This window comes from Felis catus, chromosome C1 (assembly GCF_018350175.1).
Source record: "Felis catus isolate Fca126 chromosome C1, F.catus_Fca126_mat1.0, whole genome shotgun sequence".
NCBI classification, from domain to species: Eukaryota; Metazoa; Chordata; class Mammalia; order Carnivora; family Felidae; genus Felis; species Felis catus.
Window position 1 is genome coordinate 84,872,867 of NC_058375.1, and position 144,179 is coordinate 85,017,045.

At 37.9% G+C, this 144,179-nt stretch overlaps 1 long non-coding RNA gene and 3 other non-coding genes across 4 annotated transcripts in view; all 4 read left to right on the forward strand.

The window, feature by feature from the left end:
- The first annotated feature begins 1,448 nt into the window (after positions 1–1,448).
- Positions 1,449–1,521, forward strand: TRNAI-UAU. Its single transcript has one exon. It is a non-coding gene; the product is annotated as a tRNA-Ile (tRNA).
- A 13,129-nt stretch (positions 1,522–14,650) lies between these two features.
- On the forward strand, positions 14,651–62,304 carry LOC123379711. Its single transcript, XR_006584583.1, has 3 exons — positions 14,651–15,261; positions 23,316–23,442; positions 58,656–62,304. It is a non-coding gene; the product is annotated as an uncharacterized LOC123379711 (long non-coding RNA).
- Positions 62,305–62,610: 306 nt separating this feature from the next.
- On the forward strand, positions 62,611–62,717 carry LOC111562030. The gene has a single exon (XR_002745091.1). It is a non-coding gene; the product is annotated as a U6 spliceosomal RNA (small nuclear RNA).
- An 81,412-nt stretch (positions 62,718–144,129) lies between these two features.
- The window catches only part of LOC111562018, a 107-nt gene continuing 57 nt past the window's right edge, over positions 144,130–144,179 (forward strand). Inside the window, exon 1 of the small nuclear RNA XR_002745079.1 lies at positions 144,130–144,179. This exon is cut by the window's right edge and continues 57 nt beyond it. This is a non-coding gene — a small nuclear RNA (U6 spliceosomal RNA).

The window sequence follows — 144,179 nt, forward strand, 5'->3', positions numbered from 1 at the left end:
TCATCTGCTGAAAATAAGGAAATGACCAATGGAGAGGGAAAGAACATACAAAATAATGTGTATAGACAATTCATTAGGGCAACTCTTGCCCATAAAGCATGTTCAACACACATATTTATTGAAAGAATGGATGGATTTGAATTAACACATAACCCTATCATATGTTTCATATGTGTCCAAGTGTGTTGACAGACATGCCTACATGTACAGAGGGAGAGAAATGTGAGGTGATGCCTACATGTACAGAGGGAGAGAAATGTGAGGTGATTTTTATGGACAGTAAGGAGGCAGCCTTTCTGTTCCCTGTGTTACCCATCATAGCACCACATCCAGTGCCATGGCCAGCTATGCACTTGCAGACACAACCACAGTCATTGTGGGAAATAAAATAAGAGGAAAATTAATAGGTATCATAGGAGAGTTCTCCATAATACATGAAGCCTAGTATGTGTTTTCCATAGGCTAATAGCAGTCTGCCTTCCCCTACAAGGTAGACAAGGAGTGTGAATGATTGGAAGATAGAACTGGCTGTAAGACATCTTTACCATGTGTGAAGCCGAATTGAGTATTTGGGGTATAATCAGAGTTTAAATCAAGTAGGATCTAACAAATCATGTACTATGGTACTTAGATAACCTTCCTCTCAAATACACAGAATATTTCTACTTCCCTCTGCCATAATTGAGATAAGTTCAGAAAGATTTATTACCCTTCTTTATAAACACCAGACATGGGGGGCGAGGGAGAGATAGAAGCTGATTCTGACGTAGTTCCTCAACAGGATTTCTTATTTTTCCAGAAGACACCCAGCAATTGGGCTATGCTGGCAGAAATTTGTTTCAACTCTCTAAAGCACCACATTGTCTAATATGTGGTTGATGCTTAAGAATATCAAATAAAGAACAATCATTTTCTGGGAATTCAGCTCTCTCCCAGCTATGAACAGTTGGATTTTGCAAAATGTGTTTCTCTAGCACTAAAGCCGATCTGGACTTTGGCAAGGCACCTATCCTATAGGACTGGTTCTTTTAAGAACAAGCCCCAAGCTCCCAGAAGCACATTTGCTCAAATGTGAGTGGGCTGCAATTCAAGTAATTTGCTCCCTAGCGCCTTGTGACAATCTTGTTTCTGTTTCTGTGTTCTTTCTCCAGCTCCCCTCCTGCTTTGCCCCTAAAGACTGATGCACCATTTCATCTGCTTTTTCAGAAATCTAGTTTCCTTTTCATGTCCCACTTCTGGGCTCACATACTGTCTCCTAAGCCCACTATTTCCATGGACTGATAATCTTCTATAGAGTCCCCCATCTTGCAAAAGATTCATATTTGGACCTCCAAGATATCTATGCCCATTTATAGCCCCACTCGATGAGCCCCAGACCCAATCCTAAATTAGGATCCTAATTAGGTTAGGTTACATAATCCTGTCTCAGAATCAAAATCTTATCTTTAGGTTCCATGGTGTAGTGGTTAGCACATCTGCCTTATACCCAGAAAATCCTGGGTTCAATTGCCAGTGGAACCACAAAGTTGCTTTAGTTTCCATTCAAAAGAAATTTGGTGAACGCTGTCTCACAATCTGAACCTTTATCAAAGAATTTTAATACTGGATTTCTAGTTTTAAAAGAATCTCAGGATAACAAGGTACAGGGCTAGCCTGATATAGATACCCTGGCTATCAGTCATATCCAATTTATTTCAATCACTGGTAAAGCCAACTTCTTAAACCAAGATATTCAGCTTTCTTTAAGCAGACTCCATTATTTAATATTTAAGCTAGTGCAGAATCATTTTGTGTGTGTGTGGCACACACTCTGAACACCAGGCAGAAAAAATTACTGTTATCCTTTTATTCTGAGGATATAGGACACATTTTTCCACAGGATGATTTAGGTGTTAAGAAAAATATATGCATCCGGACACATTAGATTTAGTGACACAGTTGACAAGTAAAGGCACATCTCCATCCTCTGCACCATAAGCTCTTCCTCAACATAATTATGACAAGGAAATGCCCAACTCACACTTACCAGGTGAATAACACATTGCATAAGTCATATGATGAATGAGGATAAAATCAAGTCACAGAGCATTACTGGAGAGAAAAATAACATCAAAGTAGAATCCAACCATAAAATTACAGCCAAGGATGCTGTCACAAGTTAGCATGGCTAATGGAAATAGCAAGTCTAACAATTGTTGCTCATGGACCCAACCATCCTTTTTCCACCCCACCCAGACCATCTAATCCACCCTTACCTTCAGCCCTGTTACATCATCAGAAACCAATCCTAGCCTTAGGAATGGGTTTTAAGAAATTATAAACTAATATGTGGATGTGATACTCATACAAGCGCTGACCTTGCTTCCTAGAACACAATCCACAATCGCATCTGGGTAGTTTTTTTCTGCTCACTCAAATTTTACAAAAATATGGCTTTTGAAACAAAATGGGTATAAATTCTAATCTTATTTCCATTAAGGAAGCTTTACTTCTGATCCATTGCCTATGAAATAAAGATAAAATATTTATTTGCAGAGTTTTATAAGCATTCAGTAGGATAATGTGCCTAACAAAGAGTCAAGTACATGGTATATGCTTAACTTGTTGCTTTTTAAAATTCTCATAACTACCATTCTTTAGGTTTCCATTAGTTTAGTTTGATACCTTGTTTGTTACAATTTTTAATATCTCATCTCAAAAATTGCAACACTCTAATTAGGCATTTATTCCTCTAGGCCTTCACTGTGCAAATAAAGTATCACTAGTCATATGTGGTATTTAAATATAAATTTTAATTACTAGTTTGTTTTTTTTTTTAATTAAATTTTTTTTCCACGTTTATTTATTTTTGGGACAGAGAGAGACAGAGCATGAATGGGGGAGGGGCAGAGAGAGAGGGAGACACAGAATCGGAAACAGGCTCCAGGCTCTGAGCCATCAGCCCAGAGCCCGACGCGGGGCTCGAACTCCCGGACCGCGAGATCGTGACCTGGCTGAAGTCGGACGCTTAACAGACTGCGCCACCCAGGCGCCCCTTAATTACTAGTTTTAAATAAAATTAAATATTCAATTCCTCAGTTGCACTAACCACATTTCAAGTGCACAATGGCCACATATCGCTAGTGGCTACTGTACTGAACAATACAAATAGCATTGCCATTATGGCAAAAAGTTCTATGGGACAGCACTGACACAGATAATATCTAAGCACCTTACAATGTATTCCATTGATTAGCTCTGAAGCATTTCATAACCTTTTCCTCAACATGTCAACATATGACAAGTGCCCCAGAGACCATCTGCTTCTGTAACACAAGTTTTTAAACTTGAAACTTGTTCACACTGTGGTCACTCATTCTTTCTATGAGTTTCTCTTAAAAAGCCTGCTTTCCCAGGGGCACTGGGTGGCTCAGTCAGTTAAGCATCAGACTTCAACTCAGGTCATGATCTCATAGTTTGTGAGTTCAAGCCCCACATTGAACTCTGCGCTGACAGCTCAGAGCCTGGAACCTGGAGCCTGCTTTGGATTCATTCTCTCTCTCTATCTCTCTCTCTCTCTCTCTCTGCCTCTCCCCGGCTCATACTCTGTCTCTATCAAAAATAAACATTTTTTTTTTAAAAAGCCCTCTTTCTCCTCTAAACTTCCTCCTAACCAAGGCATCTGTTCACATACAAATTATCTTGTTTCCATTGTCATTAAACATCACATCCTTTTTTTTAAATGTTTATTATTTATTTTTGAGAAAGAGAGAGTGAGCAGGGGAGGGGCAGGGACAGAGGGGGACAGAAGATCTGAAGTAGGCTCTGTGCTGACAGCAGAGAACCCAATGCAGGGCTTGAACTCATTAACTGTGAGATCATGACCTGAGCCAAAGTCAGAGGCCTAACTGACTGAGCCACCCAGGGGCTTAATGTGCCCCATTAAACATCACATTCTTGGGTACCTAGGTGGCTGCGTTGGTTAAGCACCTAACTTCGGCTTGGATCATAATCTCACGGTTTGTGGGTTCAAGCCCTGGGATGGGTTCTGTGCTGACAGCTCAGAGCCTGAAACCTGCTTCAGATTCTATGTCTCCCTCTCTCTCTGCCCCTCCCCTGCTCGGGCTCTGTTTCTCAAAAATGAATAAATGTTCAAAAAAATTGTTTTTAATTTTAAAAATAATCACATTTTTAAATTCAACTCTGAGTTCAATGAACTCTTCATTTACAGGGATCTAAATTTCAGAATATTTAATAAAATAAAGTTAGTCATGAAATTAGATCACTAATGTAAGTTTCTACCCAAACTGTTTAGGAGAACTATGTCAAGCTAGCTACATAGAGCTCAGGTCATGTTTTTCTTTATCAAAGTGAAGAAGTATCTAGGATTTAGTGTATTTAGTATTTAGGGCATAAAAGATAGAAAAATAAAGCAAACTAAGCTGTAAAATCCTATTCCCAGAAAATCTTCAATATCTTACTTATGTGCAATAAATATCTAAATATTTCCTAAGTTATATTAAAAAAAAACCCACAAAATTTCCTTTTCCCCCTACCAGCCTCTATGTGTGTATGAGGGGCGGGGAGAGGGGAGCCAGGTGGCAGGGGGATTAGGAGGGGTGCTAAAGATAAAGCAGAAGAATAGAAACTAGCTATAAAATTAGCAATGAACAATTTATTGCAATGCTTGGAATATTATTCTTATAACTCTGTAATATGACTTAATGTACCGAAGGGACGTTATTTCATATCTACAATTTGTGTAGTGGAGGTCTGTTCATCTTTTAAAAGACATATACTCTGTTAAAAGGGTAATAGTATGTATAGATTTTAAACTGAATGTCAAATGAAAAAAGAAACTCATACAAAAAATAATGGCCCAAATTAACGCTGTCAAAGAAGAATATTCGGGTGATTCAGAACTTGGAGTCAAAAAACCCCGAATATTTGTCTACCCCTGCCCCCTTGTGGTGGTATGTGCCTCTTAGGTAAAACAAGCAAATTTTTTATAGATTTGAAACCCAACACGTCAGTTTTGAAAACAGAGAAGAGAGAATTAAAGTAGAAAGGAATTATTATATTTAATACATAATAAAATAATGTTATTTCCATTAGCATGCATGTTAGTGTAACATCTGTGGTTAATTTTTAAAAGCTGCTGTACAAGAATAGTTATAAATGCAAAATCTAAATTTGTCTGAGACAGAAAGAAATAGCAAAATTATGGTTAATTTTTATTTTAGGTGTTCAAAGTCCTGTAATGGTAATTATACAGAACTGTGTTTTAACCATAGACTACAAAGGATTATATGATATATGTCATTCACCCAAGATGATGGATGTTTACTGAAGATCTACCATATGCTAGGCATAGGCTTATATTTTGGGAAGCAAATAATTGTTTGGAAAAACAATAATAAACAGTCTTTTCCCTCATGGAGTTTATGCCTTGTGGAGAAAAAATACAAGCAACATATAATCATACTAAAAAATTACAATCTCCAAATGACGTTTGAAGAAGACAATATGATCCTATGAGAAGAAATATATCTAGCAGAGGGGAGCCTAAAAAATAGAAGAGCATTTTGGAGGCTGTGCATTTGGAGGCAGGGAGTATATGAGAACTCCCTGAGTTCTCTCTGCTTAGTTTTACTGTGAACCTTAAACTGCTCTAAAAAATAAAGTCTAGTTTAAAAAAAAAAAAAAGGAGAGAGAGAGGCATTTCATAACAAAGGACACTGGGGTAGGTATGAAGAGGCATGCACAGGAAAGCAAACAGGCAAAGGTTCTGGGCTGAACAGTGGCGTGGCATATTCTAGAGTCTGAAAAGGCCAGTCAATGCCTGGAGCCCAGAAAAAGAATGAGTCCTCCAAGAAACTCAAAAAGGTATCCAGGGGCCAAAAATTGCATGAGCATATGGGCCATCTTATGAATTTAAGAGTAATAGAAAGCTATTAAAAGTTTGTAAGAGTAATAGAAAGCTATTAAAAGGTTTTAAATAGGGTGGGGCACCTGGGTGGCTCAGTTGGTTAAGTGTCCAACTTCGGCTCAGGTCATGATCTTGTGGTTCAAGAGTTCAAGCCCCATATTGGGCTCTGTGCTGACAGCTCAGAGCATGGAGCCTGCTTCAGAGTCTGTGTCTCCCTCTCTCTGTGCTCCTCCCCCACTCATGCTCTGTCTCCCTAATTTTAAATTTAAAAAGTTTTAAATAGGAGTATGACATAATCTTATTTGTATTTTACAAATATATTAAAATGTTTTAAATAAATGTTAAGAAAAGAGGGGCTAAGAAAATTATATGCTGCCTTTATAGCAGCATATAGTACTGTCCTTAAGGAGGACAAGTATCTATCAGACAGACAAGAGACAATGAGTTTAAAAAAGAAGAGGAAAATAACCTCTGACCACAGAAGCTTAGAAACCTACAATCAGAGAAGTACCTAGGTTGTGAAAGAATTCATAGACATCACTTAAGAAGAATGCCAGAGGAAGAGAGACTTGAGTTAACACAAGTAAGTTGGGGAAATTGGAGACAAGACTTACAGCACAGGCAACTTTGGTGGCAAACAAGCAGACAAATTCACCAAAACTCAGTTCACCAAGTGGCCAAATCACTGACAACCAATCCATCAAATATATGGATTTGACAAAAGATAATCTTATAAGTTTTAAGAAGAGTATTTGATTTGATGACCGAATGTGAAATAGTTCACATGAACTAAGTAAAATTTTGCTTTTCATATGGGGATTCTCAGTTTACACTGGTTTTTACTTCTTTTTTAAAATGTCATTTTAAAAAATGGGGGCCCCAGGGTGGCTCAATCTCTCGAGCGTCCAACTTCAGCTCAGGTCAAGATCTCGGGGTTCGTGAGTTTGAGCCTCATGTTGGGCTCTGTGCTGACAGCTCAGAGCCTGGATCCTGCTTTGGATTCTGTGTCTCTGTCTCTCTCTGCCCCTCCCCTGCTCATGCTCTTTCTCTCTCTCTCTCAAAAATAAATAAACTTAAATAAATAAATAAAAACAAAAAATAAAATAAAATGTAATTTTGTATTGATCCAATCTTTCAGCTTTCACCTGTTATCGTTTATTATATTTTTAATCAATTTATTTTTTACCCTTCTTCAACATCTTTTTGATTTGATTTATTGTGTTCCTTGTTTTTTTTTTCCATTGTTTTTTGTGCTTTTCTGAATCATTTTGCTAATTGCTAACCAAGTCGTGATACCCTAACTGTTCTTTGACAGAAATGACATTTTTAGTTTCATGGGGAAGTAATGTTTTTAACTAATTCTGATTCTTTTGGATGACTTTAAACTGTAATTCTAAATTTAAGTTAATTTAAACATTTTATTTCATTAAATTTTGATCTAGTTTAAAATTCTGATTTATTTTAGTGCCTGTGAGTTAAATTTAAAGTTTAATCTTCATTAAAGTTTAATTTAATCTTAAACTTTAAATGCTAGATATATAAAAGGAAAGCTGGATGCCATTTGAGGAATTGGCAAAAGAATTAGAAAAATGCTTAAAATTCACCAAAAAAGAAAATGACATTCAAAGATAACTGAAAATATTTCAGAGGTAGACAAGTGATCCCATTACATATAAAATGGCGGGGTGGGGGGAGGTTGGAAAATAGCTTTTCCTTTGAAAAAAAATTTTTAAATAAATACTGACACTGTTTTTGCTATTCTTACCATTCTGCCAAGTTCCCAGGTGATACATCAACCTTAAAAAGTTAGTATCCATAAAATCTTATTTCATCATTGGGAAACACACTTAAACATCCACAGAGCTTTAACTCTTAAGACTGTTTGGAATAAATTGATAAATCTGATGAATCCAAGCATTTGGCAAATGGTCATTCAGTGAACTAGTCCTTCAGCAAAGTGTTTTCAAATTAGGAAGTGTCTGATTCACTGTAACAGAGATAAGCTCTCTTAATTCAAGTCTCTCACAATCTTCAGGAGAGATAAATACTCAAATAATTGCAGACTTTCTGATAAATGTTTAGAAAGGAGGTGGGTGCAAAGTTCTATGGTAGCACAGGAAGCAGGGGAGGGGAGCAGCCAACTCTGCCTCAAGGAAAACTTCACAAGGTTCACAACAGCAGTGACAATATAGCTTATTATTGAAATATTTTTCCAAGCATAAAAGGAAGAAAAAGATAAGTAAGCTTTTTCAAAGTATGAAAGGGCCTACTGTTTTCTGAGAATGGCAAATAATGTAGTTTCAGCATTCAATGTTCCGGAGACATGGATCATGATAAATGGTAGGAAATGGGGAGTGAAAAAATCATTTCAAGTTGAGTTACATTTTAGAAATAGAATGTCTTCTTAATTAACAAGACTAGAGTGTATTATGCTAAACAAAATAAGTCAGAGAAAGACAAATATCATACGGTTTCACTCACATGTGAAATTTAAGAAAAAATAAACAGATGAACATAGGGTAAGGGAAGGAAAAAGAAAATCAAAACAGAGAGGGAGGCAAATCATAAAAGACTCTTAACTACAGAGAACTGAGCGTTGCTGGAGGGGAAGAGGGGGTGGGGAGCTGGGCTAAATGGGTGATGAACATTAAGGAAGACACTTGTTGGGATAAGCACTGAGTATTCCAATGAATCACTGGGTCTGCTCCTGAAATGAATACTACACTGTTGTTAACTAACTTGAATTTAAATAAATAAAAATTTTTAAAAAGACTTAGAAATTGACTTAGAAAAAGACTTAGAAATTGATTGGGGTGTGAGGAATGATGAAGGAGTAGAGCCTCATTTGATGTGCAGTTTCCAACTTGGACTCATTTAGAAATGAGTTCGAGGTGCTTGTGCAGCATTTAAATTGAGAATGTCACATAGAAATTGCTTAAATGGTTATAGAATTGAAGACCAATGTTCATATTCATGTGGATAAAAGACATGGGCATGAGTGGCATATAGTTTATAATAGGAGTAAATGATATCAGCAGAATATTTAGAGTTAAAAAAATGGAATTGGGGACTAGAACCCCAAGGAGCACCAACATTTAAAGAGGTAAAAGAATACCCAAAATGAGACTGAGAAAGACAAGTAGGGTGGAATGAAAAGGACACTAAAACAGGGAGCTTGGAAAGAAGGAAAAAGAGAAAAGAGTAGTCAACAGAACTAAATATTTCAGAAAGGGTAAGTGATTTAAGAACTAGGCAGTTTCCACTGGATGTATTACTCGAAAAGAGGAGGCAATTTATTTGAGTAGTGAGGATACAAACCGGGTGCTTGGAGAGTGGAGGTGAGGAGGTAGAAATAGTAAATGAAGATGGTGAAGAATGGAGCAGTAAGCTTCAGGGAGTAGTTTTCCTTGAGATTGTAGACATTTGAGCATGTTTAAATACAAGTAGAAAGTGAAAATAGAATGAGGGACTTTAAAGGTACATGGTGGTTCAATCACACTTGCTTTGTGAGCAAACTGCTTGATTTTTCTGATCCCAATTCTTTCATCTGCAATATGGGGATATAAAATAGTGCTGACTTCATGAGCTCTAATGACATAACCCATACAGAGCTTCACATATTACCTGGAATATACTAATCACTTCATAAATACTGGTTAATATTAAATAGCTTAAGGAGTGGAGTTGGGATAGGAGGAAAGGATGAAATGGGGATTTGGATCCGTGACTATGTATAGATTTGGCAACAGGAAATTAACAGGTTGAGTCACATAACCACTATTCTTCACCAAGTACAGAGCAGAAAAAAAAATGGTAGAAGAATCAGAGGTTTAAGAAGTGAGAAAAAGGACTGCATTCCTTATATCTAAGGGAAGATGGAAGGAAGTATAGAAATTAAATTTATCAGGTATCTTTTATGAATCATGCATTAAAACAAATGCTTTGTTTATATTACCTCATTCAGTTCTCAAAATAGTTATTATTCCCATTTCCTAGATGAGCAAACTGAAGTTTCTATATTACAGTAGGCTAGGGTAATAATAACATCAACCAATGATTCAATATGGAATAAGTTTATTTCTTGCTGTCAGAATAGTCCAGGATAGTGACAGGGCTCTATTGCCATAGCCACTTAAGAATTGAGGTCTATACCGGGGCGCCTGGGTGGCGCAGTCGGTTAAGCGTCCGACTTCAGCCAGGTCACGATCTCGCGGTCCATGAGTTCGAGCCCCGCGTCAGGCTCTGGGCTGATGGCTCAGAGCCTGGAGCCTGTTTCCGATTCTGTGTCTCCCTCTCTCTCTGACCCTCCCCCGTTCATGCTCTGTCTCTCTCTGTCCCAAAATTAAATAAATGTTGAAAAAAAAAATTAAAAAAAAAAAAAGAATTGAGGTCTATAAAAGCTTTGCCATGTTCAACAGTATGATTTCCAAGTTTGGCATCTCCAGCCAAGTGGAAACTAGCAAGGAGGGGCTTCTACCTGTTTTGGTGGTAGTGGTTGTGGTGGTGGTGGTGGTGGTGACAGTGACATGGTGGTGGTGGTGATAACAGTGACAGTAGTGGTTGTGGTGGTGGTGGTGGTGATGGTGGTAGTGGTGGTGATGATGGTGACAGTGGTGGTTGTGGTGGTAGTGGTGGTGGTGGTAGTGGTGGTGGTGGTTGTGGTGGTGGTGATGACAGTGACAGTGGTGGTGGTGGTAATAACAGTGACAGTAGTGGTTGTGGTGGTGGTGGTGGTGATGGTGACAGTGGTGGTAGTGGTGGTGATGATGGTGACAGTGGTGGTTGTGGTGGTGGTGGTGGTGATGACGGTGACAGTGGTGGTGGTGGTGGTGGTGGTGACAGTGGTGGTGGTTGTGGTGGTGGTGATGACGGTGACAGTGGTGGTGGTGGTGACAGTGGTGGTGGTTGTGGTGGTGGTGATGACGGTGACAGTGGCGGTTGTGGTGGTGGTTGTGGTGGTGGTGGTTGTGGTGGTGGTGGTGACGGTGACAGTGGTGGTGGTGGTGGTAGTGGTGGTGGTGATGACAGTGACGGTGGTGGTGGTGGTGGTGGTGACAGTGACAGTGGTGGTTGTGGTGGTGGTGGTGGCGTGGTGGTTGTGGTGGTGGTGGTGATGACGGTGACAGCAGTGGTGGTGGTGGTGGTGGTGGTGATGGTGATGATGGTGACAGTGGTGGTGGTGGTGGTAGTGGTGGTGGTGATGACGGTGATGGTGGTGGTGGTAGTGGTGGTGGTGGTAGTGGTGACAGTGACAGTGGTGGTTGTGGTGGTTGTGGTGGTGGTGGTGATGATGGTGACAGTGGTGGTGGTGGTGGTGGTGATGACGGTGACAGTGGTGGTGGTGGTAGTGGTGGTGGTGATGACAGTGACGGTGGTGGTGGTGGTGGTGGTGGTGACAGTGACAGTGGTGGTTGTGGTGGTTGTGGTGGTGTGGTGGTTGTGGTGGTGGTGGTGATGACAGTGACAGTGGTGGTGGTGGTGATGACAGTGACGGTGGTGGTGGTGGTGGTGGTGGTGACAGTGACAGTGGGTTGTGGTGGTGGTGGTGATGACGGTGACAGCAGTGGTGGTGGTGGTGGTGATGGTGATGATGGTGACTGTGGTGGTGGTGGTGGTAGTAGTGGTGGTGATGACGGTGATGGTGTTGGTGGTAGTGGTGGTGGTGGTAGTGGTGACAGTGACAGTGGTGGTTGTGGTGGTGGTGGTGGTGGTGGTGATGATGGTGACAGTGGTGGTGGTGGTGATGGTTTGTTGGTTTGCTGTGGGCCTGGAAGATGGTATTGGCCAGACTGGGAAGGGGTGCCCATAACCTCTGTACATACCCCATTGACTAGAAATCAGCCACATGCCACAACCAGCAATCTCTATAAATGTTTATTTGTTTGAAGAGGCTTGGGAGAAAGGAAGAAGATCACAAGTTTATTTTAAAAACACTGAGTTTAAGATTAGTTTATATGTTTAAATGGAATTTCCCGTGTAGAAATAGAGTTTGAGAGAATCTCAATGGGGTTTGGAGAATCCTGAAGCTGTCAAGTAAATGAGAACACCAAGCTTTGAAACAAATAAGATTGCCCAAAAAAGATATTACAGTAGTCATAAAATGTAATATTTTCATAGATAAAATAGCACTGAGAGAATCCCTACCTATTAATTTAAAAGTTTGTAAACATAAAATGGGGGTTGAGTCCCCAAATTGCTAAGTAAACACTTAGAATTACTATTCCAGAAACTATAGTAAAGAAGTATACGTGATCACACGTATAGTATAGTAAAGAAGTAAAGTGACCACAGTTCACTTTTCAAATGTCTTTTTTCCTCTGTACCAATAAAAGTATTTGCTATACAATTAAAGACCAAGTAGCAAAGGAGACGTTGTCTACTTAGGAACTGGAAACAGTTATTGATATTGCCTGGCAACTAACCGATAATCTATTTAAGATTATTCTGTTGCATTTGATTCATTTTCCTGATATATTTCAGGCCATATACTAACTATGTAAACGAAGATTTAAAGCAAGAGACCATCACATGGGTAGCTCAGTAAGTTAAGCATCTGACTTGTGATTACAGCTTGGGTCATAATCTCACAGTTTCATGGGTTCTAACCACAGGTTGGGCTCTATGCTGATGGCGCGGAGCCTACCTGGGATTCTCTCTCTTTCTCCCCTCTCACTTTCTCTCTCCTTCTCTCTCTGCCTTTCCCCAATCTCACTGTCTCTGTCTCTCTCAAAATAAATAACTTAACTTTTGGCACAAAAACAGACACTCAGATCAATGGAACAGAACAGAGAACCCAGAAATGGACCCACAAATGTATGGCCAACTAATCTTGGACAAAGCAGGAAAGAACATCCAATGGAATAAAGACGGTCTCTTCAGCAAGTGGTGCTGGGAAAACTGAACAGCGGCATGCAGAAGAATGAACCTGGACCATTTTCTTACACCATACACAAAAATAAACTCAAAGTGGATGAAAGACCTCAATGTAAGACAGGAAGACATCAAAATCCTTGAGGAGAAAGCAGGCAAAAACCTCTTTGATCTTGGCCACAGCAACTTCTTACTCAATACATCTCTGGACACAAGGGAAACAAAAGCAAAAATGAACTACTTGGACTTCATCAAAATAAAAAGCTCTGCACAGCAAAGGAAACAATTAGCAAAACTGAAAGGCAACTGAAAGAATGGGAGAAGATATTTGCAAATGACATATCAGATAAAGGGTTAGTATCCAAAATCTAAAAAGAACTTATCAAACACAAACACCCAAAAAACAAACAATCCAGTGAAAAAATGGGCAAAAGACATGAATAGACACTTCTCCAAAGGAGATATCCAGATGGTCAACCGACATGAAAAAAATGCTCAACATCACTCATCATCAGGGAAATACAAATCAAAACCACCATGAGATACCACCTTACACCTGTCAGAATGGCTAACATGAACAACCCAGGGAACAACAGATGTTGGTGAGGATGCGGAGAAAGATCTCTTTTGCGCTGCTGGTGGGAATGCAAGCTGGTGCAGCCACTCTGGAAAACAGTAGGGAGGTTCATCAAAAAATTAAAAATAGAGCTACCCTATGACCCAGCAATTGCCCTACTAGGTATTTATCCAAGGGATACAGGTGTGCTGTTTCAAAGGGACACATGCACCCCAATGTTTATAGCAGCACTATCAACAATAGCCAAAGTATGGAAAGATCCCAAATGTCTATCAATGGATGAATGGATAAAGAAGATGTGGTACATATATACAATGGAGTATTACTCAACAATCAAAAAAGAATGAAATCTTGCCATTTGCAACAACGTGGATGAAACTAGAGGTTATTATGCTAAGAGAAATTAGTCAGTCAGAGAAAGACAAATATCATATGACTTCACTTATATGAGGACTTTAAGACCAAGAACAGATGAACATAAGGGAAGGGAAGCAAAAAGAATATAAAAACAGGGAGGGGACAAAACATAAGAGACTCTTAAATATGGAGAACAAATAGAGGGTTACTGGAGGGGTTGTGGGAGGGGGATGGGCTAAATGGGTAGGGGGCATTAGGGAATCTACTCCTGAAATCATTGTTGCACTATATGCTAACTAAGTTGGATGTAAATTAAAAAAAAAAATAGAATTAAAAAATTAAAAATTAAAAAATTAAAAAATAAATAAATAAACCTCAAAAGAAAATAAAGCAAGCAAGAAAACAAACAAAAACAAACCTCACAATCTTAATGGACATAATGCTCAACCCAGCAAAATCATGCAATTCCTCTAGAATAAATTCCTTCAGGAACAGCAAGTGTAGTAAAAGGAGCAATAAACTTAGATTCTTTTTCCTAGTACTGTAAATATCTCCTTGACTAATTTGGGGAAACCCTCTTTCCTTGGGGAGGGCCTCAGCTTTTCCATCTGTAAAGTGATGCAAGTTTAACTAGATTAGATTCAGTTTATGAGACATTATTGGTGTTTATTGTCAAATTCTGTGCCAACTATGGGGGGTAGAAAAATGATTATGACACAATCCATGTACCAAGCTGTTCACCAGTAGTTCTCCCGTCTTTCCTGGGCACATGGAAGACTAAACAGCCCAGTTCTGCTATCTAGAACCCTATGATTTGTGATGGCCAGTGAAATATGAACAGCACAGACCAGGATGAGTCAGGAGCCCCTACTAAATTTCTAATCTTTCTCTTCCGCCATGGAAGTCAGAGAAAAATCCCTTTTGCTGAGAAGGTAGAGCCTCAAATTTGAAATTGCCTGGATCTCTGAATCCCTGAATGGAATGGCAGACAGCCGTCCTTGAGAGCTGCCCTGATCTGCCTCAGACTCTTGCATGAGTGAGATGTAAACTTTTGTTCTGAAAATCGTCTGAGTTACCCACAACAGAGCCTACTGTTTCCTCACAAAGGAGACTAGTTATAAGGCAGGCAGGATACAACTATGTACCATGGCATAAATAAAGTGCCCTTGACAGGGAAAGGGAAGAGGAATTAGTTATTTCTAAAGAAGTCGGGGAATATTCAGAAAGTAAAGATGAGTGTGGCAGTCTGAATGAAGCAACTAGAAATTTAACATTGAGATGGCAGTCAAGGATAGGCCCTTAGGGAAAATTTAAGAATTAGATAAAGGCAAGGTAATAGAGAAAACTGAGAAGACAGAGGGGAAAAGAGAAAACCAAAAGGAAATGGTGAACTCAAACCCAGAAAGGAGAACATTCCAAGTCAGAAACGGTTTATAAAGTTGTTTCCTGGGAGATCATGAGATGTCATCTGAGAAGAGGCCATTTGATTTGAAATTATGGAAGTCTTGAAGACAATCTAGATCATAGTCATTTGAGAGATGAAAAGGAGGTAAGATATGCTTATGATAAAATATTAGAATAGCATTTATCACAGTTAGGAAATACTTGCTGCACAAAAATGCTCCCCCAAAATGCGGAGAGGTTTAAGGTCAAATACATTTTGGACATGCTGCATACTTTATACCTACAAGGACATTTCTTAAAGATCTATTCAGAATTTTCTCATCAGAAAATGGGGGGGGGGTGTGTGCGGGGGGTGGTATCATTTACTTACAAACTGATAATACCAAAGCAAGAAAGCAAAAATAGCATCCTAAAACAAGTCCACAAGTGTTTATCAATAATATTTAGCTTCTAATGTCACTAACTTTTGTGTCAGTAAGCAAAATAAAATACATGACTAAGGAACAATTTGGATAAAATTTTAATTGAGTATGTTCTGAAAATAAAAGAACCAGTAAAATATGTGTCACTTCTGATGTAACACATTTGTAGAGAAGTCAGATTGGCAGCCTGATCACAATGATGAGATGTCTGATTTTGGCCAATTTTCTGTTTTTTCTTAACATAATTTATTGTCAAATTGGCTAACATACAGTGTGTAAAGTGTGCTCTTGGTTTGGGGCATAGATTCCTGTGGTTCATCGCTTACATACAACACCCAGTACCCATCCCAACAAGTGCCCTCCTCAATGTGATTTTGGCCAATTTTCACAAGTTCCCTTCCTCTGATCTGTAAAACAGAAATAAGAATAATATCTACTCCAGGAGGTTTTGGGGGGAGTCAAAATAAAACATGGAAAGCACTTAGAATATTGCCTGGCACGTAGACAATGTTCAATAAATATTAACGATTATTATTACCATTACTATGAAACTTTTCATATCTCCAGCATTAAGCTGACATTTGGCAGAACTCAAAACCTGGGCTCCCTGATGAAGTGATGTTAGCGACTCTGGAAAGCATTAAGGCATAATTTACACACTAATAATCAAGAGTTGACAGAGAAACGATTATGTTTGGTTACTTCGATTTCATGTAGAGAAATCCGTACTTGAAAATGAACTGCCAATAGCCAGGATTCTTGCAGGAGAACAATACTTGTGGGATTTGCTTATTGTCCACGTTATTGCATGAAAATGGAATAATTTAATGCATATTCCTATCTGGGCTTCACACTTAAACACACACATGTTCCTAGCTGAGTGCATAACAAGTCTGTGCTTTTCTATCACCACCCTAATCATTGGATTAAATCATTCCTCAAGGAATCTGTTTTCTGAAAGGATACTAGATAAAAATGTTTAGCCATTTTTATAATTAAAGGCAATTCTTTAAACCTTAACATGAATTAAAAACTCGAACATAAAGCCTGCTCTGAGGAACATGCGATTATGTATGTTGCTACTGCCAAAGAATTCCCTCCCCGAGAACTTACACCCTGTGATTGTGTGGGCTGTGAACATCGTGAGAGCTTTCCTCTCAAATCTCCCAGACTGAGCATTGCCTCCCACACAGCTTTTTAAAAAAAAAAAAAAAACATAGGATTTTTAACTCATTTTTGCCTTTAATGCCAGACTTATTCTGAGGTGATTTATGGAATCCAGCATTAAGCACAGAAAAAGTTGTTGAAGTCACCTCTCCCCCATGTTGCAGTAAAAATAAATAGCTGAAGCTATCTGCAAAACAATGGTCCTAGGTTGTGTAGATTTAAAACTCATGCTCTGAGAGCAGCACTGAATTCCCCTTAGAATGCCTTTGGAGATGGGTTTTTTATATCAGCCATCTGGGCTTTTTATATCTGCCAACCTCAGAAGGCATTTTACACATTCCCTGTCTGTCCAGAGAGAGGTCCCTGAAAGCCCATAATAATTGCGCTATGGTGAGAAGAGCAACCCAATGGTTCCTGGTTGCTATCTTCCACCTCTACTGAGACCATACAGACTCTTCTTTCCCTCTTCCGGCACCATCAAAGCCAAAAGGAAGGCAACCTGTTCACCTACATTTCAATAATTCTACCACAGGTCTCTGCTTTCCAAGGTGGAGAGAAGTGTTTTAGGAGAAAGGGGTGTCACTCCAGTGTCCTGTTGTTATTATGTGAGCTTTCCAAATTTCATCACATTCCCTTCAATCAGCCCCACCAGAAATAGTCAACTGGCTGACTTTGAAGTTACAAAACCCTTTTAATACAAAGAATAGAGTAAGATCTGTCATGTGCACTTGACTCTTTCCACCACCAGCTTCACCTGGCCAATTCCTATTTATTCTTCAAGTCTTACGTGTAACGTATGCAGGGACACTTTCTGTCAACCCTCTCCCCCACACACACCAGTCTATAATAGGGCCCTCTGTACAGTGTTCTTAGAATTAGAATTTTCTTCATTGCATTTAACACAACTCTAAGTATGGGGTGATCTGTAATTGTGTTTTAGTGTTTTTCTCCCCCACTGGACTGTTTGCCCACCCATGGTTACTGTTGAATGAGTGTTGATCAAATGGATCATTGAGGGTAGTGTCTTTCATTAAAGAAGCAAGGCTGATGAGATTATGGCTGTGCTTAGATTTCAGTTGTCAAACAGAGGCATGATGAGGGAGAAATCGGGATGAGCCACTGCATCACTTTGGCATTTAGAAAAGCATTTAATCTAACTATAATTCATTTCTGGAGCCGGGCCCTTTAAATTTTAAATGCAGCAAATAAACACACAGATATCATCATATCCTTGGGAATACTATTTCTCCCCTGTTATTGTTTTCTATAACTGACCCAAAACATTAAAATGCAGTGCCTGCTTTTGTAGCCAAACACATAGGATCCAAAGTACCATTACAAAATAGCCCATTGAGGAGAATAAAAATTTACTACCACCTTCTATTTGTTTCCCTGATCAATTGCCTCTAATGGCTACTCTGTGCTATTCCCCTGCCTTCTCTGCTGTTGATGTCTTTCCGGCTGCCTCGTTTTCTACTTGGTGTCCTCTCTTACTTCACATACTTTATCGTAGGCACACTCTTCACTGGTGGATTTTCCACTGTGTGGAAGATTCAGAGCACATCATTAACCCCAGACTGACCTCCTGCTCCTGACATTTACAGAACTGCCCAGAAGTGCCCCTCTCCCCTTACAGCTGGTCTGTGCTCAGAAAATGCAAGCAATTATAATACTGTCCTGAGGTAAAAACATAATTAGGAAATCAAATCACTGGAGGCAAAAATATCCAGAATAATGCTTTCCAAAGCCAAACATAAGTGATTTATTAAAAATTATCTGTTCTCATTTGTTAGGCCGTTTTCCAGAATTCAAAATCTCATTTAACACTTCTATCCTTACCTATGATGGCACATAAAAGGTTATTTGAAATGTTGTTTATAATTATGAATTCTTGTGGTCTTACAGAAATCAAAATACCAAGAACAAATATATGCAAGGATAACAAAGCAGTTGCAAGCAAATGTTTTTTCCTCTAAATAGATTCTCAAAATTTCTTCTTACTGAATAAAATCAACGATGTAAGTGGGTTCTGCTAGAAAATATTAACAGGCCTACAAGCAAATTGATTCAATAAATTCTTACCAGGTGCCTGGCATGTATCTGACACTGATGAAATACAAAACTAAGCCAATCTGTAACTTCTTTATTCCTCAGTATCTTCATCTGCAAAAGGATAATAATAAATAATAAATAATAATAAATAATAAATAAATAATAAATAAATAAATAATAAAAGGATAATAAGCACCTAAATCAAATATTTGTTGTATTGCATGAGTTAATACATGTGAAGGACTCGGGGAGGGCCTGGCATCTAATAAAGGCTCAAGAATGACAGTTATAGTTATTTTTATATTATTGTTTTAATAGTAATTATAATTGTAATTAATTGTTGTAATTACTAATTTTTTTTAACGTTTATTTATTTTTGGGACAGAGAGAGACAGAGCATGAACGGGGGAGGGGCAGAGAGAGGGAGACACAGAATCGAAACAGGCTCCAGGTTCTGAGCCATCAGCCCAGAGCCTGATGCGAGGCTCGAACTCACGGGCCACGAGATCGTGACCTGAGCTGAAGTCGGACGCTTAACCGACTGAGCCACCCAGGCGCCCCAATGTAATTACTAATTATTGTAATAATGAAGAAGACTCAGCCTAATGGCAAGACTTAAATGTAAGCATATAAATATGGACTTCCTGTGGTTGTTTTGGAAGTTTCTAGTGTTTTTTCAAACCTCATTTGCCTCTATAATATCACTACATGAGTAACAAGTCTGGTACAGATCTGACCGAGCATTGGACATCTCAGAGACTTTAAACCAAACCAGTAAACTAAGATCTTGCCTGACCTCTTCTTCCCCTTCACTCATTTCCAGAGGAAGCTTGGAAATACTTCTTTCTGGAGAAGGCCCAAGTTTCCAGCTCTGTCTATCCTGGATCACTTTTTGACTACCTTAAAGTGAGCCTGATTATCAGGTTAAACTCTGAACATAATTTGTTTATCTGTTCCTTTTTTTTTTTTTTTTTTTTTTTTTTTTGGTGGGGAGAGAAGTGTAATCTATAAAATGGGGATAATTATAAAACTAACAAGCATTTCCATAATCCTTTGAACCAGACACTCTTGCAAGCACTTTCCATGTATTGTTGTTTAATTCTCACAATAACAGTTATTATCCCCAATTTACTGATGAGGAAGTTGAGGCACAGACACATTAAGCAATTCACCCAAAGTCACACAGTTAACCAGGATTTGAAACCAGTCAATGCTCTTAAGTACAACAATATACTGGTGCTTATACTACTCTATTCCCACCTACATAATAAATTTTGCATTAGCCAAAACTTCTAGTGTTTTAAGGCCAGAAGCCTTAGGAGCTCCTGAGTGGAAAAAAAAAAAAAAAAAAGCATTTGTTTTGTCCTATTCAACAAAGTTTAACTGTGCAGTTCCTACAACTAAGGTTACCATACATCTAACTTACCCAGGACAGTCCCAGTTTGTACCTGTTGTCCTGGTGACAATTATAAACAGCACTCCCTTTCACTTTCAATGGCATCTTTCTGAATAATTTAAATTATATGTCTGGTCTCTAACTTAATATGTCTGAAAATGGGAAATGAATCTGTGTGTATATGTGTGTCTATGTTTCCCTTCAGATTTTGAATTATTTTGCTTTTTTTTATTTTGCTTTTGTTTTGTTTTTTTGAGAGAGAAAGTGTGAGCATGAGAAGAAGAGAGGCAGAGGGAGAGGGGAAGAGAGAATCTCCATACCCAGTGGAGAACCCAACACGGGGCTAGATCTCACCACTGTGAGATCATGACCTGACCCAAAATCAAGAGTCGGATGTTTAACCAACCGAGCCACCCAGGAGCCCCTTGAATTCCTTACATTTAAAATGCTTTTTTAACATTTTTTTGAACTTTTTTTCATGAATTTGTCTCGCACAGGTTTCTTCATTTAAAACTAAAGCATCCATCTTCGTTGTCCCCTGGCAATAGGGGTAGGGGGTATGAAGAGTAATGGGCCTTTCCACCCATGACACAAAGTGTTGACAATATGTCTAATTAGAACTCAGTTACTTTCCTATTTTTCTGTTTAGTTCATGAATTGTTGTTGAAGTTACTTCTATAAAAATATTTGAATGCATCCTTTACCAAACACTATTAATCACTTTCAATTTGTCTCAATCTCCACATTGACGTATTCACTCATCTGATTATTAAGTAAGAGAAAAGCATCCTCTTCTGATGCATGAAATTTTCAGGGGTGGCTTCAAAGTTTTCATGCATTTTGGGGGTATATATAAAGTAACAAGTAATGGGTTTTATTTCCCCCAGTGAATTTTCATTGCTTCTTGTTCTGGTTTAGTTGTCCTTGATGCTGCTTTGTTTTATGACTTCCTCTCATCCTCTCTTAATCCAAAAATAAATAAATAATATTCACAATTATACCTCTTTTATATGCCTTCTGGGTATCTACCCGCCACTTCTCATTGTTTTAAAAACAGAGTGAGTCTCCTGTTACAGATTAGAAGGAGATATCTGACTAGAACGCCCTTCTTGTCTTCTCCCTCTGGTAAAATCTTACCTATCCTTCCAAGCCCAAATTAAGTATCTTCTCTTCTGTGAACGCTCTAGCCAGAATTAATTGCTACCCTCTCTGTGATACTGCAGTTTTGTTCATTCTGTATTATGATTTTATCCTCATCTGTCACCTCCATCAGTTGCAAGCTTACTCAGAGCAAGGACTATATCTTACTTGTTTTTATATCTCTCCCTTGGCCTTAACACAAGGTCCGGAATATATATATTAAAAAATGCTTGATAATGAATAATACTTTATAGCACACAAAATTATCTCACATATATTATCTCATCTTAGGTCTATAGCAATATTATGTAGTATAAGATTATGAATTTCTGCACTTCATAGATGAAGAAACTGAGATCGATAAAGGATATGGAGAGAGGCTGTAAACCAGTCTATATGTTTCTAACTAATTAGATTTATACAAATTATACATGACCTAGTTTTCCAGGGCTTCAAAATCAATAACTTCGATTTAAGAACTATTTGATTTGACAACTTTTTCTAGTGTCCAGAGAAGACTTCTGAATTTTTTTTTTTTCTGTTTTGAGTTTATAGTAACAGAGTTATCAGATTTGCTATAAAGTTCACCATGGCAGCTTCACTTGACACAAACTATAAGGACACACTATATACACAAGTCAAGAAAGACAGGTCTTGAAATTATATTTCCCAAGTAGATTTCCATGAATTTTAGAATGGCCTCCAGAATTGACTGGCTTCCACAGAGCAGACCTTGGCCAATGTTCATGATGCCAGCCTACCAAGAAAATTTCCATGCAACAACAGACCACAGACAGCTAAGGCAACATGGGTAAGACTGCTCTCAGACCACTGAAAAGTTGTCTAAGCTCCCTTTGCAGTGGTCCCATCCTTTTCCTCTTAAATCACTCACTTACTTTTCTCTCTAAGGAGGTGGGGATGCAAGAAAAGACATTGACATAAATTTACACTTGACTCCTGAACAAGAAATAATGTGACCTTACCAAATTTTCTGAATTTAATTACTAAATTTACTAAATATATATAACATTATACATATTAGATATGTATTAGGTACATATCATTAGATATAAAGATAGTATATATATATATTTCCTTCTCCATTCATTACTAAAATCATTTTTAGTCCAGAAACACAAAATAAATTAAGTATATAAGCAAAGGGAACAGAATCAGCAAGTTGAGCCTAAGCTACAGTGTACCATGGTCAGACTGAAATAAGACAAATCAGGAGTGTTTGTTCTTTTAGCCAGTATTTACTGAGCACCTGCTATGTACCAGGCATGGTGCTACATGTTAGAGAGTTAGTACGAGATGAAATTGACATGGTTCCTGACTTCAAGAGCTTCTACTCTCACAGGAAAGCAGACTTTGAACACTTACCTGCAGTAAAGTCTAAGTGCTACTATTCAAAATGTCCACAGAAGCCTGAGGAAGTGATATTTAAGCTCAGACTAGTGGATAGATATGTTACTTAGATAAGGGAGGGTCAGGAAGATAGGGAAATGAGAATGTGCTTTTCAGGTAGAGAAAGATAAGGACACTAATGAGAGCCTACTGCCACATATTCTCTCTGATTAAGAAACACTAAATCTGGCTGTTTGAGTAACCACAAGAAATTAAGAATATAGGGAGAGAGTCAAAGCTCGAAGGGGTAGATAGAATATAAATCCTGGAGTACCTTAAGTCATGTTAAGGAGTTAGGACTTTAGAACATTCAAAACAATGGTATACCAGTGAAGTGAGAGGAGTACTGACATGATAGATCATTCATTGAGTGCTGGATGAAAAAAGGATTGGAGGAGGCAAGATTGGTGGTAAGGAAACCATCAGGGAGCTATTACAAAGTCCCAGTGTAATAGATTGCAAAAATGGCTACGAAATATTCCTCTCCCTCTATCCACAATCTTTGGCAGTGTCTTGCCACAGTGAGTCAGGGGCTCTGGATGACATTAACAAATACAGCCCAAGGGCCTGAAAAATACTTGTACATCGGGCCTTCTTCTCTTTTACTGCACTTAGAATACTGAGACCACCATGTGGATGAGCTAGCCTGCTGAAGAATGAAAGGCCACATGTGGAAAAGAATCCAGCACCCTGGTCAAAAGCCATACAGCCATGAGCTGACAGCCTGTCCATCACCAGATATGTAAGTAAGGCCATGGTAGGTCATTAAGCCACCAGCGATCTCAGCAGATCACAGACACAAGAGTAAGCCCAGCAGAGCTTAGCCAAACTTGTCCAGACCTAAAAAACTACCCAGCTGGCACACATAATTGTGAGTAAAGTAAAATGATTTCTATTTTAAGTCACTATGTTATGGGAAATTTTTTATTGTGCAGCAAACACTAACTGATACACTTGGCAAGAGATGATTCTGGCCTGAACTAGAAGGTTAGTGGTGAGGACCAGCAGAAGATCATCGGATCAGGAGATATTTGGGTGTTTTGATCAAAAGAACTCCATTATGTATGGCTTGGACCAATAGGTAGATAGTGGGTCCTACTAGCTGAACTAGAGGACAGTAAAGGAGAAAAAAAATATAGGGAGGAAGATGGCAAGTACAGTTGAGAATGTGTAGAACTTCAGGTGATTCTAACAGGCCAACAGATAGATGGTTGGAGAACACTCAAGAGAGATCCAGGCTGCAGATACAGATTTAAGATTTGTTAGTATAGAGATTCTGGTATAGAAGTCACAATAAACTTTCCTGAGCAGAATGAGGAGAGTGAGAAGCCTAAGGGGCTCTGGTAATTACTATGTCATTTTGGACAAGTTACTCAACATTTCTGAGCATGTTTTACTACCTGTAAAATGATGTAATGTTAACCGACTTACTGAGCTATAATAAAGATTATATAAAATTTATTTGGTTTCAATCATCTGACACACAGTAAGGAATTAAAAACTGCTGATTACCATCCCCATCACTTACAACTAAACTGCACACAATGTATTCGAGTCAGTTTTGCTCCCTGCTTTTAGTTCTTGAATATTTGAGGATTAGTGGTGAGTTTCAATCATGGGCAATAAGAATACTAAATCCTCCACTCTTCTTTTGAAATCTTTAACAATGTTTCTTAAGTTACATGCATCAGAATTACCTGTGATTATTAAATATGCAAATTCCTTAGCTCCACCCTTGACCTTCTGAACCAGAAAGTCTAGAGGATGCAAACACGATCCTACATTTTTAATAAGCTCCCAAAGTGATTCTATACACACACTCCAAAGGTTCACAACCCAACCCTTCCCTGTGGCCCTTAATTAATAATTAAAAGACAAGCAGAACTGGCTGAAGTTTATTTGATATCCTATGAAATTTACACACAAATGGCTACTTGCTTTTTTTTTAATATGAAATTTATTGTCAAATTGGTTTCCATAAACACCCAGTGCTCATCCCAACAGGTGCCCTCCTCAATGCCCATCACCCACCTTCCCCTCCCTCCCAACCCCATCAATCCTCAGTTTATTCTCAGTTTTTAAGAGTCTCTTATGGTTTGCCTCCCTTTCTAATCGTCTCCCACAACTCTACCCCCACTACTACCACCATCACAGGTAAAACTGCAAATACTCCCCCTGCCTGTGAGTTTGACTGGTCTTTCTTGAAATGGAAATCCTTGGCTTCTTCCTGAACCATTTTGTTGTATTTCTGAAGTAGAGTCTGACCCATCCCACCATCCCAAAGCATCCCTTTCAGAGCAGCATACTTGATCTCCTATTGAAGTTCCAACTCATCACTCAGGCAGCTCTGCATGGTTTAATACACAGTTACATACATTACATGGTTTTAGACTCATGAAATTGGTTGCTGACTAAGAATAAATATTGTCTCACAGCTGTTAGAAAGGTTCAAATACTTTAAACTGAATGCAGGAAGAAAATAGGTCCAATCTGTTCTGTTCTGCAAAATGTCAATAGAGACTGTTAAGCAGGCACGTCTGATACTTTTCTTTTTGCACAAATTACAGGGTAGAATAGAAACCAGGATAGCATGAATAGAAAGTCATATTTCAGGAGAATAAAAGCAGTGGCAAATCAATGAGCTGAACCTGCACAGGTAGCTACTTGTCATGAGTGTCTGAAGCTAAGTCCATCTGAAGAGAGGAGGAAGCACTTCAAGACAGAGGTCTCTAATCACAGGGCACTGTTCTAGGCACATGTTTTTCTTTTTTTTTTTAATATGAAATTTATTGTCAAATTGGTTTCCATACAACATCCAGTGCTCATCCCAACAGTCTAGGCACATGTTTCTATGAACCTGCTCGTTCATAACACTTGGAATCAAAAATGCAGGGCCCAAAAATAAACTGTATTCGTCTTTCTGAGAGCAATTTGCCTATTTCTTAGCAGCTGCAGCAGAAGGGAGAAGATAAGCTAGGGAGCCACACACATGTTCTAAAATAGCATTAAAGGCCTATGATTAAAATACCTTTAAATCTGTTCAATAACACATTCCAGCTCAAAGCGTTTCTCCTTCCCAGCTCTCTCTCTGTCTCAACCCCCGCCTGCAGAGAGCCTGTGTAATTGCCGAATCACTGATGTTTGAAACAAAGAAAAGATAATCCTTCTCTGAATAAAATCATTAAGAGAGTGAAGAAAGCCCAATCTCCGTGCTCCTATCATGAGATTGGGTTTTAATATTTCTGCTGGTACATTGTGAAATACTTATTTTTAAATAATACGTTAGCAGCAGGCTGTTGATTTATTCCCGTTTGAATATTCAGCCCCCACACACCCATGTTAAAGCACATCCTGTGTCCTTAACATACTTCAGCCCAAATAATAATCACAGATGGAGTGTGGTGCTCACCCAAAGAGCACTGTGCACCACTCTGTTTCTACCTTCATGTGTAGAAAATCTTTGGTCTTAAATTTTTTTTTATTCTAGAAGAAATCAATGTATATGCATATTGTTCTCAATCAGAAGAGGGTGCTCCTCAAAATGAAAAGATAGCATGTGTCTCCCTAGGCCTGTGGTCTGCTTTGATTCCACAAGTGCTAAACGTCATGGTCACTGATGGTAAGTCCCGGTGTGCACAATTGCTGGTAGGAGTTGACACTAGGCAACTCAAGGAATCTATTGAGAGCCACAGTTTCAATCTCAAGAGAACTTTGAATAGGTCAGGTGAGGAAAGAGGGATTGCTTATGTCACTCCTTTTTTTTTTTATTTTTTTTAACGTTTATTTATTTTTGAGACAGAGAGAGACAGAGCATGAATGGGGGAGGCTCGGAGAGAGAGGGAGACATAGAATCCGAAACAGGCTCCAGGCTCTGAGCGGAAAGCACAGAGCCCGACGCAGGGCCCGAACTCACGGACCGCGAGATCATGACCTGACCTGAAGTCGGCCGCTTAACCAACTGAGCCACCCAGGCGCCCCGTATGTCACTTCTTCTTTTGATAATTTCCTTTTCCTTCATGCCTAACTAGATCTAATTGAAATGAAGTTTTCAGGAGTTTCTGATGGCTAGGGATCTCAAAATCTGAGGATTAAAGAGGAAAAATTATTCTCTAATCACTGTAAATTAAATTAAACTCATTCCAATATAATTCAATTAACCCTTTCTCTGATCAAGACACTACTCAATGAATGATTCAAATACAATATATTCTACAAGCTTTTTTCATTAAGGCTTACTAATAATTGCTTTACAATGAAGTAAAAAAAATATTAACCCCATTTTAAATACCATAGGAATTCTGAGGCTCAGAAACTTTAAGTAAACTTACATAAAATCAAGATGCTAGTAACACAAAATAATTCTGAAACCACTATTCTTATTACTGTAAAGGTGTGTTGGAGGAAAGACTAGTTCTAGGGCAATGTCTTAGTCCGTTTGGCAGCTATAACAAAATGCCATAGACTAGCTGGCTTACAAATGACAGAAATTTATTTCTCACAATTCTGGAAATTGGGAAATCAAAGATAAAGGTGTCAGCAGATTCGGTGTCTGGCGAGAACCCAGTTTCTGGTTCATTTCTGGTTGGTAGCCATGACCTCACATGGAGGGAAGATGAGGGATCTTGTCTATTTTTTTATACAGGCACTAATGTCATTCACTTGGGATCTGCTCTCATAACCTAATTATCTCCTAAAGTCTCCACCTCTTAATGCCTTAATACCTTGCGGGGTTGAGGTTTTAACATATGGATTTGGGGAGGACATAAACATTCAGTCCATTACAGGCAAGATGTATAGATTAAATGAGATACTTGATGCTATAGCTAGAGGTGAAGGTTCACTGGATTCTCAAGTAGCAGGTATACCTGGAAATAACCTAAGTAGAAAAAAAAAATTGCTAAGCCTTCAAATAACCTCTATCTCTATATTCAACTAGAAGTTGAAACTGTACCAATTCTTGAGGATCCTAATTGTAATGATATTAGTGTAAAATTGTATGTCATTTCTAGATTTTACAGATATTACAGTAAATGTAGCTGAACATACAGCTGGAGGTTTGTACTGCAAATTTGAGCAGTATTGTGGAGGTATCCAAGTACCTACCACGCCCTTCCCCCCCACCCTACCCTGTGAGGAAAGCAATAGCAGGTAATGTCTTCTATTAAAGTTGTCATGTTTTTACCATGTGACCTTGCTATACTGGTCATAACTCAACCAGGATGCCCACAGCTAGAATTCACAGATGCCCTTTTCTCAGTGGATGACAAAATACATCACAAGAATTGCTATTGGGTCCTGGAATAGTTGTTGAATCTTGGGAAATGTTCCAATTTTCCATAAAGCTAACTAAATTGTAAAAATTTGGAAAGCAGTTTTCTATGCTTCCTCATTTCTCCATGAATTCTCAAACTAAATCCCAACTACCTGAAGAAGATAATTCACCAGAGCCTAACTAGCAATATTCATCAATATTACCATAGTTTTTAGCCACAAATAGGGAGAACTATTTTACTTGCATTTAAAGTCATCGCAGACACATCCACTAACCATCAAAAAAATGCAAAATTAAAACCACAACAAAGTATCATCTTATACCTGTCAGAATGGCTATTATCAAAACGGCAAGTGTTGGTGAGAATGTGCAAAAAAGAGAACCCTCTTGACGGATTGGGAATGTAAATTGGGCAGCCACCATAGAAAACAACATAGAGGGTCCTCAAAAATTAAAAATAGAACTACCATACAATCTAGCAATTCCACTGAATGTTTATCCAAAAAAATGAACACCAATCAAAAAGATACATGTACCCATATGTTCATTGCAGCATTATTTACAATAGCCAGGATATAAAAGCAATCTAAATGGGGTGCCAGGGTGGCTCAGTTGGTTAAACTTCCAACTTAAGCTCAGGTAATGATCTCAAGGCTTGTGCGTTCAAGCCCCACGTCGGGCTCGGTGCTGAGAGCTCAGAGCCTGGAGACTGGTCAGATTCTCTCTCTCTCTCTCTCTCTCTCTCTCTCTCTCTCTGTCTCTCTGTCTCTCTCTCTCCCGCCTCCCTCCCTCCCCTGCTCACGCTCTGTCTCTCTCTCTCCTTCAAAAGTAAACATTAAAAAGAATTTTTTTTAAATAAGTAAATAAAAGCAACCTAAGTGTGCCTCAATAAATGGACATCCATCAGTAGATTAATGGATAAAGATGTGGTATATATATAATAGGACTATTACTCTGTCATCAAAAGAATGAAATCTTGCCATTCGTGACAACATGGATGAACCCAGAGAGTATTATACTAATTGAAATAAATCAAATAGAGAAAGACAAATATCATATGATTCTACTTACATGTGGAATCTAAAAAACAAAACAAATAAACAAAATAGAAACAGACTCATAAATACAGAGAACAAACTGGTGGTTACCAGAAGAAAAGGGAGTGGAATGATGAGCTAAAAAGATAAAGGGGATTAAGCAGGACGAACTTCTAGTTATAAAATACATAAGTCAAGGGGATATAAAGTGCAGTATAAGGAATATAGTAAATAGCATTGTAATAACTTTGTATGGTGACGGATGGTAACTAGACTTATCCAGGTGATCTTTTTGTAATGTGTGTAAATATTGAATCACTGTGTTGTACACCTGAAAGAAATATAATGTTGTATGTCAATTATACTTTAATAAAACAAAACAAAAAGAGTTTCTTGAATTCTCTAATAAAAAAATAACAAAGAAAGAAATCCAGCTAGCCTTGACCAAAACAAACAAACAAACAAAAAACCCTCCTTAAAAATAGCTTAGCAACTTTATATTCTCTATAAATCTATCATAAATGATCAATAAAATAAAATTTTCCATAACATAGTAAAGTCCTTAGAACAAGTGGGCTTTTAATTTGCTCGCTGTGTGACCTATAATAAATCAACTTATATTTAATTTTGTTTCTGTTTCCAGACATGTTACCATGGACAAGTTACTTTGCCTGACCTGTCTGATCCCAAATGTTCTCACCTTTTAAATGGGCATAAAATTAAAAATAAATAGTAAATAAATGGGCATAAAATTGGTTCTTATTTCATAGAATTATTGTGGAATAAAAAGAGACAATACCTGCCAAGCATTAAATACAATTCTTAGAACATAGTTAATTTTTTTTTTCCTTTTGTTCTTCTTAGTCTCCAGTCCTGGCTACTTAACAAGTATAACCACTGCAATGACAAATATATCTCACTGAAGTTTGCAGTCTAAGACATAATAAAAAGGTCCCCTTTCCCTGAATTCTTCAATACTCAGCCCCGCCTGAGGTCTCCACATTTCTAGAGTTGCAGGCCCTCACATGAGGAAAGGTGTGCATGTAAAGGCACAGTCTTAAAGAAAGTTCCTTCCCAATTTCCCCCACAGGGGCAGGGGCTTATCTACTCAAGAGTTGAGGCAAGAAGAAGCAAGGTTACGGTCTTCCCACAACGTGTACAAAATGTCCTAACAATAAATAAAAACCCAGATGCTCTTGGCTGCCATTTCCACCCAAGGGACATGGTCAGACATAGCTAATAAAACTCTGGCTGACAGGCTGTCAGAGGATCATTTATTTTCATTCTGTGCACATAAAAGAAAGCACTTTTGAACCTATGAAACATGCCAATATGCACATTAAAATACATTCTTCCCCATTAGAAGTTTGACTTTCAAAGCAACGTAAAGGTCGTGTATCAAAATTAAGCAGGTGCAAAGAATCTCAAGACATCAACAATTCAATGTTAGAAACTTGAAATGGTTCAATGAAATGAAATATCCATATTTTATTCACCAGGTGAAAAATATTTTTGACTCATCACAGAAAAGGGATGACTGACAAGCTAACAAGTTAAGCCTGAGACTTCAAGAAGCAACTCAAATTACATTGAATTATAAGTGATATGAAATAAAAAGCCACAAGTGCTAGAAAGCAGATGGAGGGGGGAAATTTAGCCAATTCCTCAATGCGATAGAAACATCTTCCTGGTGATGCTTAAATAAGGTGCAGAGTAAGAAAATCTGTACAGACTTCTGAGTTAGAAATTGGGCAAATTTTCTTTGGCCTGTTAAAATCTGATAGGGTGATTTAAAATTAGTAATCTAATACCAAAGGAAATGAAAGATACTTCTCCACACACTCTTCCTCCCTAAAAATAAAAGTCCATTAGACCTTTTTGTTTACTGCCAAGGAGATAATTAAACATTTTTTGTTCTGTTACAGGCCAAAAATGTTGATAGGCTATGGTGGAATATAGAACTACTTTGAAGAAATAGTTCAATAGTTGGAAGCCATTATGGCCTTTATGTTAAAAGATCTAGTCTACTGATCTCATTCAAATACCTATAAAAGCCAGGTCAGTAATAATATAACAATAAGTAATAAGCAATGATAAATAAAGTAATAACAACTACAAAGTACTTATTATGTACTAGTGATGGTTCTAAGTGCAACACATACACTTATGAGATAGGTGTCTTTTATTTATGTTCAATTTAAAGATGAAAACCTGAAATGTAGAAAGGTTACATGATTTGACCAAGCCACATAATTAGTGAGTGGTGGAGCTTAGATTCAAACTCGAACAATCTTGTTCTAAAGGTTGTGCACTTAAACCAAAAATATAAGAGAAGGAACAGGGAAAGAATGAGAACACAGATGTTCAGTTTTATTGTTGGGAACAAAAAGGCAGGATGGAGACTTTAGCTAATTGGAGAACAAACCTATCTGTGAGTCAAATTCAATCCTTGTCTCGCTGGTTTGCAGACTTAGGCCTGAAGAAGATAAGGACTACATTGCCCAGAGTAGGACACGGCGGAAGCTATAGCCTTGAGCATTGATCAGGGTAGTCTTTCAAAGCCTCATAGTAGCTTGATTCCTAGAGACTGGGCAGTTGGATGAAGGTGGGGTTCTGTGGAGTGTCATACACTGGCTTACTTGTTCATAACACCTTAAAAAGGACAGGATCTGAGTCATTGACAGCTACTTGAGTTCCGATGGAAATGGAGAGGCAAATAGAGCCATGGCCAAAGTTCCTGGAACACTTAGCTCTTGAGAAGAGATGCTACCTGCAGAGCCAGACACTTTCAAAAATATCTTATGGAATCAGAAAAAAAGCAATAGCAATCTGTGATAGATCAGAGAGCCAGGGATTGCTCTTATTTTTCCTGGACTGTGCAAATCACAAGGTTTGGAATAGCCCAAGAGATAGGGCAGGACCTGAAAAAAATGAGTGATATTAGAATTAATCCTTGGAAAATGAGAGCAAGAAAAAGTTCCAAGAGGGCAAGACCTGTCTGCCTTCTTTTCCAAGACTATCCCCAGAATTGAGCACATGTCTGGCATATGCAGAATAAATAAACCAGATTTTCATCTTATCCAGAAAAAAAAAGGCTCCATGGTATTTCTTCCATCTCAGGTTTTGGAGCAACTCTTACTCTATTCATTGTTGATTTATAGATTCTTTTTAAGCTGAAAGGGACTTCCACAATTATTCTTATATTTTATAGATGACGAAACTATGACCCAAGAACCCAGCCAATTAGTGGGAGAGCTAGGACTAAGGACTCATCCAATCCTTCCTCACTCTAACAATATATCTACTTACTTACCTTCCAAAAATTCTTATAGTCTCAAAATAAAACTTCTGTTAAGAATAAAACATTTCAGACAATTACTATCTTTTGCATTATAGGTTTTGCACTCAGTCATGCTATTGTGCTCATGCAAAAGTAATTTCTGCTTCATATAGATGGCCTTTGTGGCCTCACCACCAACTTTCACACACCCCATTTGCTTCTATCCAGAACACGTCCTACTTGGAGCTCAACCTCTCCTCTCCACGGAGACTTTCTTAACAATTCCTTTATTGAAATTTACCCATTTACAACTGGGAGCCACTATTTGGCAATGGGCCCTTCCCACATTCAAAGAGGCAATTAAGGTCATTCACACTAAATTGGGTCAAGTGAAACATCTTCTCTATAATAGATAATTCATCCAGTCACTTTTATTTGCCTCTGAATCATTAAAGCAGACATTTCGAAGCGCAAGTCTCTTACCGATAATTTCTAGTGAGTCAGTGTTTTGTTTATTTTTAACTTAAGTTGGAATAGCTAATCTTTCTTTTCTTTATTACCCTCTTAGGGTTTTGTCCTATTCTTACTCAGAGGTATGAGAAATAATCCTTCCCCAGTTAGTTTTGAAGAAAACCACTGGAGATGAGAAGGAAGCCACAGAATGCTAAACAGGCTAAAGCCACAGGATGCCAAACACAAGATTACAGTTAGAAGGGATGTCAACATCATTGAGACATAAGGTATCCTTCATTTTTTCTACACACTCCCAACAATAAATATCTGGCATCCATCCACAGACAGAAGTGCCTTTGAGGGAGCTGTGGGATCCAGCACCATACACCAAGGGACTCGGAAGGAATCTCACCCATCCATGCATGAGGCTATAGGCAGACAGACCTTGGTCCCATGTGTGGACCCTCAGTAGCAAGGAACTTGCTCTAGTCTCTCTTGGCCCACAGTCTGGAAGCCCCAGAGAAAAATGACTTTTAGACAATTACTCATGGATGAGAGAGCATTTCTGGAAGTCCAGATTTCCAGAGAAGTTCCAGCACTTTGTCAGAGCAAAAAAACACAAGTTTGGATGCATTGGAGTGGGTAAGAAAACAATTTTACTTTACTTGTGTCACCTATGTCCCAAGTTGGTATGGCTTAGGGCCAAGAAATATCTTCATCAGCCTGTCATTTATCTTGCAATGGAAAGGGAGAGTATGTGAGAACCCAACTTCCCCAGCAATGTGGGAAGCTATAAAAGGAGCTCATTTCTCTCTTGCCCCATCCTCAGAACTAAATCAGGTGCTCCATAACCAGGGAGCAGAAAGAGTCTGGTAGATGAGAATATCAAAGTAACTTCAGCTATCATTTAGAGTAAAAATGGGGAGCTACTGGCAGGTTCTGAGCACAGTAATGGCATAAATGCTAAGAAGAAACAAAGAGCAGGCAAGAGAACAAGAATAGAGGACAGTTAAGAAGCTACTGAAATAATCTCCAGGTAATAGCTATAAACAGCTGTTTATAATGACAGTGGTGGAGATGGTAAGAAATGGTAGATTCTGGGTATTCTTTGGAGGTAATTCCAAGAGGTAATGCTGAATGATTATATGTGGAATATAAGAGAAGACAATTTCAAAAAACCAACTCCAAGTCTTTGGGATGCAGCAACTGCAATGACGAATAAATCATTGATCAAGGTCAAGAAAACTAGGGAAGAAGCTTTGAGGCAAAGATCAGGTGCTCAGCTTTGGATATGTTACATTTAAAATGATCATTAGATTTTATAAATTGAAAACTCAAGTAGGTAGTTAGAAATATGAGCCTAGATTTAGAGCAAATGTCCAGGAGACAGTTCTATATCATTTATTCATCAGCACACAGATTGTGCTTAAAACCATGAGATTTGAGAAGACCACGAGTGCCTAGAGACAGGAACATTCACATGTAAGGTCTAGGGCACTTCTATGTGAAGGGTTTGGGAAGATGAGGAAAAACTAGCAAAAGAAACTGAGATCAGGGAAAAACCAAAAGAGTACAGCATCCTGTAGGTCAAGAGAAAAAGGAGCTTCCAGAAGGAGAGAGTAATCAATGGTATCAATGTTATAGATACATTAATAAGATGAATGCTATGAAGTTACCATTGATTATAGAAACCTAAAAATCATTGATAGAGTTTGAGTAGAATGATAGAGAAAAAAATCTAATTGAATTGGACTCAAGAGAGAGTGGGAGGAGAGTAATTGAGGATATAAAATACAGAGTACTATTTCAAAGAGTTTTTCCCTAAGGGAAAAAAGAGAAAATAGTCAGTAGTTTGAGACTGAAGGGGGTTAGGAGAAAGGTTTTTATAATCTAACAAACTAACTATGTGTATATTGGTAAAGGCATTGGACTGCACTTATATGGAAATTACAATTTTCCTTGAAAATTGCAGGCTAATTTTTATCTCATTCCTCTTGAATAGCTATGTTTAAAACTGGCATGTATTTTGTTAACAAGAAGACAAAGTTGTAGAATCAAACAATTCAACTTGGGGATACAGAGTAGTGTTAATAATTCTAATTGGATCCAATCCTCAATTAGATATTTCCTTCAATATTTTGAGTGTGAAAAATTCTTATCGATGCCCTTCATTATTACAGATTCCTGAGTATTTTTAACTTTTAGTACTAGAGTGGATGTAAACAGCATACCACATAAAACTGGGAAGACAAGCATAGGATGAAAGGTTAATACATCTAACAGCACGAACACATGTACTGAAACTGTTACAGATTTCACTGAGACATTAATGTATTGCTAGTCAGTAACTTCTATATTTTTCATGTTCACTTTTACAAGTAAATAATTTGGGACTTGTATCAAAAATGGCTATGAATTAATTTTAATTATATTGAGGTGTAAGAATAGAATTGAATTTAAAACCATTATGGTACACAGGTTTTCCCAGCACATGAATGGTATGCAACTGAATTTATGAATCATCTTGGTAAAAATAAATGGGATTCTCAGTTTCGAATTTGACTGGCTCCTGTGAAATGTTTCTTAGAAATGTGCATATAAATGTGGTATGTGGCATACACCAATGGTTGTTTGCCAAAATTATCTTCCCTTTGCCTTTACTGCCAGAAACCTCAATATTTAGCTACCAAAATACATACAGCATCTCAGAACATAGACATTCCTTAACTCTATTTGCACCTGAGTGTGGCTGTGTGACTGGGTACAAGCCTGTGTGAATGTGAAAGTAATAGAAGGCATCTTCCAGGAACTACTCTTAAGGAGAGGGTACTTGCCCTGATTTATCCCTTTCTACTATCTGACTGGAATGGAGTTTTATTGGAGCATCCAGTAAACACGGGAATAGTGACTGTACAGAAGAAAGGTAGGAAAGGAGACAGAAGCCTAGATTTTTTCCTGACCCTATGTAATACGACTTCAGCTTTATGCTGTCTGCTCCAAACTTCTCAAATGCAAGGGGGAAAAAAGTGTCTCGGGGCACCTGGGTGGCTCAGTTGGTTAAGCGTCCAACTCTTGATTGTGGTTCAGGTCATGATTTCATGGTCATGGGTTCGAGCCCCACATCAGACTCTGCACTGACAGCTCAGAGCCTGCTTTGGATTATTTCTCTCCCACTCCCTCCCTGACACTCCCTCAGTTGCTCTCTCTCTGTTAAAATAAATATTTTTTAAAATGACTCTACCGTTTAAGCCACTATTAGTTGATGCTTCTCTCTTGACCCTGATACATGGGATAATACAAAGAGGCCCAGAAAGTAAAAGCTTTGAATGATGTAAGATAAAAATAGGGGACAGAAGTCCCAGGAATAATGCTTGAAATATTTTTTAGAAAGGGAAATTATGAATGCACAGATCCATATGCAGAATAACTAATTGTCCAGGAAAATCTCTTTATCTCTAACTTCATCTAAGATATTTATTTATTTATTAAAGCAAGGATTAGAAAGGCATCTATGGTATCTTAAGGCCCATTCTTAACCACCCTTCTCAAAACAAGAAAAAATGCTTTATGACTATCTTTGTACTCTAGGTACAAAACATGAAACTCCTCCTTACTAATGGAGTTCAGATGCCCAAGCAAAAATGAAACCATGAATTTTGGTTAAACAAGGGGACAGTTGCCTCTACTGATAACTGCCTTGAATGAAATTTATTCAAAGGATATTAGAGATTGCTATCAGACTGCCTTAAGGAGAAAGAAGGAGATAATAGCCCTTACTAATAAAAATGCCTTGATAAAAGAGACAAAAGATAGGAAATATGATCAAAGAAGGAAATTGATGGTGAGGTTCAGAAAAGAAAAACTACTTGTCATACAATATACTTTGAACCACATGAATAAAAAAGTACACCAAATCGAGATTTTACTACAACTTCCAAAACCAATACTTTTCTTCTTTGATTGTGTTTATTCAAAAGTAAAGGTGTTTCTCTTTGGTAGTGAGCACTGTGGGTAGAATAGTGTTAATTCTGGCATCTCTCTGTGAACATGAGAACGTAATAGGAAACTGGACAATTGCTCACATTTGACTCTATTAGACATTGACACTGGAAATGGCCAACGCTTTGTTTCAGAACAAAGGACATCAGGATGCTTGCTTAATGTCTCAATATTGGAAGAGGGCATTTATATCTCTACCTACCTAACTAACTTCTATTTTCAGAAATACATGAAACTTTAAAATATTGCACTACTAGCTATTCTTATAGGGAAAATAGATTAAATAAATTCTTGAAAAGAGGCAGTATATTTGGTCTTTGGTAAATGGAAAGGGTGTACAAGTTCTGGAAAATAGAATGACTTTTTAAAAATGTGTCCACACTGGAGAGTGTTATGCTAAGTGAAATAAGCCATACAGAGAAAGACAGATACCATATGGTTTCACTCTTATGTGGATCCTAAGAAACTTACCAGAAACCCATGGGGGAGGGGAAGGAAAAAAAAAAGAGGTTAGAGTGGAAGACAGCCAAAGCATAAGAGACTGTTAAAAACTGAGAACAAACTGAGGGCTGATGGGGGGTGGGAGGGAGGGGAGGGTGGGTGATGGGTATTGAGGAGGGCACCTTTTGGGATGAGCACTGGGTGTTGTATGGAAACCAATTTGACAATAAACTTCATATATTAAAAAATAAAATAAAATAAAAATAAAAATAAAAATGTGTCCACAAGGAGGAGCAATCAGGCTACTAAATAGGAAGGAAACAAAGGTGTTCTGCTACCTAGGTTGAGATGAAGAAGCCAAGAAGAAACCAACATGACTATGAACCAAAAAGGAAAAGCATATGGTAAAAGTGCCTGTGGTTCTGCAGTAATGATAAAAGAGGAAGGAGGGGTTAGGGTATGTAAACAAATTTCTGCTTCTGCATTTCAGGCATAGCTCTCTAGAATTTAGTTTGTTTCCATCAGTTAGAAAAAAAAATGCACAAGTACATACTCAGTCTAGTACTACCACAGGTACAGACCTAATACAATTAAATAAGATCTATTATTAAATACAGTTGAGCACAGTAAAAGGAGTAGTGAGGCTACTGGAGGACATTTACTGGTAGGAAGACTCTATAACAGGAATATGCAAATGCCCTACGAAATATACACGCATGGTAACTGTAATAACAACAAAGGCCAAACCCAACTCAATCTCTAATTAGATTGACTCAACTCCCATGCAAAAGACTGAGCAATGTGAACGATGTAACAATTTCTAGGCACCTATCCCCAGATTCTGTTTACCACAGTCACTGCATTCCTACATAAGATTAAGATCATGCATGCAAAAATCTGTAAGACACATAAAGAAGCAATTTTTAAAAACTGTCCAGGGAAAACCAAATTCAGATATGACCCAGATGTCTAAGTATTAGACAGGGAATTTAAAATAAATATGCTTAAAATGTTAATGACTCTAATGAGAAAAGTGAACAACATGCATTAATACATGGGAATTTCAGCAGCCATAAAATCTGTAAGAAAAAATTAAAAGGAAATTATATAAATGAAAAATGTAGTAACAGATAAGAATTCCTTCTACTAATCATTGGTAAATTCAACATGGCTGAGAAAAGAAGCAGTGAAGTTTACAGGTCAATAGACAAAATAAATAAGTAAAGATCAGTATAAATCAGCCAAACTGAAACAGAAAGGGGAAAAATGAGTGGAAAAAAAAGGAATAGAACATCCAAAAGCAGTGAGACAAAATCAATCCAGCATACACATAATTGGAAACCCAGAAGGAAGAGAGAGAAGGAAGAGAGAATTATATGAAAGATTAATGTTTGTGAATTTTCCAAAGCTACTGACATACACAAAACCACACACATAGACACATACAGACATACACATACACACAAGGAAATATCATATTAAAACTATAGAAAACCAATTATAAAGAGAAAATTTTGAAGTAATGCAAAGCAAAAAGATGTATTACATACAGAAGAATAAAGGTAAGAATTACAGCAAACTTCATGTCAGAAACCATGTAAGCCAGAAAGCAATGGAATGCTATCTTTAAAGTATTAAAAGGAAACAAAAAAAACCTGTCAACCTGAGATCCTATATCCCATTAAATGCCTCTCAAAACTGAAGAAGAAATAGATTTTTTCAGAAAAGCAAAAACAGATAAATTATCACTAGCAGACTAGTGGTAGGTTATACTATGACGAAATGTTAAAGAAAATTCTTCAGGAAAAATGAACACAATGCCACACAAACACCTGCAATTATACAAAGAAATGAAGAATACTGAAAATGGTATAAATTAAGATGAACAAAAAAGAATTTTTATTTTTAATAGCTCTAAAATTGGCTGCCTAAGGGGGCACCTGGGTGACCCAGTAGGTTAGGCATCCGACACTTAATTTTGGCTCAAGTCATGAGCTCACAGTTTGTGAGTTTAAGCCCCACGTCGGGCTCTGCACTAACAGCACAGAGCTTGCTTTGGTTTCTCTCTCTCTCCCTTTCTCTCTCTCTCCCCCTCTCTGTCTCTAAAAATAAATAAACTTAAAAAAATAATCTAAAATAAAATAAAATTAGCTGCCTAAGGCAAAAATTATAGCAGTGAATTGTGTATTTATAGTATACGAAAAGTACTATGTGTGTCAACAATAGCACAAAGAATGGGAGAAAGGAATTGGGAATATATTGTTGCAGGGTCCTTACACTGTATTAAGCTGTGCAACATAATTTGAACATAGGGTAACTAATTAAATATATATAGTAAACTCCATACTAATCAAAATAGACAAAATTCAGGGCCATAATACAAATCCTAACAAAATAAAAAAATTAAAATCTTGTAAAATATATTCTCTGACCATAATTAAGTAAGCTGTAAATCAATGACAGATACCTGGAAAAATCCCAAAATACTAACAAAGAAACAATATGCTCCCAAGCCCATGGGAGAAAGAGGAAGTCATAAAGGAAATTAAAGATTTAAAATTAAATGAAAATTAAAACACAGCATATCAAAATGTGTGGGATGAGCCTAAAGTAGTACTTAAGAGAAAATCATAGTACTAAATACTCCTATTAGAAAAGAAGAAAAATTTCAAGTCAATGATCCAAGCTTCCAATTTAAGAACTAAAAAAAAGAAGAGTAAAATAATCCCAAACCAAGCATAAGGAAAGAAATAATAAAGGAACGAGCAGAAATCAAACAAGTTGAGAACAACTGGTAATCTACTATTCTTATATCCCTTATATACATTCTTATATTCCTTATATTCCTTAGAACTATCTTCCTTTTATATTAATTAATCTTTCGTTATGCTGATTTCCTGTTATAGTCAACAATCCTTTTTATTTAACTTTTCCAGTTCAAATTACTAATTATTATGTGGTTTTTCTTTCTTGATTAGACACATACTAATACAATTACACTTCATTCGTCCTCAAAACCAGTGGTTTGAATAACATATGGAAGGCTTTGTACTACCTCTCTCTGAGGACTTTCAAACCACCCCACTGCAGAGCCTATAAGCCCCACTCTAAAAAAGGAGGGGAGTCTATTTTTTTTTCTTGTCCTGCAAGAAAATGCCAATATGGCACCTGCATAAAATATGTGAGTCAAAAACCCAAAGAAGCTTGCAATTTTCTTTTACCCCTTGAATAGAAGGGGTATTAAAATCCCTCCCCCATTAAATCCCTCCCTTGGGACATGTAGGCTGGGGAAAAGAATTGTTCAATACATGATTAAAGCTTCCCATTGAGAGGAAAGCACAAGATTTTTCCTCTCATGTGCCACGTAATACTTCATTACAAGACTATATTTTTCTCTAAGCTTAAAAAAAAAGTGAAATTCTGTGCATAGTCTTCCAAAATCCCATATGATTTTTTATATGCTGAATATTTTAATACCATATACTTTTCTACTTGGAGGCTTATTCTTCCATATCCCTAACTGGTAGAAGTTAAAAGATAAGACCAAAGTCTACAATAATAATGAGAGTAGGAATGGGAAAAAGGAAAGGGAAAAAAATTCATTTTTTATGCTGATTGATTTGAATTTGACATGCTCGAAAAATTCTGACTGGCTAATCAATAGATTTGGGATTTATAGATGAATATATATCTATATTCATATAGATATGAATAAATATGAATATTTATTCATATTCATTGACCCTTGAACACCCTACAGAATTCCCACTATGTGAATATCTCACATCATGGGAAACACAGTATCAACACAACACTCCATTCCATATATGGACAACAGATTGTTAGAAAGTTTTATTTACTTTGAACTGAAGTCCATTATCATTGTTCTTCATTTTATTCCTTGGGTTTATACAGAATAAGTCTAAGTCATTTTTTATACAATAGCCTTTCAAACAGCTACAGATTTATGCCATGTTCTCCCTTACCACATTTTCTTTGTACCTTTGGTAATGACAAACTTTGGTTTGCTCCCAGAACGAGGCTCACAAAATGACTAAGATAGTGATCCTCATCAGTAATGAGATAAGACAGAGTTCTCACCTTACTACCTCAAGTGATGAAAAACTGAACATCCAGTTCTAACTTCACTAGAGTCTGAGAGAAGTGAAAACAAACCATCTGTCCATAATTGCTCCTGAGCAGAAGCCACTTCGGCTCAGAAATGCTTCTTTCTTCCCAGACCACCTGTTAAGAGTCCCAGAACTTTTAAGGTTCCTCTACTGGATACTGAGCCTGTGATCCCAGGATCTGTCATGAAGGACCTCATGAGAAAAGGCTAACATATTGAATACGAAGATGTGAAGAAAAGACATTTTACATTTTCTCTAATGATCTTCTCAATTTATTTTAAGTAGTTCATTTCCTGATGTGTCCTACTAAAAAAATTATTTGTCTCTTAGAATGTCAAGGTAAACATTGACAGTATACTGTTTGCAGGAGCTGGTTAGAATATAGATGCAAGGTTAAGTTTAAGTTCAAAGACCAGTATTTTTCATGTAATCCACAAGATATGCATTGCATGCTAAAACCTGAATTAGATTCCACACCTGCAAAGAAAGGATTAAATGATTCCAGCTCCCACAGAAAATGACCGAACAATTTCTTCAATGGAACCTGGGGCATTCCAGACTCATCTCAGTTCTGGGAGGTTCCAGTCACTTGTCTCCAAGTCTTATTTCTTAAATGTTGATTGATATTACATTATATACACTATTTAAGTTAATGTATACATCTCTCAGATTAAGTTCAAAATAGAAGATACCCACCAGTTGTGTTTATTTAGTGAAATAGAATAACTGGAACTCCAAGCACAAATGTACAGATGACAGCAAAATCTAAATCTGGTCTAGATCACGGAAATAAGTATCAGCTCCATGAAAGAGCTCCTCATTTACATAGGGAGGAGGGGCAATATATTACAATACAAGACAGCAGATGCTACGTGCCAAAATAGCTACACACACAAGAAGGGAGGAATCCTAGTGGGATCGAATAGATGGGGAAGGCTTTCTGAAAATGTAGGCTTATCCTGAGCCCATAAAGGAAAAGTAACATCTAGATAAAAGAAAAGAAGAGAACAAGTCATTCCAAGTGGTGGGAACTGTATAAATCAAAATGTGGAGGCAGGAATGTGCAGAGTACATTCTCCACCGGACAATTAGTCCAATTGGACTGGAAGGAATAAGTCAGTGAGAGATAAGTATAGAAGGCAGGCAGGTCAAGGCCAAAAGGTAAAGGGTCATTTAAAAAATTCAATTTATAGGAGTTTCTATAAGAAAGAGTATTTTAGACTCAAATCAACAACACGAGAAACAGGTGCTGGAGAGGGTGTGGAGAAAGGAAACCTTCTTACACTGTTGGTGGGAATGCAAACTGGTGCAGCTACTCTGGAAAACAGTATGGAGGTCCTCAAAAAGTTAAAAATAGAACTACCCTATGATCCAGCAATTGTACTACTAGGTATTTACCCAAAGAATACAAAAATTCTAAATCAAAGGGATATATGCACCTCGATGTTTATAGCAGCATTATCTACAATAGCCAAACTATGGAAATAGCCCAAGTATCCATCTACTGATGAATGGATAAAGAAGATGTGGTATTGATTTGGGACTTGCATGAAAGAAATATTCCAGGATTAAACCACCAATTATTTCAATGCAGATGTAATTTGTCATTTTATTGAAGTTAACTTTAGTCAAACTGTGTTGGCCTATGTGAGAATACATCCAGATAGATAAGAAATCAATGGAACTATATTGAAATTACAAATCTGGTAACTTTTAAATGTTGTATTATGTTCTCATTTCTTGTCCTAAAATAAGAAAAGTTGTATCTTTAAAAAAAAGAAGCAGCTGTGATAAATACACACACACACACACACACACACACACACACACAAGAATATTACTCAGCCATTAAAAAAAAGAATGAAATCTCGCCATTTGCAACAAGGATGGAGCTAGAGTATATTATGCTAAGTGAAATAAGTCAGAGAACAACAAATACAATATGATTTTCCTCATATATGGAATTTAAGAAACAAAACAAACGAGCAAAGGGGAAAAAAGAGAGAAAGAGAGGCAAACCAAGAAACAGATTCTTAACCATAGAAAGCAAACTGGTGGTTACCAGAGGGGAGGTAGGCAGGGGGATGAGTAAAGTAGGTGATGTGGATTAAGGAGGGCACTTGTGATGAGCATTAGGTGATGTATGGAAGTGTTGAACCCTATATTGTACACCTGCAACTAATATTACACTGAATGTTAACTGGAATTTAAGTAAAACCTAAAAAAAAAAAAAAACTAAGGCATTCCTTTTACAGCAAAAAAAAAAAAAGCATTTTATCACTGGCATGATTTAGAATCACTGGTGCATAGTGATTTTTAAAAAGTAGACCATTTTTCACTGGTGTTGTTATTCTCTTTAAACTCTCCACATGAGGAGCACAGAGTAATGTAGAGAATTATTGAATTACTATATTGTATACCTGAAACTAATACAACACTGTATAGCTACACTGGAATTAAAATTTAAAACTTAGACAGGAGGTGCCTGGGTGGCTTAGTCGGTTGAGAGACTTCAGCTCAGGTCATGATCTCACAGTCTGTGGGTTCAAGCCCCATGTTGGGCTCTGTGCTGACAGCTCAGAGCTTGGAGCCTGCCTCAGATTCTGTGTCCTCCTATCCCTCTGTTCCTCCCCCCACTCGTGCTCTGTCTCTTTTTGTCTCAAAAATGAATAAACATTTAAAAAATTAAGAAAAAATAAAATGTAGATAGATGATAGATAGATAGATAGATAGATAGATAGATAGATAGATAGATAGACAGATGATAGATAAATACTCTCTGCAGGCAATGCATCTCCTTTTTGCCTGTACCCAAGAGTTGACGGCTTTCATTTTCCCTATAGTACCACACTGATTTAGAATATGTTATAGAAACTTCATTATGAAATATCATGCTCATTTTTTACATAATTCTCCCGCCCCCTTCCCTCATGTCTCTTTCTCTCTTTTTCTAAGCACTTACAATTTTCTAGGAGAGGGCTAAACTTTTTATATACGTTATCTCTCTTAATCCCAAAGCAATCCTGTTAACTATTATTATCCCTACTTTACAAATGAGAAAACAAGACCTGGAAGAGTTAATTGGCTTGCCCAAATTTACAATGCCAATGAATCATACGCAGGCATCTCTGGTACTGAAGTACAGTTCCTTAGCCAGTTTCCCTATTTTAATTGCCAATCAATAATTAGTAGCTTTGCAACTATCTGCAACATATTCGAATCATACTTTTAAGCCATTATTGCTCCTGAGTTTTTCTCACATTCTCTGCTGCCACCATCTGGACTCTTGTAAAACTTTCAAGCTTTTCTTCTCAAGTCCTTTTCAGCCTTATCTGAGTTTTGCATTCCCTTAAAAAGGGCTGAAATTTGTGTAGACTGGTTCTATATTACTTAAAAATTTCTGTTCTTATCAATAGGCTCTCCTTTACTTCTCTGCAATGTGTTAGGGTCATAAAGAGATTAAAATGGAAATTAATTGGCTAATAAATTGTACTGGCAAAAGAGAAATCCATAACAAATCAGCCACTGTGCCAAATGCTGCAGACGGGATGTGTCAGTTCTAGATTCAGGGAGCAAAGTGAGCTTGATGCATTTTCCCTTGGTTGACTGTGGGAGACATGAATTAATAAGTAAGGGAAGGTCGGGAAATACCAGCAAATCAATACGGCCATTAAGAAAAGGTTCAAAGGGCAAGGGAGGGACCAGCAGAGATTTAGCACACAAGTCATCGACTTCCAAAAGGCTATGACCCTAATCCTATGAAACATAAAACATGTTCACATTTGTAAGAACAGGAAAAACAGTAACACCCTTGCCAAGCCTTACCATGATCTGGTTTCCCCTGAAACCAGACTATTTATTCCCCTGAAACCTGACTATTTATTAAAACCACTGATTGTGGGTGTGCTGTTTCAAAGGGACACATGCACCCCAATGTTTATAGAAGCACTATCAACAATAGCCAAAGTATGGAAAGAGCCCAAATGTCCATCGATGGATGAATGCATAAAGAAGATGTGGTATATATACACAATGGAGTATTACTCGGCAATCAAAAAGAATGAAATCTTGCCATTTGCAACTACATGGATGGAACTGGAGGGTATTATGCTGAGAGAAATTAGAGAAAGACAAAAATCCTATGACTTCACTCATATGAGGACTTTAAGAGACAAAACAGATGAACATAAGGGAAGGGAAACAAAAATAATATAAAAACAGGGAGGGGGACAAAACAGAAGAGACTCATAAATATGGAGAACAAACTGAGGGTTACTGGAGGGGTTGTGGGAGGAGGGATGGGCTAAATGGGTAAGGGGCACTAAGGAATCTACTCCTGAAATCATTGTTGCACTATATGCTAACTAATTTGGATGTAAATTTTAAAAAATAAAAAATCAAATAAAAAAACCCCACTGATTGTGCATTAAATGCTATTAGGTCTCATATGGGAAGGAGAGAGAGGCAGAAGCGTGTATGTTAGGAGGACAACTTACTGATGTGGAAGAGCGGGAGACAGAATTTTCAGTCCTCTCTTGGATCTGGCCCCACTGTCCTCCATGTGTTCGTGAGCGGTTCAGTTTCATCTCTAAGTGCCTTCCTACTTCTCACACCTTGATTCCCTTCTTACAGTGTATAACCTTAATATCATATTGAAATTTAGGGAATACGAAGAATGGAAAAGAAGGCAACAATTTAGCACCTCCTACTTTCCAGGACCATGTATGGTTCTTCGAATCCATTGCTTCATCTCATTAATCCTCACAATAATTCTGTAAAATAGAGATTTCTACCCTTATTTTATCGTTGAGATAAACAAATCTTATGAGCTCAGAGGTCAGGTAAACTGACCAAAATTATGCAAGCTGCTGGCTGAAGAAAGCAAGATTCAAATAAAGCTTTCTTTAAATGTATGAATGAATGAATGAATGATTGAAGTCAAGAAAGAAGTGCATTCCTATTTAACAAAATAGACATTTCAAGCTACTACGTATTTCATTTCTCACCAATCATTGGGACTAAAATTCTGTTCCACTTGAAGCCGCCTGCAAAAATGCATGCAATAATAGTTAACATGTACCCAGCACTTACTAGGTGTCAGGTACTATTCTAAATACTCAAACCAGTTAATGCTCACAATGACTCTATGAGGGAGGAACTATCCCTGGATCCATTTAACAGATAAGGAATGTAAAGACTTGAGAGGTTAAATAACTTGCCTAAGATCACAGTTAGTACATGTAGAGCAGAAAATTTGCCTCCCCCTGCTTCTAGAGTCTGTGCTCTTAACCAGTCCACTATAGCACCTCTTCAACACACATACCTACACACACATCCTTCATATACATGTACACACACACATGTGCACAGTCTCACTTATTCATTACACAAACACATGGAACTATAAAGACAATAGATTCAGTGCTCAGATGTTCTGGAACACATCAAATTCTCACCATCCATTGTAACACTCCCTGTCTATCCACCAAACTGGAAGTCAGAGGAAATAGAAAATTATAATTAAGGGCAGATGAATCATATCTCCTAAAACACCAAAAACTTCACCCTACCACCAACGTGTTGTGGTTGATAAAGTTTATAACCACCAGCACTGGAATTCATAAAACCTCTCAGAAAAGTGGAGACATTTTTCTGAGAATTTCCATAGTTATAGCTGTATTGTATTAGCTTGCTTGGCTGCCATAACAAAGTACAAAAGACTGAGTGGCTTAAACAACAGAAATTTATTTTCTCACAGATCTGGAAGCTGAAAGTTCAAAATCAAGGTGCTGGCAGGGTTGGTTTCTTTGGAAGCCTCTCTCTTTGGCCATTTCCTCCATGGGTCTCCACATAGCCTTTTCTCTGTGCTTGTTTATGTCTTAATTTCCTCTTACTACAAGGATACCAGTCATATTGGATTAGGGCCCACCCTAAAGACCCCATTTTAATTATTTCTTTAAAAACACTATCTCTGGGGCACCTGGGTGGCTCAGTCGGTTAAGTGTCTGACTCTTGATTTTGGCTCAGGTCATGATCTCACGGTTCATGGGTTTGAGCCCTGCATCGGGCTCCGTGCTGATAGTGCGGAGCCTGCTTGGAATTTTCTGTCTCCCTCTCACTCTCTCTGCACCTCCCACACTCTGTCTCTCTCTCTCTCTCTCTCTCTCTCTCTCTCTCTCTCTCTCTCTCTCAATAAACAAACAAACAAACATTTTAAAAAAAGATCCTATCTCCAAATACATTCACATTCTGAGGCACTATAAGGGTTAGGACTCCAATATATAAGTACAGGGGTTAGCAGGAAGAGACATAATTTAGCCCATAACAAGTACTAAATAAAGAAGAACATTCTAACAGTTTAGAAATTGATTATGTTCAGAAGTGGATGCTTAATGTTTAGTGATGTCAACATAAGTTGTCTAGGTCAAGTGAATATTGCCATCAATCACGTTTAAAATTTCCCTTTTATCTTTTATCTCTATAACAAAGTGAATGAGAAGCAATTTTAATACATGAACAAAATAAGACACAGAAATTCTTAAATATTAATTATGAGAAATTAATTTGTATTGAGAAACTTAATTTTGAGATATTTTACTCTGCTGTCTTTCAAAAAAAAAGGTACTATATCTGATATTTTCAGAAACAAGGTTCTACTTCTTTCTAAGATAATTCTCATAATATTTTAAAATCTGGAGTTTAAACTTTAAAATAAAAAACAAACTTGGACTTGATGACCTATAATTTTTTAATTCCTTTTTTATTGAAGTATAATTGACATACAATGTTATATTTGTTTTAGGTGTACAACATATTGTTTGACATTTCTATACATTACTCACTGCTTATCAGGATAAGTATAGTCTTGGTGACTTATAATTTAATATTAGTTGGAACAATAGAAGACTTAATTCAATACAAGATGATTCTAAATATTTTATTTCCTCTGGCAATTGTGTTTTATTGCTCTCATAGCAAGAACAAGATTTTTCAAGCAAGTAGCAAAATTATTTTGTCTGCAATATCCTAGCAACGGCCTGAGAAGATTCATGTTTCAACATATTTAAATACTTGGAATAAGTTTTTGTTTTCCAAAATAAATAGGAAAGCCTCAGTAATCACCTTTTTAATTAATTAAATAACCATGCATAGAATTATCATTTCATACATTTAATACAAATGAAACTGTCTCAGTGTGAGAGAAATTGCTATTAGGTAGTAATTCTAAGTCAACTATATTTATATGCTAAGTTTTTGTGACTAATCCTAAAAAGAACAATCAATAGATTCATAAAAAGTAAATCTGACCCTAAGAATTGAAATAAAGTAACAGAAATACTTTCTTATTCCAGGGATGTACATAGGACGGGCTGTAAGTTTTAGAGTTTGTTTAATTTCATTTCTTTACATGAAACCATAAGAATAACAAGCATCTTAATAAAATACTGGTTGATTTGCTCACTTCTACAGTCAATCCCAATGTCAACAAGCAAAGTAGGCAAGTACCTAAGTGCAACTAATAAGCAGCATAGAAATCTTGGTTGTCTATAAAATTGTGTCAAACCAGATTTAACTTGAAAAAAAAAAAGAAATTAAAGCCAAAAAAAGAAAAAAGGTTATTCAAAAGAATACAAATACAAAATCATTTACTAGGTACCTACTAGGTACTTACATACTAGGTACCTAGTAGGTACCTACTGCTAGAGTTAGCAGTAGAACTAGTTAAAGGTCTTTTGAATTCAAAACTGAATAATTATTGTAAAGATAAATAAAAGGAACAGAAACATGAATAATTATACTCCGATTAGTTCATAATGAACTAATTATGATTTCCTACAATATTGAAAAAGGGTTTCTTAATTCCTTTTTCTTTTTTTTGAAGTTTATTTATTTATTTTGAGAGAGAGAGAGAGTGCAAGCAAGGGAGAGGAAGAGAGAGGGAGACAGAGAATCCCAAGCAGGCTCCACACTGTCAGCACACAGCCCAATGCTGGGCTCAAACTCACAAACCATGAGATCATGACCTGAGCCAAATCAAGAGTCAGAGGCTTAACCCATTGAGCCACCCAGGTGTCCCCACTTTTTAAAGATTAATTAATAGAAAAGTAAGTACAAGAAAAATTATAATTAAGGGCAGGTGAAAAGAATCATATTTCCTAAAATACTCAAAACTGCACACTACCACCAATGTGTTCATTAAATAATTAAATTACATTACATGTCATTTAAGCCAAGGCTCAATTACACAACTTAGTGAAAAAATTATTCAGATCTTTTGCCCTATCTCCTTGCTTCTAATAACAATTCTTTAAGCAAGTCACAAATCACCATTGTCAAATTGAAGAAATACATTTTTCTTTTCTCTTTCTTTTTTTTTTTTTTTTGAGAGAGAGAGAGAGAGCTAGCAAGCATAAGCAAGGGAGGCAGCCGAGGCAAAGAGAGAAAGAAAGCGAGAGAGAGAGAGAGAGAGAGAGAGAGAGAGAGAGAGAGAGAGAGAGAATCTTAAGGAGGCTCCACGCTCATCATGGAGACTGACCCAGGGCTTGATCCCACAACCCTGGGATCATGACCTGAGCCGAACTCTTGACTTAAGAGTCAGATGCTTAACCGACTAAGCCACCCAGGTGCCCCCCCAAAATAAAATTTTAATACGTGTAATTATGTCAATTTGCAATTTATGAGCCACTCTGATAAAATATTTCCTTTTCTTGTAAACTAAACCCTGTATAATGGCTAATTAAGGTTTGAGATTGATTATTGGTTAATGCCCATTATTCATGATACCACTAAGGTTAATATGGATAATCCATAGTTTCCTCTGTTTTCAAAGTACTATTTTTAAACATCTCTAAATGTCATAGAAGAACTTTGACCTTCACTCAAATTTCCATATTGGATCACCGAAGATATTTATGTATTTAATCTTAAAGTATTCCACATGATGATTCTTTTAAAATTCAAATGAGTTGTTTTTAGTTTGGCATTATAGACAATATGTTTTGAAAGCAATTGTTCAGTTTAAAGGTTTTTGCAAAAGAGGCCAACTCTCTTCAAAGTTAGCACCAGGTCCCCAGAACCCACTTAGATGGCTATAGATAGAAATAACATAGCCTGGAACTTTCTAATTTAGGGATTGACATAAAAACACTATCTTATTTTTCTGGCCCTTAGAGTTATTTCTCCTCAGTGACAGAAAGAGAGCTTTGAACTCTGCCAGAACTGATCCATTTCTCCTATTTTATGAGAAAAGCAAAACCAAGAGAACTAAGCCTGTTACTCCACTACCACCTATATTTTCAGGAACAGCAGTCACTCCAACATTTCTTAGATCTGTACGGCATAGTGAACTAACTTCCCAACAAGCTGGCCTCTTAATTTCATCTTGCTCTGAAAGTAAAAGAATAATGAGCTCAGTGATGCTGACACAATACTCCCAACCACCAGGAAGGAAACCTTAGTGTCCGGCTGTCACTCACTGACTGGGTTCAAGACTGATGAATTCCCGCTGCACAAAGCAGTGTTCACTCCTCTGTAGTAGTAAGTCTTGATGTTTATCTCATGGCAACTCTGCCAAGCAACGTAAGGATCAACTTATGAAAGAATACATGTTTCTTAGCTGGTATTCTTAATTGCCCCCTGGAGAGAGAATGAAAAGATTGGGAGAGTTGGAAGCAGTATCCTATTTCTCTTCAATGTATTGCCAATTTTCTAAAAAGACATTTACTTTCCCATATTATTCCTCTTAAAACCTGGCCTCTGGCCCCAATCATTGAGGGTCTGAGAGTCATCAGATACTTTCTAATTTTCAAATCCAGTGGTTTCTTTTCAGTTCTCTGCCTCAGCTTTCATCATGTTTGATATTGTAGACCCACCTGTTAAAATCCTTCTTTTCCATGGCTTCCATCTCCTTGTTTTTTCCCCCTTTTTCCTCATTCTTGCTCTATGCTCGTTCCCCTGTAAGGGATTAGCACACATGCTAATAACTCTTTGGGATACAAAAATATTCTACCTCCATGTAAAGCAGTATAGAGCATGATGTTTACAAATCAGGTTCTAAAAGTAGACACACCTGAATTTGATTCCCAACTGTACCATTTACTATAGGTACATACAATTATTCCCCTATTATTTCTCTGGGCCTCAGTTTCCCACGTCTATAAATGAAAATCATAATAATAGCGCCATTTTTTTAGGTTTGACAGAATTCAATTACTATTTGAAAAATATTTATCAGACTCATGGCACAAGAGTTTTTCTTTTTTTTTCTTTTTTTTTAATATTTATTTATTTTTGAGACAGAGAGAGACAGAGCATGAACGGGGGAGGGTCAGGGAGAGAGAGGGAGACACAGAATCGGAAGCAGGCTCCAGGCTCTGAGCTGTCAGCACAGAGCCCGACGAGGGGCTCGAACTCACGGACCGTGAGATCATGACCTGAGCGGAAGTTGGACGCTTAACCGACTGAGCCACCCAGGCGCCCCTGCACAAGAGTTTTTAAATAAATATTGGTATTATTTCTAATACCAGTGCTCTTTGACAGACAAAATTAGAAATGGATAGCATTATAGATCTTAATCAGAGAGTAACCAAGTGACAGTTGGATTTTTTTTTGAGAGAGAGAGAGAGAGAGAGAGAGAGAGAGAGAGAAATCATCAGCAGGGGAAAAGCAGAGAGAGACAGAATCCCAAGCAGGCTCCGTGCTGTCAGCACAGAGCCCAATGGGCTCAAACTCCCAAACCATGAGATCAAGACCTAAGCCAAAACCAGGAGTTGGGCATTTAACTGACTGAGCCACCCAGGCACCCCTGACAGTTGGATTTTAATTTGCTTGAATTGAATTACGAATCTAAGGATCCAGGAAAGACCACTGAGTCCAGGAGTCAGCAAGCTATTGCTCACAGGAGAAACACGGTCCACCTCCTCTTCTTGTAAATGAGTTAATGGAACAAAGCCATGCCCATTCATTTATGTTTTGTCTATGACTGCTTTTGTGCTTCAACAGCAGCACTGAGTAACTATAAAAGAGACTATATGGCTTGCAAAGCCTAAAATATTTTACAGAGTAAGTTTGCTAACCCCTAATGCATTCTAACCCCCATAATTTTTCTAATGAGAAAATTAAATACAATCACATGATTCTGAAATTGCTAAGAAACTTCCCAACGTATCATCTTTGTTAGTTTACAGGAAACTTATATGTACGCAGACTGTTTACTGATGGAAAAAAAACCTTCTTCATTAGCATGTTTTGTTGTTTCTGTGACACAATTATAGTTTTTGGGAGTCCCACAGAACATGGGATTTATTCTGACACTATATATCTACATTTGCACTATGAAAAATAAAGCATTTTCCATTAGGGCCAGAAAAACTCGAGGTTAAAAAAAAAATAAAACAGCATAAGCTCATGCCAAAAGCTGAATTTTCCTTAATAAAAAGAAAGGTGGCAGCTTCCAACTTCAGCACAAAGTAGGAGTGTCAAATTGCTGCAGAAACTGCTGTCTTCTGGCGATTGATGACCAGAATGACCCCAGAAGCAATTGTGTATTCTCATGAGATGGCTTGCTTAGGCACTTCTGGGAAGGAGCATGGGTCTTCAGAAAGGTTAGCGTGTTGTCTTTTTCCTGGTAACTACTTGCGGAAGGTCGAAGGAGTTGATGGGACCAGACGTAAAGCAAGAATAGGGTCAGGCCATGGCATTTAATCAGTGGCTACAGGGGGCATAAGTGGATTGCCCAGAAAGAGGAACATTTCATGGCTGAAGCTCTGGTTTGCTTCTAGTATATTCATGTTCATTCCCTAATGCAGTATGAACATCACAAATACAAGCCACTCCTGGAGATCCCAAGGGTAAAGCTGAGCTTCAACCGAAAATTCTCAAGTCTCAGATGTAAACATCTTGCAGTGGCATCAGGAAGGGAGAGAAAAAGAAAACATCATTTTTCTTTTGGAGAAAACAGCTCTATTTTCTTCTATGCCACCAGAAATGGCATTACCCTGGACTGCAGATGATGCTTAAGGGATGCAGAGATAACCTGTAGCTTTTGCTACCAGAAGACCTCATTATGTGATCCCTCTGGTGGTGGTCTACAATCACCTATTTCAGGATTACCAAGCGTGGCTGTTAAAAAAGCAGACTTCTGGTTCCTGTACCAGACAGTGTGTATCAGCACGCCCGTGTCTCACACCCAGGCATGTGCATTTTCAACAAGCTTCCCACACAATCCTACTGCAAAGCTAGAGTCTGGAGACTGAGGGTCCATTGAAGGGGGAACTAACGCTAAATCTTTTAGTTCTGCCATTTAGTCTAGCCTTGTGACTTTGAGTAATTGACTTAAAATGAGTCAAATATAATCTACTCTGCTAGCCAACAAGATTTATTCATTTTGAGAATAAAAGGGAAGAGCCCAAAGTGTGATGTCAGTGCAAGGTATAATTCCCCGGAAGAGATTAGTGCACTCAGCTAAAATGGCTAAATTGCTCAAAGGCAGGGATGTGCAGAAGGCTCCATGTGGGATTACATGGCTTTATTTTTCTAACGTACTCAAGGAAAAGTACTGTGATTTCATAAAATGTTAGCTTAGTTTTTTATGTTATGTTTGCTTCTTCCTATCCCATAAATTTAATTGAGTAAGCTAATGTCTATATGAAGGAAGAAAATCTCAGAAATGAACAATTTACCAAAGCTTTGTGCAGTACTGCCTGCTCAGTATATTCTGTGCAATTAAAAGGTCTGGGGGCAGAGCTTGAGCCACCCCAAATGAGAAACCATCTAAACACGTGAATGTTGCTACAGACTAAACTAGTTTCCCCAGTTTATTTTACTCTCCCCAGCTGCTTCAGAATCCTTCTTCTGCCTAAAAGCCATGACCACCAAATCCAATTTCACCTTCTCCAGGGCTTGGTACCCCTGAATATACAACAGCCAAATCTCTCCGGTATTTTACTCACAAAACAAAAGGTGGCAAAAGCAGCTGTACTTGAAGTCACTGCTACTAAATAAATCCCAAACCTGTTCGTTTGCTTTTCTGCTACAATATACAGTTCAAAACTGGACCTGCACTGCTGTCCCCATGATGCCATAGTCACTCCTGGGACCGAGGAACTAAGTGGTCACTGACATTAATATAGGTATGCTGGGAAACAATATCCCCTCACACTCATTTTTTAAAATGGTTCATTAAGAAACACTTGAACATACTAATAACAATAGATAACATGTATTGATTATGTGACTGATCTTTTTTTAAGTTTACTTATTTATTTTGAGAGAGAGAACAAGTAGGGGAGAGGCAGAGAGAGAGTGGGAGAGAGAATCCCAAGGAGGCTCTGCACTGTCAGCACAGAGGCTACTTGGGGCTCAAACTCATGAACTGTGAGATCATGAACCGAGCCAAAATCAAGAGTTGGATGCTTAACAGACTAAGCCACCCAGGTGCCCCTGTGACTAGTCTTTTAATACATCATCATCCTACCTCATCTTCACAAGAAGTCTATGAAGTCGATACTATTATCTCCACTTTACAGATGAGGAAAGTGAGAAAGAGCTGAAAATTGCAATGAATGTCATAGTATGGGCACTGAAAAATCACATTAGGTGGTCAGCCCATGTTTACTTGGTTCCAAATACCACAATTTTAACCATTACAACAAAACAGACTTGATGACCTTGATGTATCTGTCTCTCTTAACAATCTAATCCTTGTTCAAATTGAATCAGATTTCTCTGTTAGCCATTATTATCAATTTTCCTTAAAATCTAGGAATCATCTCTAATAGAAGGGACTGTATCTTTAAGACACATAATAAGGTGCTCAGCAAATATTTGTTGAATGAATGAATCCTCAGTACTTAGAAGAACTGCCAGTTATTTTAAATCTCAAATCCTCTTCCCTATTGCAAGCAACTATCAGCATTATTTTCATGCCAATTTAAATGAGAAGTTCTTTTTGTCAAAACAGACAAATATAAGGGAAGGAAAAAAGAGAGAGAGAGGGAAGCAAACCACAAGAGACTCTACAGAATAGAGAACAAACAGGGTTGATGGAGGGAGATGGACAAGGGGTTTGGCCAGATGGGTGATGGGCATTAAGGAGTGCACTTGTGATGATCACTGGGTGTTGTATGGAAGTGATGAATCACTAAGTTCTACACTTAAGGGAAATTTTACCATCTATGTCAATTAACTAGAATTTAAATAAAAACTTGAAATACAAAATAAAATAAAATAGTTCTTCACAGGTGAATTGTCACTACTAGTAATTACAGAAACATTGTTTATAAATTATTTACTTTTGTGTGAAGTGAGAAACCCTTGTGTGAACTAGAAACCCTTACTTCTGACCAATAGTAAACTCAGGGGTTCTAAGACCACATTTAGTTTCAATAATTCACTAGAAAGACTCACAGAACTCACCAGAAACACTTATCTCATGATTATGGTTTTAGATACAGATTAGGTTAGGTTAAAAGATAGAGATTAAAATCAGCCAAGAGAAGAAGCACATAGGGCAGAATCTAGGAAAGTTCCAAACACAGAGCTTTGAGTTATCCTCTCCCATGGAGCCACGCACACACAGCATTACTCTTCCAGCAGTAATATATGATGATACAAATGGAGTATCAACCAGAGAGCCAACCAGGGAAACTCACCCAAGCCTTGGCATCCAGAGCCTTTATTTGGGCTCTATGGTTGATTGCCCACATGGCTGACCTCAGTTGCCAGGCATTCTGGGGTCAAACTGATACTGTGTGACTCAAAGTTCCTACTATATTTAATACCGTTAGACTATCCGGAAATTCTGTCAGACTATCTGGAAATGCAGAGGCTGTGAAAACTCTGAAATTCACAGCCTCCAGTCCTACAAAGACTCCTATCAGGCATGGCATTGCAAGGGTTTAGAGAATACCTCCCAGCAGCTGAGGGCAGAGGGCAGACCTCTTCTGGACAAGGATTATTCTTCACTACATAAAGAGTTTAAAGAAAATCTAAGTGTTTTTTTTTTTAAGATTACTAGTTTCACTTGCACGGATATATTTTCCAATGTAGAAGATCTAGAGACCAATTTATAACTATGGGGCCGGGATATGGATGTGACCATCATCTTCCAGGCATGTTTTTACTTTAGAAAATATGATTTAAAAAGGAAATAGAGCTGGGGTGCCTGGGTGTCTCAGTCAGTTGAGCGTCCGACTCTTGATTTCAGCTCAGGTCATAGTCTCACGGTTTGTAGGTTCAAGCCCCAGATGGGGCTCTGTGCTATCATCAGCTTGGGATTCTCTCTCTAACTATCTCTCTGCCCTCCCCTGCTTGCATGTGCATGTGTTTTCTCCCTCCCTCTCTCTCTCTCTCAACCTCTCTTTCTCTTCCTCTCCCTCTCTGTCAAAAATAAATAAATAAAATTTTAAAAAACAAAATAGAACTGACTTACGAGGCAGCCCAGAACTACACGTACAAGCATAGATAGCATCAAGCTACAATAGAAACTAACATGCAATAATAGCTATTTTACACGACCAAGTTAGAGAATCTAAATATGGAGGTAGATCTTACAGCATCTAGTTTAGAATCCAGTCCAGTAACTAGACTCTGAAATTAGGCCTCTCCTAGATGATTGCCCCAAAAATCAATCTTCCTCTTATTTCCACCATTCTTTTCCTTCAGTTCATTCCAGACTCCTTGCTCTTCCTCCTTCTGACTGCCAAGGAAGCAGGTGGTTTGTCCATCTGGAACTCCAAGTTTTGCTCCATCCTGATCATTTCCAAATACACTGAATCCTCAAAGGCTTACATCTTGTTCCAATTATTTCAATTATTAGGTTTTTGGGTTGAAAGCAATAGCAACTTAATTACAATTAATTTCAGCAAAAATTTTGGACCTAGACACACACATAGGAGAATGCCATGTGATTTCTGTTGGTTAAACCACCTAGTGTGTGTTACTCTGTCACAGCGCCCTAACAAACTAATACACAGACTAAATATGTATTTCTGGTCATTTGAACATCATGTTTTATAGTTGTCTCATCTCACTGGTCAAAATCAAGCACAGTTCACATAAGAACTTCCTCTTTTGCATATGCAATTCCACTCTCTTATATTTTATTTGTCATTAATCATCTTATACCTATTGGTTTGTCTATTCACATCACAGATTTTATTCCATACAAATACCATGAGAATCTAGGCTAAATAGTCATGTTAGGTATAAAGACGTTAATTTCAAATATTGAACTTTGCAGACCCAGATCTCCATCATATTCTTTTAATAGATTCCAATTGTCTATTGAAATAGTCCATCTTTTTATTCATTTTGCCTTTATTTTCCTTTATTTTTGAACATATAAACCATGGTTATTTTGAACTCCTTACTAACTACATTCCATACTTATATCACATCTAGGTCCATTTTTTCTGTTTTATCTCCTAATTATTTGTCACTTTACCCACTTATTTGCATGCCTAAAACTTTTTATTAAATGCTGGATATTATAAATGATATATCATAGGTGCTTTGCAGTATGTTATCTTCCAAAGGACATTAAGTTTTTATCTGGCAGATAATCGTATCACTAGAGGGTCACCCTCATCCTGCCACATTTAGTCTGAGTCAGGGGTGGGTCTATTTCACTTTGCCCTTTTTCCTAGAGTCCAGCCCTTACTTCTAGCATACTCCTAGCATTCCCCTAACTTCTAGGATGTGGTATTTCAATGACAACAACAAGCCTAGGGAGTTCACTTAGCTGGACCCAAACATTAATGTCTCCACAGAGTTGTGAAACCTCTAAAATTCCCAATTATATTTCAGGCTCCCTTTATTTTTTCTCTGTCCCATCTCTTGAAATCTCATTCTGTCATGCTCCACTTTATGAGTCAGCCAAAGACACAGTGTGAACTTTTGTGTAGATTTTTGAAGGTCCTCTGTAGCTTCTTCTGTCTGATATCCTACCCTTCAAATCGCAGTCACCATGGTAACTCCAAACACCAGTCTGTTTCCTCTGATAGCAAAAATACTGTTTTCTGCTTGGGCTCTATTCCCCCAAACAGTGGTCTGGAAATTCCACTCAGGGAGAAATCAGGGTGAATGCAGGATGTAGCTCATGTGTTTCCCTTTGCTCACAGACATTGCTTGCTGCCCATTTCCTGCAAGTAATTGTTTTATATTCTTCTCCATACTGGTACACACTTTAGTGGGAGGGGAAGTCTGATACAAGCTAATTAATCATGGCCGAAATTTAAAGTCAGGCATAAAGTTCTTAAATACAGGCATAAAGTTCTTAAATACAGTTCATGATTCATTTCTTTGTTCTATATGCCCTTCTCTCCTCTCTTTCCGTACCTGCAGAAGGAAGTTTGGAAGCTTGAGGAAATTGCTTCAGATTGAGCAGTTTGGGCTCCCACTGACAGATGTTGGCTGCTCATATTGACATATCCTATTGAAGGCTAATGAAATCTTAATGAAATATTAGTTCATTAGTACAAGTGGCTTGGAACAAAGTGGTTTTCAATTTGGGGGCTGCACAGAAGATCACCAGGGCAGGGAGTTGTTTTAAAACTCTAGGTGTTCTAGCCACACACCAAACCCATTACATTTAGAGACCCTGGAAACGGACCCAAGAAAGAAGTTGTTTTCAAATCTCTACAAATAATGCCAATAGCAGCCAAGGTTGAGAATCATGGACTTAAATTCTTGGCTGAAGCTCTCTTATGTAAAAATAAAACATCACTGAGATGATCCCTGAGCATCCTTGCCATGCAAGTCTGTCCTTCATCTCCATAATCCTGCATGAGAGCATTTCCTTCACCAGTGTTCTCCTTTCACTGCTCACGAAACAACAAGGAAAATCCAGTGAGGTCATTTTTGCCTTAGCTTTGTGACTTTGGTGAATACAAATGTTCTTCAAAGTTTACATGGCTTCATAAGATGTTTACCATGTCTGCTCACCTAGTCATTTGTCAGAGGAGAAGGAAAAACAGCTATAATCTGTCCAAAGAAAAGTGTGAGTCGAACATGAAAGATATTACAAAAATAAATGTTTTAGAGGTGGGATGAGCCTTTTTGTAAACACAAGAAAGCACCTGCTTATTGACACCATGCTACTGTGGAAATTATGTGCAAGTGTTTGCATAATTACAGATCTATATTCCATATATGTAAAGCAAAACTATTTGCATGAGTCATTTGCAGAAGACTTGGAAGCCTCTCTTGCCTGAGTCCTGACAGTGCTCAGTGCTCTCTCTCTTTCCCAGAGCAGATGTGTAATGAGAAATGCCATGATTGGCCAAATGGGCTTTTACAGGGAGGCTCTGGGAAGAAGAAAACTTGGAGCCAGGCCCATCCCCATAGCACAATCACCTGCTGTGGGCCATTCAGTTCATGCCAGCCATTTTTATCCACAGCTTTTTCTACCTCACAGGTGTGTCATAAAAGAACTACATAATGTGTAAGACACTCCATGGTGCTGTGAAACAAGTAACCAAATAAATATAGGATGTTTACCTTGCCAAAAAACAGCATCTCAGCATCCAACGGGAAGATGCCAAGCCACCTGCTAAGGTCAAATGGTTTGTGACCTGAAGCAAACTGCCTCTGCTCAATACAAATGGTGTAACATCCTTGCCCCCCCATCCAAAATCTTCAGTGTGATCCATTTATATTCTTCTTAAATGTATCTGTATATTTAGGCCTTTTCATCCTTATTCATACCTTTGCTCCACCAGCAAGATCTTTTGCCTTTTTCTGTCCTGTCTCTCCTCCTCCCTCAATCCTAGCTTCCACCATTGAAATATAACCTGTCATTCAAGCTCCAATTTAATTAATAACAGTTACCATTGTTTACCATTTACTGTGTACCTGGAACTAAGCTGAATGCTTTACATATTTCATTTTTCTGAATTCTTCCAACACATCTACAAAGTTACTTTCATTAAGCCAGTGTAACAAATGACAACCAAAGCCCAGAGGTAAAATAACTTGCTCAAGATCACAAAGCCAGAATTCAAACCCAGGCCTGTCTTAATCTAAAGCTGATATTATTACACACTATATTGCAGTCATCCTTACCAACTTCCCATACAAACTTTCTTGATGACTCCACAATACAGCAATTTCTCCCAACCTAAACCTAGCTCCCCTCCAGAACATATTTTGACATGCCTTGATTACTGTTTCGTTTACATTGCTATTTGAATTTAGATGAGTATATTTAGTTTCCTTTCCTAAGTATATTATAAGCCTATTAAAGCCCCAGAACTGTTCAAATGCTAAACTAATGCACCTACATTCTCCAGACACATACAGACACTGGTCTTACTCTACAGTCTTGAGTATATTTTTTGTTACCCTTTTATCACCTAGCATATTTTCATGTACAGTAATCTAACCCCACCAATAATTTGCTCTCATTTGTTAAAAGTCCAAATATGAGGGGTTAAATGAAAAGCATGAGGTTGAGAGGGCCAGTAAAGGTGTGACCAGAGATGAACATACCTACTTCCAAGGCATTATGTTATGATTTCTAAGTTGATAAGAACCATCAGAACTTAAAAAAAAAAAAGAACTTAACAAAGGCATTCCTTTTTTGTAATTTAAGGTATGTTTGCCAAAATATACTGACATTATACTGTATTCTAAATATGTATGAGTCATAATATTTCCCAATCAGCTATTAATAGTTACTAGTGTCTTCTTTGTTCAGAATGCTTTTCAATATGCCATAGCATAAAGGTAGAATCAAGCATAAAATAAATTAGCATAGTATTTTACATTTTAGGAATAATGAACACTAGGTCTATGCAAACCGATTTGATGGATCAAGAAAAATGCTTAGAAAATTCAGAAGGCAAAGCACTCTAGCCAAACAGAAAACTGAGGGTAAACTTTTAGAGCTTGAATGAAATAGATAATACTTTAAGAGGAAAGAGCAAATTATATAAATGAGTACTTATTGAGGAAATGAAATAAAACCTGTTATGAGTGATAAAAATAATTGGCACCCAGGAGATACCCCACAGGGACTTCCTGTACCAACCACAGTATAGTTGTTTTCTTCAAATGAAGGATGGGTAAAGGTTACATGTTGTGTCTTCCAGATGAGTATAAAGTTACTCCAATGCTCATTTTCCTAATTCCAAAATTCTTGAGTAAGAGTGCTTTTGTTTTTACTGGGAACACAAAATGGAATACAAAGGGAACTAAATTAAAGTAGAGAGGTATGCATCTCAGGAAGAAATGCATTTGCTCAGACTCACCTGTGAACAAGCCTTGAGGACCCCTCAGTAGCATACCCTGTTTGGGGTATAAGAATGTGAAACCACTTCATGATTCAGAAGTCAGGAATGTGAAATTTACCTTCCTTTTGGCCACAGTCTCAGTGTGGGAGTGTCAAGTGTATTCTTCTCTTATTTATGAGTTTGTCTCTTGTATAGACTGGGATAATACCCATTTGCTTTCCCTCAAAAATCTCAGGGGTGACTCATGGCTCTTCTATTCAGCCAGTATGCTAAGATACTGTGAGTAATAAATAATTTCTTTTAAGCCTGCAGAAATTTCCGTCTGCATTTACTTAGAATCTCATTCGACTTTTCCTATTTATCAACAGCTGTGAAACTTTCAAGAATTGTTACTGCAAGTTCTCACCATTTCCTGGAGTCCCTATAGCTATAGATTTTCTAGCCATATGATCTTAAAGAGTCAACTTATTTTTGTGAAAGCAGCTTCAGATACGGTGTCAAATGACCCGTGTTCATATTTCAGCTCTGCCTTTTGACCTTGATTAAACCAAGTACCTCCCTAAGCCTCAGCACCTTTCTCTATGCAAAGGGGAAATAATACCTGCCTGTACTTACCCACAGAATTGTGGTGAGGCTCAATTTGAGAAGTATGCAAAAATGCTGTATAAATCACATCTCTATAGCAGGATTGTTCATGCTATTTTAAGTGTCTTTTAGCCCCATCATTTCTATCAAACAGCAATTACATGCAGTTAAGGTTTTATTTCCTTCCAGTCTTTTTTCTACAGTTTATGTGTTTGTGTATCTGTGTAGATTTACTTTTTTAAATGTAGGCAATATTTTATTATGATGTAATTGTGTATTATCATATTTACATATATTATGATATATGTATGTATATATCCCTAAGTTAATAAAAGTTCTTCCAAAACATGGTTAATAACAGCTTGATATGTCTATCATATATAATATATATAATGAAGTATGATGGAGACATGCATTTTCATGTTATTAAAAATTATTTCTAAACATGGTTAATAATGGATGCATTAAAAATATGTTGGGTAGTGCTCGTTTCAGCAGCACATATACTAAAATTGGAATGATACAGAGAAGATTAGCATGGCTTCTGCACAAGAATGACACACAAACGCATGAAGCATTCCATATTTTTGCACAGGTAGAAAGACAAACACCATATGATTTCACTCACATGTGGAATTGAATAAACAAAGCAACAGAGCAAAGGAAAAAAAGAGAGAGAAAGGCAAACCAAGAAACACTCTTAACTATAGAGAACAAACTGATGGTTGTCAGAAGGGAGGTGTGGGGGGGGACGGGTTAATAAATAGGTGATGGGGATAAGGAGGGCACTTGTGATGAGCCTCAGATGTTGTATGGAAGTGTTAAATCACTAAATTGTACACCTGAAGTTAATATCACACTGTGAACTAACCAAATGGAATTTAAATAAAAGCTTTTTAAAAATATGGTGGGTAATAATACTACCATAGGAGTGAACCATAATTTGTGGGATCACTCTCCACCTTTAACTCATTAAAAATACACATTTACAGGTTTTGTTTTTGCTTGTTTTGCTATTTTGTTGTTGTTGATGTCACTGAGTTTAGTTGCTATTATAACCAAGATTGTAGTAAACATCTTTGTACGACAATCTTTTTATGGACCCCTAATTCAATAGAGGACATTTCTAGAACTGAAATCACTGAATCAAATGTTTGGATTCTTCTAAGGTCTTTGGCTAACCCTTGCTAACATATGGTCAGATTCTGTTCCTGAAGTATTGTACTGTTTAGACAACGTAAGAGAGAACTTTTATGGTAGCTTCATCATGATTACCTATTTTAATCATTACCAATTTCATAGGCAAAAAAAAAGTAACTTTCCATTATCTATGTTTATATGATCACTAGTGAAGTTGAAAATCTGTCATGTTTATTGATTTTAATTATTTCTGCCACAAATGTCTTGTATCAGTTCTAGCAGACTTTTGGTGGAGTCTATCGGATTTTCGATGTATAATATCATGGCATCTGCAAAATGCCACAAATGTCTTATGTTTGCTCCATTTTCAGTATTTTCTTTATTGACTTTTACACCTTATTGACACCTTAAGAAATAAATTACACAGTCATCCTAACTCATAAAATTTTCCAAATTTGTCAACTGCATTTTAATATTGCCTATGATTTTTGACATTGTAAGTTTTTTTTAAGTTTTTTTTCTTCCAGTCTTATTGAGACATAATTGACACATGGCATTGTGTAAGTTTCATATAAGGTGTCCGACATGTTGGTTTCATACATTTATATATTGCAAAATGATAACCAACATAGCATTAGCTAATACCTCCATTTCTTTTTTGTGGTAATTTTTCAAGTTTTTAAAAATCATATTTACCAGGCAGTTTATTCCATTGCTTCCTTTTTTGATATTTTTGTGAGTTAAGTAGAGGGAATCCCTACTGCATCCATACAGTAATTCATCATTTTAATAAAAACCAGCCCCTAAGTTCAAAGACTTAGCAATCTAGAGTAAAGTTAGGGTGTGATGGTAATGATTATTGCTGCTCTACCAGGAAGTCAATTTGAAAGCACCTGCAAGGAGATTATTAACTATTTCTGGTGCAGGAGGAATTAGCACCAACTCAGACACAGCCCTGTTTATAAGCCACTCAGATACATACTGTGCCAAGGAGTTTGGCTGATGGTGAGCACCCAGAAATTCTGACACTTGGAAAGCAGAAGGTCTGTGCTAGTACATCTGTTAAGTCAGAGGGGTCCAGGCTGAGGCTCAGGCTCAGGGAGACAATGGGGAACAGGGAATAGACAACACCAAAATCAGTTCTGCTAGGGAAGAGGGGTTTGGAAATGTCTGAGATGCGTAAGCTATAATTAACAAGGTGACTCTAAAAAGAACTGGACTTCCCTCCCAGTTCTAAGTTTCTGTCTCATCATTCTCTGACTCTGTTTGCCTCTTGTGCTGAGTTAAGGGCAAACTTCTTGCTTGCCTTACATTTAAATTTGATACTTCTGTGTTTAGAAAGGCCCATGAGGAGGCACACTTGCCTCCTTAGCAGCATGAATAGTAACCACAGTTAATACAGTTAATAAGAATTAACATTATTTAGGCTCTTCCGATGGTCCAGACCTTGTTCTGAGCCCTTTATATTCATGGAACCCTTCAAAACACTTTTAACTGGTAGGAACACAATTTCCTCCATTTTATAGAGGTACAGAGAAGTAGATGACTTATCCAGGGTCACACAGCCCACAAGAAGATGAGCCAGGATTTGAAACCAGACACCTGGTATCAGAGTTGGCAACTTTATTATATTCTATGATATTCTGTATTTACTAATACAAATTTTGGTAACAAGTATTTTGATTCCTATATGTGAAAAGATGTATGCAAATATATGTATACATTTGGAAAGATCTATGTATGTTATATCCCTGGATTTCTGCTTTTATTTATTAGGGTCAATGACAGGGGAGGATTAGGAATTAATTAAAGAATTATTGGCTTATCCAGGCCTCTGGCTTTCCCACCTTCTGATACTTCTACCAGAAAACAATAGAACAAAGGAATAACACATTTTAGAGAAAAATGACTATTTTCCCACAGTTTGATGTTTATTAGTTCTGCTGGGGATTGACTTCTAAGGGAAACCAGACTCAATATAATGACCAAAGTAAGATCAAGTTTACATACCCACCTATTATATTCCTAGTACCTCTGGTGCTTCCATGGGTACCAGCTTAGTGCAGGACAGTGGAGTGTAGAGTGTGTGGAGGCAAATCCCCAATAACAACACAATTTCGGCAGTCTCTGAATAAGCCTTGCCAACATAGCTGACAGACTCTTGTCCCTTTTGTCCCTTTCTTGCCACCTCGATATCCATGCAGACACAGGGGTCTCTCATGGCTGCAGTTTCAGAATTACTTATGGCCAAACACTGCTTGATGTCTCAGATGGCAACAAGGAGAGGCTATACTACTGTCACCAATTTTCTCTCTTGTCTCGTTCCCTCCACTCCATCTCCCCACAGCCTTGCTAGACTAATAGTTTCTGTACAAATTTAGTCACATTCCTCTCCTTAAAAATCCTTCCATGGATTCCCACCACCAACAGGTTAAAATCTCACCTCCCTAACATGGTGTCCAAGCCCTTTGACAATATAGCCCTTCTCCTATCTCCAACTTAGTCTATGAGCTCCTTACAGGAAAGTAACCCTGCTCTCCACCCTTGTGAATGGCACTTAATAAATATTTAATGGATGAATGGATGGGTGGCTCAATAAAAGAATGGATGAATAGTGTCTTTCACATGGTGATCATTTCTTTTATTTATATTGTTTATATTGTTAGCAAAGAACTCCAAAATATATTATCTCAATTAGACATGACAACAAATTCCTGAAATGGGTAATACTGACAATTTACCCATAAGGAACAGGTTCAGTAAGGCTAAGAGACTTGCCAGACATCACATTTGCGTCACACCAAACCTTATAGCCTTTCTAATATGCCACAGTTCTTTCCCATAATGCATGAAGTGATCTAAATGTAGTTATTTAATGATGCAGAGATTTATAGAAACATAAAAACTCTTTTTATTGGAAACATGAAAAACTCAGATCCAGAGATATGAATTGCTTAAATTTGTACCACTCATTAGCAAGAGACTAGAAAATAGCTTCCTGGATCCTATTTCTAACTTTCTACATCCTTAAATCCATCCTCTGCCAGTCTCTGTGCAACTATACAACTCTAACCTTTCTGTGCCTCAGTTTCTTATACTGATAAATCAGGATAATAGTAGCACCTGCTGCACAGAATCGTTGTGAGGATATAAAAGGGATAATACAAGGGAAATTCTTCAAAATTAAGTGCTTTAAAAATATTATCTATTAATCACCATCATTTCACGTGATGGGTTTTTCCCTTTCATAAATCAGTAACATTGAAGAAGTGCTACCGTTGTGATAGTGGTCACACTCAAATAATAAAAGCTGAAAGGCAGAGAAGCAATACGATGCATGTTCAAATGCAAATAGTAAGTTACAGGACTGGAAGATACTATGAGTGAATGATAGAAAACCCTAACTCAAGGTCACAGGCAAACAAACTGTCAGGCTTTTTTTTTTTCCTTGAAACTTCCCACTTTCTGAGGGGAGGTAAATTATTTTGAATTGCAATGCATGGTTGAAAAATAATAAAGTAAGAAGCAACCATTTTTCATTACTTATTTCCTCCCCATAAAATAGTTGTATTCTTCTGTCTGCTAACTGAAATAGATATATGCCCAAAGATACACATAAAACATAACTAGCAGTGAATACACTGCCTTACCTACTGAAGAACCATTCAACTATAATCATTGCCTCTCCTACTGAGTTCCAGCCAGCTGGTTTTCTCTGTAGGAAAGGATTTTCCATACTTCTCATTAATCAACCCCATGAATTGCATTTACTCATTGATACCTTGCCGTCCTAGCTTTCAGTAGTAGTGAGATTAGGTAGGGCTGTGCTGTAGTAACAAACAAAATTGCATTAGCTTACAAAATCAGAGGTCCATTTCTCACTCATGGCTCATGTCATAGTGGACTGACTGTAGCTCATTGTAGGACTCGCCTGACCTAGTCATCCCTGGAATATTGTGGGCATCACAGCAGAGAAAAGGAGTTTGGCAAAGTGTGAACCTGCTCTCAAAGCTTCTCCCTGGGTGTAACACATGTCACTTCCATTCATCTTCATTGGCCAAAGCAAGTCACATGGGCAAGTCAGTCTTCAGTAGGGTGATGAAGTAGATATTCATCAACAGCAATATAATCTATCACGCATTCCTACTGTAATCTTTATTCTTTTTTTTTCCCCTCCTGAGTTACAGCAGATTCTAGTTTTCCAAGGTTAATGTAAATTGTCTGTATCATTCTTCCTGCTTATTTCTGTGTGACTCCTGATTAGTTTTGTGAAACTGGATACTGAACATAGTGTTACTATCCTAAAAAAGATACACATCACAAAAAAAGCTAAAGGGTTTGTTTATTTATTTATTTATTGTTTATTTACCAAAGTTAGGTTATCAGATGACTACATGAACTCATTCTAACATAAATTCCCATGAGCTGCTATATTGTTTCTCCAACTCTCTATTACACCTGTAAATGTAACTTCTAATCTTCTAAGTCTTTTCCCCCACAGGGCCTGGAACTTACAATAATCACACATTTTGTGTTTTCATAAATACTTGCTAATAAAATGATTAAAATAAACTGACAGCACCTCCTAGAATAAAAATAATAACTTTCAATCTTAGATCTATCACCAAACTGTTCTGCAGTGTGAAAAAGGACAGGTCTACGTCTTTAGATTTAGAAAATGATGATGTCACTCTTAATGGTATTGGTGAGATTGAAGGATGTTCATTATTTAATGACTGTAATGGGCTCTGAAAGCATCCTGCAATTCATGTGCCTTATAATGCCAAGTCACCAGAATCCAAGAGAAGGGTAAAATTATTTTGGAAGTCATTCTCTCCATGAGTCAGGGAAAACCAACTTTTGCATAATTTACCTTACATGTAATTTCCAAAATTACATTAACCAATTTGAGTTTGTAGAGTACTTTTCCTCAAATTACCTACACTCACCTCAAATCACCAGAACCAGAAGTCAGGTAAAGCAAGTTACTCTCTTCTGGGCAGCTTCATAAAATTCATTGCTTTGCCGAAATCCATCAATATCAGTGTTCCTCAACTTAAGGAGTCTTCTTAGATATTTCTTTTTCTAATCACCCACACACAATTTCAATACCACAGATATACTGTATGCCTGATTATTTATTGTATGTATATCTGTGCTTTTTTCATTTAAAAAGTAAGAACTGGGGTGCCTGCGTGGCTCAGTCAGTTGAGCTTTGACTTCAGCTCAGGTCATGATCTCACAGTCCATGAGTTCAAGCCCCAAGTCAAGCTCTGTGAGGACAGCTCAGAGCCTGGAGTCTGCTTCAGATTCTGTGTTTCCCTCTCTCTCTGCCCCTCCCCCCCTTTGTACTCTGTGTCTCTCTCAAAAATAAAAAATAAAATAAAATAAAATAAAATAAAATAAAATAAAATAAAATAAAATAAAATAAAATAAAATAAAATAAATTTTTTAGGGGCACTGGGTGGCTCAGTCAGTTAAGTGTCCCAACTCTTGATTTCAGCTCAGGTCATGATCTCATGGTTCATGGGATCAAGCCCCGTGTCAGGCTCTGTGCTAGCAGCATGGAGCTTGCTTGGGATTCTCTCTCTCCTCTCTCTCTGCCCTCCCCCTGCCCAAATAAATCAATAAACATTTCCAAAAGCTTTTTTTAAGTAAGAACTATTTTTTTCCTCCCTTTGGAGTAACACTGCCTCTTTGAGAACACATGATATTTAGGAAAGATGCTTTCCTCTGCCATGTACTTCCACCTTTTTTACACTTACATCAGAATGTTCTGCTCTTCTTTCTCAACCATGCCCTTTTGCATTTTCTCACCTCCGGATCTTTGCTCATGAGATACCTTCTTTCTGGAATAATCTCATTTCTGTTGAGTCCAACCATTTTTCAAAAATCAGATCAAGCTCCACTCCCTCCAAGGAGAAGTTTTTCTAAATACTAAATTTCTAAATACTAAATACCTTTCCCCTAGAACATTTACCTTTAACAGAAGATATTTTCTCTACCATAGTATCTCAGTCTACTTTAAATTAATATTATTTAAATAAATGAACTTCTCACTAAATTGTAAGCCGACAGATGACAAGGACTACTAGTCTTTGGATCTCCCATTTTTTCAGAAAGAGTGCTCAATAAATATTTGTCATATTGAGTTTATTAATTTATGGCTCAATTATTTCCAGCTAGCACTTCACATTAAAAATAGACTTCAGCTGCGAGCTCACGTTGTTATTTAGATGGGTATATAGACATAGATGCATACACACACAGGTGCCACCTAGCTGGGAAAATGGGATATTCCTTCCACTCTTCATCCTCTGCACATCAAACTTTGGTTCCTCCCTGGAAAGTTTTCTGGATCTATCAACGGCACCATTATTCTTCATATTGTACAGGCTCAAAATTTCAGAGGCACTTTAATGCCTCCCTTTCCTTCATTCTCCATACCTAAGTGGTTGCTCAAACTTGTTGGTTCTTCATTTTTCATGAATCCTTGATTTTTTGCTTTTCTCCACTCCAGCACCTTATTTTAAATCTGTGACATCTCACTTACAGTAAACTCCTCCATCTACAGTTCTCCTCTTTCCACATTGCTAATCATAACTATTCTTCAGTCCATCTTACTCAGGATTATCTTCCTGAAACTTAGACCATGATCTTATTCTCTGTTGCTCAGCTGCTTAAGAAACTGCAGACAATTCAGAATAAATCCAATCAACTCAACACGAATGCTACGGACTGAGTTGTGTCCTGCCAAAATGCATTTGTTAAAGTCCTAACCCCTGTTGTAATGTTATTTGGAAACACAGCCTTTGTGAGGTAATTAGGTTCATATGAGGCCATAAGGATGGGTCCCTTGTGATGAGATTAGTGCCCTTGTAAGTAGAGTGCTCTTGCTGTCTCTCTTTCTCTGCTATGTGAGGATACTGTAAAAAGGCACCATTTGCCAGCCACAAAGAGAGCTCTTCCTGGACCCCAAGCAAGCCAGCATCCTGATCTTGGACTTCCAGCCTCCAAAACTGTGATAAAACACTTCTTCTGTTTAAGTCACCCATCTATGATATTTTCTTATGGCAGCTTGAATAGACTAATATAATAACCTCTGTGATCCTTCTTCAAATGGCCTTACTGAATCAACCCCAGCAGCCAAGCCTCCCCACAAGGAATGTTCAGATCTAGTTAGGCCTATGTCATTTCACACACACGCTAGAATGAATTCTCTACTTAAAAGGGTTAAAATGCTTTCCAAAATAATTGGTTACAATAAAGATTGTTATTGTTTAGATATCTTTTCCAAGGAACATTCTTGCTAAAGTAGTCTGTAAGGCTCAAAAACTGTAAAACATATACATTGCAGGGTCTGCCCTAAGCTAAGAGAACCGCACTTGCATTTAAATTCAAAATACTATAGCTTCTTATGCCAAAAGTAACATAAAGAGGGAGAAATTTGATCACTCACACTTTGCATTTAACAAATATTACTGTCCATCTATCATAAGCCAAGCCTTAAGCTAGGTGTTATCAATACAATAGTCAAAATGGACAGTTCCGACCTTTCTGGAAACTGCAGGTTAGTCTGATGAATGAGTCCAGCTCTTTTCTATAAGCAAATGTGGAAAATTACTTCATTTGCTTGAGAATAGGTCTGCATGTGGTTTCACATTTGGGCCACAGAGAAGCTGTTAAGTGGCTTGCTTGCTCGGAATGACTCCCTTTTATTTCCATCTCTGAGGCTGTCTGTCTCTTTCTCTCTGTCTGTTTCCCTCACTACCTTCTTATGTATAGATAAATGGAAAAGTTCTCCCTACACTGAATTTTTCCTTCTTCAAATACAGAGAGAAGATTGAAGAGACAATTCTCCACTATGCTTTAGCAAGAATATCCTAAGAGTTCATGGGCTCTCTGAGAAACTCATAGCAGAGGCCATGCCATGCAGCTAAAGGACATTTTCATGTTTGAGAATTTACTGCCTCTGGACCTTTCAAAATAAAGTATAACAGTAGGGAATCTAAGAAATTTAGTTTTGTCTCATGTTTTAGAGGATAATTTCTCTTTCTAATGTTAAAACCGGTGCCCTGCAAAAGATTTTAATTTAAGGAAAATGATTTTAAATTTAAATGTATGGATTTCTTTCTGGAGTTCATGTAACCCCAAACAGATATAATGTGCTTTATTTCCTTTTGTAAGAATTATTTTGCATATTTTATGTGTCCTCCAATGTCACAAAGCAGTCTATTCATTTTGATGACATAATGTTCTACTTAGCCAATTTTTATCCAAAGATCAAATGCTAAACCATGACAGAGTTAACAACAGTCAAACCCAACTCCACATAGAACCTCAGTCTCGGGGCGCCTGGGTGGCTCAGTCGGTTGAGCGACCGACTTCGACTCAGGTCATGATCTCATGGTTTGTGAGTTCGAGCCCCATGTCGGGCTCTGTGCTGACAGCTCAGAGCCTGGAGCCTGCTTCTGATTCTGTGTCTCCCTCTCTTTCTGCCCCTCCCCCACTCATGCTCTCTCTCTGTCCCAGAAATAAATAAACATTAAAAAAAAGAGAGAGAACTGTCTCTAATACAGGCTTTCATTCAGAGCTGAAATAGAGTTGTGTCATTCACTCCCTTACTGTCTTTTAGGAACTTAAAGAAGGTTTACCCATGTGAGCTCCCCCTCACACCTCATGTATATCTTGCACATCTTTGTAGAAGCCAATATCCTTCATCAATGGGCCTGAGGTTCCCCAGTGGGGAGGGGCCTCACTATGCAGCAGTTTTGCCATTTTAAAGTCATAGATTAAGTAGAAATTATGTGAATTACACAGGTCTTCTAGTGTTATGGATTCAAGGTAAAAAAAATTTCCTGGGAAAAGACACACATGCTAAAAACTTGCTTTTCATTGGCCTATGCACACCACAAACAGAGTAAGAATAGAGAGGCAAGAAATCTTGTTTCTAAAAACCAAATTCTTGGGGCACCCAGGTGGCTCGGTCAGTTGACCATCCAACTTTGGATCAGGTCATGATTTCACGGTTCATGGGTTTGAGCTCCTCATCAGGCTTTGCGCTGACATCGTGGAGCCTGCTTTGAATTCTCTGTCTCCCTTTCTCTGCTCCTCCTGTGCATGCTCTCTCACTCAAAAATAAGTAAACATTAAAAATTTTTTTCAATAAAAAATAAATTAAAACAAAAACCAAATTTTTAGACAGGTCTCTGGTGGTTCTTCATATCATTTCTTTCTTCTCTAAAATAGAAATAATAAAAGTTTCTCATTCCAAATGTCCTACTAAGAGCAAAGCCTTGGACTTTTTCAGAACAAAGACCAAACTTGAATATTTTTGATATATTATACTTTAAAAATATATATTTATTTCAAGAAGCCTGGGTGGCTCAGTTGGTTGAGCATCCGACTACAGCTCAGGTCGTGATCTCATGGTTCATAGGTTTGAGCCCCACATTGGGCTCTGTGCTGACAGCTCAGAGCCTGGATGGAGTCTGCTTAGGATTCTGTGTCTTCCTCTCTCTCTGCTTCTCCCCTGCTCACACTGAGTCTCCCACTCTCTCTCAAAAATAAATAAAACATTAAAAAATTTTAAAAAATACATATGTATTTCAAAAAATAATAGCATAATTATTGAATGCCTCCTGAGTGTCACATACTTTGTTAAATTCTGTTTCACCTGCCTACAACCCCGAGTGGGTATCATTATTATCCTTATTTTACAGAATAGAAACTTAAGACTTATGCCTCAATTATAATAAAGAATAAAGAGGACACACAACTAATAAAGACTGAAGTCATAACTTTAACCAATGCCCTTTATCAACACACAATATTGCATCTCCATAATTTTCATAAGAAGCTTCATTGCCATTGCCAGAGCCAGTTAAAGCCCCATCACCGACCCACTAGAGCTCTACCCTAGAAGCAGACAGAAGTCATTCAATACATCAGGCAGAATCAAATGGATGGAGTTGCATAGCATGTTGGTTAAAAAATGCCAACGAACCAACCAAACATGGAGACTGCCAGCTCCATCTTACTCCTATGGGAGCCTGAGTAATTTATTTAACCTTCTTGTGTTTTGTTTTGTCATCTATAAAACAGAAATGATAATAACTATATCTATTTACAGGGTGACTGTAAGCATTAAGCAAGATAACCTCTATAAAGCACTTAATGTCTGTCCTGTACATCAGTTATTTGTGTTAACATATGAAGACCATACCCTTTTAAGCTTTTTATTCTCAGTGCCTCTTAATGCCTGACTTATGGTAGATTCTCAATAATTGTTTGATAAATGAATAAAAATAAGGTAGGTCAAGATTCATCATCAAAGGAGTATAAGCTTACCCCAAAACCAGGTTTTGTAGCAAATGTGAACTCAGAGAGATGACCAAGGTCAGATAATCAGTTACCCAAAGGAGAGATAGCAGATGCAAGCAGAATAAACATGGCTGTTGGGGCTAAGAGCAAGATCATGGTCAAAGCTGGCAGAAGCTAAAGGGGAAAAAGCAGGGCTTTAGAATATAGGTACATTTATCGGATTATATAAGGTGACTTGTCTGCCCTTCCTCTTTCCTTTCCTCTTCAAACAAACATTTGCTGGGTACTTTCTTTGTATCTAAACTGTATTAGTCTCTGTGATTATAATTAATAAAATCATTAGAATTAATTAATTTGCTTATTTCCTCATAATGCTTCTTTGAACTGCAAAGAAGGTTGTGACTACGGTAGTTGAAGAGGGATTTCTCCTGCTTTGATTTTTACTGAAAGATAAGTATAATCTATATCTGATGCCAAACTGAGTGTGAGACAGATCACCATATACAGAATTTGTACGTGCCAAAAAGTTAAAGTAGTTTCCAAGTCATGGATCCACCTACTTACCTTGAAAATATAAAAAGGAGAAAGGGAGAGAGAGCATGAAAATTGAAAAATATTTGAGAAGAATATTTCTTTAGAGAAAGCTACACTTTGAGGTTTCTCCCACTTACTCAGAACAGAAGAGTGGTCTACTATTATCTCATTTTTCTCTCACATGGACCTTCCATGGCACCTAGTTGAACAACTAGGTTTTCCCTTGCCATTGATGGGCATAGAAGACTGAAGCCTGAAGCCTAAGTTAGCCTGAATGACCTGTGGCAGGGTAGCCCTGTTGCAATCAAGCTATTCTCTTAAATTTTTGCTGGCACAAGGGTTATATAAATGTTTCTGGTGGATGAGATGCAAGTCCTTCAGTAGAAAGAGCTACCATGTTATCAAAGTGGGCCCAGTGAGGCAGAGACACCTACAGAAGCAAAAAAATCCCAGTAACAAGAAGCTAGAAGCTAGAAGACACTTGATTTCTAGGGACTGTAAAAGGGAGTCAAAGAGACCATGTAATATAGAGATAGATCTGAAAGAGTCAACAAACCTCAATGTGAGAGGTCTCCAGGAATGAGAATCCCAGAAGAACTCACAAAAATGCCCATGAGAGAGAGAATCACATTTGAAAAGTACTCAGCCCAGAAGAACCAATTTATGACCTTTTCTCTTCTGTTACTCCCAACCTCAACCTCCCTCTCTACCCAAACCTCAGGAGGGTCAAGAACAAGCTCAAAAACTGGTATGAGAAGATTGTTAAGGAGAAGAAAACACAAAGCACAGAAAGACAGAAGCCAACAATGTCTCTTCCATCATGTCTATCAACTAGAAGAAGGCCTGAGTTGGAAAAAGGGAAAACATCTGATACTGAATCAAGCTCATTTTGTATTAACATCTTACATTTGGCAACTCTGATTTATTTATTGACATGGGGTTTGTTTCTTAAAAGAGATGGTAGGATGTGTTAATAACCAAGTAAGAGCAGAGAGGTTATGGAAGCTACCCAAGTTCTGATTCACTAGCAAGAGATAATTACTCTCACTGAATGTCTGAAATAAAGCTGAGGGAGACAATAATGAAGTTGTGTTTTCATTATCTGTCATGAGTCATGTTTGCCCACAGAGGCCTGAATCTCACAACTAATCTGTCTCCATCTCTCTCCATCTTCTCTCTCTTCCTCTTCCTCCTCCTCCTTCACTCTTGCTCTCACTCTCCACCCCCTCCTATCCCTCTCTCCTTTATGTCTGTGCATTTATCTGTCTCTCTCTTTCTCTTTTTCAAGGACCTTTGGAATTGTCATTAAAAGAAATTTAAAATAATTGATATTGTAACATACTAAGAGAGGTAAATAACATTCTCAACACAATTCACCTTGTACTCTCTATTAGTCAGTGTCCTGATGCAGAGAGCAGACATACACATAAAGCACTTAGTTCAAATACAGCCTTGCATATAATAAGTACTCAAAGAATAAAAGCTATTATTACTTTAAACACCACCTCTTGGAAATGCTGAGGGACAAGTCGTGCTGAGAATCCCTCACTTTTTCTTTTTACATGTTGTTCTGCCACTATGTACAAAGAAATGTATTGTATTATGCATTCTCTTTCAATTCATACCTTTTGTTTGCAGATACCAAGCCCCTTTCCAATCATTAGAAATAATAAATCACATTTGCACATTCCAAACTCTGAAGAAAGTTAAATATTTACAAAGTTCTGCATGGCAAATAAAGAACAATTGACTGAGACAGGCCCTTAAGAATGATTCTTTATACATTTTTAGAAAACTCTTTCAGAAATTTGGCACAAATATTATAACAATAATTCATCCGATCTTTAATGTTATCACTGCTTTTAACTTCCTCAGATCCAAGCAAGAATAAAATGCAGCAAGATCTACAGGAGCTGTTACTAAACTAGTATTTTTCTAGAATGCAAACTTTTGATTGTGCCCATTGAAATCACCTAAAACACATAGTAGGGTGAAGCAATTTTTTTTTTCTATTTTCTTTCTGCCGTTCCCTGCTCCACAGTCAAATGATAAAAAGGGATAACCTTCCAGCCATCTGATGTTACCAGAAAATCCTAAATTTTCTGGATTTTTATGAAAGCATGCAGGGGCGCCTGGGTGGCGCAGTCGGTTAAGCGTCCGACTTCAGCCAGGTCACGATCTCGCGGTCCATGAGTTCAAGCCCCGCCTCAGGCTCTGGGCTGATGGCTCAGAGCCTGGAGCCTGTTTCCGATTCTGTGTCTCCCTCTCTCTCTGCCCCTCCCCCGTTCATGCTCTGTCTCTCTCTGTCTCAAAAATAAATAAGTGTTGAAAAAAAAATTTAAAAAAAAAAAATTAAAAAAAAAAAAGAAAGCATGCATCCATAAAAGCAAACATCCAAATAACCAACAATTATGTGAATCTTTGTGGTCTACACAGCACTTCCACTATTCACGACTCTTGCAGTGCTCCCCTTCCCCCCATGAGCTAGGCTTTATCATCCTAATTTATAGATTAGGCAACTACAGCACAAGGCCAACCAACCAGCAAGTGCTGGGTTATAACTCAACTATTGGACTCCTGAATCTTGTTTATTTCAGTATTTCATGCTTTCTCGGCCTCTTTAAAAATATTTTATGCTCTTTACTGAAAGTTGATCATCTGTAAGGAAGCAAAGTGATGCAACATTTAGGACACATGACGAGGACAGAGGAAACTCTGGTTTGTTTGTTTGTTTGTTTGTTTGTTTCAGTTACTGAATGACTATGAAATGCAGCAAACACTTTCTGGGTTTTCAGGTTTCTTCTGGTGAAGTAGACATTCCTACTGCCTTCCAGGGAGATAATGACAGTGGGAAGAGGGCAGATGAGGATGGGGAGATATATCACATGCTAACTCATCTTAAAAGTAGAGCTGACTTCAGCCTTTGCAAGCGTGTGGTTTAGCATAGACCTTGACACATGGCATGAGTGAATTCAGAGAGGCTATGAAAAAAATGGTTAGGAAGATAATAACAGAACACCCAAAAGCATCTCTTGCTAGTTCCAAATCCAGCATTAGGCAAGGCTGGGCAGCTTCATACATTGAAGTCAACAACTCCATTGTGGGCTAAGTGGTGAAGATACAATGTAGGCTTATCTGGGAGGATAAGAGATCTAAAGAAACAGAGAAAGTGTCTATGAAGTGCTTTGAGCTCTTCAAAGATAAACACTGCTACTCCAAGTTGCCATCAGCAATGACTTGTTGTGGCACTAGAAGGGAGATGTTAATTGTGTTACAAGTAGGCTTGCTTTGCTTATACCTACAAGAATAGTGACTGATAAACCTGACTCACCAGGTAGTTAGCAATCTCACTCTCACTAGTACACAACAGAAAAGGTTTTGTCTTAACAATGTTCTCTGCTCTCTTTCTATGCCATATCTTAAAGATTGCTCACCTTCATCAGCTACACTGTGGGCTATGCTCTTCCTTTTCCCCAAACGCCTGCAATGAAGAATTCTGCCTCAAAATAACATTTTTTACCTTCTTCCCCTATTAGCCATCTCCTCACCTTTCTTCTAACTAACATTTCCTTCCTATCTACCCTCACACCAATAAGCAGATATGTCCAAATTTAAGAAAGTTTAAGAAATATAAAAAATTGAACTTATAAATATAGTAATCATGAGTGATGTTTCTGAAATATTTCATTTACAAAAGAGTAACAGAGTCTTATAAATATCGTCCAAATTTCATTTAAAATGTATTTAATTTTTTACCAAGTGTATTACCAAGTGCTTTTCCAATTGTATAAAATGAGGTTCACTTATATTACCTTCTTTTAGAAAATGACTAGGTAACCAAATAAATAAACAGAATCAGAATTCATCTTTAATATTGCATTATCACGTTCTTATAGCATGTCGGCTTCAGCAATGCCATGAAAGGGATAATATGAGATCAGCCCATGGATTTCATGAAATTTATAGCTAAATTTTATTTTTTTAAGCTTTTTTTTTTTGAGAGAGAGCAGGTGTACACTCATGTGTGCACATGAGTGGGGGAGGGGCAGAGAGAATCCCAAGCAGGCTCCATGCTGTCAGCATAGAGCCTGATGCGGGCTTCAATCTCACAAACTGTGACATCATGACCTGAGCTGATATCAAGAGTCAGATGCTTAACCAACAGAGCCACCCAGGAGCCCCTATAGCTAAATTTTAATTTGGGCTAATTTGGGCTTTACTACAAATATCATTTCAGGCCTAATGACTTTTGGGCATTGGACAATTTTGTCATTCCTCAACATACTAATGTGCCTGGTGATCTCTTAAACAGAGGGACTGGGCTGTTTTAATACTTCAGACTACAAAAGGCCACTTGACTCTGGTCATTTTTCAAAATTATAAGTTTTTGTGAAAAATACACTAGAAGAAAGCTTTTAACAGTTATTTCCTAACTCTTTTGAAGGCACAACGTCTTGCTCTTAGAATTCTTTCAACATACACACTAAAAGCCAATTTTAAATTTGTCAAAATCCCTTCAGCATGCCCCTTTTCCTAAGCCCCATCCAACCATGGAGATAAATTGCTATGCTCATACCACCAGATTTAAAATTCCATCCACAGGGACACCAAAGGTGAGCTCTGTTGCAGAAAGAGAATTAAGCTTGGCAAATACATGTAAACTAATTTCTCTATTAGGTTAGCAAAAGAGAAACTTATCCTCCTTATAAAAAAAACAAAAACAAAAACAAACCCTATAGTTAACATGGAGCCAATTTTATATCTTTACTTTTATTTCCCCAGAAGACTTTAAAAGTGATGATCAAGGTGTTTCAAATAAATGAGTGCCAGGTCAGAATGAGGTCATGGCTTGCTAGGAAGGAGATACTTCACAGCATTAACATCACCTTGCCAAGAAAGTCATAAAGAAAAACTATGCCTTCATTCAGGCTCCAGATCTGATAGCCTTGTGGGAAAATACATAAATGATAGATGATAGATAGATAAATAGATAGATGTAATGAAGAAATACCTCCCACCTGCTGAAAAGCTACAAAATTGTGTGTATGTTTATGGAGTCCTAGCTGCACCCACATCATACTATAGTTTACTTCCTTAATATAAGACAAAAGAGAGTACATATCAAGCTATATTTTTTTTTGCCTCTATCAAGTTCTGATCCAGTATTTAGACATCATAAATTATCATAGTTTTTTTTTAATTTTCCATTTCTAGACCGCTCCTAAACTATTAAACATCCAGCAACACTCAATCTATCTCCTTCAGATATTCTAGAAAAAGTTTGCTTGGGAGAAACCAGTCATTTTCTGTTTTGATCTTCTGAAATCTACCCTGTTCAAAGAAATCCATCACTACCGACAGGTTGCAAGCATGCTTAGTTCCATTCTCTGTAGTTGCAGTCACACCATTTACCAGTTTTGCCCAACCACGAATTCAACACAGCCTAACCAACAGACTTAGGTCAGAATTACCTGTATATTTAAAAAATTCTAGTATTGAATCAACACAACTTAACACAGATACAAGCAAGATGTCTGAACCAGAATTTAGAATCATGATAATAAGAATACTAGCTGGAGTTGAGAATAGATTAGAGTCACTTTCTGCGGAGATAAAAGAAGTAAAAGCTAGTCAGGATGAAATAAAAAAATGCTATAACTGAGCTACCATCTCGAATGAATGCCAAGGATGGATGAGGCAGAGCAGCGAATCGGCGCTATAGAGGACAAACTTATAGAGAATAATGAAGCAGAAAAAAAGAGGGAGACTAAGGCAAAAGAGCATGATTTAAGAATTAGAGAAATCAGTGACTCATTAAAAAGGAACGACATCAGAATCATAGGGGTCCAGAAGAGGAAGAGAGAGAAAAGGGGGTAGAAGGGTTATGTGAGCAAATCATAGCAGAAAACTTTCCTAACCTGAGGAAAGACACAGACATCAAAATCCAGGAAGCACAGAGGACTCCCATTAGATTCAACAAAAACCCACCATCAACAAGGCATATCAAAGTCAAATTCACAAAATACTCAGGCAAGGAAAGAATCATGAAAGCAGCAAGGGGGAAAAAAGTCCTTAACCTACAAGGGAAGACAGATCAGGTTTGCAGCAGATCTATCCATAGAAACCTGGCAGGCCAGAAAGGAGTGGCAGGATATATTCAACGTGCCAAATCAGAAAAATATGCAGCCAAGGATTCTTTATCCAACAAGGCTGTCATTCAAAATAGAAGGAGAGATAAAAAGTTTCCCAGACAAACAAAATTAAAGGAATTTGTGACCACTAAACCAGCCCTGCAAGAAATTTTAAGGGGGACTCTCTCAGAGGAGAAAAGATGATAAAAAAGACCAAAGCAACCAAGACTATAAAGGACCAGAGAACACCACCAGAAACTCCAACTTTACAGGCAACATACTGGCAATCAATTCATATCTTTCTGTACTCACTCTAAATATCAATGGACTAAATGCTCCAATCAAAAGACATAGGGTAACAGAATGGATAGGAAAACAAGATCTATCTAGATGTTGTTTACAGGAGACCCATTTTAGATTTAAAGACACCTTCAGATTGAAAGTAAGGGGATGGAGAACCATCTATCATGCTAATGGTCGACAAAAGAAAGCTGGAGTAGCCATACTCAGACAGTCTAGACTTTAAAATAAACACGGTAACAAGAAAGGAAGAAGGGCATTATATTATAATTAAGGGGTCTATCCACCAAGACCTAACAATTGTAAAAATCAATAAAACTAAATTTTCTTCTCCCACAAAATTGTTTAAAATTTATTTACTTATTTTGAGAGAGAGAGAGAGAAAGAGAGAGAGAGAGGAGAGAGAGAGAACAAGTGGGGGGGGGGTGCAGAGAGATGGAGGGAGAGAGAATCCCAAGCAGGCTCCACATTGTCAGCACAGAGCCCAATGAGGGGCTCAAACCCACCAACCATGAGATAATGATCAAATCCAAAATCAAGAGTCAGACACTTAACTAACTGAGCCACCCAGGTGCCCCTGGTTTTTTAAATCTTCCTAAATCCCTAGGAAAAACTTTCCTTCAAATATTTAGTCTGATAAATGTCAATAAAATCAAGAAAGAAGCCTTGCATTCCTGCACATCTGTCAAATCAATGTAATTATGTGGCCAAAGAATGACCCAGATCCAGAATGGATTTTTAAAGTATCATCAATAAGTTTCTGAAAAGTAAGCTCTTGAGAATATGGGATAGGGAAATGATATGACTAAAGCTTAGGAAAACATGATTTTATTAGTTTTATTAGTTAGTTCATCAACACTGTCTATAAATACAAAGGAATCCAGAGAAGCAAATTCTGCATTCAGGGCCACTTTCTTCTGGAGACTTTTGCCTCTTTTAGGAAAGAAGCTGAGATGCTGAACAGAAATTCTGAAAGCCTTTATAGGCCAGAGAAATGAACTTTCTCTGGTGAAATACTCCATATTTCGGGTTATAACCCCATAGGGCTGAGTCTTAGGAAGAAGGATAAACTAGAAATAGTTCAACCTTTGCAGGGACTGAAGCACAGCTTCATATCATATTAATTTCTATAATTAGAGCAAGTTGATCTGGGAAGGCTAATGCTTCTAGGCTCTTGCCAAAAGAAAATATACAATTAATAAGGCCTGGGATAGCACTATCATAAGCTTCAAATTAATTTCATAGTTTTCATTATACATTTTTCAGCACAGTCAAAAGTAACCAGACAATGTAATTAAAAACCAAGAGAAATAGGGAACAATAGATTTAGGCAATCCAGATGATGAAAATTTTATGCATAGACTTTTTCATATGCCCAAAAAGACAGAAAACAACATGACAAATTTTGACAAAAATGTAGAAACCATATAATAAAACCAGATATTAGAAACTCAATGGATGAGTCTAAAATTAAATTACATACAGCTGAGGACAGAATTACTGAACTAGCAGCAAAATTTGAATAGAATCATCAAAATGAAGCACGGAGAGATAAAAGTAAAGAAAATACAGAAAAGAGGGTAAGAGACATAGGAGATACACTGAGAAAGTCTATCTAATTACTTACAACTGAAATCCCAAAAGAAAAGAAAGCTAATGGGGCAGAAAGAAGGAATTCCAAAGTTCCTGAGCAAGTGTCTTTCAGAGATGCTAAAATCAGCTAGTTTTAGCAGTATCTTCTACAACAGTCAATGCTAAAAATAAAATAATAGACTTGTCAGCCAAGGTCCAAGACTTTTATAACTAGCTTAATTGCCATTTGCCTTAAGTCAAAACCAAACTGTGAAAGTTATTCTCCTTACCGCTTTTAACTAAAATAAATGGGTTTTGAGGTGTCTGATAGTTATTCTGATGTTTTACCTTTTTAGTGATAAAATGACTTTAGGGGCGCCTCAGTGGTTCAGTTGGTTAAACGTCCAACTTCAGCACAGGTCACCATCTCACGGTTCGTGAGTTCGAGTCCCACATTGGGCTCTGTGCTGACAACTCAGAGCCTGGAGCCTGCTTCAAGTTCTGTTTCTCTCTCTCTCTCTCTCTCTCTCTCTCTCTGCCCCTCCCTTGCTCACGCTCTCTCTGTCTCTGTCTCTCTCTCTCAAAAATAAATAAACATTTAAAAAAATGACTTCAATGTATTTTATGTTTTTTGTCTTAGGGCTTGTAAATACGATGTTTCCTAACCTACAAAAATCCAAAGCAAAAAGTATCCTACAATTACTCTGAGTAAGCTTTCAAACATAATTTAAGTTTCAAGGAGAAGACACAGCAAATATTTGGTACACTCCTCAGTTAAATATTCTTATCAAACTAAATGTGACCAAGAGGTAACTGAACTTTGGGGAATTTTTGCCCAGTGATATGGCACTAACTAATCAATTAGGAATAAAAAGTCAGTCCCTGGGGAAATCTGTAGTTATAAAAGAAAATTTTTAATATTAAAATGTATTCAAATTTCACAAGATCTCTCTCTTAAAAGTTGCTGATAAAAATTTTGCCAATTCCAAGGCATTATGGAAAGATGTGTCCTGTGGAATCTAATTGACCTAAGGCTTACTTGGATTCCATCTGACATCACACAAAACGAGCTTGATCAGACTGTTATCTAGCAGCAATTGCTTTTGAAGTTTAGAGAAATCTGATCATAAATTGCTTAACTCAGTTAAGAGTGAACAAATATATCCAGCATAGTGCTTGGTACCTGAAAGAATTCATTTACTTCTAAAAGGTGAGTCATTTACTACTACCCACTCACTAGTCAGACAACATCAATATTGGTAAAAATTTTTCCCAATGTTGTCTTAGTAGTATTTATTTTCCAAACTTCACTGAGAGAAAGGAAAAATTGATTTGAGGAAGGAAAATTCACAGTGCTTCTGCATATTTGTGCTTTATTTTATCAAGCTTAATGAATTATGCTCAAAAATAACATACAAATAAAATTTCTTTACAATGCCAACACACTGTGAAATGTCACAAGATTCCACAACACTCCGGGTTGCCCAGACGACAATAACAAGGGGTCCTTTTATATTATGTGGTAATGCTATTGTTGTACAGAGAATGAAATTTAATGCCAAAATAATTATAGAAGCAACCCCATGATAATAGTGATTTCAAAAAGCATTTTCTTTGGAAAGTTGAAAAAAATTTTTGAAGGGCTGTCAGAGATCAAAGAGGAAAGAAAATATAATTCTGAACAGAGACAAAGCAAATATTAAACCTAGCCACAGTTCATGTCAGGGCCAGCAGATGAGAGGTCAATAACACTAGAACTAGAATCCAAAACAAGGTTCACAAGTCAGAACAAAAGTCAAGTAAGAAAGATAAGCCGCCCAGTCAGATTCTTTCCACATATAAGCATGAAACTATAGATGAACAAGGATGTTGGGCACTCTGTCTCCTTTATGAAAACAGAAGTGACTGATATAGCCTTGGCCCTTGGATAATGCCATTGTGGGTCAATAGGTCACTCTGCTCCCATCAATCAAGAGACTATATTGGTACTTAGATATTTGCAGAACAATGTTTTCAGTGTTAGTTCTGTAGTTTTAGGTGCAACAGACTCTCTCCTCCAATACAAAGTCTTCTTAGTTGATGAAGATAATCTAGTCAACATCAAAAGTAGACAAATCACGCAATTAAAAGCAGTGTTTGTTGGATTTCACTAAATAAAGAGACTCACTACAGCATGTACTTAGTGTATATTTCCTGAATAAAGGCTGGGACAAGATAGAATCCATTCATATTTCAGGAATCACAACACAGGGACAATAGAGGCCATCAAATCCTACCTCTCACTCATGGAAGGAGTATCTCTCTACAACTTCCCTGGTTAATGGGCAAGCGGCCTCAACCCAAACACTTCTGGAGAAGGGAATGGGTAAATTCTTGATTGCTAACTCTACCTTTTTTCCCTTTAAAAACTGTATCATTAATATATATACACAGGGATCATACTTTTTAAATTATAAAATAATACTCCCTCCAACCCACCTGCCTAGTTCTACAACCACACCACCAGCACCACTGTATCCCACCCTGCACCAAAAACCATCATTATAAATTCCCTGTTTATTCTTCTGGAGGTTTTATACATACAAGAGTGAATGCAAATATATTTTTTCCAGTTCCACTTTAAGGAGTTCCACTTATTAGAAAACACTCATTTGCTATAATTCTAATTTGGCTTCATTTTATTGAACAGAAAACTTAGAGCAATCATGTTCAAAGACATTAAACAGCATTAAATTTGAACACATATGAGTGTTGTACACTACCCTAAATGCTTTACAGTTAATATGCCACATTACCCTTACAAAAATCTTAAAATGTAGGTATTATTTTCATTACAAAGGAAATTAACCTTTGACACAGAAATAAAACCTTGACATAGTGAATTGCAATACAGGTTAACAAAAACATCCTCTGATTTCTTTTTGTCTTATCCTTCTTCCCTAATGCCCACATCTACACTTATGTCATTTTTTTCCTCCTAAATTCTGCCATGTTCACCTCTAAGGGAACCACATATACAATATCAACTTCACAGCTCCTTAACCTACATAGACTTTAGCATAGACTTTGGAGACAGACAGATCTAGATTTGAATGAACTTTCACCATTCATGAGCTCTACAAACCTGGATTCTATCCTTGCCTCTTTGAAAGTAAGAGATTGGGGGTGGAGTGGGGTGAGGGTGAGGGAGCACAAAATGAAAAAAATTCTATAGATTTTTGCTACCAAACATTTATGATTCTGAACCATAAGTGGGTCTCCAGCTTTATTTTGTCCCTTTTTAATTTATCCTATGGTGATTAATCCAAACCGCCGTCATTTTCTTTTTTCCTCCTTACCTCATTTCTATAACCCTCATTATCAGCATATTACCTCATTATCAGCATATTACCTCATTATCAGCATATTACCTCATTATCAGCATATTAACTTCAAATAAGACCATTTGGGCAAGTGTGACATTAGAGGAAATATATATTTAGTCTCTGTTCCTGGTTTCTGCCACAGCTCCTAAAACCCTTGTAATTTCCTAAGTAATACAGATGTTAGGAGTATCTTTCTTTTTCCCCTAATATTTGAGTTTACTCTAGTTCCTGACACAGAGCTTCTAAAACCTTTGGAATGTCCTGGGTGATTAAAAAAAATGTTAATAGTCATTATTTTAGTGTAGGTCCATTAATGACAAATTCTCTTAGTTTTCCTTCATCTGAGAATGTCTTGATTTCCCCTTCATTTCTTTTGTTCAAATGAGGCAACTCTTAGTGGGCTCCTGAATAGTTTTAGGATAGGGGCTGCTCATCAAAAAGACCAAGCCATGATTAAGAGCTTGGAAGTTTTAGCCCCAACCCCCATTCTCCAGAGAAGGAAGAAAATGTGGAGACTGAGTTAGTAATTAATCATGCCTACATGGTGCAGTTTCCATAAAAATTTCTCAACTACAGGGTTCAGGGAGTTTGGGGTTGGTAAAAACATCCACATGCCAAAAGGGCGGTGTGCCTCGACTTTATGGGAACAGAAGATTTTGTGCTCAGGACCCTTCTGGACCTTGCTCTTTCTGCCTCTTCATCTAGCTAGTGATTTGTATATAATAAACCAGTAAGCATAAGTAAATGTTTCCTTGAGTTTTGTGGTCGCTTCAGCAAATTATCAAATCTGAGGGAGGCTTGTGGCAAACTCCAACTTGTAGCCAAGTTGGACAAAAGTGTGGGTATCCTGGGGACCCATTACTTGCAACTGGTGTCTGAAGTGAGGACAGTCTTGTGGGACTAAGCCCTTAAATCTGTAGAATCTGACCCTAACTAGTGTCAGAAATAAATTATATGATACCCAGATGTTTATGATGTCTAGAAAGTTGGTAAATTGGCTGGTGTCAAGACAGAGGTGGGACAGAAAACCCACTTATTTGGTATCAGAAGTGTCAAAAAAATCTCAACAAATTTAAGAGAATTGAAATCATCCAGAGTGTATTCTCCAACCACATCAAATTAGAAATCAGTAAGAGAAACATAACAGGAAAATATACAAACTTGGAAACTAAACAACATAATAATTCATAGATGAAGGCAGAAGTCTCAAGAGAAGTCAAAACACTGAACTAAAGGAAAATGAAAATACAACATATCAAAATTTGTGGGCCACAGCTAAAAGAGTGCTGAGTGGGAGCTTTATAGTATGAAATGCATACCTTAGAAAAGAAGAAAAGTTTCACATCAATAATCGAATCTCCGACTTCAAGAACCTAGAAAAAGAAGAGCAAATCAAACCCAACATAAACAGAAAGAAATAATAAGAGCAGAAATCATTGAAATTAAAAACAGAAAAAAAAACAGAGAAAAATCAATGAAACAAATAACTATTTTTCCAAAGATCAGTAAAATTGGCAAGCCTCTAGCAGAATGACAAAGTGAAAAGAGAAAAGACATAAATTATCAATACCAGTAATGATACAGAGGATATTACTACAGACCCTGCAGACACCAAAAGGAATATGGAGGAATACCATGATAAATATACATACATAAATTTGACAAAGTAGGTGAAATGGACCAATTCCTCAAGCTACCACAGTTAAACTAATATGAAATACATAATTTGAATATCCCTATAACTATTAAGGAAATTGAACTCACCAACTGAAACCTACCAAAAAAGAAATCTCAAGGTATAGGTGGTTTTACTGAAGAATTTTACCAAACTTTAAAAGCCAAACACCAATTCTGTACACTCTCTTTCAAAAAACAGAATAAGGGAAAGCTAATATTTTGTGAAGATATTATCTGACAAAGACAATAAAAGACCAATATTCTTCATGAGCATAGACACACAAATCCTTAATAAAATATTACCCAATAGAATTCAATAAAATGCAAAAAGAATTATACACTATGACCAAGTGAGGTTCATTCTGGGCATGAAAGGCTGATTCGGTATTTAAAAATCAATCAGTATAACCCATCATATTAACAGGCTAGAGAAAACAGTTGATCATATCAATTGATGCAGAAAAAGCATTTGAAAAAAAACACTATTCATGATTTTTAAAACTCTCAGAAAACTAGGAATAGAGTGGAACTTCCTCAATTTGATTTTAAAATCTACAAAAAATCCTATGGGTAACGATAAAAAGCTGAATGCACATACCTCCATCACCACCACAACAACCACCATCTAGATCAAGAACAAGACAATGATAGCCTTCTTACCACTATAGTTCTGGAAGCTCTCGCTAGTACAATAAGGAAAGAAAGGGAGTGGGAAAGGCATGGAAACTGGAAATGAAAAAAATAAAACTGCTTGTATCTTCAGATGACATGATTGTCTATGTAGAAAGACCTAAAGAATCTACAAAAAACAAAAAACAAAAAACAAAAAAACCCTAGTACCTCCTATACTAATAAATGAGTTCAGCAAGGTCACAGGACATAAACATACAAAAATCAATTATATTTTATATACTATCAATGAACATATAAATGCTGAAATTGAAAATATAATACCACTTACAATTGGTCAAAAAAAAAGATAAAATACCAGATGTAAATCAAGGACAAGACTTAACATGTTGAGAAGTAAAACACTTATGAAAGAAATCAAAGAAGATCTAATAAATGAAGAGATAAATATATGCACAGATTAGAACACTAAGCATAAAATGGTGTTGTGTCTCCCCAAGCTGATATACAAGATTTGACACAATTCTTACCAATATTCAGTAAAATTTCTTATAGATACAGACAAGATTGTTCTAAAATCTACATGGAAAGACAAAAGAACAGGAATAGTTAAAATAATTTTAAAAAAATAAAGTGGGAAGAATCAGTCTATCTGAAGTGAAGACTTACAATATAACTGTAGTAATCAAGACTGTGTGATCGTTGGAGGGATGAGCGCATAGATCATAACAGAGAATGAAAAACATAGTAACATAACAGAGAACCAAAAAATAGACACACACAATTATGCCTAAATGAATTTTCACGAAGGGAGAAAAACAAATCAATGGAGGAAAGATCGCCTTTTCAACAAATTATGCAGAAGAAATTGGACATTCATAGGTGAAGGAAGGAAGGAAGGAAGGAAGGAAGGAAGGAAGGAAGGAAGGAAGGAAGGAAGAGGAAAGAAAGCAAAGCAAAGAAAAAAAGAAATGTAACCTAAGCCTTACCTTATACAAAAATCAATGCAAAATAGATCATAGGCTTAAATGAAAAACAGAAAACTATAAAACTTTCAGAAGAGCACATGTGAGAAAATCTTCAGAACCTAGGACTAGACCCAGTTCTTAGACTTGGCACCAAACAAAAAATTGATAAATCAGACTATCAAAATTAAACCTTTTTCTGTGTGAAAGACCTTGTTGTTGCAAACTATGGACTAGAAGAAAATATTTGCAAACCACATATCCAACAAAAGACTGGTATCTAGTAACTAGAATATGTAAAAAATTCTCAAAACTCAACAGGAAAAAAATCCAATTAGTAAGTAGGCAAAAGATGAAGAAACATTTCACCGAAGAGCATCTACAGATGACAAATAAGCAAATAATGGTGGACATCACTGGCCATTAGAGAAATGCAAATTAAAACCACAATTACTTATGACTACACACCTATCAGAATGACTAAAACAAAAAACTGTGACAACCATAAATGGCAAGGATACAGAGAAACTGGATCGTTCACACTTTGTTACTTGGAAGGTAAAATGATACAACTCCTCTAGAAAACACTTTACCAGTTTTTTCAAACACTAAATGCAACTATCATACAATCCAAGGGCAATTGCACTCAGGCATTTAAGCCAGAGAAACAGACTTATGTCCACCTAAACCTGTGCATGGATGTTTATAGAAGTTTTATTCATAATAGCCTAAACCTGGAAATAACACATGGCACTTTGCATACTGGAATTATAATTCCTGGAGCATTTTAGTTATTTGCTTCCATGTCCTTCTACCAACTAAAAAAATGACATTTGAGGGGCAGCTGGGTGGCTCAGTCGGTTGGGCAACCGACTTCAGCTCAGGTCATGATCTCGCGGTCCATGAGTTCGAGCCCCGCGTCGGGCTCTGTGCTGACAGCTCAGAGCCTGGAGCCTGTTTCAGATTCTGTGTCTCCCTCTCTCTCTGACCCTCCCCCATTCATGCTCTGTCTCTCTCTGTCTCAAAAATAAATAAACGTAAAAAAAAATTTTTTTAAATGACATTTGAGGTCAGAAGTCTTATATCTATTTGTGGGACGTAGTGTGGAGAGTTACGGAATGAAACTCTGGAGCCAGAGAGATGGTCTGGATCAGACCCTACATGGTAGCTCACTGGCCTTGGAGAAGTTATTTGATTTCTCTGTGTTTTTATTTTCTCATCTGAAATAATGATACACCTTCCTGTACAACACTTGGAATAGCTCCCAGCACACAGTAAGGTCACACCACATACACCTGACTTCTGGCACCTAGCCTGACAAAGAACGAGTGCTTTAACAAATGTTTGTTGAATGAATGAATGAATGAGTGAATGAATGAATTATTAAGGTTCTGAAATAATTCTTCACAACTGTATAAATTGTTGCCCCTTTAAAAAAATCTAATCAAGGCCCTTATCACATCTTATCATACTAGTATAATAAACTCTGACCTAATAAAAGAGATAAAGTTTAACATAGTTAGCCCAATGCCTGACACAAAATACTCTATGATTATAGCCATGATTACATGGCTACAGTCTTTTGTAAACTCCTTCCCAGTTCTGTCACCAGGAATCACCTTTCTCTTACTCTAATAACATATTAATGTAAATCTCTTAACATAACATTTAAGACATTACAATCTGGCATTAACCTAATTCTACATACAAAGAAAATGCTCAATAAGTAATAGCTAAACTTATATTTACTAACTTTCTCACTAGATTCTTTTCCACATCCTATATTCAAATCCCACCAAATTACTATTTCCTGAAGAAGCAATGGTTCTACCTGAAATGTTCTTTCTGACAAATATTTTCTCTTCAACAAAGCCCCATACCATCATCTGTCTCTACTCAAGCCCCACCCATACCTATCCATCTAAATCATTCTTCAAGCGTTCATTTATTATTTATCTTCTTATCCCTAGAGGCCAGCACAGTGCCTGGCACATAATAACACTCACTAATAATGTTTGTTACATGAATTGAGGAAGAGAGAATCGCTAAAGTCACTAATTTTCAAAACTCTTGAAACTTGCACTATTTTCTTGGAAATGTAATCATTATAACTGAGTGCTATGTGAAATGTTTGGTAAAGTGCTTGAGTTCTAAGAAGTAGGACACTAACTTTTAAGACAGTATTGAAAAAGTTGCCACATGAATCTCCTAGGAAACCCTGAGTGTGTCTCTAAGGGGTGTGTCCAAGCTGGGTGTTAAAGGAGGTGCCACCATTCCGACCCTCCTCTCCCTGGCTCCCTGCCCCAGGAACACTACTCCCAGCTGCCCTACCTCGTGCTGCCCAAAGCTCCCAAACACACACTTCTGGTCCACATTCCCACTGTGTCCTTTCTATGTTTTCTAGCAGCCTTCTTTCTCTTTCCCATCCAATCCAACTTCTAGGATCCTATTCACAGCTATTTTAAATAATACTAATACCCAGATAACTAACACAACTTACAGTTTTTCTTCTACCCCTGTCACATCATTTGAGCACTTGAGAATTCTGAAGTCATTCCTGTTTTGACTTCAGAAATCCCAGCCAGGAATTGTACCTCATCCTTCAAATTACTGCCACAAGATAGTGCCAATGATAAGAATATAAGCTTTACCGAACACTGAGCCCAACTTTGTATAAACCTGACTTCGTCTTCAAAAATTAAAAACGTCTAATTAAAAATGAATAAATTTAAATTCATTATATAATTGAATCAAATAATTCTTAGAGCAAAGATATCACTCTCAAGGTACATGAATCTACTAAATGCTTTTATTTGTTTATTTTTTTTCAGTAAAACATTCTGACAAGATTTTGACAGATGTTTCTAAATAGATTTTCCTATTAGAATTCTTTCCACATTTTTAATGGGCTAGTTTTTTTGTTGTTGTTGTTGTTCATAATAATAAATCACTTCCGGACCAAAACTGAGAGTGTGCTCCTTCCCCAGCTGCTTTAACTCCTAATCACTGTTTCACATTGGCCCCTTATTGTACCGAATCTTCATCTCTCCACCACTTAGGAGACTGGAAATATAATCAAATTTAAAAATCTATGACTTTGCTTTCTCTTTCCATATATATATATGTATATATATATATATATACATATATATATATATATGATGTCAAGTCTGATCATATACATACATTTTGCATCTGCAACCTGAGCAGACTTGACAGTTTTCCCCACCTCTTAACATAGAACTTGCAGCCCCACACACAAAGTCCGTGAAAGTCCCACCCAGCCCAGGCCACTGATCCACATGAAACCAGGGCCTCCAAGGTGATCTACAGAGCAATGAGGATAATGCCTCTCTCCTACTTGGGTTAAACTCCTAAGAGTAGGGATTCTAATGGGTATTTCTCAAACTTCACTGTTTGTTTTCAGTGAAAGGGATTTTTCTATTTTTACTGATTCTCTTTCCCCGTCAAAAGACAAACACTACACTTTCATGTTCAAAATCATTTTTCCCCTTCAATGTCTAAAACTTTATAACTCAGCCAAGCATGGGGTCTGGCTCATTTTGCTTTTAGGATGAAGTTTCCACCCAGACATGCTCAGCTTGCATAAACAGTTCTGTGAACCACCCCAACATCTCACCAGACATACCCAGCATGTCTCAGTCCTGGAAGGAGCAAAGCTCAGGTTCAAGTTGATTCCCCACTACCTACTACGACTAAATAAAGGAATAGGACAAAACTGGTTGCGTTAAAACCTCTTGCAGATGCTTCCATTTCAAAAGAGAACATCTGAAAATGATAATACTTTTACCCAAAGAAATAAATGGCTAATAGCAAAACTTCCAAGAAGGGGACAGCAAGTGAGGAAATATTTTTTTGGAGGTTTTCTATCAAATCACACTCTAATCAGGATTATGGAGGCAGCCTCCTCAAAACATCCAGGGCTTTCTTAACTTACATACAGGAGCACTCTTGCTGAGCATTATTATGGGCCCATCAGCCAGCCTCAAGCCCGGGGTCCTAAGTAGCACAGGTGGTATCATATCCTGTCTCTAGGGCACTTAAATATCTGCACTCAGGAGCTGGCCAGCTGCCACCCACAGAGAGAAACTTCACACAGGTTTATTGTGGTAATTGGGGGATTCAAAAACAACCTGACATTTAAGTTTTGCCACTAATTACTCTAACAATCAACCCACTGTTCTTCAGTACCACCTTGTGTTTCCTTCGTTTCCATCCAGCTTTCGTTTTGAAATAAAAGTCATTTCCCACCTGACTTCTTTTTCTTTCTATCTGTGCATATTTGTGAAAATCTTTCCTCTAGATTTATTTTATTTTTAAATCTATCTAAGATGTTTAAAAGTGTGTAGACAGTGGTTGATCATGCAGTTGTTAGATTGAGCATTTGCTCAATGTGGGGAAGGGAGAACTGGGGCATGGACATCTATAGAATGTTATTCTGGGCATTATTCTGGGCCTTCCCTCAAGGATAAGTCGTGTTGCCTTTTACAGATGGAAAAACAGAGGCACCAAGAGACGAAGTAATTTGCCCAAGGTCATATTGTTGCTAAAGCATGGAGACTGGGTTTGAGCCCAGGTCTGTCAAACTCCAGATCCCGTTCCCTTTCCATATACGAAAAGCCTTCCATCAGTCAGAAAGAGAATTCCACAGATAATTCTCTCCACACCAGGCAGGCCCTGAATTGAAGTCTGGCTATTCACTTCCCAACATACCTCTTAATGCATGTTTCTATAGTCAGCATGTTAGAAGAGTCTTTCTGCCTTGTATTTGTCTCCAAGTAGATAGCTCCACTATTTTGTCTCATCTGTGTATGTTTTGTATCTCAGAGGTGCCGTTTTAGAATTATTCCATAATTTCTTACAAAGTACTCTCCTGTAAACGTATTTTCTCTCTCCTGGAGACTACTTATTTGGATGAAATTACTTGGGACTACTTAGCCAAATTACAGCTATTATTGAAGTATGAAATAAAGCTGAAAGATTTAAATCTGCCATCTCAAAAGACCTTGCTTCCGGATGATAGAGTTAATTATTACCTTCTTCAGTCAGGTGGGTAAGGTCCTTGATAATAAGATGGTTTGGGAAAACAGTAAGTCTTAAAGTCTACAACAGTTTGATAAATGGCAATGAAGTATGTTAATATAATCAAAATGTTGATGTTAATATAAACTAATAAATATATAAATATATATAAATTATAAATATAAGTAAACATTAATATAATTTTGTAAACATCAATCAGACATATTAGGTGAAGATTACATAGAGTCAAATATTTGTATAGAACATGCCTGGAATTCTGGGCATTTAACTTTCCTCTGTAAACTCTTCTGAATTGTTATTTGTGTGGGCAGCACTGTTAAAGAATTCTACAAAGAAATACTCAACCAGTGAGGTCAGCCTTAGTTAAGTATCTGCAAGAAAAAAATGAAATGTGTATATAAGAGTATAAATCACTGAGTCAAGACACAGCAGCTATGTAGAAATGCATCCAGACAATTTTGAAATCCCAAAGTAATTTACAACAAATTATCTAGCTATAGTAGCCTACAACAGCATCTTGCATTAAGAAGGGCAAAGTGCCCAAGGTCTTGAATTGGACAAAATTCATGTCATCTGCTTTGGGTAGATCTTCATTTAAACAATTGAGTTCTGTAAGCAAATAAAATTTTTATTTAATGTTCAAAAATTTTTCTCTCTTTTCCTTAAGTTGGGAGATCTGTGGTACATCAGCATACTCATTCTCAGTAAAAAGGCTCCCCAGTTTTCTCAAAGTTTCCCTCCTCTGGAAAACATTCTATCATCTTCACGACACAAAAAACCATCTCCTTCTCCTAAAGCTACACTCATTAGCAGCATCCTACACTTGCCACTTAACATATATTATCTTGCATTATTATTTATCTTTCACAACTGATTATTTGTATCTTACATGTATGCAATGTGTACACCAGTAATAAGACTGTACAGTCCTGGAAGCAGAGGCTGCTACACATCTTTATAGTCTCTCCAATGTGTAATGGCTGCTGTGTACGTAGTGGATGCTCAATGTAGAGCTGTTGATTTACCTAGCACTGGTTTTTTGGTTTTTTGTTTTTAGTTTTTTGTTTTTTTGTATTTTAACCAGGGCTATCTTCTTCAATAAATGTGAAGTATTTTTGCTAAAGTATACTGCTAATGTGAAAAGTTGAATCAAAACAGACTTTTTTTTAGTCCGGATACAGATATCCTTACTGCAAAGATATGAACATAAGGTCTGGTGTTGAGACAGCCACTAATCAAATGTACACAAAATCTAGACATAATATGTAAGAATTCAGAAACAAAATACCAGAATAGGACTTGAGAGATCATAAAATTATCATTCTGCCTCAGCATTAAATGATCTTTTAACCATCCATTTAAAAACATACTATACATTCACGTGTGGAACTTGAGAAACTTAACAGAAAACCATGGGAGAAGGGAAGGGAAAAAATAGTATCAGAGAGGGAGGCAAACCATAAGAAACTCTTAAAAGTAGAAAACAAACTTAGGGTTAATGGGGGGGGTGGAGGGGAAAATGGGTGATGGGCACTGAGGAGGGCACTTGTTAGGATGAGAACTGAGTGTTGTGTGCAAGCGATGAATTACGGGAATCTACCCCCAAAACCAATAGCACACTGTATACGCTGTACGTTAGCTAACTTGGCAATAAATATTAAAAAATTAAAATTTTAAAAAATTTAAAAACCTTCATACAAATGCTATAATGTCTAAAATTACTTTTTATCACAGCTTTGTTGTGTTTTATATGTAATTCATTAATAACTCTAGTATATACTTCAATTGAAATGTTTTGGTACATTTTTACTACTCTTTAGTTGCCAGATAACATTGTAGTCTGAATCTTTTTAAAGCTTTGAATCTTCCAGGCATTGGTTCATTTGCTACTTTGGCAGATCTAACAAATGTTCCTTAATTTTATTATTTTATCTCCTTTTCAATGATCCAATGCCTTTCATATTTTTTCATTTCGATATTTTCGTAGAGAAATTCAACTGAAATTCAGCATGTACTTAATTCTAACTTTGAATAACCCATAAAATTAATTCATGATGACACTGACAAGAATCTCTGGACCTTATCATAAATTTTGACATTCTTTGGTAGAGGAGAGTATATACATCATAACAGTACAAGAAAATCATGATAAATGAACCGATAAAGATTGAAATGACAATTTTCCAGCTTCTTAAATGTATCAACCTTTAACAACCTAAGATTATAATAAACTTTAAATAAAACCTGAAAGTCTTCCCCTATCTGGGTCTGTTTTCAAGTCAAACTATATCCAGTCTGTGGGACTTGACCCTTTTGCTAACTCAAAATCTAATCTGCAGAGGCCAATCCTAAAACTAACATGGAAGACTCATAATAATGAGCAGGAAATCTGGCATTCAACTTGGTACCAGAACCTCTGTCCAAATCTTTAATATTCATTACCCTCGAGTCCAAGCACCATCGCTGAGAGAGACTTATGAACCTTCTGCCCCACTGGAACATTTTGAGGTGAACCAGAACTAGGAAGAACTTTATTGTTTGTGACAGAACCTAAGAGACAACTCTGAAGCAGGAAATCTGATTTCATAATTGAACAATCAAACCTTGCAGGAATTGAGATGAGTGACATCTTTAAGAGGAAAAATCTCAAGAGAAAGCCCCAGTAAGAAGAGGAACATAGTATGGACACAGAAGCAGGAAGAAAGGGGAATGGAGGAATAGGAACTAGAGAAAGAGAGAAGGGAGGAGACCAAGATCAAACCTGAGGAGATTGTAGGAGGTATGAGGGCAGGTCAGCCAGTATCCCTGTTTCTGAAAGCCCCCTCCCTCCCCAACTCTCTCTCACACACACATGTGCAGACAAACACACAGTCTAAGAAAGTTACATTACAAAAGAACGTTGGTTGCAATAATCCACACTTAAGTGCTGAGCTAAGCAAGGGAGAGTGGCAAGAGAATAATCTCTCCCCTGCCCGGTTGGGAGGAGAGGGTTCCTGGAGATGAGGACATTGGGACAAAGGAGTTGAACTCTGAAAGGGAGCTTGGAACAACACCAGAACGCCTGTCAGCATCTTCTTATCTAACATCTGCCTCCCTGAAAGATTGGAACAGTCCCAGAGCACACTGTTTTTGCTCGGTGGTGTGGCCATGACCATATGAGGGAAAACTGTTCAGTAGGTGAAGACATCTGCTTGAGGGGGTGCTCCTCCTCTTCCCCGCTCAGGTTCAGAGCAAGAAAGATTAATAGGGATTTCTTTTTCTAAAATCTTACTCAGACTTTCCTTTTAGGCAAATCTGCCAAAGACATTATTATTGCTACTTTTTGTAACTGAAAAGCTAGAATTAAGATATTCCCAATTTAACTTAAATGATTATTTTTTTTATTTCAGCACCCTCCTGAGGAAAAAAAAATGATAGCTGAACTATAGTCATAATAACCCCCTCTGAAATGCAGATTTTAATGCAAAATAAGGGAAAGCTTCCTTAGAGAATTCAATGAAAATAGAATGGGTTGTCTTTGGTGGGATGGAGGTCTTCACTACTTCTTCAGGCAGAATCTGGGCCCTAATAAATTATTAGGGATGATTCATGAATCAGGTGTGTGTATGTATACAGAAAAAGAAATAAGGATGGCAAAATGTCAGTAATTATTGAATCTAGGTAGAAAATATATAGATGTTTATTATTCTTTCACCCCTCTGTATGTTTGAAAATTTTCATAATAAAATGTTGGGGAAAATCCTATGCTGACTTGTGTGCATAACCTGAGCACTCCCAGTCAAATTATTACATTTTATCCTAAGTGTTGTTTTGTGCCCTTTTTTCACCAAATATATCATAAATATAATTATTCATATGAATAAATTTATGTTTACATTATAGTTTAAAGTAGTCCATTGTGGGGTGTCTGGCTGGCTCAGTTGGTGGAGCATTTGACTCTTGATCTTAGGGTTGTGTGTTCAAGCCCCATATTGGGTATAGAGATCGCTTAAAAATAAAATCTTAAAAAAAAAATTAGTACATTGTAGGACTTTGCTTTAACTTTTTTAAAGTGATCATCATTAGTCTATGAAATAGTAGGTAGCTTCCATTTGTTGTTACATTAAATAAAGTAGAAATAAGCATTTACATGCATATCTTTGCTTCTGTGTGATTATATCCTTAAATAATCCCTAAAAGTAGAAACACATGGTCAAAAAGTATGTATGTGTATTTTACATTTTGTAACAATGGTTGCAAAACTATTCTTCATGCAATTTGTACCACTGTATATTCCCTCTTACAGTGTATTAAGAGGCCCCATATCCTCAGTCTTGCTAAATATTGGTTATTACCAATTCTTAAAATGTTTTTCAAGATAAAATGGTAAGCATTCTTTTAATTTGCATTCATTTCATCATTGATGAGTTTAAACTTTATTTCATATGTTTAATGGCTATATGTATTGTTTCTTTTGTTTTTCTCCAAGAGTGTCCACTATTTCCTTATTGATTTTAAACCTCTTTTCTAATACCTCATATAAAATAAAGCTTAGTACTTTTTATTTATCTTTCAAATTTGTTTATAGTGCTTTAACGCATGGAAATATTTTCATGTAACCAATCTACAATTTTTTTCTTTAGATGTTGGTTTTAGATGTCATTTTTAGAAAGTATTCCCTACTCCTAGATTATAAAATTCTTGCTTAAATCTTCAACTATCATTATTTTTTTTACATTTAAGTTGTACTTGTTTTGAAATGTAATTTGACATAAGTAGCTGGACGGTTTGCTTTGTCCTGGTTTTCTCCAGACTCAGAGAATAAGTCTTTTTCTTTCAGAGTTCCATGTCTTGCCCAAATGTCATTCACAGATACTTCAGGATTATTAATTCTGCATCCTAATTCTACCCATCCTCTACTCCTAAATTGAGTTTACTGTCTACTCCTAAACTGCTTGCCAATATGGCCATTTGAATTCAAAAAGTACTACTGACACAAATATTCATGTAGTGACATTTCGGGACATTCATACAAATTTCTCAAGTTCTGAAAAATCATTTCAAAACCACCCAAGTCCCCCTAAAGTATCAGCTTTCCTGCCACCCCACTGGCAGGAAATGGTCTAAGTGTCTCAGCTCATTGAAGAAGTGACTTAAGTAAAAGGTAACACTTCTAGCAGTCTAAGAGTTTATCAAAGTCTCCTGCTCACAGAAAAGCCCTGAATTTTCTCTCATGTCGCTGTCACTTCACTTGATCTACACATGTGACAAGTCAGAGTGTAGCATCTTCCTTACAAAGGCTTTTCAGGTGTCCTCTGATCACGGACCTGACATTAGAAAGACAGGGAAACCTAAAGCCAATGGCATAGAAAAGGAATCTGTCCCGCTGTATTATCAAAAATTGGTCTCCTTTTCTCATTCAGGTTTATCCATAAAGGTTTCCTAATCACTCAGTGACAGCTCTGAGTCTGGAGCCTCTGTGTATGTTTGACTGAACTGAGGCGAGAGAAGGCATATTTCTGTTCCTACAGAATTAAATGGAAGGCCTTTTCCATTTTTTCCATAAAATGGTCAATGAGGTACTATGAAAAATAGATTTTCATGAATTAAGCAGAATAAACTTAATGTGTCAGGTATTTCCAAATCACAATGGCTCCATTTTCCCTCTCATCTGAAAGCTAATAAACTCTTTTGCATCAATGAATTTGTTTTCTTTTGAACCAACTACTTTAGGCCTCAGGTTAAAAAATTACTGAGTGTTAACACAATTTTATTTCATGTCTTCCAAGCAGGTCATAATCTGTCCCTCCAACAATACTATCCCCATGCTTTCCCCAGAAATTCCTTCAGGGAAACTGGCATCATTATTTCATGTGTTAGTCTTTTGTTGTATTCTCTCCCAGTCACTAGAAGGATGAAGTCATCTGGTTGAACAGGTTTATTTCTTCCCATTCAAGATGAAACAGGTCAGCCCTTTCCATAGGATAGCCACTATGAGCTGTGATAATTTAGAGATCTGTTATTGAGTGTGTCATCTATGAAACTAAACCAGAAAGCACTAGAAATGTTGCCACATTCCACTCACCTGTTCAGTGATCTAAGCAAGTAGGAAGACTATGAAACTTAAGTGCTTATCTTCTACAATCCAGTTGCATTCATAGATTTCCCCATTTGCACTAGGGTCCACTGAGGATAGGAAAGTTGGCATAAAGTAGGATCTCTCATGATATATTTTTTAAAGGGTAAGCTATAAGTCAGTGCATTCGTCCTGTACACCTGGACTGTTTTTCTCTCTTTGGTCTCTGTCTAAATGGTGTCAGTCCTGACCATAGTAAAAACTGGCCGTGATAAAGAAGATAGTTAGGAGGTACCATACCTTTTGAAAAGCTATGATTTAGCCATGTGGAATCCACCCTGTCTTAGATAGGGAGCTTGCAAGCTTTGGCATGTCTTCCTGTGCTGGTCTGCCAGCCTCCACACATTATATTTTGAAAGCACTTCCTCCAACTGCCGCTGAATTGGCAGGGCGGACCTCCTGTGGATCAGTTTTTCCATTCTCTCAGTCCGGCTTAAGCACGGTGTTCTGTTGTCTGTCAACTTTCTATTCTAGACCAGGCCCTGCCCTTGGCCTGCTAGAAACCTGGGAGCTGTTGGAAAAGAGAGAGCCCTATTAATGGTGCATATCATACAGTCAGGCATCTGAGGCTTTGCCACCTCTCCAGCCGCACACCACTAGTTTTAGAATAGCAATAAGCAGGGGCAGAGCAGAGGTATGTGATAATTTGGTTTATTTAAACCAGATTCTTTTACTGAATGTTCACTGGCCTCCTCACATATCCTGTGCACATGCGATGTACAGCCAGAATCCCTTTTGGTCCTCATTAAGCCCAGGGATCATTTCTCTAGACCCAGTCCAGAGCTATCAGTGACATCTCATGAGCTGTCCTTTTGATCCATTCCAGCAGAAGAATATTGTTTTTATCACCTTCCAAATAAAAAGTAAAACAAACAGATGTTTATTGAGCACAGGTTCTTTGCCCAGCCCCATCTAGAATATTCAGATGGCACAAATGTGGTTTATAAGGCATGATCCCTGTTCTCAAGCTACTTAAAATTCTGTTAAGAAGAAAAGACCACAACTAGAGCCACATGAGGAAAAACAAGTAGTAATGAATTAAATAGTATGGAATAGCTCTTAGTAATGTGGATGCTAGGAACGTCAAGAAATAAAAGATATGAGTGAGATGGAAGTGTTGGGACATACTTCATTTAGGAGGTTGAACTCAAAAGATGAATAGATAGTACTTTGCTTTGTAGAGAAAGTCAGGAAGTAGGAAAACTGGATCCATCAGAATGAAAGGCTTTGGTGTTTTCAAAGGACAATTGAATAGGAAGTATCTTTGCCAAAGAATATATTTATAATGATAAAAATATGAATTACTATTTAATGAAAGCTTACTATGCATCAGATACAGAGTATAATATCATATATGACATAATGTATAATGGTATTTAATCTACACAATAAGCCAGATACCATTATTAGCCCCATTTGAAAGATAATGAAATTCAAGTTTAAAGTAGCTAAGTAGCTTGTTCAACATCATAGTAGGCGATAGTGCAAAGAACACAGGACTTTTGACTCCAGAACCAAGACCTTGACCAGCTTCACCCAGACCTCAACCCATATTATTATCACCCACAAAGGACAATGCTTAAACACTAGTCACAAAATTCCAGTCAGAGCTCATGTTGTTCAAGATTCCTAAAACCTCCATCCTTAAATAATATTAGTTTAGAGAACCATGATAGCAAAATCTATCTGAGGAAAACAGCAGACTTATTTGGTCATGTGATTTTCATAGTAAACTATAGTGCTCTATTCGTGAAGAACATGGATGCTGGGGCTTGTAGGGTTATAGGGTTTCTCACTATGGTCCAGACTAGTCCCAGAATTTATAACCTAGCCTTAGGTTATTGGCAATCAAGAAAATCCTTTGAGTTGCATAGGAACAACAACCACTTAAGTCCCCACAAAGCCCTTTAACAGGTTCCTTACTCTGCCTTAGAACAGATGCAAATATTTCAGGCCCACCTACTTAGGATGAGGCCCAATCTGGACCTCTCAAACTTTTCTACTGTGGGGAAGAGCTCCTGGATCACCCAATACCTAGTCTATCTTCAACAAAACCCATCATTGATCCATGTGAGTCTTCTTTTAATGGCCAAGTGTTAGTAATTTATTCATTTATTCAACAAATATTTATTGAGTATTTGCTATGTCTAATCCCTGTTCTGCCACACAAGCGGTATCAGAAAAAGGGTCCTTCCTTATACTCAACTCTAGTGAGGAGCAGAATATGTTGCCTAACCTAATAACATTGAAGTTATGCTGTGAGAGGCGCTCAGTATTACTGAGAAAAGATTACTGGTTTACAGGAGTTGCAATCTAACAACTACTGGGCTATTTCTTAGTTTTCCTGGAATAAAACCAAAAATGGGTAGTACTAAGTTTGGAAATATCTTAATGGGGGCAGAATGGAGCCAGGAATGATGGCAGAGATTTATAAAGGGAAAGTGGGAGTTGGGGCAACATATAGAGGAGGAACTTTCCAGAGTCCACCTATTTTTGTTATCTATTGCTACATAAAAAATTACTCCAATATTTGTGACTTAAAACAGTAATAACCATTTATTATCTCTCAAGATTTCTGTGGATAAGGAATTCACAAGGCACAGTGGGGAATGGCTTGTCTGTGCTCACAGTGTCTGGGCCTCAGTTGGGTGACTAAAAGTCCAAGAAGGGGCTGGAACGGCATTATGTGGCTTCTCAAAGTGGCCTGGGTTTCCTCACAACATGGTGGCTAGTTTCCATAGGCAAACATCGAGAGAGAGAGAGAGAGAGAGAGAGAGAGAGAGAGAGAGAGAGAGAGAAAGGGTGGAGGGGAGCAAAACTGTATTTTTTTTTTATGACCTAGCTCCAGACATCACAAAGCTTCACTTGACAGAACTTAGATTCAAGTTGGGGGTGTAGGACCCACCTCTTGCCAAGGAGAGTATAAGTCACGCTGTAAGAAGAGCACATGAAACTGGATAAACATATTTGTATGGTCATCTTTATAAAATACAGTCTATCATATCACCTATAGCTGAATCTGAATGGACTAGCAGATGACCATGAGTGTAGTAACTAGATGTTTTTGCAGCTTCCCCCAAACTGTAAGAATGTTGGGAATTTTTTGGTAGGAGACTCTATGTCCCTTTCCACTTGTTGTAGAATAGTGCTGTTGTCTTGGATCATTCTATTATCAACACCACTAAGCTGGAACCAAAGGTCCCCAGAATCTTCTTTCCTATATGGCCCAAGGCTAAAGTATTCCAAAAGAGAAAACTTGTGAGATTTAGTAGGTGGAAGTGGGGCAGTACACATTTCTCTCTTAAAGTCATTGTAGTGGGATATATTGAGGGGCAGAGTCTTTGCTCTCCTCTATGCATTCATCAATTCTTTCTCTGCTGACCCTGCTGACCAATGGTGGCCTCATGCCTACCACTAGATGTTTAGCTATGGACCCACAGAGGCAGTCGTAGGCGTACAGATCAACAGCTTTCCAAAGACATCAGACAAATTCCTGTTCCCTTTCCTACTTCAATGGGTAGGCATGCTTAGCTTCTCAGATTCTCTCTACAACTCCATTTCTTCACCTGTGAAAGTGCTTTAAGAGGAAGAATTAGTCACTCTTTCCTCAACCTCCAACGACTCCTTTTTGAAGTCCATTCCCTCAGCTCCTCCCACAGTTTTTAAAAGTCTAATTCCTATAATAAATCTTTCATTTGATAACATTCATAGTGGTTCTGCTTCTCTGGGTGAACCCCAACTAATAGAGTTCCATATGGGAATTCATGGAAGCATCTGTATCAGTGATATTGGCAGATCCCTTTCCTGCCTGTTAAGACAATGTGAACACTGGGGCACAGAAAGGACTTATTCAAGCAATTGTGTGTGTCTGTATCACACACAAGGGGCCAAGCCAAATAGGGAGTATCTGCTGTCTGTCTTAGTCTTGAAGATAAGCCATAGGAGGAACCCATTCAATATAGGTTATAAATAAGGATGTGTTAGAATGGTGTTCTGATGTATTGTTGCCCCCCTGAAGCTAAGTACTTGTATTAACATCACAGGATGGGGAAATAATGGAGAGATTAAGAACACTTGTGTGTATGATTCCTCTTTCTCCTTTTAATAATAAATTAATTCCAATATTTAAATTAAATTAAATTAAAACCAATATTTATTAGGAACCTCTTTTGCCCACCTCTGGTTAAACCTTGTCAAGATTGAGCAAGGGGGATAAACAAAATATGAATCCTGCTCTCTAAGAACTTACAATTTGGTAAACAAGTTCTCTCAAATGTATATTACCTTAATGAAAGATAGAAGATTTAAAAAAAATGCTATGAGAAAAGTTCAAACGTAGGTAAATAGGAGTTTAGAACAAAAGAGTTTGCTTCTGGTGTGTTTCTGGGATCAAGGAGCACTTTGAAAATTTAAGAGATCAAGGAGCACATGGAAGTTTAATAATATATTATTTATTTAACAAATATTTTATTTATTTAAATGTTTTATTTAAGGTCCTTTTATATCAATATGTTAACATACTTTATATAAATGCTTAAATGCTATTACAGCACTACACCTGAAACTGTGACCTGGAAATCAGAACCTTTACTTAGAGGAAAAGGTGTCATAAAACTGAATAAGTGAAGGCAAGGTGATGTTCATCCTAGTAAACAACGCTCTGGAGAAGGCCATTGAGGTGTTACAGCTCTAAGCTTCATGATGGTCACAAGTAGAGAAAGGTAGTTCTCTCTCTCTCTCTCTCTCTCTCTGGTAAAAAAAAAAATGCCTGCATTCTGGGGCTTGAGGCCCTATGAAGCCAGGAAAATAAAGACTCATGAGGAAAGGAAGTATTTCTTGGCAACAGAATAATCTACAACAACATTGCCACTCATCACCCATGAGTCCTAAAGGTCACAAAACCACACCTTAGTTCACACAACCATCTAATACTTAAGTGGAACACGACACTCTGGACCTTAAGGAAACAACTTCCCTAACAAAACAAGAACAACAGTGAATGTCTGTTAGAAAGAGCTTCCTCTATAAGACTGAGACAACTGAAACAGAGCAGCCTCTGTTCCAAGGCCGGAGTCCCTTTGTGAGAGGACACGCTCACTTTGTTCTTTTGCCTTTCCAATCTGGCTCCACTTCTTAAGGGTGAACCTGTTTGATCCCTGCCAGCAGCATCAGCAAGAGCTGCCCCTTTCCAGGCATCACTCTGAGCACTCTGTATCATAGCTCCCTCCTTGCAGTAATGTAGCAAGTGTCTACCACACGCCCAGACCTCATCCCGGACCAGAGGGGCTTATGTCCTAGTCCTTCTTCTGTAGAAGTAGGACTGTTCTTCTTCATGCAGAATGAAACTTTCAACATATCAAAACCAAGCCTCCTCAGTCTTAGATTTCCTGAGAGAACGAGTAGAGCACTCAGGAAGGGATAAGATCAGTGACAACCAAGTTGTTTTTCCAGCCCTGCCATAGCTGACAGGAGAAGTGAAGAACTGTTCACACAACCTCAGCCTCCATGTCTTCTCCTCAAAAACCATCACTTGACAGAACTGTCCTATCAACAATAGGTAGGGGGAAGGGTGCAGGGAGCATTTATTAAATGAAACTATCTGGGACACTTGGGTGGCTCAGTGTGTTAAGTGTCTGACTTCAGCTCAGGTGATGATCTTACGGTTCGTGGGTTTGAGTCCTACATCAGGCTCTGTGCTACAGCTCAGAGCCTAGAGCCTGCTTTGGATTCTGCATCTCCTTCTCTCTGCCCCTCCCCCACTCATACTCACTCTCTCTCTCTCTCTCTCTCTCTCTCTCTCAAAAATAAATAAACATTAAAAAAAAATTTTTAATTAAATGAAACTATTTGTGAAAGTGATATTTTATCTTAGAAGCAGTCCTGTCAAGGAAATCAGAACAAAATAAGGTCAAGGACATACCACAAGTGCTCAACCCACTGCTATTTATGTCCATTTGATGCCCTCTAGAACATTCTTCCAAAGCATATATGCTCTGCAGCAACTAACATCAAAACTGAAGTATCATCTTAACACCCTTGTTAATTGACTGCATTAGAAATCCAGTACTGTAACAATATATACCCTAAAAAGTTAAATTAAATGAAAAATCAGTTTAAATTTTCATTATGTGTGTAAGGAATAAAATACTGATTTAAATGACCAGGAATTAGACAGACAGACAGAAGAAGAAGAGATATTCATAGACAAGAGCAATTATTCCCAACTGGGGGCAATTTTGCCATGCCTCCCCAGTATATTTAGCAAGATCTGAAGACATTTTTGCTCATTACAACTGGTAGGGAGTCAGTTGCTACTGGCATCTAGCGAATAGTGGCCAAGAATACTTCTAGACTCCCTATAATGCACAAGACAGCCCCCTTCCCCCTAACAAATAATTATCTGGCCCAAAATGCCAAGAATTCTGAGATGGAGAAATCCTGGACTAGAGTCATCAAAAATTATATTATCTTTAGCAACCATGAATTTTAAAATATAGTTTAATGGTTCTTTTTTTTAATGTTTATTTATTTATTTTGAGAGAAAAACAGAAAGAGAGAGAGCATGGGGGAGGGGCAGAGAGAGAGAGAGAGAGAGAGAGAGAGAGAGAGAGGGAATCCCATGCTGGTTCCACACTGACAGCACAGAGTCTGATGTGGGGCTCAGTCTCACAGTGAGATCATGACCTGAGCCAAAATCAAGAGCTGAAGGCTAAACCAACTGAGCCACCCAGACATCCCTAGTTTGACAGTTCTTGTCTAAATTCATACTTTGAGCCTCTCTTCATCCGCCACAAGCATGTTCCAACCATAGTACTGATAAATAAATTATGGAAAGAGAACATCAAAACACAAAACTATGCTTACAAACAAGATAAGCATCCTTGTGAAACAAAACCAGACAGCAGTGAGAATTAGAGAGTCTACAAAACTCTGGATACAGGTGCAGGCCATGACAGCCGGGATTCTGATCCCTATACACAATAAAGAAAGTGGGGAATGCAGCAAGTTTCACTGCATAAAAGCATGTTGTGAAAATAAGTTAAGAAAAACTGCTATGTACAGCTCTGTGATGCTATGGCTCATAAGAAGCTGAATGCCCAGGGAGGTAAAGGAAACATATACACACTCTTAACTAGGACTTGAGCCTAGCCACTCAGTGTTTAAGAATCTATATCTTTAATATTACCATGAGACAGAAACATGAGCCATCAATGTAAGACCTGCTTTCCGGTTTGGGGCCAAGGGTCCAGTGACAGTGACTGCAAAAGTGCTAGACAGCAGAGAGTAGGAGGCAGTAAATCTGTACATCAATTCCAAAATACATACAGAAAATTAACACTGAGAAAATTACTTTAAAAAAAAAAAGCAGAGCAGGGGGCGTCTGGGTGGCTCAGTCTTCATTTCAGCTCAGGTCATGATCTCACGGTTCATGGGATGCAGCCCCACGTTGGACTCTGCACCAACCATGTGGGGCCTGCTTGGAATTGTCTCTCTCCCTCTTTCTCTGTCCCTCCCATGCTCACACTCATTGTCTCTCTCTCTCTCTCTCTCTCTCTCTCTCTCTCTCTCTCTCACTCTTGCTCTCAAAATAAATAAATAAGCATTTTTTTAAAAAGACGGAGCATAAATTCAGTCTAGATTAAGTGGTTCTCAGCTGGGGGTGATTTTTGTCAGCCATTTGGCAATGGCTGGAGGCATTTTTGGTTGTCTCAACTGGTAGGGGTTGGGGTGCTACAGGAATCTTGGATGTAGAAGCCAGGGGTGCTGCTGAACATCTTACAGTGCACAGGACAGCCCAGAACAAAGAAAGGTCTGGCCCAAAATGCCAACAGTGCTGCATTTGAGAAACTGTGCTCTAGAAGAAACAAACATTAATGGAAATGTATAAAGTCCTCAAAGAGGTCATTGAGGCCATAACATCCATTTTTAAAAATGGGAAGTTTTGAAACAATGTCAGAGAAATGAACAAATGAATGTATTAAAATCTTATAAATAAAAAACACCAATATTTTAAAATTTGAACATGAGGAGTCTGAACAACAAAGAAAATTAGTAAATTAGTTTAGAGTACTGAAAAATTCACCAAAATTCAAAACAGCATGATGAAAAGAAATTTTTAAAAAGGCAAAAGTAGGGGCACCTGGGTGGCTCAGTCGGTTGAGCCTCCGACTTCAGCTCAGGTCATGATCTCACGGTTTGTGGGTTCGAGCCCCACATCAGGCTCTGTGCTGACCGCTTGCTCAGAGCCTGGAGCCTGCTTTGGATTCTGTGTCTCATTCTCTTTCTGCCCCTCCCCCGCTCATGCTTTGTCTCTCTCTGTTTCTCAAAAATAAATAAATGTAAAAAAATTTTTTTAAAAAGGCAAAAGTAGATAAAGGACATGAAGGACAAATGAATAGTCTCCAACTTCTAACAGTAGTCCCAGGAAGGGTGTTAGAGGCAAGGGTGCTGATGGCAATGTTCAAAGGTAGAGTGGATAAAATGGTTTAAAATATGAATAAGACTATGATCACTTATTGGAAGAGCACTCTAAGTACAAGCAGAATAAACTAAGATAAATCTGCATTGAGACACATCAGAGTAAATCAGCAGAATATTAATATGTAAAGAGAAAATTTTTAAGAACTACCAAAGAAAAAGTAATGATTACCAACATTTTTAAAGTATTTTCATTGTCATTACATTTCACATTGGTAGCAACAGATGCCAGAAAATAATGGAATAATAGTGGAATAACGGAATAATAATCTTCTAAAACCTTAGGGAGAATAACATTCAGCCTAAAATTCTATACTCAAACTATCTTTCAAGAGTATGAACAAAATAAAAATACTTTCAGACATAATAAGAATACCTATAGACTCAGTCTAGAGAAGAATCTCTGTAGGTATATAGAGAGACAAAGATGTGTGTATACATCCTTATATATAGAATTGTATATAATCATTTATGCATATATAACACATGTACATATACATATGTGTGTATACATATATAAGTTTAGCTTCTAAACCAGGATAGGAACAAAAAGTGGGAGAATGTATAAGATTCTATCATTTTGGAATGAATAAAGAAAATGTGGCGTATATATAAATATATAATGGAATATATATATATATATATATATATATATATGCAATGGAATATTATTCAACCATAAAAAAGAATGAAATTTTGGCATTTGCGACAACATGGATGGATCTAGAGGGTATAAAGCTAAGTGAAATAAGTCAGAGAAAGACAAATATATGGTAATATAATTTCACTCATATGTGGAATTTAAGAAAGAAAACAAACAAACAAACAAAAACAGAAAAAAAGAGACAAACAAAAAGCCAGACTCTTAACTGTAAAGAACAAATTGATGGTTACCAGAGGGGAAGTGGGTGAGAGATGGGTAACACAGGTGAAGGGATTAGGAATATACTTATCGTGATAAGCACTGAGTAATGTATAGAATTGTTGGATCACTGTATTGTACACCTGAAACTAATATAAAACACTGTATGTTAACTATACTGAATTTTTAAAATAAATAAATAATTTTTAAACTATCATTTTAAAAAAAAGAGAAAAAGAGAATGAAAAGAAGAAAGAAGCAAAAGGAAAGGATAATAACAAGAAAACACAAATAAGATAGTAGAAACAAGTCCAAATATACCAATAATCATATTAAATATAAACAGATTAAACCACCTATTAAATAAAGATATTATCAACATATCAACATATGTATATATACATAGTTTGATATTATAAAATATATACACAAATAGTTCGCAGGAAACACATTAAAATAAAAGTACACAGAGAGTTGGGAAATAAATGGGTAGAAAAGATATATCATGAAAATATTAATCAAAATAAAGCTCAAGTTTCAAACAAGTAAATGCTTTGGGAAAAATAATAAGGAAAAAGAAGAGAACTAAATAATAAACAAAGAACACTGTACTGTTACAACAATAAATATGTATGCATCTAATAATTTGGCCTCAAGTATATAAAGCCAAAACAGAATAATAAAAGAGAACTAGACAAAAAATGATAGCAAGAGATTTTAAAACCCCCATACTGGAAATAGATCAAGCAGGGGGTAAAAATTGAGATATAGAAAATTCAAACAACATAATTTTACAAGCTTAATCTAAGAGACATAAAGAAAATCCTGCACCTCGCAAATCAGTAACATTTTTATTCATACGTGAAACATTTGTTGAACAAATTAATAAATATTTTATTAATCTAAAGAAGTACATGCTAAAACTTTTATATGCTAGTCATTATCTAGACAAAAGAGTTCCTGAGAAGAAGTAGCTGGGAGAAGACAGAGGTGAAAGAAATATATTTTAGTTTATTTAGCAGACAAATACTTGAGCATCTAATATGTTGCATACTCCAAATTGGTTTAGAATTTTTTTTTCCAAAGTGCTCACCACCCACCCCCTTGCCACACACATACTTGCTACCCATTCTCCCAGATGTTTCTCATGTTCCTTCCCCCAAACAAAAAGCAGAGATCACTTTTGAAGGATTCTCTCCTGAGAAACAGGTATGTAATACTTTTAAGTATATTTTGGGTATTATTATTTTAAACTACAGAAAGCTTGTAAGGGACAAAGGAGTGAGAATTTCATTTAAGGGTTAATTGATTGATTGAGCCTATTCAGCGAATCACCATTAGTGGTTTTAGATTTTAATTAATTGCAAGAACTCAGATTGGAGGTAGACAAAAGATCTTAAATCCCTTTTCCCATCTCAAAATCCACAAAACCCAAGAAACTGCTCCCAAAATGCCTGTAGGGCTGAAGAATAGGGGGAAAGGAGATAAGAGGCTTTCATCTTAAGGCAGCAGCAGGGTAAAAGAACAACTTGACATGAATCTGACTCCACCGCTTGTCAGTACGCAACCTCTAGCAAGTTCTTAACCTCTCTGAGCATGTTTCCTTCTTCTTCATGAAGTAGAGATAATGATGCATCAAACGCTAGTCTTTGGAGATTGTAGTGGTGAGGGAATGACATAATGTTCAAATGTGTAGCATAGGGCTACTGCGTACTAAACAATTCCTCTTCCAGTTAAATCTCTCATCCTGAAACAGTGTGGTGGCAAGGGCTCCCAAACCAGCTAACCACTGTTCCTTTCCTTAAAGAGCGCCACCTGATCCGGTGAGCTGCCCCCACCCTTTCCTGACTTGGTAACATCAACTTTGTGACCACTTTACTGTTTCCATACTGGGAAATAGGCAGCTTTAGGTTCAGGAATAGTCTGTAGCAGTCATAATGCCTACCAGGGTAAGGTATTCAGAGAATTTCATGGGTGCGTTAGGAGGACATAGAGACTAAAATCAGAGCTTCATAGCCCTGGGATTTTGGAGGGAAAGATGCTTATTTTCTTTTTGTTCCATTCTCCTCAAATGTTTAATATTACTAGGCGACGAATACACCAGATGAAACAACTTTATGACTGAAAGAAGAGCCAAGGAGAGGTCTGACCATACTGTTACTTACAAAATGGGGTAAAATCCTAAAATCCTGCTAGATGAAAAAAAAAACACATAGAATGTAAAACGTTATTACAGCTTTAGAATTTTCAAATGGTAATGTCTTTGATTCGAAATAGTAGCTTACAATTTAGTCTATTTCAATTTATAATCATCAGTATAATACTCCTATCATAATAACATTCACCTACATTTGGAAAGGCAAAAATTGACCACAAATAGAAAGCATCATTTGGTTTTGACTTTATATGATATGAAAGTTACATCTACTTAACTAGAAGTGCCAGGCTTTCTAATAGCTTTTTCTGTTGGTTGCTTGGTTGCTTGGTTGGTTGGTTGGTTGGTTGATTGATTTTTTCTTATCTTTTGAAAGGTTCCAGCACAGAAATTTGCTTTCACTACCACATTTGGCAAGAAAATATTTCCCAGCACTTTCTTCCAACCCAGCATTTAAGCAGCTGCCACTCTGAATCAACACTTCCCCAAATCCTGGAGCTAGTGTGCAATAAGACATTGGCTCTCACATCAAACTTACATGTGAATTTTAGCAAGATGCCCTCTGCCCCAGTTTTCTTTTGATGTAACAAAGGAAAAAGACTACTTCCCTCCTAGGAAGTGAAAAAAAAAGTATCAATAAAAATGAAAGGAAACTTTTTCAATGGAAGGAAAAGGAACACATCACACTTATAATATCATCTCCTTTGCTAGACCATAAGCTCCATGAAGACAGAAACTACAGCTAAACTGGTAATAATAATACCTTCATCGGCAAAATTCTGTAACAGACAACACAAAGTACTCTGGCCGGTAAAAGAACAAAAGGATTTATCAGGAGGTACCCAGTGCTTATGAAACTGTTGGGAATTCAGCAGATTCTACCATTTTAGGAAGCACCTGGACCCTCAGAATCATTTTTCCTACGCAGGCGGCTGGCTGCTGACCACAGGACCACACTGCCTCTATGTCTTAGCCAGAGATCAGAGCCATGAGGAATAATATAGAATATGGGATTTATCATAGGGATTTGCTCTTACACAATTACGGGAGTTGTTTGGTGATATATGTATGACTGTTGCTCCTGCCCCTGGTGTTAGGGACTGACTGCTCCTGGTCAGTAGAGTTAACAGTTGGGAAGGAAAGATGAATGTGAAGTAAAAGAGAACAGGGTAACCTAGAAGGATAAGCTGTAGCCCACAAGAAAAACTGAAACCCACATTGGCCTCTTACAGCTTCTAAGCCTTCAACTTCAATATTGAGGTGTTCTGTAAGAGAAGCTGGTGTCCTTTTACACACAGACCTGGCCCAGAAATTGAAGAAGCTGAAAGGGAGGATTTAGTGCGACCCAGAAGAGCTATAGGCTCGGCTACTGCCCATGTCTACAAGGTGATATATACAATACATACAATAGATAGAGATGCAACAGGGCCTGGTGTCCTCCACACTTTCTGAGGGTAAAAAGAATATGACAATTACTGCTTCATTTCCACCTTCCAAATCTCATGCAAGATCACATAGCCCATGCTAACCCAGAATGATGCAGGGAAGGGAATCCTGAGAGACACAGTCCAAGTTTAGCTAAATTAAGAGCGTACAAACCCACTCCATTCTGCTGTGAAATGGATGCCTTGTGCCTTCAGTTCCAAGTCAAACCTCAAGCCAATGAACCTGATAGGAAGACTCTAAGTCATATATGGCACCCTAGTTGCATGGGAGTCTTGGGTAATGCAGTTCTCCTAGCTGCATGGAGAGGCACGCTAGAAGGAGATTGGAAGAGAGGCTGAGCCAGCCAACACATAATATCTGCCATAGTAACCAGTACTTATTGAATCTTTACTATGTGCTACATGCTGTGCTTATTATTTACATACATTATGATCATAACTTATTATAAGGAATAGGCTCACATGATTATGGAGGCTGAAAAATCCCACAATCTGCCATCTCCAAATTGGACATTTGGGCAGGAAATCTACCCCAAATAGGGGCAGGAAAGTAGGGGCAGGAAAGCCCCTAGTGTTGTTCCAAGACCCGAGAGCCCAAAAGCCAGAGAGCTGATGGTGTACAACCAAGAGCATCAAGGGCAGAAGAAAATAATGTCTCAGCTCAACCAATCAGGCAGACTGCAAAGTCAAGCTTCCTCTGATTTTTTGTTCATTTCAGAACCTCAGTGGATTGGATGATGCCCACCCACAATGCGGATGGCCATCTGCTTTACTCAGTTCACCAATTCAGATGCTAAGCTCTTCTGGAAACACCCTCACAGACACTCCCAGAAACAATATTTAATCAGTACTGGGCATCCCGTGGTCTGGTCAATCTGACACATAAAATTAACCATCACGGAGCTTTAACTGGATAGGTGCCAATTAACAAACCCAGAAGGACTTCACATGGACCAACCTTCCCTTCCCATTTTTTGTAATTTTCCACTTCCCCAGCTCTCCTGAGCCCCGCTCTGTCCCCTCCCTACTCCCTCATCCTCCCTTTTTAAAATTCCTGGTCACCACTTTACAAATCAAAGTTGAGTTCAATTCCTGCTAGACTCTTTTCCCTATTGCAATAGTATATTACAGATTATATGTACTCTGTCTTTACCACTTCACCTTTGTCCAGCTTTGTTTATCTTTGGCAATACTTAAATATTAAAATGAGTTTCAAAACTGCCAGTTTAAAAAGTGCCACTTTTTTAGGAACTGTACAAGAAAACCTATGAAGAAGAAAGAAAAAGAAAAAGGTGAAGAACAAGAAAAGCTACACTGGTCATTACAATACTAAATTGACTAATACCACTAAATTTGTAATGGAAATTTTGATGCTAATAAATATGAATCTTTTTGAGTTCCTCTGGAATGAAGAATATTAACACTGCCTCAGAAGTAAATACAAAAGGCCACTGCAAGCCTTCCTTCCTTCATTTGTCCACTCAACAGATTTTATTGAGTACCTAGTGAGTCAAGCACCAAGGAAGCAGACAGAATAAGCTGGATGTCAAAAACAACATAGAAATCAGAACTCAAGCCTGACAAAAGAAAAGAAAAAATAAAAACACAAGAGGGTCATGCATAATTTATCATTTATTATTATTATTATTATTAATATTATCATAGCTTATTAACATTAATTGAGGACTTGCTAAGTATTAACACTGTGCTAAGTGCATTACACATTATGGAAGACATGCCCATCCCCAGATCATTTTAGCAAATGAAATTACTGCATTGTCTGACCACTCATCTCTTGTATTCCTTCACACAGCTTCCTATTCTATTGCTTCTCTCTTTACAAGAAAAAGAACCTGGTACCATTCTGATAAAATCTTGGATTAATTCAAATTCACCTAACCTGGGAAAGCCTGTAGCACTGCCATCAGATTTGAAAGGGTTAGGCCCCATCTGGATTCTAATTTGTGCAGGCACACTGGAATTGTGTGTCCCTCCCAAGCCCCCAGCCCAAACCCCCCTGCCATAAGCATTCTCGGTCCTACACATGTGCAACATTCTACATACACTGTAGAATATGATTTGGACTGAGGCCCATACACCCTCCAGACAGCCAGAAGGATATTATTAAAGAACTCCTGAGCACACTTGAGGCTCTTCATTACTAAAAACAGTCTAGATACCTTCTTTAACTCCCAGTAAGGGTCAAATGAGATAGTCTATGGGAGTAGGCTTTTTAAACACTACGCAATACCATATAAATGCCCAACTTTATAACTCCCCATCAAGCTACCCTGAGCCAGGATGGCACATGGTTCAGGACTGAAATGGTCCTCAAACTAGACTCCAAGTGACAGGAAGTTAAGAGACTGGCCAAACGTATTATTGTGGACTACAACTGTAAGAAGGAAATTTTTTTTTCTTTCTTGCACAAGAGCCATCAAAATGACAAATGAAATTTGTGTGGCCTGCAAAAAAAACTGTTAAAGAAATGGAGAGATTTTCTATAGGCCCCACAACCAGTCAGTTCAGAACAGTAGCTGAAATTAATCCAGTTCATTGAAGGCAACATTTACTGATGGGTGCTGAAGAAAGGAAAATGAATGATCTGAGCCCTCCATCCTCCACAGTTAGCTTCCTCGTGGCTATAAAATCTTCATTCCTTTTGGTTGGGTCATTCTCCTAGGAATGACACTATCGCTGCCAGTTTCCTAGAATGACCAGCTGCCCAGGCCTGGTGGAGGCCAAGCAGCTGTGCAACTCTCCTCTATGATTTCTGATGCTAGAGGGTCATGCAGTATCCTCCACTTCCAAGACTGCACCTCTGGCTGCCACCCGGAAGGCCAGCAATTCTTTATGGTTACTCTTCTGGCTGCCCTGAAGATGGTCTCCCCAATTCCTTTTCATTGTATTGGTTGAAAAGCATTAGTTTGAGGTATAAAACTAGAGGACCGGTTGCTCAGGTCGCTGGTGGCTTCTGAGTTAACTAAAGTTTTTAAACCCAAACACACAAAATCTTAGAGTAAAATACAGCTCAGAGGTCAGCAGTCCTTACTGTATTGACCTTGCTGCCATGGTCGTAGGGTAGTATTATGCAGGCCATAGGAGAGAGCTTAGCAGCATCACTACTTACCTAAGGGGGAAGAATTCCCTTGGCAACCTCTACCATCAAAATATTTGAATTCAGGGGCACCTGGGTGGCTCAATCAGTTGAGCATCTGACTTCAGCTCATGTCACGATCTCACGGTTCATGGGTTAGAGCCCCACGTCGGCCTCTGTGCTGACAGCTCAGAGCCTACAGCCTGCTTTAGATTCTGTCACCCCCTCTCTCGGCTACTCTCCCCTACTCATGCGCTCTCTCTCTCTTGCTCACTCTCTCTCTCTCTCTCTCAAAAACAAATGAACATTAAAAAAAATTTTTAAGGGGTGCCTGGGTGGCTCAGTTGGAAAGCGTCCAACTTCAGCTCAGGTCATGATTTCAAGGTTCATGGGTTCAAGCCCCATGTTGGGCTCTGTGCTGACAGCTCAGAGCCTGGAGCCTGCTTCACATTCTGTCTCTCCCTCTCTCTCTGCCCCTCCCAGGCTTCTTGCACACTGCCTCTTTCTCTCTCTCTCTCTCTCTCTCTCTCTCTATCAAAAACAAATAAACATTAAAAAAAATTTTTTTAAAGAAAAAAAAAATTTTTTTTAAAGAAAAAAAAATTTTTTTTAATTTTGAATTCATACTCCCAAAATGAGGACCCTTAGCAATCTTTAGTGGCTTAGAGGAATCTGATTTATCTGAAGAACACAACTAGGCTAAAAAAACATTTTTTTCTTTTTTTTTCTTTCTTTTTTTTTTTTTCAAAAGAAAAGACAGTATCAGACAGTCAAGGCCCTAGTGACCAACAGAAACAGTGAGGTCTGAAAAAGGAGAACGTTCACAGAAGGAACTCTTGGGTATGAAGAAAACAGTGACCACAGAGAAAAGATCAACCCAGTCCTGCAGCTTCAAAGAGGACGGCACCCAAGGGGAATTCTGAGGGTAAAATGTATAATGATTGAAAAAACTTCATCATAAAAATGACTGAATTTGAAGATGTCAGGGGAGGGGAAGCAGAGAAACCAAATCAAAAGAAACTAAGCTTTTCTCCACAGAGAAAGCACACAATTTTTTGGAGAGGTCCAAACTTTATGAGGAAAGGGTTATTATTATTGTTTGCTTTTTCCTATCACAGCAGCCTAGCTGGAAAGCGAAAGAGTCAGCTACAAAAACACAATGAAGCCTTCTGTTCTAGGGGAAGTGGAAACAAAAAAAGAGGTCCAAGGTTGCCTCCTTCTTACCCACTCTTGAGGCACATTTTTATACCATTGTTGGACTTTGTGGTTTTCTCTGGTTGCCATGGCATCAGAGAGACAAATGCCTTGCTTCCATTTTAAAGCTGAATTCTCTTACAAACAAAATTGTTTCCATTTGAGAATATTCTCACCCTCACGCTCCACTAGAACTGTTTTCAGAAGAACGTGTCTTTGTGAAATATGGATGAAATTCATTGCATTCTTCTGATTATAGAAATAACACATTTTTTTCTTTTTAAAAAATTAGAAAATGCAGAAAAATATTTTTTTTAATGAAATGGAATTGCCCTACGGGCTCCTCACCTACAGATGACCAATAATTCATATTTTGGCATATTTAGTTCAGGTCTTTCCTCTATGTATATGTATGTTTTGTATTATTATGTTACATAATTGCAGCCCTGTTATGTAGATATTGTGCATGTTCTTCTTTCTTTACATCCTATAAATGCACTCTCCGAAAGCAGGGCTATAAAACCCAGATATGTCCTGATAAAGCTTTAGCATTTTCTTCATTTGTATCTTACATATTCTTATCAAAAGAAGAATTTAATAAGTCAGCAGTTTGGCCTTTATGTCCCCACAAATCTAAAGTTTGAGAAAAGAGCATCAGGGAACCATGAGGTAACTATATTAAGAAATCCTTCAGTGGCTATTTGTTTTCCATTAATTCATGCCATCAAAGAAGAGAGTACAGATAGTATCATATATTATCCTGGGTTTTATTGAACGATAAAAATATCTGAGAAAGTAACTATAAAATGTTATGATTTTTCTTTCAATAATTACACGTTCTCTACACATACCAGAATACTTTATAATTAGTAGTTCATTAGCCTATTCATTCTTGAAAAACCAACCAAGATTACTAGTCTAGTCCCATAAGGCAGGAAACTCAACTCCGAAGTATATGAAAACAGCAACGAAGACAGTGTTCGAAAGCAGAAATTGTATCGCAGTTTTCCATCACACAAAAATGGTTTCAAATCTAAGCCCTGAAATTCAGTAGATGGGTGATCTTAAACATGTTATTAAAATTCCCTACATCTCAACTTCCTTATCTCTAATAATCTATATTGAAAAATTACCCAGCCACAGGATTGCACTAAGAATTAAATGAGATGAAATATGGAGTGGGGGTGGGGAGAATGCCTTACGTCACGCCTGACACATAGAATAACTATTGATATCCTTCTTTCGCTGGCAACCTGAGTTAAACTTAAAATTCTTCCTTAAGTTACACCGTTTCTGGAAACAATGGTGTTTACATTGCTCATCACGTGATTAGTGATTTTATGTTGTTTTTCAGTTCTTCATTAAAACCAAGCTTGGTAAATCCTGCCTCCATTCTCCTCTTAGTAAAAGTTATGTAACGTAGGAATTTTCTAACAAAACTAAGAGTCAGGAAGAACAGGAATGTTCATATTTCCAGCAGGTTCCTTTTACAGAATTCCCAGCTCAGTAAAGGAAACGAGTTAATTTGTGTGCCATCAAAACCAAAAGAGAAAAAAAGACTTCCCTGTTCACTGTTAAGAAATCTCCTTAACTATTCTACCAGGGCTTCCAAAATCAAGATTAAAAAAGAAAGAAAAAAAATGAAGTTTCCACACGTTTCTTATCAATAGAAGGATGTTGAGACCGTGCTGGTAAACATGGTAAGGAAGCAAAAGTCTCATTACAGTCTAATTGTTATAAAATTAACCATACTGGAAGCAGATGCTATGGGGGTGGGAGGGAGTTGTGCTGAAAAGATTTTTGAAGATTACAAGATTAAGTTAAGCCAATTTATTTACTAAATCTCCTGAAAATGTATAGCAAGCACCAAAAAGCATTCTCATGTTTTAATATAGCCAGGATTGGTCTAAGTCCTAAAAAATATTAAAATTTGATTTTTTTTCTTTTGGATATTAGATTTGTTTATTTACCATGTTTCAATCAAGGTAACTAAAATCAAAACCACTTGTACAGATAAATCAGCGTAACATTGGAGACTGGAACAATTCACACCCTGTATTTTTATCTGCCTTAAATACAAACTACCACTACTTCTACTAGGAGATAAATAGATAGATGATAGACAAAGAGAGATAATAATTAGATATAGCAAAATACTACTTTTGAACCATTTAAAAAATGATTGAGATATATATCTGCCCTCAGCTAATGAGATAATCTATGAGCTTCTATATATCAATGTCATTTTACAGATGAAAAAATAATAATAATACCCAAGAAAATTTTGTGATTTGCTTAACGATCTAGACTTGAAAACCAAAGTTGAAGTGTTTGGATTTTCTTTCTGGGACAATGACGAGTCATTGAAGGTTTTTGATCATGCAGGTTATATTGTCATTAAGATGTCTTAGGAAGGTCATTTAGAAAGTACTTTGCGGAATAAACTGAAAGAGAGAGACATTGATGGCAGTGAAGTAAAATAGAAGCCTAATGAAATAATCCAGCAAAGGGCTAATTTTTAAAGGGTGATAGGTTTGCTTCCACTAAAAATAGTTTGGTTTAGTTTGGTTTGCTTTCTGTTTTGTTTTGTTTTGCTTTGCTTTGTTTTTATTCCCCTACCCCATTAGAAATACCTTCCTTGTCTATTGTCTCTTCTTCTTTAGAGGAAATCTGTCCACTGTCCTTCCCCCTTCCTGCCCCTTCTTAGGAACTCCCACCTTGTGACATTTCATTTTCTTCCTTTGGATTCCAGCTCCAGGTTCTAAAACTCCTCCGTCTGTAAGTATAGGGGCACGTGTCAGGATTGTCCGTAATGTTTCCCTATTTACTCCTCCAAACTCTCCACTTGCAGTGCATGCAACTTTGGGCCCCTCAGAGAAGCAACCTGCATGTGTGGCTATAGACTAAATTCTTTGTGAGATAACTTTCCAGCAAAAGAGAGACACAGTATGTCTATCATCCAGCGTTCCCAAGTAAGTCTTGACTTTTAACCCCACAACCTCTTTCAAACTGAGATGAATTTCTTTGCAGAGAGAAATCTCAAATCCAAAAAAAAAAGTACTTCCTTTTATTTATTTTTTTAAATTTTTTTATGTTTATTTTTGAGAGAGAGACAGAGAGTGAGCAAGGGAAGGGGCAGAGAGAAAGAGAGACACAGAATCCAAAGGAGACTCCTGGTTCTGAGCTGCCAACACAGAGCCCAACGCAAGGCTCAAACCCGTGCATGAACTGTGAGATCATAACCTGAGCCAAAATCCAATGGCTTAACCAACTGAGCCACCCAGACGTACCTAAAAAGTATTTCCTTTTAAAATACCCATTTCTGAGGTTTGGGGGAGCTAAGGTAGGCTGACTAGGGTACACAAGTGTAGAGTCTCTGATTTCGGGGCCTGCATCTCAGAGTCCAGTCTTTTTTAGAAGGTAACAAGGTTTCTCATCCTTTTGAGGTATGCTGCCTGCCTTACAGAATGTATGGAGGTTTTTTTTCCCCCTTTTTCACTGTGAGAATATCTTCCTTTCTTGGGAAACATTTTCCTATTTCAAATAAACTGAAGAAATAGGAATCTTGATGATGAAGGGAAAATATGGTCACGTTTAATTTTTTTAATGTTTATTTATTTATTTTTCAGAGAGAGTTCACACGTGAGAGTGAACAGAGAGGGGCAGAGAGGGAGGGAAAGAGAGAGAATCCCAAGCAGGCCCCACACTGTCAGCGCAGAACCTGATTCAGGGCTCAGACTCCCAAACCATGAGGTTGTGACCTAAGCCAAAATCAAGAGTCAGATGCTCAGTCAACTGAGTCACCCAGGTGCCCCTGGTCATGTTTATTTTTATGTGATCAATAAGTAAACCTTTCTAACTGAACCAATAAACATACAAGAAAATGTATGACATATTTGACAAAGCTCATGGACTTTTAAAATTGAAAGAAAGTTTAAAGAATGTATATTCTGATTTTCCATTTTGTATATGAAAAAAGGAAATTTCCCTCCACCTGGTAAGTGAATAATTTCTTGGTGGACAAAGTATAAGAAATTAAAGAATATCCCCAAATTCTCTGCTAAAAATCTTTGAGATATGGGCAAATCGTTCAGAGTTTAGGGATTACCCAATATAAAAAATACTCAATAAGAGCATTATATTTGGACTAATATGTTTTCTGTGTTCCAGGATCTAGTTAACATGCCATGTTTATTAATTTCAACACAGGAGAAAAAAATGTTTTTTTAAACCTCTGGCACTTTCTCAAAGTGCTTATCAGATTGTTTTGAACTCCCCTATTGTCTTTACCCACCACTAAACTGTAAGTTCAGGAGGACAGGGACAGCATGTGACATGTTCATCATTATATAAGTGACTAGAGACTATAGGCTTCAGTAGCTATTTCTTGAATAAATTAACTATCAATTCAGATTTTAACAGCGGGGCTGTTTTTTAAATAAACTTTTTAGGGGCGTCTGGGTGTCTCAGTTGGTTAAGTGTCCAACTTCAGCTCAGGTCATGATCTCGCGGTCCGTGAGTTCAAGCCCCGCGTCGGGCTCTGTGCTGACAGCTCAGAGCCTGGAGCCTACTTCAGATTCTGTGTCTCCCTCTCTCTCTGCCCCTCCCTACTCATGCTCTGACTCTCTCTCTCTCTCTCTCTCTCTCTCTCTCTCTCTCTGTCTCTCTCAATAAATAAATAAATAAATAAATAAATAAATAAATAAATAAACTTCTAAAAAGGTTTTAATATCTTTTAAAAAAATTTTTTTTCAACGTTTATTTATTTTTTGGGACAGAGAGAGACAGAGCATGAACAGGGGAGGGGCAGAGAGAGAGGGAGACACAGAATCGGAAACAGGCTCCAGGCTCTGAGCCATCAGCCCAGAGCCTGACGCGGGGCTCGAACTCCCGGACCGCGAGATCGTGACCTGGCTGAAGTCGGACGCTTAACCGACTGCGCCACCCAGGCACCCCAAGGTTTTAATATCTTTAACATTACACACAAGTTGTAAAGACGGTACAGAGAGTTCCCAGGATATCTTCCTTACCCAGTTTCAGTTTCTTCTAAAGCAGTCATCTTACCATGGTCCATGTCTCAAAACTAAGAAGCCAACATCAGTGCTTGATTATGAAATAAACTCCAAGGTTTTTTTCAGATTCAATATCATTCTCCTACTAGTGTTCTTTCTCTGTTCAAGAACCCAACCCAAGGAAACACACTGTACATAGTTGTCACATCACCTAGTGCCCTCTGATCTGTGACAGTTTCTCAGTCTTTGTTTTTCATGAATTTAGAGTTTTCAGGAATATTGGTTATGTATTTTGTAGTCCTTAGAATTGGCTTTGTCCAATGTTCTTCTCATGATTTAGACCGGGGTTATGGGTTTTTGGAAAGAATGCCACAGAGGTGCAGCACCCTTCTTATTACATCACATTGAGGGTATATGATATATCCACGACAACACTGGTGGTGTTAGCCTTAATCCCATGGTTAAAGTAGTGTGTGCCAGGTTTCTCCACAATAAAGTTATTATTTTTCTCATTCCCTACCCTTTCCTTTGGAAGTGAGTCAGTAAGCCCAACCACATTCAAAAAAAGGGGGGGGGGGAGTATCTACCTAAATTATCTGAAATTTTTCTGTTAGAAAGATTTGTCTCTTCTCTCCCATTTACTTTTCTATTCAATCATTTATGTATATCAGTATTAATGCATGTTTATATACTGTATACTTTATATTATAATACTGTATTATGCTACTTATTACACTGCTCAAATTATTCTACTCAAATTATTCTACTTCAATTATTCTACTTCAGACAGTGTCCATACCTTCAATTTAGCTCCTGTCACTTTGACATGCTCAATCCTTTACTTTTTGAGCATATCCTTACTTTTTTGGTAGCACAAAATGCTCCAGACTTATCTTCTGTTTTCCCTGCCCGGTCCTACAATCAACCATCTATCCAAGGACCCCTAGTTGCTTGTATAGCAAAATGACATTTAGAAATCAAGATGTGTGCACTGGCAGTGCTTGTCTCTCCTGGGAGGTCACTGCTTCTAGGCTCTCAGTGGACAGAGCTAAGTAATATATGTGTATTAACTTATATGTGCACACATATCTAATTTTTTTCTGGAATGATCCATCTGTATATATATTAAGCCACATATGAGTTCATACTGATGTCTTTGACTAATCCAACACTACAGGATTCATTCTAGCCTTCCCCTCTCGTAACCTCCCTCTCCAACAGTCAGAAATATGGCACCCGCCATCCACTACCCATTTACTTATTTGTTCAATTTCAGTGTAAATGTAAAGCAGTTTCATAATTGTTAGCCCATACCTCCAGGAGAAACAAATTCACCAACTAGAATACAGTATGTATATATAGTTCTTTTGTCTTCACCCTTAACAGTTTTGAGCCAAAACACCATTTTCAAACCCAGGTCAGCTCTTTCTTCCCATACACTAGTGCTGTTATGTTCTACATTTGTACCATAGTTAGGATCACTGGCCAAAGTTTGTATTCCATCTTGAGACTCTCTAATATTCCTGGTGGACTTCTTTATAATTTCCATAGGTTATAATTCACTATATGTGTGGTTCTATAGATTTTGAAAAATGCATAGGATTATACATCTACTGTTCTAATATAAACAGAACAGTTCTATCACCCTAAATTTGTCTTGTGTGTCCCCTTTGTAGTCAACCACTGCCCCCATCCACCAACCCTTGGGAACCCTGATCTGTTTTTGGCCACTCTAGTTTTTGCTACATATGTAGCATCATAGGAATGAAATGATACAATATGTAGCCTATGGGACCTAGCTGCTTTTACTTCATAGAAAGTGTTTAAGATTCATTATGCTGTTGGGTAAATCAATTGCTCATTCCTTTTAACTGATGAAGAATGGACTGTTGAATGGATGTACGACAGTTTATCCATTTTTTCAGCTAAAAAACATTAGTTTTTAGTGATTATGAATAAAGCCTCTATAGATATTCACATGCAGGTTTGTGTTTGAATATGTTTCAGTGCAGTTTGGAAATACTTAGGAGTGTGACTGGTGGGTCATATCGTAAATCTATGTTTAACTTTATGAGAAACTGCCAAACTATCTTTTAGGAACCTTTTAAAATACTATAATACAGACTTCAGAATAAAAATCATTCTTAAATCAGTTCATCTATAAATTAGATTGTAGCATTAACAGTTTATTATCATAATTTTAAAAACCATACTAGTTAAAAAGCTCCTCTAAAAATGTCTACAATTATTGGTGCCTGGAGGGCCTCAGGCCAACTATCATTCAGCCAACATTATCTGTGAATAGTGTTGTATTACTTACATACAAAAATTACCAGGTTAAAGCAGTTTTTGTCTTCAGGATATTTGTAGCCAGTGTAGCTAGTTCATAAAGACAAACTAATTTCAGGTGAAGAACGTGGTAATTCTCTACAAAGCACATTCAAAATTCTGCAAATATAAATACACACTTTCTTTAAAGCATCATGCTTCTCAAATATAAGGGCCTTAGACTATTAATTTTAAGAAAAATTAAGTAATAGTCTCTCAGAATTGTTAGTGAAGCCCTTCTTTTGTATATCATATATCTTACGTGGCACTCTTTCCTTTGGCCTCCTGGTTTAAGTAAATTATTCCTTTAAAAATTTGAAATTATTCTTTTTTTTAAAAAGTATTTATTTATTTGAGAGAGAGTATGTATGTGCAAGCAAGGGAGGGGCAGAGAGAGAGGGAGAGAAAGAATCCCAAGCAGGCCCTGCACTGTCAGCACAGAACCCACTGTGTGGCTCGAACCCACAAACCATGAGATCATGACCTGAGCCCAAATCAAGAGAAGGACGCTTAAGCTAACACTAAGCCACCCAGGCACAGCATCTTCAATCTTCTTCAAACTCAGCTACATACTGTCTTAGTATTAGGTATTTTTCTAAATCTGTTTCCTGAAATGTAAGCTAATCTGGCAGTTCTTCAAAAGGCAAGGCTGTTTCTTTCATTTCTTTACTTTTCCCTACAGCTCCAGAAGGTCAGAAGACAATTAAGTAGGCATTTTCAACTACTCAGCTACATTTTGTCCTCTCACTCAAAGAGACAATATGGGAAAAATATTAAAGTGTCAATATATAAAAAGTATTTTTCTGTTGGTATTACCTCTTGTGTCCATGAAATCATATACAGTTTCTGAACAGCTGATCTAATTTTGGTCTCTAATTCTCCAGTTATTAAAATATATTTCTCCTACTCTCATCTTTACTCCCCACCAAAAAAGGACAAAATTATAGACTTAACCATTCTGGAGCTTCTCTGTGCCTATAAATATCATGCATAATAAAATGTTTAAAAATTTAATGCCAACTTTACTCTTCACTCCACAACCTTATTAATGAGGATGACCTACCAATCTTCATATCAAGCTGTCTTCAATGTAGATCAATAAAAAAGAGCCAGGAGAGGTCATTCCTTCTCTGAGTTCAGGATCCAGGATCAACTTCACAAATATGCAAATTGTGTGCAGTCACCCAGGGCTCCACACTTACAAAGGTTCCACACTTCGTGTAATGCTCTGCTGTCTCTGTCTTGAAATTCCTAATAATTTTTTAACAAGAGGCCCCTCATTTTTATTTTGTACTGAACCCTGAAAATTATATAGCCAGTCCTATCAAGATCATATTCTAACCACTAATCAAGACATGGCAAGGGCACTCTGTAGAACTGTACATAATTTTTCTTTCTAACTGATTCTGTTTTTAGGGCCATAGACTCCTGAATCAGACAGCTTGGCTTTGCAAAAACTACAATTCTATAAATTCCTCTCTCCTGGTTTGTCAGGGATGAGGATATCGTAGGGGAAAAGTGGGGAGAAGCATTATAGTCAAAAGCTTCTTCGCAGTTTTTATATTAAAATGGACCTTTCCGTGATCTCACAGTTCATGGGCTGGAGCCTGATTCAGGCTTCCTGCTGACAGCTCAGGGCCTGCTTGAGATTCTCTCTCCCTCTCTCTCTGCCTATCCACCTTCCCTGCTCTCTGGCTTGCTCTCTCTCTCTGTCTCTCGTTCTCTCGCTCTCTCAAAATAAATAAATAAATTTAAAATAAAATGGACCTTTCTAGGGGCACCTGAGTGGCTCAGTAGGTTAAGCATCTGACTCTTGATATCAGCTCAGGTCACGATCTCTTGGTTCATGGGTTTGAGCTCCACATTGGGCTCTACGCTGACAGTGCAGAGCCTGTGGAGTCTGCTTGGGATTCTCTCTCTCTCCCTCTCTCTGCCCCTCCTGGCTCATATGCACACACTCTCTTTCTCAAAATAAATAAACTTAAAAAATAATATAAAATAAATAAAATAAAATGCACCTTTCTAATGGTCCAGATTAATGAAGAGGCTTCTGATTTAAGATGCTATATCTAGTAATCCACTCTGTTCCCAAAACTGGAATCAGAGGAAATAAGGTGTGATGGATGGATGAGGTGTGATTTGTGTGAATCACATTTTCACCACTTTCCAGGTTTTTGATCTTGGACAAATTATTTAAACACTGAGGCTCAGTTATTTATTTTTTTAATTTAAAAAATAGAGATAATGATACTTCTCTGCAAACTTTCATAAAATTAAAGAAAAAAACCTAGAACATGCTCACTATTATTATGGAACCATTCCCTTTCTAAAAATCTAAAAATTAAAAAAAATTTTTAAAAAACAACAACACCCACACACCCTTGAATGACTATAATTTTAAAAACTCTAAATTTCCTCCCCTTGTACCGTGCTCATTTCAGGGTTCTTTTCTACTTTGTCATGTTGCCATTAAAAATTCGTCACATGTATGGACAAAGAAGATGTGGTATATATATATATATATATATATATATATATATATATATATACACACACACACACACATACAACAGAGTATTATTCGGCAATCAAAAACATGAAATGTTGCCATTTGCTACTACGTGGATGGAACTGGAGGGTATTGTGCTAAGCAGAATTAGTCAGAGAAAGACAAATATCATATGACTTCACTCATATGAGGACTTTAAGATACAAAACAGGGGCGCCTGGGTGGCTTAGTCGGTTAAGCATCCGACTTTGGCTCAGGTCATGATCTTGAGGCTTGTAAGTTCGAGCCCCATGTCAGGCTCTGTGCTGACAGCTCAGAGCCTGGAGCCTCCTCAGATTCTGTGTCTTTCTCTCTCTCTCTGTGCCCCTCCCCCACTCACACTGTCTCTCTCTGTCTCTCAAAAATAAATAAACATTAAAAAAAATTTTAAAGATAAAAAACAGATGAACATAAGGGAAGGGAAGCAAAAATAATATAAAGACAGGGAGGGGGGCAAAAGCATAAGAGACTCTTAAATATGGAGAACAAACAGAGGGTTATTGGAGGGGCTGTGGGGGGAGGTGCTAAATGGGTAAGGAGCATTAAGGAATCTACTCCCGAAATCATTGTTGCACTATATGCTAACTAACTTGGATGTAAGTTAAAAAAATAAATTAAATATTTTTTTTAAATTCATCACATGGATTTATATCCTCACTGAAAAACACAACATATTGAAAATAGGATCCAGCACATAGGTTCCTTACACTTGGCAGACCCTTATTAAACCGTTTGGAAATGAATAAAAGGAGATGGGAGGAGTGCATCAAAAGCAACCTTTGTATGTAGTTTTTCAAGAACCGGCCCACCTGTGTCATTGAAGCCCTACAAATCTACACCTCTCTTGATAGATTGTTCTGAGAGTCTCCTTCTCACTATTTAAGATAGCAGAAGTAAGAAGAGAGTTCTTTCATCTATGTTTTGCTTATAAATCTTTACTTCTGCTTGGGAAAAAAAATATCTATTTTTTTAATTCATCATCCATTCTCAGAACCATTAGATAATATGGTTTACTTCATTTAAAAAAGTTTAAATTTTCTCTCCAAGGAAGACATCCAGATGGCCAACCAACACATGAAAAAATGCTCAACATCACTCATCTTCAGGGAAATGCAAATCAAAACAACAATGAGATACCACCTTACACCTGTCAGAATGGGTAACATGAACAACTCAGGCAACAACAGATGTTGGCGAGGATGCAGAAAAAGAGGATCTCTTCTGCATTGTTGGTGGGAATGCAAGCTGGTGCAGCCACTCTGAAAACCAGTATGGAGGTTCCTCAAAAAACTAACAACAGAACTACCCTACATTGCATTACTAGGCATTTATCCACGGGATACAGGTGTGCTGTTTCGAAGGGACACATGCACCCCCATGTTTATAGCAGCACTATCAACAATAGCCAAAGTATGGAAAGAGCCCAAATATCCATCAATGGATGAATGGATAAAGAAGATGTATTATATATATGTATATATATAATGGAGTATTACTCGACAATCAAAAAGAATGAAATCTTGCCATTTGCAACTACGTGGATGGAACTGGAGGGCATTATGCTAAGTGAAATTAGTCAGAGAAAGACAAAAATCATATGACTTCACTCATATGAGGACTTTAAGAGACAAAACAGATGAACATAAGGGAAGGGAAGCAAAAATAATACAAAAACAAGGAAGGGGACAAAACATGAGAGACTCTTAAATATTGGAGAACAAACAGGGTTACTGGAGGGGTTGTGGGAGGGGGGATGGGCTAAATGGGTAAGGGGCATTAAGGAATCTACTCCTGAATTCATTGTTTCACTATATGCTAACTAATTTGGATGTAACTTTAAAAAATAAAAAAATTAAATTAAAAAAATATTTAAAAGTTTAAATTTTCAATGTCTTTAAATTGAATAAATTAGGTTAAAAATTGTTTCAAGCTGTTATCATTACCAAGTGATATAATTAAATTCCAACAGGATGCCTTCACAGAGGACATTCAATGTCAAATTTGTTCAGAGCTATTTATAATTAAGTTTCAGTTGATGAAGGTCATAAGTAAACAATTTAGATGCTTTATCAAATTCCACCACCAAAACTGACCCTGCCAGAGTCACTTATGCATTGCAACTTTAACTCAATGGCTTTCTTTGTATGTGCCTGATTGTTGACATTGACCCATGAAAGGAAATTACGTAAAACAAGAGGCTGGCAGGCCTAGGAACACAACCAGTCCTCTCAACCTTCCTCAAAAAGTTCAACTCACCTAATACCAGTTAGAAGATTAGTTTGTCCTGTAAGACTCTGATTAAATTTCTGAAGATACAATAGGTCATGTCCATCTCTTTTTCAAATTTGTTTTTGAAATTTGTTCATTTCTAATATGGATCTGTATTATTTCTCAGAATAAAGACATCAATCCTATTACTTAATGAAACTGTTTTCCCATTAAAATTGTCATTAAATTTTAGACTGAGTGCCTTTGGAATTGTCTCATCCTTCCGCTTTATTTTACAGTCCAGAAAACTGAGACCAGATAATTTGAGGAACTTGTTCAAATCTTGCAGCATGCTAATTGCAGACCTGGAGCTAGAAGTTGGTCTCCTGACTCCTGAGTCTATTGTCCTTTTCATTAGCAGGTAAAAAGCCACTCGAAACTTTATTATATTTGTCTGTGTCTTTTGCTGAAAACTGCTTCTTGCTCATGTACATCAGAATCTACTCAATGTCAGAGAAGCAAGAGGCTCAAGTATGGATGGGAATCTTAGGTACGATCAGAAACAAATATTTTTGCCCACATTTGAGTAAAAATTAGAAAAATAATTTCTTTTAATGTATGAAAATTTTCCCCATGGATTTGCAGCACTTCTAGGACTGACATCAGCTGCCACAATCATGAAACAGCTGCGCAGCAAAGTAATCTCCAGATGGCCACACCAAGTTGGCAAGATTCGAACTTCTTTTCCTCATGTCTTCACCATCTCATCAAAAGTCTGGATTTATTTTCATTCAAGTGTGTCTTGTTTTGTTTTGTGTTTTGTGTTTGTCTATTTGGGATGTTGTTTTTTTGGTTTGTTTGTTTGGTTTTGGGGTTTGTTGTTGTTGTTGTTGTTTTTTGCTAAAGCCAAAATACACGTGAAATAGTTTCAAGATCTTTCTGGAGACCCCATAGCGCTAACCCTAGCTGTAGCAGGCAAGGTGTGTGACACCAGGGCCAAGGGAACCATCCAGATGTTTAAAACAAAGCATCTCTCCCCCAAATCCCATTATTGCCATAATGCTACACTCAGCCCACCCTGATTCAATCTTCATCCCCATCCCTAGCTCACCACTAAGACCCTTGCAGTCTAGCATCACATGGGAACTTGTTACAAGGACCTTCTTTTCATCTCCCTAGACCCGCTGAATTAGAAACCCTGGTGATGGGACTCAGCAATCTCTGTCTGAATAAGGCCTCTAGCTGAGTCTCAATGACTCTAAGGTTTTAAAACCCCCAATCTAGCCTATATCCCTTCACCTTAATTATCACCAGTAATAGGAGAAAGAAGCGTAAGGCAACAATAAGGGTTTGAAGAGACTTGAAAAAGTCTCCCTAGGGAATTCAATGAGGACTAAATAGAAGTTGAACAAACAGTTCAAAAAAACTTCAAAACTTCAAAGTTCTTAAACCTGTCCTATAGTAACAAAGATTCAATGGAATTTAGTTAAACGCAACATGCAAAAATTTTGCATCTCATCTTGCAGTTAAAAAGAGATAAAGAAGTGTGCCTGGGTGATTCAGTTGGTTAAGTGTCTGACTTCAGCTCAGTTCATGATCTCGCAGTCCGTGGGTTTGAGCCCCAGGTTGGGCTCTGTGCTGACATCTCAGAGCCTGGAGCCTGCTTTGGATTCTGTGTCTTCCTCTCTCTCTGCCCCTCCCCCATTCACTCTGTCTAATAAATAAAAAGAATGTAGGTAGGGAAATGGACAAGTGTGGTGGATTTGTATTTATGTCAACTTAGCAAAATTTCTCAGAATTCCCTTTTCTACACAGGACTAGGTGAATATGGAGCACAAAAGACATTTGCATGACATTTGAAAGGTGAAAGAGGAGAAGCAGTCATCTTCCTTTTGTGCCGGGAAGGTCAGTGCCAGGCTCAAAGCACTGATGCAACTCCTTGACATTGCATTTCTGTGCCCTTCCCTTGCATGGCACAGACCAGGAGCCGGGTGCACAAACTTTTCCAGCTCCTGATAGATCTCTCACTTCAGCTTCTGCAGATCCTGGGTCAGGTGCATGTTTAGCTCTGTGACAAAGTAAGCCAGCTTCTCTTGTAGGATATGCCCATCACCTGAGTTAAAGGGAGTCAGGAAGGAACTAATTCAGGGCCAGAGTATCTTCAGGACCATTTTGTGTTTCTTTCCCCTCCCAACTGCCTGTTCTGAGAATTTCAGCCTCCATTACCAAACAAACAAAAGCACCATATAAGCTGTGCAATCGCAACTACATGAGGTCAAATCCTTAAGATAAATTCCTTTTATAGTATGTGTCTATGTTGACTTTTATATACCAAGGATATTGAGATAGATACAGATGATATAGATGATAGATGATATGGATACAGATGTAGATACACATATAGTATAGATAGGGATGAGGATGTGGATGTGGATATGGATGAGGATGTGTTATGGATACGGACATAGGACCTAGACGTGACACAGACATAGAGACAGATAATGGTTTTCTGACCAGATCCTAACCGATACAGATTTAGGTACATGGAAATGGATGCTACTGTAACAAAAATTTTAAATGTGAGTGAGTGGCTTGAGATGGAGTGATAGGCAGAAATGGGAAGGACCTTGAGAAAAATGTTAGTGAGAGCCTAAACAACTTGGAAGAGACTGCTAATGAGAGCCTGATGTGCTCTAACAAGGGTTTAAAAGACAGTGTGTGAATGGGTAAATAAACTGTGGTATATCCAGACAATTGAATAGTATTCCACACCAAAAAGAAATGAGCTATCAGGCCATGAAAAGACATGGAGGAAACTTAAATTCATGTCACCAAGTGAAAGAAGCCAGTCTGAAAAGTCTATGTAGTGTGTAATTACAGCCATATGACACTCTAGAAAAAGCAAAACTATGGAGACAGTAAAAAGGTCAGTGGTTGCCACAGGTTAGGGAGGGATGAATAGATGGAGCAGAGAGAATTTTCAAGGCAGTGAAATTACACTCATGATACTATAATGGTGGCTACATGTCATTATACATTTGACAAAACCTATAGAATAGACAACACCAAGAGTGAACCCTAATGTAAACTATGAACTTAAGGTGATAATGTGTCACTGTAGGTTCATTAACTGTAAAAAAATATACCACTGCAGTGGAGGATGTTGATAGTGGGGAAGCTGTGTTTGTGTGAGGCTGGGGTAGCTGGGAACTCTACTTTCTGCTCAATTTTGTTGTGAACCTAAAATTGTTCTAAAAACTAATGTCTATTTTAGGGGCACCTGAGTGGCTCAGTCAGTTAATCATCTGAATCTTGATTTTGGCTCAGGTCACGATCTCACAGTTCGTGAGTCAAGCCCCACACTGGGCTCTGTGCTGACAACATAGAGCCCACTTGGAATTCTCTCTCTCCTCCTCTCTCTGCCCCTTACCCCATGCACATGCCCACACACACTCTCTCTCTTTCTCTCTCTCAAAATGAATAAATAAACTTTTAAAAAGAAAACAAAAAAGTCTATTTTTAAAAGAAAAAAAAAAGAAAATGTAAGACATGGTATTGAGAGCTTAAGGAAAGAGTGTCCTTGTTATGTAGTGGCAGAAACGTTAGTAGTAGAAAATGCATCTAATGAGCTAGATGATCTAGGTAAGGAGATTCCCAGCATTGTGCTATGAGTGCCACCTGGTTTTCTTCTGCTCCTTATAGTAAGATGTAAGAGGACAGATGAGCTGAACAAAAGCACTGACATGTAAAGAAGCCAAGACTTGCTGAGTTCAAAAATGAAACTCCCATTCTCAGCCCTTCCAAGATTCTCAAATTAAGAAATGGCTTCAAGACAAAGATCAAATCCAGTGGAGAACCATCAGATCCTTTCTTAAGGCCTCAGAAGTATCTAAGGCAGTACCTGGAAAAATTACTCAGTCAGACAAAAAAAGGTCCCCTAAGGTCTAAGACTAAGAAGCACAAATTTGCTCCTTTAAACAAAAGCCCCTCAGAGATTCTTAAAGGTAATGTCTCAGTAAAAATGTGACATGACTAGAGCCATTTTAAAATAAAGTCGGAGGAGCTACGGTAGAAAAACTGCCGTGTCCGTCTTTGTCTGAACTGGGCCAAAACCTGTGAACCAGGCAAAATGGCAATTGTTTTAAGCAATTGTTTGAGAAGTCAGCAGAACGGACATCCTGATCACAAGACTGATGGTTGTGGACTCTCTGAAGATAGAATCACTAGTCAGTAGATGCTTAACCCAGAGTAGCTTAGCTTATTAACACACATAGAAAACACTTTTTTCTCTTCTTAACTTCTGTAGTTCTGCCTGAACCTGCTCCCTTTTCCTCAAAAAACCCCCCTTGCTTTCACCCTGTAAGCAGTATCTACTTGAATCTGTGTTCTCTGAATTGCAATTCTTTCATCCTAAATAGACACTCACTTGCCTGTCATTGTGGTTTATCTTTATCTTCTGGTTGACCATGTCTCAGCAACCTTGTAGGAAGATCAAGGTGAAGAGGGGTCTATCTTGAAAGATGTGTTTGTGTAGCTTTAATCTAATAGACTGGATTATATAAATCAATTCATTAAAAAAAACCCGCAAAACTTTAAAAAATTGTATCTTCTTGGATTCAAAGGAATAAAGTCAGTATAGAATGAGAGGCCTCCGAATCCCCAAACACTATGAGCTAGAAGCAGTTTGAAAAAAACCACTCAGTTGCAAATGCTAATCATTTCTTATGAAAAAGGAAGACTCAGAAAGTAAAATCAGGAGCCCATAGAGCAGAGGCAACAGCCTTGGAGAATCTCTCCAGGCAACAGAGTTGAGCCCTAATCAAGGAACTGGCAACATGCGACTAGCTGGTACCTCCCAAGTTAAAGTGATTCAGGTCTAGCATTTCCATAGACCACTGACCACTGTGTGATGCCTATTTTCTCCCCTTTTTAAAGAGTGTGGATTGCTACTAGCCTATGCCTTTCCCATAATTGTTGGATACTGGGCATTAGAGGGGACAGAAAACTTGTACCCTTCATTCAAAGGTCTTCAGATCTCAAGGAACATTATTAAGGACCTATATCCAGATCTGACTCAAATGATGCAGGTTTGGAATTTGAGCTGATACTGTAAAAGCATGAGATTCAGGGGTCTTGTGGAAGGGGATCAATATATTTTTTAAATGGGAGACACATAAACCATTGGTAACCAGTCTCAAGAATAGCCTCTAATGATCCTCACCTTCACGTATTCCATGCCTTGCATAGTCCCCCGCCTTAAACTGAATCATGTCTGCCTCTGTGTGACCAGTACAATATGGCAGACTGCTAAGACTAGATCATAAAAAGCATTTCAGCTTCTCTCAGTTCATTCACTCTGGGGGAAGCCAGGCATCACACAGTAGGAGACCAGAAAGCACCACCCCAAAACATGCTTCTTTAGCATATGGATTGTTTTGAGAAACAGTAAACAAAAGAGAAGCTCTGAAAACGGAAGTTACCCTTTTGTAAGATTTATAAAGAAAATCTCCATTTGTAAAGATGTCTCCCTATTTGCAACCAGGAAGAGGATTATTTGAAATCACACTCTTATCCATGGAGAAGACACTTAAATCTGCATAATAAACCTTACTCTTACTTACTGTACTTTTCCTATTCATCTTCCCATAACTGGCCTCCCCCAAACCTTTGTTCTGTTCAAGCTGAAGATGATATTTAAACCCAGATTCTAGGGGCATCTGGGTGGCTCAGTCAGTTGAGTGTCTGACTTTGGCTCAGGTCATGATGTCACTGTTTGTGAGGCTGGGCCCTGCGTCAGGCTGTGCACTGACAGTGCAGAGCCCGCTTGGGATTCCCTCTCTCTCTCTGCCCCTCCCCTGCTTTCTCTCTCTCTCTCTCTCTCTCTCAAAATAAATAAATACAAAAGCCCAAGCCCAAATTCTAGCCACCCCTTTGAATTACTTATCCCCCAATTTTTCCATGTATATATGAGATACACATGTTAATAAACTTCTGTGTGTTTTTCTCTTCTAATCTGTCTTTTGTTGCAGGGGTCCCAGCGGAGAACCTAAAAAGGCAGAAGAAAAAAAGATTTTTCCTCCCCTACAATTCCATGAGGAAACTCAAACAGCCCCATGAAGAGGCCCATGAGGAGAGGAACTGAATTGCCCAGTCAATAGCTATATGAGTAAACCACCTTGGAAGTGGACCTTCCAGCCCCTGCTAAGTCTACAGATAATGGGAGCCACAGCTGACATCTGACTGCAATATTGTGAGATGCCCCTAAAATCTTGACCCACAAAACAATGAAAATACGTGAAGGTGAGGATCATTAGAGACTAATGGTGAGGTGGCACCAGCAGGAAGTCTAGCATCTTCTTTGTTTTTTTAAGTTTATTTATTTATTTTGAGAGAGACAGAGACAGTGCAAGCAGAGGAGGGGCAGAGAGTGAGGGCAAGAGAGAGAACCCAAAGTACACTCCATGCTGCCAGCACAGAGCCCAATGTGGGGCTTGAACTCACGAGACTGTGAGATCATGACCTGAACTGAAACCAAAAGTGAGACACTTAACCAACTGAGCCACCCAGGAGCCCCTAGCATCTTCTAAAACTGGCATCCCATCCTAATCCTGAATTGTCTGAGAATTCCAAGGGCTTTCACAATTCAATTCAAGGGTCATTTTTTTGCCCTAAATACTAAGAGAAGGAGAGAATGAAAAGCCCATCAGTCCACCTAGCACCATAGCTGGGGTCACTGTCAGAGTTCCTGCACTAGCTAAAAGACAACTATCCATTGCGGAGGTGGCATCCATACTGGACCAGATCACAGTCATGGCCACAGGGCTTCCCTACACTTGCATTTCAAGGTGGGTTTTTTTTTTATTCTTTTGTGTTTTTGTTTTTGTTTTTGTTTTAATTCTCAAATGCTTAGCCATTGTGCCCAGAACACAACCTCATGGCAGGGCAGCTAGATCCAAAAGGGCACCCACCACATCTCCCCTCCTTTAACTCTTGGTCCATGTATTGAACCCAGATCACTAGCCATTTAGCCCTTACCTACAGGTGATGCTAATAGGACTTTCCCTAAAGTAAATATTAAGTGTGTCAAGACATGTAAAAATATACACTCTGTGGTGCATAGCAGGTTCTCACTAATTGTTATTATCAATATTATTTTACATTTGAGAACGCACATCAAGTGGTGGAAATCTTCTCAGAGATACAGACTAAGCATATTACTGTTCACAAAATAATTTCTAGCTCTTAATAGCGCCTTAGAAATAACATTTGGTCATTCTCTCTTTCCCACAGCAAAAACAGAGCACTGTCAAAAGGCAAATCTTCAGCCTAGGTAGTCATTAAAAGTGAGAACGGATGAGTCAGGATTTCCAATCCTAACAAAGCTATATGTGTTATAAATAGTTCTTTTATAATAGAGTGAGCAAGTCAGGGCAAGGCAACATTAGTGAAGAAAAACTAAAAAGAGAAATGGTTATTAAAAAAAAAGTTCTAGGGGTATAGAATGAGGAACAGGACCACTTAATGAAGAATAAAGTATGATTAATACACTACATGTGTTTTCTGTGCTGATACTTCGACGTACAAATCCTTGTATGACCTGTCTTCCAACCTTCACTCAAGTTCTGCCCATGGTGTACATCAATGAAACTCCTGGACAGTGTCACAGGGTGCCGAGTACTTCTGCCATTTAGAACCATGAGAGGACCTGGGATGGGGCAAGTTTCCTCAGAGAAATCTTGACAAGTGACCATTCAGGGCTGCAGTGCTACACTCCACATGCTGCCTTTGAAGCAAGTCTATTTCTTTTTAAATCACCCTCTCGGGAGGCAGTAATGACTTTAACAAAGGGACTTCCTGAGGATTAGCTATTTGGAGGCAGGGAGAAGTTTCCAAACTACCAGTTCCCTCTCCTCCTCAGGAAATGCCAGGCCCTTTGACAGCTATTACTTCTTTTTTTAAGTTTATTTATTTATTTTGAGAGAGACAAAAACAGTGTGAGAGGGGGGAAGGTCAGAAAGAGATGGGGAGAAAGGAAGAGTGAGAGAATTCCAAGCAGGGTCCGCACTGTCAACATGGAGCCCAATGGAGGGCTCGATCCCACAAACCACAAGATCACAACCTGAACCAAAATCAAGAGTCAGATGTTCCACCGACTGAGCCACCCAGCCCCCCCCAACCCCGATAGCTATTACTTAAGCGGATACTGCCACGTCATTTCATTTCTAATTAACCCCAACTTCCCACTTTTATCCGTGTGCTGAAACCATAGTTTAACTAAAACTAGTATTCCAAATTCTTCCCCCTCTGCCTCCCAAGTCAATTCTGCATCACATAGACAGCAGTATTTAGGGCTAAGAAAACTTGATCTAAATCATCACTTCTCTTTTTAAGAATGTATTTTCCTTCATTGGGCCTCTTTAAGGGGCACAGCATGACAGTTTTCTTTATAATATTTCACCAGGTTTCAGTAATGAAACTGCCTTGGTAACGAAGAAAGTAATACTATAATCAAGTGTGACTGTGGGTGTCTGCCAGTCACACAGAAACAAAGAAGAAAGCTCTGGAAAAGAACACGAAAGTTAATGAGTTTGCTCTGCAGGTAGTTTGCCTGTGTTCCCCTAGTCCTTTGCTGTGAGGACACTGTCCTGTGTCCTGGGTGCCGGCACCTGTCCTTCTGTCCTCTCCCCTGTGGCTCCTACAGTGGGCCTCACTTCAGCTCGTGTGTTTGAGGTTGTCTGTCCTTCCACTCTGGCTGCAGCAACTGACCAGCTACAAAGCAGGGATGATTGACAAACAATAGAAGGACCCATGTTTCAGAAGGCGTTTTAAATTCCAGGGAAATATATCTGTGAGCTCTAAAGGAAATGCTGGGGGGGCCGCACCTGATGAGCAACTAATCAACACTCTCGATGTCGTCATTAGAGCGTGTCCTCTTAGTAACAGGATTGGAATAACTAGACTCCCTGGAACCAGAGGGTCAGATCCAGGCAAAATTAGCTCAGCTTTTCATCAGGGTAATGACTGTAATCTTTTGCATTCCCTACAGTGCTTTATGGTCGGGGATCTTGGGGAGAGCTTGCTAACAATTAATCTCAGCAGAGGCCTGTGGGCTTCAGGATGGACAATAATATTCATCTACTTTTTAAAAAAATTTTCTTTAATGTTTATTTTTGAGAGGGAGAGAGCATGCGAGCAGGGGAGGGACAGAGAGAGAGGGAAACACAGAATCCGAAGCAGGCTCCCGGCTCTGAGCTGTTAGCACAGAGCCCTATGCGGGGCTTGAACTCACAAGCTGTGAGATCATGACCTGAGCCAAAGTCGGATGCTTAACCGACTGAACCACCCAGGCACCCCAACATTCATTTACTTCTTACTGGTCTATGGTGTGCTCTCACATGGGGCTGCCAGCAAGGACCATGTCTATCAAACCACAATATTACCAGTAGTATTACACCTTTGAATAAATATTTCTATCGAGGACTCAGTGATCCATGTGGAGTCCAAAAGTGGAGAATCACATGGCAAAGCTGTCTGTAAACAGTGCATTCAGCAAGAGTGGGACAAGTACAATACCTTGCCACCAACTATCCATCAGTCCCCATTAAGGGCTTGAATCCAAACACCCAGAAACTGAGTGTGAAACAGACCTGTTTTCTATGAAATGTACTATAAGCAGAATACTATTTTTAATCCAGATGATATTTCTGAGAATACAAGAAAAAGAGAGAAAGAAAAGATAGACAAAACAACAAGAATAATTCCACAAATATGATGAAGATGAGTTTTCTCAAGAAAGTTTATAATCAGTAGTTTTCATTTTGCCCAGAGAAGAGACAGAGTCATAAAAGCACAAGATTTTAGAGCAGGAAGGTATCTTGGATATATATATAGACTAATTTTCTTATTTTATAAGAAAAAAATAATGTAAACTAACTTTTCCCCTCAAGCAATTAAGAATAGGTTTCCAGGGGTGCTTGGGTGGCTCAGTCAGTTAAGCATCTGCTCTTGATTTTGGCTCAGGTCATGATCTCATGGTTCATGAGTTCGAGCCCCATCTCCCTTGGGATCCTCTCTCTCTCCCTCTCTCTCTCTGCCCCTCCCCCTCTCACTTTCTTCCCCCCCCCAAAAATAAATAAATAAACTAAAAATATATTTTTTAAAAAAGAATATGTTTCCCTTGAAGGGGAAAGAGCCAGGTAGAGCCAGGGCATAAGGCACTGCCTGAGGAGGGGAGGGCTCTGTGGGATTCTCCATGACCAAATTGCACACAAGGATCAAAATGCTGAAAGGGAAAATAAGAATGCCAGAAGGACAGATAGAAGGAAACACCAATGTACTGCCCACATTCTCCTAGACTTTCCTTGAACCCACCCTGAACTGCAAGCAAAAATGAGGATCTCTAGTCTAAAATGAATGCAACAAATTACAATCCAATGTCAAATAAAACTGCCACATGCGTTTCTGGGAAGCCTTGACAGTACTCCTATAAAATGTGGCAATAAGCACATGTCTTCTGCCAAATATAGACCTTTGCTCTATGTTCCCTACTAATAATGTTAAATAAGACATGAATGAATAGAGATAATTAATGAAACCAGGAAGCAAGGTCCTACAAGCTCTTCCATTTGAACTTAGGATAGTAAAATACATAATTAAAAATATGTACTTTTGACAATTAAAGAGTGCCATTTGCCAAACTCTCTAACAATGCTATAGTCTCACACTGCTTCTAAAAATTCCTTTCACAGTTGCTACTATAGAAGTTTACGTTCTGCACTATTCTTAGCTCCCAGCTAGGTCTCCAGCAGTTGGAGAATTCCGGGGAGTCCTCAATGCCAAATTCCAAGCCATGAAGCTCATACCACCACTTCAAACTTCTCTTTTTAGAGCAAATGCATGACTTTAGGTTTTAGTTATCAAAAAAATGTTGCTTTTAAATATAATGTAGACTAAAACAAAGATTTTTCTATAGCAAACTTTTAAAATAACAATTTCAATGAAAACTTATGACAAGGGTAGCCATGGGGGTGTAAAAAAAAAATATATATATATATATATATGTATATATATATATATATATATATATATATATATATATATATAATAAAAGGGATTTTTTTTTAAATAACATCAGACTTGGGGCACCTGGGTGGTTCAGTCGGTTGGGCATCTGACTCCGGCTCAGGTCATGATCTCGCGGTTTGTGAGTTTGAACCCTACATCGGGGTCTGTGCTGACAGCTCGGAGCCTGGAGCCTGCTTCGGATTCTGTGTCTCCCCCTCTCTCTGCCCTCCCCTGCTCATGCTCAGTCTCTCTCTATCTCTCAATAATAAATAAATATTTAAAAAAAATTTTAAATACGTATCAGACTTAATATATGGCTCTAGTACCAAACTTTCAAAGAAAATTGATATTTCACATAGTAGAGCAATTTGATCAATAAATTTAACAGGTGATACTGAATGCATTTCTCAATCTCTCAGAGTAATTCATTAATCACATATTTATTGAGCACCTACTATGAGCCAGCACTAAATGGTTGTGGATAAAACAAAAATCCCAGACTCTGTGGAGCTTACATTCTAGTGGAAAGAAACAGAAACAAAAATAAACATTAGAAAAAAACCCAGAAATTATGTAGTGTATTAGAAGGGATAAACACCATGCAAAAACAGAACAGGTAAGAAGATCAGGGCATAGATACTATACAATTTTAAATAGGGTGGCCTAGAGTAGCTCATTGAGAAGGTGATGTTCAAAAAGGCTTACAGCAGGTGAAGGAGCTAGTCTTGTATGTATACAGTGGAAGAGATTTCCAGGAAGTGGCCTGTGCAAAGGCCCTGAGGTGGAGCACATTGGCTTGTGTGAGAAGGAGAGAAAGTATAATAGAAGATGAGGTCAGAGATTAATAGAGGCCCAGTTCATACAGGAATTTGTAGGACATTGTTAGTATTTTGGCTTTTATACTGAGAGTTTGATGCAGAGGAATGACATGACCTGACTCAAGCTTTATAAGGATCAGTTCTTGTTGAAACACATGGTAAAGAGCAAGGATGGAACCAGGGAGACCAGTTAGGGGTGAGAGACAATAGTAAGCTTTCACCAGGGTGCTAATAGTGGAAATGATGAGAATTGATCAGATAAAGCATTCTGTTTAAAGGTAGAGCAAATGAGATTTTCTGACTAATTGGATGTGGGGCAAGAGAGAAAGAGAAGATGAGGTATAACTCTAGGAACGTGGCTCTGAGCAGTTAAAAGGGTGGGTACTGCCACCAACCAAGATGGAGACAAATGGAGAATTCCTGCATGGGTGAAGATCAGACGCTCCACTTTGGATATATTGTTGAAGATACTATTTAGCTCTTCTGGTGGAGATTTCAAGAAGGAAGTGAATAAAGGCAACTGCTTCAAAGAATTTCACTGCAAAAGAAAGCCAAGAAATGGGTGGTGACTAGCAGGGATGGTAGAGACATTAGAAAGCTTTGGTTTTCATTATTTAAGATGGAAAATAGTATATTTGTATATGATAACAAAGTTCCAAGAAAGCGAGGGGCACCTGGGTGTCTAGGTTGGTTAAGCGAATGACTTCAGCTCAGGTCATGATCTCATCGTTTGTGGGTTCAAGCCCCACATTGGGCTCTGTGCTGTCAGCTCAAAGCCTGGAGCCTGCTTGGGATTCTGTGTCTTCCTCTCTCTCTCTGCCCCTCCCCCACTCATGCTCTGTCTCTGTCTCTCTCTGTCTCTCTGTCTCTCTCTCTCTCAAAAATAAAATAAACATTACAAAAAATTTTAATAGTTCCAAGAAAGTAAAAAATTGAGGAAGTAGGAGAGAGAGGGGAGAACTGACTTTCAGTAGGCAGGAAAGGGTGGGATCCAACACTCAAGTGGAAGCATTAGCTTCCTCACTAAGGTGAGACCATAGAAACAAGTGCTGATGGTGGGGCTAATGGATGCAGATGGAGCATTATCTTTCAGTTGTGACTGAGGATGATGGAGGAGGTATTTGAAGATTGAGGAGAGATGTGAAAAAAAACTAGAAATGTGGGAAAGTCAAGAGAATCAAGAAACGTAATTTTCAGGCAGCATTCGGGATAAAGCAGAAAGCACTGGAGGCTCACTTCAAGTAGGTAGTCACTAATTTATAGTGGAATAAATTTGGGAAAATTAGGGGTGCCTGGGTGGCTCAGTCAGTTGAGCATCTGACTTTGGCTCAGGTCATGATACCATGGTTTGTGAATTCCAGCCCCACCGTCCAACTTCGGCTCAGGTCATGGTCTCATGGCTTGTGAGTTCAAGCCCCACCATCGGGCTAGCTGTTGTCAGCACAGAGCCTACTTAGGATCCTCTGTCTCCTGCTCTCTCTCTCTGCCCCTCCCCCATTCATGCTCACTCTCTCTCTCTCTCTCTCAGATATAAATAAACATTTTTAAAAATTGGACAAATTATACACTCAGGCAAGATTGTCTGTTTTCCTCTCGTTCTTCTCAGATTCATTGGTGTGGGTATGTAGTAGACAGAATTGGTGGCTTGAGCAAGGAAGAACACTGAAGCCAAAAACAGGCAAAGGAATTGGGGGTATATGCAACGGAGTAATTACACTGACTGCAAATGGAATTTAAACTTGGTCAAGATAGAAAAGAAGAGGCACCTGAGTGGCTCAGTTGGTTAAGTGCCCGACTCTTGGTTTCAGCTCAGGTCATGATCTAATAGTTCACGAGTTCAAGCCCCGAGTTGGGCTCTGCAGTGACAGCGCCCAGCCTACTTGGAATTCTCTCTGCCTCTCTCTCTCCCATTCTCTCTCTCTCTCTCTCAATAAAATAAACATTTTTAAAAAAAGTAAAGTTATAAAATAAAAAAACAGAAAAGACATCAGGAGGGTGACAGTGACAAGGAAGTAGGATCAATGGGTTTGGAGATCTGGGTGGGATCAAATGATTGGAATCATGATTCTAGAATGAGTGAGCTAGAAGATAGAAAGTGATAATCATGGAGTAGGAAGAGATGAAGATATTGCAATTATAAGTAATGACAAAATTCGGCGTAACATCTTTTTATTTGCCCCAGGACACTCACTACAGAGAAGAAAAATAGAACGTGACCAGAGGAAAATGAAGGGGGGGTTAAACACACAACTGTTGAAAGAATCAAAGCTTTTCAGAAGGGACTGCTACACTGCCTCCTTGGGAATTTTGTGGGTGTGGAGAAAACAGTAAGCAGCAGCAGCCAGTGTGAGAAAAGGACTCTGGGAAGACTTCATTTTCACAAACAACTATCTGCAATTATTTCACCAATTCGAAGTTCATTTGAGTTCTAGCACTCCCCTTGTAATGTGCACTTAGCATCTTAGTCATCTACACCTCAGTATAAATTCTGATAATTGGAGTGTTCTAATATTCTCCTGCCTCTGAACTTAGATTTGAGCAAGTGGAAGTTCTGAGTAGAAAAATTGAACAGATGGAATAAGAAACCTTCAGTGATATTCACATCAGCATTATTCATAAGAGCTAAAAAGAAAACAACCCAAGCGTCCATCAACTGATGAATAGATAAATACAATGTGGTATATCCAAACTGTGGGATATCATATGGCCACAAAAAGATCTGAAGTCCCGATATATGATACAACATGGATGAACCTTAAAAACATTACACTGAGGAGCTCCTGGGAGGCTCCATCGGTTAAGCAGCCCACTTCAGCTCAGGTCATGATCTCATGGTCCGTGAGTTCAGGCCCCATGTTGGGCTCTGTGCTGACAGCTCAGAGCCTGGAGGCTGCTTTGGATTCTGTGTCTCCTTCTCTCTCTGTACTTCCCCCACTCACTCGCTTGCTCTCTCTCTCTCAAAAGTAAACAAACATTGTGCTCGCTTCAGCAGCACATATACTAAAATTGGAACGATACAGAGAAGA